The sequence below is a fragment of the Hylobates moloch genome, unplaced genomic scaffold (assembly GCF_009828535.3).
Source record: "Hylobates moloch isolate HMO894 unplaced genomic scaffold, HMol_V3 SCAFFOLD_2, whole genome shotgun sequence".
NCBI lineage: Eukaryota > Metazoa > Chordata > Mammalia > Primates > Hylobatidae > Hylobates > Hylobates moloch.
The window spans coordinates 155546045-155690223 of NW_026652277.1; the positions used below are offsets into that span (position 1 = coordinate 155546045).

At 40.5% G+C, this 144179-nt stretch overlaps 1 protein-coding gene and 2 long non-coding RNA genes across 6 annotated transcripts; 1 reads left to right on the top strand and 2 right to left on the bottom strand.

Annotated features, from left to right (window-relative positions):
* Positions 1-4979: 4979 nt before the first annotated feature.
* LOC116472904 (uncharacterized) lies at positions 4980-48540 on the bottom strand. The gene is made up of 4 exons (XR_004249201.2): positions 47919-48540; positions 46884-47185; positions 45460-45621; positions 4980-5887 (listed from the first exon to the last, which is right to left on the bottom strand). It is a non-coding gene; the product is annotated as an uncharacterized LOC116472904 (long non-coding RNA).
* Positions 47560-63448, top strand: TNFAIP3 (TNF alpha induced protein 3). Of its 4 annotated transcripts, none has more exons than XM_032160124.2 (9): positions 47560-47819; positions 51492-51801; positions 54990-55180; positions 55832-55979; positions 56136-56306; positions 57221-57401; positions 58577-59496; positions 60200-60381; positions 61183-63448. In XM_032160124.2, the coding sequence occupies exons 2-9, from the start codon at positions 51507-51509 to the stop codon at positions 61465-61467; spliced, it is 2373 nt and encodes a 790-aa protein (XP_032016015.1). In that variant the 5' UTR covers positions 47560-47819; positions 51492-51506; the 3' UTR covers positions 61468-63448. The 4 variants fall into 4 exon arrangements, with proteins under 4 accessions (XP_032016015.1, XP_032016022.1, XP_032016005.1 ...); XM_032160131.2 differs by having other exon boundaries at positions 47560-47795; XM_032160114.2 differs by having other exon boundaries at positions 47574-47710; positions 61183-63387.
* Positions 63449-124501: 61053 nt separating this feature from the next.
* Positions 124502-132423, bottom strand: LOC116476193 (uncharacterized). Its single transcript, XR_004250169.2, has 3 exons — positions 132365-132423; positions 127124-127255; positions 124502-124944 (listed from the first exon to the last, which is right to left on the bottom strand). It is a non-coding gene; the product is annotated as an uncharacterized LOC116476193 (long non-coding RNA).
* Between the last annotated feature and the right edge of the window lie 11756 nt (positions 132424-144179).

The following is a 144179-nucleotide window of genomic DNA, read 5'->3' on the forward strand; positions in this document are numbered from 1 at the left end:
TAAATAAATAAAAATTTGAAAAATAAAAAACAAAAAAGAATATTAATTACATTTGTATAAGATTTGGCTTGGGGAGGGACGTTATATTTGAGTTCTGGATAAAGGTTGAATTCATCAGTTTTGGAAAATACGTATCCACATTTTGGGGGCAGGGCATGGCAATTAAAATGTTTACTTTTTTTTTTTTTTTTTGAGACGGAGTCTGGCACTGTTGCCCAGGCTGGAGTGCAGTGGCGCAATCTCGGCTCACTGCAAGCTCCGCCTCCCGGGTTCACGCCATTCTCCTGCCTCAGCCTCCAGAGTAGCTGGGACTACAGGAGCTCGCCCGCCACTACGCCCGACTAATTTTTTGTATTTTTAGTAGAGACAGGGTTTCACCGTGTTAGCCAGGATGGTCTCGATCTCCTGACCTCGTGATTCACCCGCCTCTGCCTCCCAAAGTGCTGGGATTACAGGCGTGAACCACTGCGCCCGGCCTCCATTTCAATCCTGTAGCACTCTGACATAAATTATGCTACTTTCCTGAAGCAGCAAGGTTCTTTTACTCCCATTATTTTCGGCTTCTTGAAATATACAAATAATCACCTGTTTCTATTTCAATATTGATTTATGGAAAATGCATCAAATTAGTATTGACAATGCTTTACAACTTGAGAATTTAAATTCTGTGACTCTGATTTTCTCAGGGACCAACTTGCAAGAACTATAATATTGTAACTGACTCAAAAGCTGGTGAGCAAGAAGGTGAACAAGAAAGCAAGCAAGAGCAAATTAACTTAATATAAAGATGTCTCTTCCCCTCACTGTTCTGAGTACGTGGCTAGTGGCTTCCTGTGAAGGAAACACTTGGTTGGCTTTTGTCTTAAGACTGGCATTCCCCCTTTTGTACAACTCTGCGATGTTGTGTAAAAGAAGAAACTATCACCATAGAGACTTGGGTCTCCTGAACATTCAAATGGTTATCTAGGAACACTAGATAATCTGTCTCTTGCCATAGCACTTACTTTTTAGCAGTCATCTATTCACAGGCTACACGTTTTTTAAAAAGGTCCAATGCCAGACAAACTAAAGCTGTGCTCTCATAATGCCAGAAAGACACACTTAGAAACATGGCCAAATTAGCCTGGTGGGCTTTCATGCAAATGCCCTGTGGCTTTACTGTTTCAGATCTCAAGCTTTCCTTAGATGCTCAGAGTTCAACTTCAGTGAAGTTGCTGCTCAACAGAGGCACCCAGAGCCAGGGGGATGAGTGGGGAGAAGAACGGAAGCAGAAGAAGGTACTGTGCCTTCTCAAAGTCTCTCCCTAAAACCTAGATGGTGAAAAACGACCAGAACCACTCCAGGAAGACATACCTATGCTCTTATAATATTGATTTTTAAGTTAGTGAAAAGAGACACCTGAGATCATTGGGAAATAAAAAATCTACAAATCATGGTGAGACAATTGGTCAGTCCTTTTAGCAAAAGAAAACCCTCCCCTCCTGCCAAATGACAAATTAAATTATCAGTGGATGAGACTCAAGTACATGTGCACATGAATGCACATACATAAGTGCATGCACATGCACACACACACACACACACCACACACACACACAGGCAAACAAATCAGACTGTATACATGCCAAAAAAATAGCTGAATATTTATTTAATCACTGCGGGTGAAGAGCACTGTGAGTTTGTCATGTAAGAAATCCCATGGGAAATGGTAACAGACCTGACCACAGAAAAATGGTAAACTTCTGAACATTAAGAAGGGCACAAAGGGCACACGGGTGCGGTGGCTTACGCTTGTAATCCCAGAACTTTGGGAGGCCGAGGCGGGCGGATCAGGAGGTCAGGAGATCGAGACCACGGTGAAACCCCGTCTCTACTAAAAATACAAAAAATTAGCCGGGCGTGGTGGCGGGTGCCTGTAGTCCCAGCTACTCGGAGAGGCTGAGGCAGGAGAATGGCGTGAACCTGGGAGGCGGAGCTTGCAGTGAGCCGAGATTGCGCCACTGCACTCCAGCCTGGGTGACAGGGCGAGACTCCGTCTCAAAAAAAAATAAAAATAAAAAAAATAAGGGCACAGACTAAAATACAAACATCTACATAGAAAAATCTACGGTAAAAAATAAGAGATAATCATCTAATATCTTCTGAAACATAGAGCTTATAAAAATTGATTCGAAAAACATGAAGATTTCAGAATAGAAATGGGCAAAGGACATGAGACAACTCACAATAGAGCAAAAATAAATAAATAAAAACAGATGGAAAATGTTCATCTTGTTACTTAACAAAGGCAAAATTGAAACAGCAGTAATTTTTCTTACTATCAAGTTAGCAAAAATAATTTCTTTGCCTAATCATGTTGATAAGAGCACAATGAAACAGGAAATCTCATAAACTGCTTGTAGGAGTATAAAACTTTCTGGAAAGCAATGTACTGTTTCCCAAGAGGACTCTGAGTGTTTGTATCCTTTGACCTAGTAATTCTACTTCCAAGAACTTGTCGTCAGAAAGTAATTTTAAAAATTCCAAAATATGGACATCATGCATAAAAGATGTTCATTTCATCATTGCTTATTTAAAAAAAAAAACGGAAGCACCCTAAATGCCTACTATTCATTTCAATATTTTTTGAGCACCTAATATGTGTCAAACAATGAGCTAGAACAGACGCCAAACACAAACCAGATATGATTCTTATCCTTCCAATACTGGGAGGAACTGCAGGCTGGGAGGAGATATACATTTAATTAAGTAATTATTACACTTGCTACAGGAATGCATAGCAGAAGCACCTAACCAGAGGGGGAGACATTTAAACTAACTCGTGAAAACTGTGTGAAAGTAACCAGAAGAAGGGGATGGCAGATGAAATATTCTGATTAATACTTCAAGAAGCAGAAACAATGGGAGTAAAAGAATCTTGCTGTTTCAAGAAAGTATCATGTGTTCCAGAAAAAGGGAACAACGTATTGCAAGTCCAGGAGAAAAAAAAATTGACCTAAATTAAGAGTGTCCTCGTATTTCAAAGTGGCGATGAAGAGAGCCCAGGCATCTGTTGGGAAGATGAGACCTAGCAGGAAACATAGTGGAGTTGCTTTCCTCCTCTTCTGATTAATTTCACAGGTTTTTCATGTTTTTAGTTTAAATGTCACCTCCTCTGGTTAAGTCCCCTCTGCTATGCACTCCTGTAGCAAATGTCATAATTACTTGATTAAATGCTTATCTCCTCTAAGACTGTAAGTTCTGCAAGGGTAAGAATTATATCTGCCTTGCAGATGGGCGGGGTGGCTCACACCTGTAATCCCAGCACTTTGGGAGGCCGAGGATCACCTGAGGCCAGGAGTTCGAGACCAGCCTGGCCAATATGGTGAAATCCTGTCTCTACCAAAAATACAAAAATTTAGTTGGGCGTGGTGGTGCACATCTGTGGTCCCAGCTACTTGGGAGGCTGATGTGAGAGGATTTCTTGAGCCTGGCAGGGGGAGGTTGTAGTAGTGAGCCAAGATTGTACCACTGCACTCTAGCCTGGGTGACAGACCGAGACTCTCTCTCAAAAAAAAAAAAAAAAAGAAAAAAAAGAATTTTATTTGCCTTGTGTTTGGCTTCTGTTCTAGCTCAGTGTTTGACACTTATTAGGTGCTCATAATGGAGTTAGGGAGTGACCCATCACCAGGAAGCACAGGCTTCCCACATGGGAGGATGGCTATGTGGCGGTGTTGAGGGACACTGAATCCAAAGTGCTGTGTCTTGAATTCATCAGTAAAGACATGAAGGCCTGGCCCATCAGGAGGATCCACAAGGGAATGAGGAATGGTCATTGTGTTGGACACACATCTATGGTCTGGGTCTGTCAGGCTCCAAGGGTTGTTGTGTGTGTGGGCTTGTATCTCCAAGAGAACAGGAGTGACATCCCCAAACATGAATGAGGTTCACTTTTCTAAAGAACATTGGTTAGTGGCCAGGCGTGGTGGTTCACACCTATAATCCCAGCACTCTGGGAGGCTGCGGCGGGCGGATCACTTGAGGTCAGGAGTTTGAGACCAGCCTGATCAACATGGTGAAACCCCGTCTCTACTAAAAATACAAAAATTAGCCAGGCGTGGTGACACATGCCTGTAATCCCAGCTACTTGCGAGGCTGAGGCAGAAGAATCGCTTCATCCCAGGAGGCGGAGGTTGCAGTGAGCCGAGGTCACATCACTGCACTCCAGCCTGGGCGACACAGGGAGACTCTGTCTCAAAACCAAACAAAACAAAAACAAAAAACATTGGTTAGTGTAGCCAAGAAAGATTTTTGACTTAAAAAATAAATCTGTTATCCATGCAGTGTACTGATGAAAAAAAAGATAGTATTTGTCACAAATAAGATAAATATTACATAACCATTAGTAAGATTATTTATGAAGAGTTTGTAATGATGTGGGAAAGTGGTTATGATATAAAGTTAAGCAAAAGTAAAAAGTAAATGCCAATTATAAAAATAGTATATTGTTAGCTTTGCTTAAACATATATATACACACACACAATCCACAAAAAGCAGGAATATACTTCACTCTGTAAGTGGTGGTTATCTCTGAGTGACATTTTACAGGATGTTCCCCTGCTTTTTTTTTACTGTAATGTACATTCCAAATTATTAGATTAGCACATTTTACTTTTACAAATGGTGATTATACATTTTAATAGTTTCAGAATGTTAAGATCTTAAGAGACTAAGCTTAGTTCTATAGCTAGCACATAGTAGCATTGCATAAATATTATTCAACAATTAATGAAGTCATCACTTCATCTCAAGAGTGTACACAAAGTATTACAACTATTAAAATGTTTGTGTGTGCACCAGCCCCATCAGTTCTGAACAATGCCCTATCTGCCATAATTATATATTCTTATTTTTGGGGTCCTCACTCCTTAAAGCAACATTGATATTTCCTTCATTGCTTCTCCCCAAGCACAGAAGCAAAAAAAAAAAAAAAAGATCATTTATTGTTTTAAAATCTTCATTTATTTTGGGATGTCACCACTGATTTTTCAGGCCTTAGACATGTAAGCATGCATTTCTACTTTTTTGGATTTTGAATCATGTAGAAATCTAGCCAAATTAATTGAGAATACTCTATTGAATAAATCAACAACTTTACTTCCAGGGTCCTGTTAACCTAAGCTAAAGATAAAAAAGCAGCAACAAAGTGCCACTGTTATCTGGTTAAAACTGACAACTGTAAGATGTATGGATGATTTTCTACACGTTTAGAAACAGGAAACAGTGCTTGCTGCACTTGCCACAGGGCATATAAACTGAGAAAGTTATGTAGAAATTGAAGATCAGAGGATGAGCACAGGGATGATCTTTGAGAACAAAACAGTGAACAGAGCCCTTTGTGGTGACAAGCAGTGACGTGAGGTTGTGTTTATGTGAATACAAACCCTCTCCTCCCAAGTCTGGTGACTACAGTGTTTTCTTCCCACCTCGTTGTTAATTGTGGAAATACGGCTGTCACTATTAACATATCAAACAGAGGTCTTGATATTATCTGCAGCTGATCATTTGTTTAGGTTTTACCTGCAGGAAAGTCTGGTGGCAGCCAGCCCCAGGACAGCCACGCATGACGCACAGAAGAGTCCTTGTTGTTCCCCTGGAGGGGGTGATGATGCAGGCAAATACCACACCTGATCCCTTCGGGTCTCCGTGGCAACAAGGCTGCTTGTCAGACTAGATGATAATGACCCGTGATCTAGAAGAGGCTTATTCCATAACAGGAGGGAGGTTTCAAAGGTAACACGTCAACAGCAATGCCTCGGCAACCGCTGTTTGTTATTGTAGTCGACAAGGACAGAAAAAGGACAAGGCTGCCAGAAGATGTTGCATATGGAACAGAAGATTCCTGCCCTGGAAGAAGGAATGGAGAAGATGTAAATATCCCTTCTTTCTTGGGGGAAGGAAATAGATGAAGTGTATGCTAAGTTAGAGCCTCTCTTTATCTATAAATGATCTGTTGGTTAAACAGGATACCTCCCTTCTGAACATCTCAGCACCTCATCAAGAGAACTTCAAGTCTCTGCCATTTAGACGTGTCATTTGTAAGTAAAATAAATCAGGGAAGTAATAGGAGGAAAGCTAAGAATGAAAGGAATTCATCACCACTGCAAATTTGTCCCTGAAGCAAGGCGAGTCCCTGCCCATCTGGCTACACCAGCTCTTTTTTTTTTTTTTTTTTTGGCCCTTACTAGACCCCATTTGGGATTTTGTTGGCATATTTGTTTGGATGTCTATCTCCTCTGTAGTTCCTGAGGTCAAGATTACAGTCTCTTTTTTTTTTTTTTTTAATTTTTGTATCTATGGTGCCTGGCAAAGAAAAGAAGCTCCATCAATATTTACCAGTTGCTGGTGGCAATGGTAATGGTAGTTGTGTAGAAGGCGGGAAGGATAGAAGTATAGCTGAGTGACGGGACATTCTATTTCTACACCTTGTTTAGCTGTGGAGGTCTCTGGGACTAGCCAGGCTAGCCAAGATTGGGACTTCTGGTGTCTTCTCCAAGAGAGGCAGAATGAGCCTAATGGTTTAGAACGTGGGCTCTGGAGCCAGACGAGCCAGATTAGAATCCTGACTCTACTCCAAGCAGTGTGAGCTTTGGCAAGTTACATACCTTATCTGTGCCTCTGTGAGGATGAAACGAGTTCATTAGAATGATGCCTGGTACCCCAGAGGAGCTGTTAAGGTTCAGTTGACTCTGTTTCTAGTATTACTGCTCAATTTAGGAAGAAAAGAAGTGCAGAAGAGGAGAGCCTTTTGCTTCAAATTTTGAGTTTCACATTTAACCTTGCAGTTTTATCCCTGGGGAGCGTCTGCCTGGATGGAAGATGAATCTGGTATCTAAGCTTCTCCTTAGAGCTGTCATTTAGACCAGTGCCAATCCCTAGGAGTGCTTCTGATTTCCTGCTTATCTCCTACAAATGTACAGTTAGGTCAATTCAAAAGAAAAGATAAATGGTCCAAACAAATCCATTGTAGCATACTGTAATCCATTGTCCACGGGGCAACTCATTTGCCCTTGAATTATTATTATCTTCCTTACCAGATGTGCTTGACACTTGTGATCTTGAACCATGCTGGGCACCATGGCAAATTTTGATATTTGATATTTTTTCCTTGATGCTTTTGAAGACACCTCCTCCATAACCACGATCAGTGACCAACACTCAAAAGGCTGAGGCGAACTAAAGCCAAGTTAGGGAAACAATGTAAACGCCTGGCTGGTTAACACATGTGGATATCCAGAGAGTTGTTGGGTCTTCTCACCTCTACCCTCACCCGCCGTGAGCACACAGTGCTCCACGGATATATTCAAACTTGAATCAGGCCGGGCACGGTGGCTCACGCCTGTAATCCCAGCACTTTGGGAGCCCGAGGCGGGCGGATCACAAGGACAGGAGATGGAGACCATCCTGGCTAACATGGTGAAACCCTGTCTCTACTAAAAATACAAAAAATTAGCCCGTCATGGTGGCGGGTGCCTGTAGTCCCAGCTACTCGGGAGGCTAAGGCAGGAAAATGGCGGGAACCCGGGAGGCAGAGCTTACAGTGAACCAAGATTATGCCACTGCACTCCAGCCTGGGCGACAGAGCAAGACTCCGTCTCGAAACAAAACAAAACAAAAGAACTTGAATCGGTTAAGTGAGGAATTTTATGAAATGCACTCTTGAAGCCAATGAAATAAGGTCATCCATAACTATAAACCAGCAGCTAAATACTACCTAAGCACAGGACTTGGACTCTATTTCATTTAGACCACCTGAAGCAGGTTCTCTTGGAACTGCAAAACAAAAGAAGAGAGAGAAAGACCACCATTGTGATGGTTTCCAGATAGGCCTAATCAAAAGGTTGAAAATTTCTACCAAGAAAATTAAGTCATTACAACAGGTACCTTTTCTAATTAAAATTGTATTCCCACTGCATGGCTGCATCCTAATAAACTGAGAGGCATCAGCTAGCTACCTTATCTTTCATACTAGCTGTAAGTATGCTGATATACATACATATATTATATTTGTATTATGTATAATATCTATATGCTATATGTATATATAAAGTATAGCCCTTAAAAATTATTTCAAAGTCACACAAACATCTGAGTCACACAAGCACGTAGAAAAAGAGATAAAGGTATGTTATGTAACTCACCTCCTATACCCAGATAAGTCTTCATTCAAATAAATACAATTATTTGATATGTTTTCCTTGATGCTTTTGAAGACACCTCCTCCATAACCACAATCAGGAATGGTGTGTATTTTAGCAGTCAGGAAGTTGTTTTTTTTTTTTTTTTTTTTTTTTTCAAATAAACTGCTTATCTTAGAATGGTTTTAAAATTACAGAATTAATGTAATTAGTGCAGTAATGGTACAGAGAGCTCCCTACCTAATACTGAGTTTCCCCTATTGTTAACATATTACATTAATATGATACTTTTGTCACAACCAATCAATCAGTATTGATACATTATTTCCTCAGTTTTTCCCTAATGTCTTTTTTCTTTTTTCTTTTTTGAGATGGAGTCTCACTCTGTTGCCCAGGCTGGAGTGCAGTGGCACGATCTCGGCTCACTGCAGCCTCCACCTCCTGGGTTTAAGCAATTCTTCTGCCTCAGCCTCCCAAGTAGCTGGGATTACAGGCACCTGCCAACACACCCAGCTGATTTTTGTATTTTTAGCAGAGATGGGGTTTCACCATCTTGGCCAGGCTTGTTTCCAACTCCTTACCGCAAATGATCTGCTTGCCTCGGCCTCCTAAAGTGCTGGGATTACAAGTCACCGCGCCCGGCCCCTAATGTGCTTTTTCTATTCCAGGATTCCATCCAGGATACCACATTGCATTTAATAGTCATGTCTGCTTAGGCCCCTCTTAGCTGTGGCAGTTTCTCAGATTTTCCTTGGCTTTGCTGACCTTGATAGATTTGAGGATTACTGGTCAGGTACGTTGTAGAATGTCCTTCCATTGGGATTTGTCGGATGTTTTACTCATGATTAGACTGGGTTAATGCATTTGATGGGAGGGAGACCACAGAGGCAAAGTGCCATTCTCATCATATCATATCATCAAGGGTGCACACTATCAATCACTTGCCAATGTTAGGGAGTTGTTTTTAAGGTCAAAAGTAAATTCCTATTGTTAAAGCAGTGGTTCTCAAAGTGTGGTTCCCCAGATCAGCAGTGTCAGCATCACCTGGGACTTGTCAAAAATGCAAATTCTTGGCTTTATCACAGGCCTACTAAATAAGAAACTCTGGGGGTGGAGCCCAGCGATCTGTCTGAACAAGTCTAGGTGATTCTGATGCACCTGAAGTTTAAGAACTGCCGTGTTGGTGGTTGTCTAACATGTTTGGCCTCAATGTATAAAAAGAGTTCTCCTCAGTGCCCATCTATTAAGCCAGTGGTTCTCAACTCTGCTGCATTTCATGAATACCCATGCCCGGGCACCATCCCAGAGACTGATATCACTGGTTTGGGAGAGGGTCTTACTGAAAAGTTCCCAGGTGGTTCCAAGCCTAGACAGGGTTAAGGGCTCCTGCCCTGGCCCTCAGCTAAGAGAAGTCTCCCCTCTTCTACTCATGCTTTCCACCCTTCTAAGCTCTCCTTCCTTTCCCCCTTGGCCTGTGGAAGAATGGATCAATCAGTAGCCTGGTTTCTTAGAAAACATCAAAGAAGATTTAATACTACAGAACTTCAGATTGGTAACAGCCATAAAGGTCACCTAGTTATGTGGTTTTAAAAGTTTTTTTGAGCAGACTCTTTCTTCAAAGGAAATCTTTATGGGGAAACCCAACCCAATACAGAAAAAGAGAGAAAACCGAGCTGCCCTGAGTGAAGGGGAAGGGACTTGAGGTTGCTTTCAGTCCTCCTGACACTATCTAGCCATCACTGGGCTAGTCCAGCCTTCCCAGTCAATGGTTGTCCACCTTCTCCTTGATCATCTCCGGCATCAGGGGCTCCTCCACTTACCACGCCATTTCCATTTCAGTACCAACCATCAAAGCCTTCTTTCCTTTGAGCCCCCACTGGCTTCCCCATCACTTCCTATCACTAATACTAGTTCCTTTCCTGGTGCTAAAGAAGAGAGATAGAGAGCCTTTCCCATAAAAAGCCTCTTTTTATTTCATGATTCAGCCACCCTGCTCCCTAAACAGTGGTTCTCAACTGGATTGTGCATTAGAATCAACCAATTCACTTTCAAAAGTCTCACTGCCCAGGATACATCCCAAATCAATCTGGTAGTGTCTTTTCAGGTGGACCCAGGTAGACAAGAACCACATGCAGCCTGGCTGGGGACTGAGCACCTTTGTCAGAGCCTCTCCCCTCACCCCCAGGCCAACAGGGCCACCCTCTTTCCTGATGATTTACACTATTCTGAACCTCCTCGTCATTCCATCTGCTCCCTTTGGAGAATGCTCCATTATCCGGATCAAAAAATAAGTCACAGTGGCACAATTTTCACAAACAGCTTTTATACAATGAAGGCAAAAAGTTTAAGTGCTGGGTTGATATAATACCAAATTCTTTCTTTCTCAAGTTAATTAGAATAAAAAGATACCTATTTGCTTCATGACTCAACAATCCAACTTCTACTCCCATGTCCCCCTTCCTCTATACTGGAAAGATTGTACAAATGCTCCTACCTTTCCCGGAGCAGAAGTGTCTCACAGCTAGTATCCCTGCCCTGCCCTTGTTAAATGAGAGGTAAATGATGTGATCATTTTTTTGTGACTGCCTTAAGCAACTCCACCCAGATGGCCCAGCTGTTTGTTTGGTGAAGATTTCTCTCTCCTCTTCTGCCCTCTCTTTCTGACCCACTAGTCAGAAAATAACTGGGCTGTGCAAATGTAGGTTGTGTAGGTTGTCAGGTTCACCAGCCTCCAAATGGCCCGTTCCAAATCCTCTTAACCAGTATTTCCAGAATGAAGTTAAGATCGTGCAGGCCATTAGCCAAGGAGTTTAGCTAGAGAGGGCGGGGTGAAGCACAACTCATGCTTTGAAGTATCTGAAACACTCACCGGCCAATGACAATTACTTGTCTCTACTAGGCTGAAGAACATATTTCAGTTGTTCCTATCTCCACTGAAAAACTTGCCTCCTCTATATGACATGACTCATAGTCATTAAGTCCAACGTGGAGCGCAAAGAGGTTGATGTTTTCCTAACCATTGTATTCTAAGTCTCAGTCAGCTCAACCAACTGCTCCAAGTTGCAGAACATTGCTGAGGTAAACATGGAATTGCGTTGAGAGTTTTGTCTTAAACTCATGCCACCCATCTTCAGTTGGACCCTCGATTCCCTCTTATAATCATTTTTCTTTTCCTTACTAAACTTGATACTCTATGCCCCACAATAGTGTTTCAGAACTTCCTTCCAAAGTTTCAGTTTTCACATCTTTAAAATAAAGATAATCATAGCATCTACTTAGTAAGGCTGTTCTCAGTATTAAATCAAAGGATAGGCATAAAGTTCAAAACATATGACATAAGTACCTAATACATGCTGTTACTATTATTATATATGTTATTACCTATGCTAATATTATATGACATGAATAATGAAATAACAAAATAATATTTTCTACTCATCTCAAAGTTAAGAAACTTTTTTCATGTCAGCTATATGCTAGTTATTCTGTTAACATGACACTTTGATATACAGCCCCTAAGATCCCAACTCCCTTCCACTCTTTCCCTCATCTTATTGGCCTTCTTTCTTACTAAGATCAAAGCAAGTCCATGGAAGCCCCTCAATATTCCCCTGCATCTCAGAATTTCTCCATGTCATCAAAGTTCCTGTTTTTCTTTCCTCTTCTCTCTGAAGACCATCTCTGCTCCACTCCACAACCCTAGCCCTTCCCACACTAAGTATGGTGCCCTAGGGAGGATTTCCCCTTCAGCCACTCCTAAGAGATCTGCGCATGCAGCCCACAAGGTTTAAAATTGGGTCCTTACTCTTGAAAAGATTAAAGCAGAGTTGAGGTGACAAAAAAAAAAAAGAAAACCTACAAGATAGCTCATAACAAGTGCCAACTGAGTGATTCAGAAAAAAAAAAAGAGAAATGCCACTACCTTCAGCAAAAGGGAACCACTGAACTATCATTGAAAAAATACTATTCCCCAGAGGGAAAAAAGTTAACTCCAAAAACTTTGTCATCATGTTAATAATATTTTAATATCTCATCATTTTTATAAGGCAGTTTTGCAAAATTATTTCCTTTAAGCCACTTAGAGAGGTAGATTAAGGAATATTCTGCCCATTTTACAAATGAAGAAACTGAGATGCAGAGAAGGTTTAGGAGAATTCCCAACGTGGGCAGCTAGTAAGTGCTAGAGCCAGGACTTCAATGTGGGTCTTGGGAGCCCCTCCCCTCCCCCCTGCCCTTTCTTGTAGGCCACATTGACTTTCTACTGGAGGACATCACCATTTGTTCATCTACCATGATGCTGGAAACTTAGCATTATGTTTTCACGTCTGCCCATTACAACTCTAGGCGGTCAGTCTAATTACCTGCATTTTAGATGTAAGAATGACTTTGTGAGGAGGGGGAGCAGAGGGAGGGAGTCTGTTAAGTAAGTAGCCCAAATCTCACTGCTAAAAAGCTCTAAAGTTGGCATATAAACTCAGGGCTCATGAACCTGAATTTTATTTATTATTTGTAAGAAATTGTATTTCCTACAAATTAAGGATTTTTTTTGCCTGTGAGAGCAAAAGATAACACCAAAAAAAAAAAAAAAAAAAGAAAGCTAAGTCTAAAACAGGTGGTAGTGACAACAGAAAAAAAAAAAATATATATATATACACACTCATGGTTAGGTAACTTGTCAGCCAAGCCTGGGCCATAAAACAGGATAAAAAAAGGTTTGGTTAATAGCCAGAATTACTCAGCTATTCTCATAAATGCTAATTATTAAGTTATTTATGAAAGGAAAAGGATTTTCGTTTGATTGTCCCCTGGCTTCTATTGCTCTCTACAATAACATAAATTCCCCTTCCAGGAGCCCTTCAATGATTAAGGTGCATAGCTGTGATCTATAAGCCTGTTCAGACCTATCACCCACATAGATCAGCTCTGACAAAATGATTTGATGGCTTATGTTTTTTTCAGATAAATTCAATTATTTGTATTTCATTAGAATGTAGATACCTATAAAAAGTACCTTAAGTAATATGAATCTTAAGATGTTAGAAACATTTCTTCAGAAAAAAAAATACCCACCAAGGAAGTTATAAACTAACTTAAAGAATAGGTGTTCAACAAAATAAATAAACCCAAAAATACTTAATATAATACAGGAAAGTTTATGGTAGGGACTTGATATGGCAATCTCTTTGGAATTTTAAGTATAAAATGTTTCAGTGGGTTGATTCTCAAAATTCTAAACCATGACAATAATTTTTTGCTAGGTACAATGTACTTTTATGAGGATTTCTTCCTTTTCTCCCCCGTTTTTATGCTCAGTCTGACCTGGTTGATGACTATGACTCAGATGATAGACGGACTACTTGTGGTTTGAAGGGTGTTGCTTCAGAATTCTAATCTCTTTTGTCATGGACCATCCCTGGGGATTCCAAAGTATTACTAGCTGTAAAGGAACTCCCCCTCCTCAATAAACCACAGCTCCCAACAAGAAATGAGCAATTTCTGATAATGAAAATGGGACATTTTAAAAGAATTAACTAATAGTAAAACCAGGTCAAGAAAACGCTCTCTGAAATGCATTATTTACTATATTAGGAAAAGATGCATGGAGAGAGACAAAAGCTTTACAAGAGGTAAACTGGATTAATTCTATGAAAAACTTGCTAACCAAAGACTTGTTATTATTGCTTTTCACAAATGTATTGGAGGGGCGGAAAGAGAGAATAAATTATAACTCACCTAAGGACCAATTACCTCAATTTTTGGCTCATACCCAGAGAAAACAATTATTCCTAGGCATCCCTTAATCAAATTGAAGTCCAACAAATATTTATGTATACCTACTATGTGCCACCCTCTGTTGACAAGTATTGGGGAGTGAGTAAGGCCAGGTCTTTCCCTTGAAGAAGCTTACTATTTGGTGGAGGAGTTCATACTAAATTCACAAACCTTTGAATACAAATCAGAGTTGTTATGTATTACTACCTGCTAGTGCTTAGCTCTATCCTCAGAATAAATAAATGAGGGAGGATCCAGGGGCACATGAAGGCCTCACACAATTCGAGTTCAATAGACTTCCTTACTACAGGCTTCCATTTGTAGTGTTATATTTATTTTCTCTCAATCTATTGCAAGGAGAGGCACGTATTCATTTACTCATGATGCTACAAGTACCATGTGAACATCCTGGAAAATACAAGTTACTTGTTTGCAACCCAGAAACTTAAATTTCAAAAAGTAAGAGACTGATTGGATCAAAAAAGGGCCAAAAAATGAAAAGGGTGCTGGTCAGAATATCGGCAGAGGCTAAAGTTATAGCTAATTCAAACAAGAAATTCCCAAGATGTTCCCTTAGCACACTGAATGCACAGAGTGAAAATAGTGTTGGAGTTTGCAGAAACAGTTTTTTTAGAAAAGGCATGATCATATATAAAATACTCAAACTTTCCAGATTCAAAATTCCCAAGTGGAAAAGAATTGGGGACTTTTTAAAGAGATTTAAAGATTCAGCTTGATTATCCAACATTATTCAATTGCTATTTGACTTAGTATGTTTTGTATTATTATAAAGGCATATCTGAGACTGGGTAATTTATTTTTTAAAAGAGATTTATTTAGCTCACATTCTGCAGGCTGAACAAGAAGCAAGGTGCCGGCATCTGCTCAGCTTCTGGTGAGGGCTTGTGTGCTGCATCAAAATATGGTGGAGAAGACCAAAGGGCAAGTAGACACGTGCAAAGAGGGTCAAAACCCAAGGGGTGTCCTGGCTTTATAACAACCCTGCCCCTCAGGAACTAATCCATTCCCCCCAGAACCAATCCAGTCTCAGGAGAGCAAGAGTTCACTCAATTCCTTGAAAACAGAACAGATATGGTTTGACTGTGTCCCCACCCAAATCTCATCTTGCATTGTAGCTCCCATAATTCTCACTTCATAGGAGGGACCCGGTGGGAGGCAACTGAATCATGAGGGTGTGTCTTTCCCATGCTGTTCTCATGATAGTGAATAAGTCTCATGAGATCTGATAGTTTTATAAGGAGAAGTTCCCCTGCACATGCCCTCTTGCCTGCCACCATGTAAGACCTGACTTTGTTCCTCATTTACCTTCTGCCAGGATTCTGAGGCCTCTCCAGCCATGTGGAACTGTGAGCCAATTAAACTTCTTTCCTTTATAAATTACCCAGTCTCAGGTATGTCTTTTTTTTTTTCTTTTTTTTTTTTTGAGATGGAGTCTCACTCTTGTTGTCCAGGCTGTGGTGCAATGACACGATCTCTGTTCACCTCAACCTCTGCCTCCCAGGTTCAAGCAGTTTTCCTGCCTTGGCCTCCTGAGTAGCTAGGATTACAGGCATGTGCCACCACACTTGGCTAATTTTTTGTATTTTTAGTAGAGATTGGGTTTCTCCATGTTGGTCAAGCTGGTCTCGAACTCCAGACCTCAGGTGATCCACCCGCCTTAGCCTCCCAAAATGTTGGGATTACAGGCATGAGCCACCACACCCGGCCTTGGGTATATCTTTATTAGCAGCATAAGAACTGACTAATACAAGAACCAAGCCATTCCCAAGGGGTCTACCCCATGACATAAGCTCCTCCCACTAGGCCCCACATCTCAACACTACCACTTTGGGAATCAAATTTCAACATGATTTGATAGGGACAAACGAACCATATCCAAACTACAGCAGGGTTTAAAAAGCAAGCAAACAAAACAACACACACACACACACACACACACACACACACACACACACACACACAACACACACACACACACACACACACACACACACACACACACACACACACCATGCCTGATTATGCAGTTAGGTAAAATACTCAAATCAGCAGTGAAAGTTTGCAAATTTGTAAACTGCATCAAGTAGTAGCCTGTATAGTTTGGGACTGCATTTTGTTATTTCCTTTAACTCCCTCCACAATGATGAGCAATCTTATTCCCATCATAGACATTCACATTTAGTGAATATGCTGGAAGAGAGGGAGGGAGGGAGGGAGGGAGGGAGGAAGGAAGGAAGGAAGGAAGGAAGGAAGGAAGGAAGGAAGGAAGGAAGGAAGGCAGGCAGGCAGGCAGGCTCTATAGGCACAGATGTAGATGTGGGTATATGGGTGTGAGGATTTGTGGACTTTACCTTCTAAACTGGACATCAAGAAATTAAAATGAATGAATTTAAATTTTCTAAACTTGCTTGCTTATACGAATCACCAGAAACTATGTGTTAAACGTACTGATTTCCAGGCCTCCGTGCTGACAATTTTGATCTGAAAGAAGAGTGGAAATCTGTATTGTTAACCAGTAATCACCTCCTGGTGACCCTTGTTATCAAGCAGGTTTAGGAAATACTGAACTAACTGATTCACGTTGCCCTGTTCATAATATTTCATTTGCTTAATTAAGATCTTTTTACCATGGACATTTCCAGTGGTCCATTCTTCAGTCCCAAACCCTATTACCCTACATTTTTTCCCTCTAGGAGTCTTATCTCCTCCCTTATAGGATGGTGATGCAGCCATATCTGCCTGAATCTCTAGACCATTTCCACCCAAGTCGTCATCATTGATAACTCTTCCATCAGAGTCCTCATGGTTCGGGTAATACATGTTCAGGTCAAAACCTTTAAAACCTTGGAGAAAGGAAATAGTTTTATCAGGAAAAGCTGAGAAAAAAACAAAAACAAAAACAAAAACAAAAATTTGAGGAAGTGAAAACATCTGAGGCCCAAAGTCAGGGAATATGCCAAAGGAACAAAACCCCAAATCTCTTGTTCACACTTCCTCCAGATGTACTTAGAAATTATTTGTACATTCCTACTTCAAAAAACGTTATTTTCTGCTTTGACCAAAGTTTTCAAGTTTTGTAGATGACATTCATGTATTTGTATCCTAACCGGCTGAGTGTATGAATGTGTTACTTCCACTATACCACATGAAGAAATTTACCTACTCATTCATTTTTCATTCATTCAACAATTTGCCAAATACCTACTGCATGCCACTGTGTTACTGAACTAGTATAGTGTACAGACACTAACAAGAGATAATCCCCGTCCGTAAATAAATTACAGTTAATTGGAAAAATAGGCAAATAACTATACATTATGCTCCAATGTGACTATTATATGAAGATTTGTATATAAGATGTTATGAGAACATAGGAAAGCATATCATGATTATGAAGAAGGGCGGCCTTTAGGGAGGAGACGACAATTTTTTCACAGTTATCTCTTGCTAAGGTAATTTTTAATTGCATACATTAATATAATAACATTATTAAGGAAAACATTTTTTCACCACTTTGCACATTGACAGTTTTCCTTTTTCCATGTTTCCATTCAGGCTTCATCCATAAGTATGTGTATATATACATGTATGTTAGAAAGTTTAAATCATAATATCTGTCATTATGTTTCAAAAGCTTGCATACATTTGGCTATTTGAAAACCAAAATATGGTTTCCTGTAAAAATAAAATTATTAAAGTTTGTTAGATTTCCTCAGACCTAAGCCTGACTTAGAGTCCCAACACTCTATTGCTATACTATTGTAGTTGTACAGTGAGAGAGTAATTGTATTGTAATCAGAAAAGTATACTGGGTTTCTAATAAATTTCTCTAATAAGAAGGAAAACAATAAAATGATTTGAAAAGGTTTTTTTTATGTATGCCAGATGTTCTTCCTTGAGGTACGAATTAGTAGATAGCCATGGCTAGGTAAAGGAAGAATGTCAACCAGATGCTAGTGGATGGGCAGTTCTGTTTCCCTTTGATAGAATTCTAGTTAGGGGCTGTGGGCCTCTGAACTTCAGAGCTCGTGGCAGAGAGTAGTATGCACAGCTCATTTTCTAATTTGGAGAGGAAGGTTGTCTCTGGAATGGGGGAAAGATGAGCATATATGGATCTAGGTCGTCCTCTGGCTGACTGGGAAATCAGCATCCTGAAAATGTACAGCACGTATACAGCAGAGTGGGAAGAGAAAAAGAAAAGCAAGTGATCAGGTTCACATTGCAGATGGTTGGCTGCTCTGTTTGCCTAGGAATTCAACACACAGAACAGGAAAAAGTAAGGTGACTGAGTGCCAGAAGTCCTCCATATGTTGGACATGGGCCCTGGACCCTGGAATCTATGGATGTTAGGAAACAGGAACCCTAACAGCAAATTGGCTAGACACAAATCATCATTGCTGTGGTTGTTTCCAGACATCTGAAGAACAGTTTACATCGAGGCCTCATTTCAGTGAGTTAAGTGTATCTTAAGAAACTTGAGTCGTGCTATGGAATAGTTGTAAATTAATGTTTCCAGTTCAGGGTACATCTATAGATATGTACTTTGAGCTCAATTTTTTTAAAAACCAGAAGCAGATGACCTCTGGTACACTTTATTTTTTATTATTTTATTTTATTTTCCCATAAATTATTGGGGTATAGTGGATATTTGGTTACATGAGTAAGTTCTTTAGTGTGATTTGTGAGATTTTGGTGCACCCATTACCCAAGCAGTAAACACTGCACCATATTTTATCCCTCGCCTGTCTCCCACTCTTCCCTTCAAGTCCCCAAAGTCCATTGTATCATTCTTATGTCTTTGCATCCTCATAGCTTAGCTCCCACATATCAGTGAGAACAATGTTTGGTTTTCCATTCTTGAGTTACTTTACTTAGAATAATAGTCTCTAATCTCACCCAGGTCACTGCAAGTGCTGTTAATTCATTCCTTTTTATGGCTGAGTAGTATTCCATTGTATATATATACCACAGTTTCTTTATCCACTCATTGACTGATGGGCATTTGGGTTGGTTCCACAATTTTGCAACTGTGAATTGTGCTGCCATAAACATGTGTTTGCAAGTATCTTTTTTGAATAATGACTTATTTTCTTCTGGGTAGAGACCCAGTAGTGGGATTGCTGGATCAAATGGTAGTTCTACTTTTACTTCTTAAGTTTTATTTAAGAACTTAAATTTATTCATAAGAAATTTCCACACTGTTTTCCATAATGGCTTTACTAGTTTACATTCCCACCAGCAGTGTAGAAGTGTTCCCTGATCACTGCATCCACGCCAACAACTACTGTTTTTTGATTTTTTGATTATGGCCATTCTTGCAGGAGTAAGGTGGTATCATATTGTGGTTTTGATTTGCATTTGCCTGATCATTAGTGATGCTGAGCATGTTTTCATATGTTTCTGGGCCATTTGTATATCTTCTTTTGAGAATTGTCTGTTCATGTCCTTAGCCCACTTTTTGATAGGATTGTTTGTTTTTTGCTTGCTGATTTGTTTGACTTTGTTGTAGTTTCTGGATATTAGTCCTTTGTCAGAGGTATAGATTGTGAAGATTTTCTCCCACTCTGTGGGTTGTCTGTTTACTCTGTTGATTGTTCCTTTTGTAGTGCAAAGGCTCTTTAATTAGGGCTCAGCTATTTATCTTTGTTTTTATCGTATTTGCTTTTGGGTTCTTGGTCATGAAACCCATGCCTAAGCCAATGTCTAAAAGAGTTTTTCTAATGTTATCTTCTAGAATTTTTATAATTTCAGGTCTTAGGTTTAAGTTCTTAATCCATCTCAAGTTGATTTTTGTATAAGGTGAGAGATGAGGATCCAGTTTCATTTTCCTACATATGGCTAGCCAATTATCCCAGCACCATTTGTTGAAAAGGCTGTCCTTTCCCCACTTTATGTTTTTGTTTGCTTCGTCAAAGATCAGTTGGCTGTAAGTATTTGGGTTTATTTCTGGGTTCTCTATTCCATTCCATTGGGTTATGTGACTATTTTTATACCAGTACTACACTCTGTTTTGGTGACTACGGCCTTATAGTGTAGTTTGAAATCAGGTAGTGTGATGCCTTCAGGTTTGTTCTTTTTGCTTAGTCTTGTTTAGCTATGTGGGCTTTTTTTTGGTTCCATATGAATTTTAGAACTCTTTTTTCTAACTGTGAAGAATGATGGTGGTATTTTGATGGGGATTGCATTGAATTTGTAGAATGATTTTGGCAATATGGTCATTTTCCCAATATTGATTCTACCCATCCATGAGCATGGGATGTGTTTCCATTTGTTGATGTCGTCTATGATTTCTTTCAGCAGTGTTTTGTAGTTTTCCTTGTAGGGGTCTTTCAACTCCTTTGTTAGGTATATTCATGAGTATTTTTTTTGGCAGTTATTGTAAAAGGGGTTGAGTTTTTTATTTGATTCTCCACTTGGTAGCTGTTGGTGTATAGAAGAGCTACTGATTTGTGTACATTAATCTTGTATCCGGAAACTTTGGTGAATTATTTTATCAGTTCTAGAAGCTTTCTGGAGGAGTCCTTAGGGTTTTCAAGGTAAACAATCATATCATCAGCAAACAGAGAGAGTTTGACTTCCTCTTTACCATTTGGATGCTCTTTATTTCTTTCTCTTGTCTGATTGTTCTGGCTAGGACTTCCAGTACTATTTTGAAGAGGAGTAGTGAGAGTGAGCATCCTTGTCTTGTTCCAGATCTCACGGGGGATGCTTTCAACTTTTCCCCATTCAGTATTATGTTGGCTGTGGGTTTCATAGATGGCTTTTATTATATTAAGATATGTTCCATGTATGCTGATTTTGTTGAGGGTTTTAATCATAAAGGGAGGCTGGATTTTTTGAATGCTTTCTCTGCACCTACTGAGATGATCATGTGATTTTTGTTTTTAATTCTGTTTATGTGGTGTATCACATTTATTGACCTGTGTATGTTAAACTGTCCCTGCATCCTTGGTATGAAACCCCCTTGATCATGGTGGATTATCTTTTTGATATGTTTTTGGATTCTGTTAGCTGGTATTTTGTTAAGGATTTTAGCATCTATTTCTATTTTAGCATCTATTTTAACACCTATTAGCATCTATGTTCATCAAGGATATCAGTCGGTAGTTTTTTTTTTTTGGTTGTGTCCTTTTCTGGTTTTGGTATTAGGGTGATATGGGTCCATAGAATTAACTGGGGAGAGTTCCTTCTTTGTCTATCTTGTGGAATCGTTTCAAAAGGATTGGTACCAATTCTTTGAATGTCTGGTAGAATTCTGCTATGAATCTGTCTGGTCATGGACTTTTTATTGTTGGTGATTTTTAAATTACCGTTTCAATCTGGCTGCCTATTATTGGTCTGTTCAGGATATCTAATGCTTTCTGACTTAAGCTAAGGGGTTGTATTTTCCCAGGAATTTATCCATCTCTTCTAGTTTTTCTAGCTTATGTGCATAAAGGTATTCATAGTAGCCTTGAAATGATCTTTTGTATTTCAGTGGTGTCAGTTGTAGTATCTCCTGTTTAATTTCTTAGTGAGGTTATTTGGATTTTCTCTTCTTTTCTGGTTTAATCTTGCTAATGGTCTATCAATATTATGTATGTTTTCAAAGAGACAACTTTTTGTTTCATTTATCTTTTATATATTTTTGGTTGTTTGTTTCTGTTTCATTTAGTTTTGCTCTGATCTTGATTACTTCCTTTTTTCTACAGGGTTTGGATGTGGTTTTTTCTTGTTTCTGTAGTTCCTTGAGGTGTGACCTTAGATTGTCTGTTTGTGCTCTTTCAGACTCTTTGATGTAGGTGTTTATGTCTATGAATGTTCCTCTTAGCATCGCCTTAGCTGTATCCCAGAGGTTTTGATAGATTTTGTCATTATTGTTATTCAGATCAAAGAATTTTTAAATTTCCATGTTGATTTCATTTTTGACCCTATGTTCATTCAGGAGCAGGTTATTTAATTTCAATGTATTTGCATGGTTTTGAAGGTTTCTTTTGGAGTTGACTTCTAGTGTTATTCCACTGTGGTCTGAGAGAGTGTTTGATATAATTTCGATTTTCTTAAATTTATTGAGCTTATTTTATGGCCTGTCATATGGTCTGTCTTGGAGAAAATTCCATGCACTGCTGAATACAATGTGTATTCTGTGGTTGTTGGATGAAGTGTTCTGTATACATCTGCTAAGTCCATTTGTTCCAAGGTGTAGTTTAAATCCACTGTTTCTTTCTTGATTTTCTGTCTTAATGAGCTGTCTAGTGCTGTCAGTAGAGTATTGAAGTCCCCAGTGTTATTGTGTTGCTGTCTATCTCATTTCTTAGGTCTATTAGTAATTGTTTTATAAATTTGGGATCTCCAGTGTTAGGTGCATGTATGTTTAGGACTGTGATATTTTCCTGTTGGACAATGCCTTTTACCATTTTATAATGCCCCTCTTTGTCTCTTTTAACCATTGTCACTTTAAAGTTTTTTTTGTCTAAGAATAGCTACCCCTGCTCACTTTTGCATGAAATGCCTTTTCCCACCCCTTTACTTTAAGTTTATGTGAGTACTTATGTGTTAGGTGAGTCTCCTGAAGGCAGCAGATGGTTGGTGAGTTCTCATCCATTCTGCAGTTCTATATCTTTTAAGTGGAGCATTTAGGCCACTTACATTCAATATTAGTATTGAAATGTGAGGTACCATTGCATTCATCATGCTCTTTGTTGCCTGTGTACTTTGTTGTTTTTTGGTTTTGCTTTTTAACTTGTATTTTTCTTTTATACGTTCCATGTGATTTATACTTTAAAGTGGTTCTGTTTTGATGTGTTTCCAGGATTTGTTTCCATATTTAGAGCTCCTTTTAGCAGTTCTTGTAGCAGTGGCTTGGTAATAGTGAATTCTCTAAGAATCTGTTTGTCTGAAAAAGACTGTATCTTTCCTTCATATATAATGCTTAGTTTCACTGGATACAAAATTCTTGGCTGATAATTGTTTTGTTTGAGGCTGAAGATAGGGCCCCAATCCCTTCTAGCTTGTAGAGTCTCTGCTGAGAAATCTGCTATTAATCTGATAGGTTTTCTTTTATAGGTTACCTAGTGCTTGTGTCTCATAGCTCCTAAGATTCTTTCTTTTGTCTTAACTTTGGATAACCTAGGTGAAGATGTTTTTGTGAAGATCTTTTTGTGATGGATTTCTCAGGTGTTCTTTGTGCTTCCTGTATTTGCAGGTCTAGGTATCTAGCAAGGCTGGGGAAGTTTTCCTCGATTATTCCCCCAAATATGTTTTCCAAGCTTTTAGCATTGTCTTCTTCCTCAGGAACACTGATTATTCTTAGGTTTGGTCGTTTAACATAATGCCAGACTTCTTAGAGGCTTTGTTCATATTTTCTTATTCTTTTTTCTTTCTCTTTGTTGGGTTGGGTTAATTTGAAAACCTTGTCTTCAAGCTTTGAAATTCTGTTTTCTACTTGTTCAATTCTGTTGCTGAGACTTTCCAGAGCATTTTGCATTTCTAAAAGTGTTTCCAAAGTTTCCTGAAGTTTTGATTGTTTTTTATTTAAGCTATCTATTTCCTTGAATATTTCTCCCTTCAACTTCTTGTATCATTTTTTGGATTTCCTTGCACTGGGCTTTGCCTTTCTCTGGTCTCTTCCTGACTAGCTTAATAACTAACCTCCTGGGTTCTTTTTCAGGTAAATCAGGGATTTCTTCTTGGTTTGGATCCATTGTTGGTGAACTAGTGTGATTTATGGGGGGTGTTGACAAGCCTCGTTTTGTCATATTACCAGGGTTGGTTTTCTGGTTCCTTCTCATTTGGGTAGTCTCTGTCAGAGGGAAGGTCTAGGACTGAAGGCTGTTGTTCAGATTTTTTTGTCCCACGGGGTGTTCCCTTGATGTAGCACTCTCTCCTTTTTCTTTGGATGTGGCTTCCTGTGAATCGAACTGCAGTGATTGTTGTCTCTCTTCTGGGTCTAACCACCCAGCAAGTCTACCCAGCTCCGGGCTGGTACTAAGGGTTGTCTGCACAGAGTCCTGTGATGTGAACTGTATGTGGGTCTCTCAGCCATATCCATGCCTGTTCTGGTGGAGGTGGTGGAGGGTGCAATGGACTCCGTGAGGTTCCTTATGAGCTCAATTTTCTGAGCTACATATGTGCAAATAAACTTCATTGAAGCCCAAAGCTTTACGATAACTACATTAAAAGGCAACTTTTTGTTCTACCTATTTCCTCCTATACTAGTTTAACCACGAATCAAAAAAAAAAGTGGGCATATATATTGAATCATGCATTTGGCTAGAGCATGGAGTAAGTGGAAAATAATGGTGGAAAGTTAGGTTGGGATCATCATATTGTGGATGGAAAAATGGTTTAATGGAGAAGTTTATAAATTTGGCAGGCAATAAAAGGTATTTTCAAATTAGACTTTTATAAAATTATAATACTAAGTCACGATTATGGTACAAAATTCAAATTGTGCATTCTTATTAATCCTTCCAAAAGTTTTCTGTGAAATCACAGTTTTTTGAACAGAGGCTTGGGGTGTTCAGAACTGGTATCTCAAGAAGGTTGCTTTAGAGATTATATGAAGGCTGAATTCCAATGGAAAAGAAAGGATGGAGATTAAAGTCAGAGATCTTGCAGTACAGTCATTGACAGGACTTGGTGACTGATGAGTGGGAAGTGCCAGAGAGATGATCAGAGCCAGGATGCAAGTCTATGTGAGTGGGAGGAGGATGCTGTAATTGGCTGAAATATGGAACCCGGGAAGAAGGAAGTTTGTAGATTTGTTTTGGAGTTGTGGTGAGTTTGGGGTTACTGGCAGGATCCTCATTTGGAAATATACACAAGGCTAACATGGAGCTCAGAAAGGGGCTGATGGTAGAGATGTCGGTTTGCAGTTCATTCACTTGGAGATCACAGTTGAAATATCTGGGATGGATGAGATAAGTGGGTTGCATAGTGTTAGAATAGACTAGCTCCCAGAAAACAATTAAGAAATTGAGTGGAAGAAGAGGAGTCAGTGAAAGTGACAGAGGAATGACCAGAAGTGTGAGAGAAGAACCATGTCACTGTACTGTCTCAGAAACGAGTAACAGAGAAAATTTCAAGGAAGGTTTATCAAACACCACAGAAATGGCAAGGCCACTGGGTTTGATAACAAAGGAGTCACTGGGAAACACTGAAAGAACAATTTCAGTGGAGCAGTGAGCTAGAAGCCAGAATGGGTTGGAAAGAGCATTGGAAGTGCAGATTTCAAGGGAGTTTGAAGAGAAGATAGATAGACTTATTTCTTCATTCACTTATTCACTCATGCATTTATTTATCCAACAGGTAAATTAAATAAATAATGTCTCTGCACAAGGCAATTTGCTAGACATTGGGAATAGGTGCCGGCCCTCGTGGAACTTACATTCTAGTGCGGACAAAAAATGAGTTAACAGAAAATTAAGCAATTGTTTTGTGATAACTATAATTAAGAAAATAATTACGTAAATGAGCAAGCATGCACAGGGATAGAAGTGGAGGGGGAAACTTCTGTAGACAGGATGATCAAGGAAAAGTTAGGAATGGAGATTTTTATATTTTTAGTAGAGATGGGGTTTTGCCATGAGTCAGGAGTTCGAGACAGGATGGTCTGAAACTCCCGACCTCAAGTGATCCACCTGCCTTGGCCTCCCCAAATGCTGGGATTACAGACGTAAGCCACCAGGCCCGGCTGAAATTTAACATATTTTGGAAAATATATTTTAGCATTGTTTTTCTTGTTTTTTCCCCTAGTCTCCTGTGAGTATATAGTTAATGGGATATGTTTGGGAAGACATCTTTGAGTGACTGCTGCAGGCCAGGAGCTGTGCTGGGCACAAGCATGCAAAGTCGAATAACACAGAAACCCGTTTTCAAGGAATATATAATGGCTTTAAAGAAGAGAGATTTGAAAACAAATTATTACAACAAAGTATAATAAGTGCTTTTATAGAAATATCCACTGGGTGGAGGGGAGCACAGAGGAAGGAGTGATCAGGACTACCTATGGAGGAGGGAGGGAAGGCGGTTCAGAAGAGGCTTCTTGTAACTTGTGTACTGAATCACAGAGATTTCAAGTATGTGAAGAGTAACCTGGGTGGGAATACTCTGGCCAGAGGGAGCACCATGTCCAGAGGCAGCCAGTAGCACAGTGGGTTAGAGGAAGGGCAAGTTTGAACCGCTAGTGTTAAGGTTCAAGGGGAGAGTTGGGGTAGGAGAAGGAGGGGTGGCATGGCTGGGCAAAAAAAATGGAGAGGTGAGTGAGGGCCAGGCTACAGAGGTCCTGTTTTCTGTATAAGGAGGCTGGACTGTCCTCCTACAGGAATGGAAGTCATTGATGAGTTTAAAACAAAGATTCCACATCTGAGGCCATGTGGAGGAAGAATTGGAAGAATTCCTGATGAGATGCAAGAAAAGCAATGACAGTTTGAGTTTGGGAAACAACTATTGGATAAAGAAAAGGAAACTGAAAAGAGAGGGTCTTAATTGATACAATTAATGAGATCTGGCTTCCGTCTGAATGTAAGGGTGAGGAAGGAAGAGTCCGGAGGACTCCCAGATTCCTGGCATGGGGAAATCAAGGATGGAGTGCCCATCCCTAAGATAGAAAACAAATGTAGAGGGGGAACCGAGTTGAGAGTTAGGATGATAAAGTTTGAAATTTAAAAGTGGTTAAGAGAAATGAAATAAACAATCAATCATAAGTGGTTATCAAATGGTACGAGGGTCAAGTTGAAGTTAGCCGCATGAATCAGTAGTAACATCACCAGGAGGTGACCTAAGCTTCCCAGCAGAGCTTAGGAGTGAAGCAGAGAAAACAGGTTCATCTTTCCTCTAGAGCAAAGTGCAGGAATGTGAGAGTGGTAGAAGGTCAAGCAGAAAGAGAACTATCAGGCACCAATGACGGTGCAGCTCAATGTGACTGAGCTTGAGCTCTGTGCCAGGATAGATGAGGAGCTAGAGGAAAGCCTAGTAAAGAGTTCCGGGACAGTGAAGGGAACAGAAGGTGTTTCTGAGGTCAAACAGAAGTTCAGTGGGAGAGGTAGGGATAAGTGGCTATGGTCCGGGTAGAGAATTGCAACATGTAGGATGCCAGAGGTAGAGTGCTTTCCGTTGACCTTGAGTTCTAAGATGTGGCTGTGCTCCAAGGGAGCTACTTGCACTGATGTGGCTCGGGTAGTGTCTGAAGTTAGATTGGAGAATTTGATCAGAGAGGACAGTAAGCATGGATGAGGAAGTCACTGTGACTCATGGCAGGGGAGGGTGGAGGGCACCCTCTAAGATGGAGATGTATCCTGAAAGCCCTTCCTGCAGTCTATGAGGCCGAGTGCCATCTGCCTCCCGCCAGCCTCTCTTCCTGCGGCCCTGGCCCAGCCTCACCACTCCAGCCCAGTGGGCCTTCTTTCAGTTCCTTGAATGCCCTGGACTTTGTTTCACCCCAGGGCCCTCACAAGTGCAATTTCCTCTTCTCAGAATTTCTAACACCCTTCAGCTTCTGCTCTACCTTCTTCCACTCCAATCAGATCTCATTTTGAATATCACTTCCCCAAGAAGACTTTCCCCAAATCGTCGGGCCTTAAGTCTGTGTTAGAACCCTCTGTTAAACTTCCCCCTATTACCTAGTACTTCTTAGCATTTACCACAATTGTAACTCAGTATTGTGTAATGATTTGCTTATGGCCAGTCTCAGTGGATAAGCTTTTTGAGGGCAAACATCCTACCTGCGTTGTCTATCAATACAACTCAGTCCCTAATAGAGGACCCACTGATGCATTTTTACCTACCCTTGATCTGTGAGGATTGGAAGTGGCAATATGCAATGTATGCAGTATTTTGATATAAAATATTGAACTAATATTCCAGAAATACATTTAAAATATTAGATTAAATGTGTAAGTGAATGTGAATGTAAATGGTTCACTGGATGGTGAAACATCTAATCTCCCAAATTAAGACTCTACAGCATATAAATATATAGGCTGCTGCTACCCAAAGGACAACCTCTCAGTCTCTCCCAGAGTACCTCGCTGCCAGATCAATCTTCTTTAAACACCATTTTTATCACAGGACTCATGCTTAAAATTTTCAGAGACTCCATTTCCCTTCCCTACCACAACTGAAGTCCCCCCACAGACTTGCAGTGGCCTTTAGAATGTGCCTGGGCCCCGGCTTGCTTCTGCTCATGGAAGGCTAGTTCTTTCATGCTTCCATTAAACTGTCGGGCTCATTTTCCCACCTCCATGACTTGGCCCACATTGCTTCCCTTTCTTGGAAGGCCCTCACCTTTCTCCAGAATACATTGGGCATTGTCCCTGTCATTTAAGACCGGCCTCAACTCTCAGTTCCTCCCTGGAGCTTCAGCCTCTGGCCGTTTCTTGCCTAGTTGTTTTAGGCTCCTTTCAATTCCTATAGCCCCGGAGAACCACAGCATAGTTCTCAATGTATACTGTCCTGGGTTGTTCAGTATAGATTCTTGGGAGTTATACATGTCTCATAATAGATAAGAAATTCTTCATCAAACCAAGGGGAACCTAAAATAACATAGATCACCCTTGTCTTCCCCCAGACTACAATGCTGGTCAGGTTATCTGTTTACTGAATGTCCAAACACCTTGAGAAATCATTTTGCCTGAAGAATTTCTTTTCAAATTCAATATATTTTTTTCTATTTATTTATTTTATTTTAATTAATTTTTTTTTTTTTGAGACAGAGTCTCACTTTGTCTCCCAGGCTGGAGTGCAGTGGCCTGATCTCAGCTCACTGCAACCTCTGCCTCCTGGGTTCAAGCAATTCTCCTGCCTCAGCCTCCCCAGTAGCTGGGATTACAGGCACCCACCACCATGCCTGGCTAATTTTTATATTTTTAGTAGAGATGGGGTTTTGCCATGACTCAGGAGTTCGAGACAGGATGGTCTGAAACTCCTGACCTCAAGTGATCCACCTGCCTTGGCCTCCCCAAATGCTGGGATTACAGACGTAAGCCACCAGGCCCGGCTGAAATTTAACATATTTTGGAAAATATATTTCAGCATTGCTTTTCTTGTTTTTTCCCCTAGTCTCCTGTGAGTATATAGTTAATGGGATATGTTTGGGATGAATTATAAACAATCCCTTTCTAGAATACATTTACTGCCGTAAGGATCTCTCCCAAGTCAGTTATTTAAGGTCGTATGATATTTACAAGTGAGGCTGGACTGGGGATAGGAATTCCTGGTATTCTGTGTATTTTTCTAATTGACTGCAGTGACTCTCATAACATATGAAGACATTAGTACAAAGTATGTTTAAGGCAATTCAGGACTTTTTTGTGTGACTCTTATTTAAACAACTATTTCCAGTGATTTTCTTGGCTGTACATCCCATAGAAATTAGGCAAGCTCTGTCTTTGAATCGCTGAAGGCATATTTCTTATAAAATGAAAACAGTTTTCATTTAAAAAAAAAAACTCTACGTATTAAATCCGTAAAAAAGAAAACAGAAAGGAAATCTGCATAACAAATGCCAGTTAGTTATGCGTGTGTGGTTAAGGGCTCACTATCATTATATCCATAAAAATATTAATTATGTGCAGGGCTAGAATCCAAGACATATCTATAACTCCTTAGGAAATAATGTACAGGCTCATAGTCACTAATCAGCTGAAAAAGAGTCCTTGGAAAATTTAGAGAATGTGAGATTATTTTGCTTAACCAAGAGAAATGACACTGGATGGTGGTCAAAGCTTATGAACACAGTCTGTATACAAAGATAGGCAGTTCATATATCATTCTTTATCCTTTGAGAAAAGGTAACATAACATTTCAAGATTTGGTGTCCCTTTTGCAAGTAAAACAAAACAAAACAAAAAAAAAAAAACGTGGTGGAGGCAATTCTGGAATATCCAGGAAATCTGATCTCACAAATGAGGAAGCTCCCAAATATGGGCATAGAGTGAGACCAATTTTCCAGTGCAAATCCTCTGAGGTATATGCAGTTGGGAATACCCTTGTTAAAAATTCCTTTTCCAAATCCAGTTTTAGAAGATCTGTTTAATTGCTAGATAAAACAGAAGAAAAAAAAGTCTAAAACTCTTTTAGATTACTGATGGGAAAAAACAACAGTCATGATGTGGGGAATCACCCAAAGTTTTCTATAGACTCATAGGATCCAAGTAATCAGAGGCACTAATTTCAGGAGCCCTGGTTCAAGTGACATTTCCTTCTGATCCATAACGGGCACCTTTCTGTTTCATATTGTCTGTGCACAGTCCACATATGAGGCCAGGGTCATCGCCCACACAGAAAAGAGACAAAAATATGTGTGCCACCCCTACCCGCTTCTGAAAATGAATCTACATCAAAATGCAGGATACAGTCTGAACTGGTACAGTATGCTGTGTGACTAGACCAGGATTCCGGCTTGAGAGGTTAGTAAATGTGAAATACGAAGGCAAAAACTGTTATTTCCATTTGCACATGAATCATATTTGCTGTCCGTCATAACCTAGTGACATAAAAGTATTGCAAATCCCCAGAACCCCATTTGCTCCCTAGAAGGAAATCCCTGATCCCACCGTCCCCAAGTCTGGCCAAGCTCATTTTATCCGAGGACCTACAGAGACTGGGGTAAAGACTGTCAGCCTGGAGACTAAGAACAAGGATGCAGCAGCCAAATTGTGCTGCCACTTAAAGAAAGCATGGCTTTGGGCATATTATTTACCCTCTCAGTCTCAGTTGCCTTATCTATTAAATGGGTTTAATAATAGTGCTTACTTTACAAAGTGATCATGGGGGTAAACTAGACCTATGTATTTTCTGCTTAGAAAACACTAGACCATTGCCAAACAGAGGATATTAATAAATGCTATATAACTGTCAGTTATATTCATTGATCTGATTACTTTAATACCAACCATGTCCTTGTGCCTTGCCAACAGTTCTCCTGAGGGTTTCTGCTGCCTGCCCTATAAAGGCATCTTCAAAAGAACTCTGCGCTGACCTCACCTGCACTTTATAGAACTGAACTTAGTTCTGAATTCCTCAAAGAATTGTCCTCAAAATTGTGTGACTGTTGACAACTGCAGTGAAGCGATCAGCAAATTCTCTCTCAGTTCATCTTTGAATGGGTTGGCTCTGAGGTCCAGTCAGGTTCTGAGGGACTCTTGTCCTCACAGCCTGCTTCAGTCAGTGATGCTAAGATTGTAAGTCTAACCTTGTAATTCATCTCTGTCAGGTATCACAAACGCTTTCCCTGCATTAACTAATTTCTTTTTCTTGTCACAATCACCCTGTTTTTAGCCTCACTTTGGACATGAGGAAATTAAGGTACTAAGACATTAAAAACTTTGTTGTGTCACCCTGCTGGAAGTGACAGAGGCTGTCACAGGCAAATCTGACCCCAGGCTCTAGATGAGGTGCTCCCTCATGTTAGTCACCTGCCTGCCACCTGTTTTGGTTGGTGGTGGTTTCACAAAATCTCAGAACCTGGGCTATCCTCTTTGGGATGCTCTTCAACACTTTGGGATCAAGGCCACTGAATTTTCTAGACTGGGGGTCAGGGAACTACGGCCCATTAACTAATTTTTTTACATATTCAATGGTTGAAAAAAATTAAAAAATACTTTGTGCCATATGAAAATTATATGAAACTCAATTTTCAGTGTCCATAAATGAAGGCCTCTTGGAACACAGCCACAATCATTTATCCATGTATTATCTGTGGCTGCCTTCGAACTTCAATGGCAGAGGTGAAGAGATGTGACAGAGACCATATGGCCCACAAAGCTGGAAATATTTACTATCTTGCCAACCCTGCTGTAGATTCTTGCTACTCCACGTGTGGTGCAGATACGATCACCAGCAGCAGCAGCTGGGACTTTATAAGCAAAGTAGTACCTCCAAGGATTACTGGGAGGAATAGAGATATTGACTATACTGAACTCAGCACAGTACCAGCCACATAGCAAGCAAATCAATGGAAACTAAATGGTAGCTCATAAAATTGTGAACCCTGGACATTTGGGACGTGTGACTTCCTTAGTAAGAAGTTCCATGGGAAGTGAGGAAACATTTTCATTATATTTGATCAAAAGTGAAGATCAATAATGTGTAAAGCTGTCATAGAATGAGTAAGGAGCTTCCTGCCTACTCCTCATCCTCCTAATTTCTCCCACATATGCCCTGCATCCAGACACTGCACATGCCACCTGCAGCTTCAGCGCCACTCGGGGCTCTGCAATAACCATGTCCTTAGTCATTGCTCAGGTGAGTCAGCATCAAGTCAACCCCACTCAGAGACCTGCTTTCACCACGTACCCTACATTCTGAAACTGGGTGTCTGCCTTATGCCTCATTTATTCACTCAACAAACACTTAATTGCCTCCCATGTGCCAAGCAGAGGGCCTCCTCTTGGAAACAATATAGCAATAAGCAAAACAGACATACAGTTCCTAGAAACAAGCCTTCCCCTTACACCCCAGTGAATCAGTTTTTTTGTCCAAGCATCTGCCTTCCTAAAACCCTAGATATTCCACTTCCTCCCAGAGTAAGTCCCAGATTTGTTCTCCCAGTTCTTGTAGGAATGAGGTCCTTTGACATCTAGTCCAGCCAACATCTCCTGCCAGCTCTGTAACTATGCGTGTCTCCACATACTTCTGCTCCCAGACTCCAAGCCTTTTCCTCCATTGGACCATCGATGTGATGCTGATCTTCCAAATACCTTTCCCACCCACCCAGGGCTGATTCCCAGCCCCTAGGCCCTCCATTCTTTCTTGGAGCATCCTCTCTGACAGAGCATCCCTTTGGGTACTTTAGCGACAAACCCTCATTCTTTACACGACAGGCCTCACCAGCCTGTGTGGGAACAATCCCATGCTGATTGCATCGATGGAAACTATAAAAGGAATCCTGGCTTTGTTCATTCACCTTTTTTGATCATGGGGTAGTCCTTATGTTTGGTGATTCATATTGAAATGCCTTGAGTGTTCTCTTCCCTGGGCAATCAGTTTCCCCTGATTCATTGGCCACATGCTTTTCCCTTGGGGAATAAGTAATTTGCTAGGCCATTTTTCCTACTTGCTGATGTATTTCTCAGAGGTTGAATAGGTTACCTGGGAAAGGCCAGATGGAAGTGTGACATAAATAAGTTTTCTGCCAGATGAAGGCATTAAAAAATTAAGACAATTAAACAGAGTACTCCCTGGATATTGATGTGATGGCATTTTCCATTCACATAAAAATGAAAACCTTATCCTTATTTGCTGCATTTTCAGCAAATGCAGCTGAAAAGATAGTTAAATTTCCTAGGATATTATTCAGACTGATTTTCAAGATAGACCAGGAACTACGGCCCTCAGTCAAGGTGCAATTTTATTAACGAAAACAAGGTATACACTAATAATACCTAGCATGACAATGCTTCTGTTCCAGATGAAGGAGCATGCTCTGACATGCAGTCAAATCACATTTCAATTTATTTTACAGTTGGTTTTATTTAGCTTCTTCAAAATCAGCTAAATTAAGCACTGTGGTTAATAGCACAGACTTTGAAGACAAGCAAATTTCCAGCTGCAGTTTTACCAGTTTCTAGAGCTGTGACATTAACCCTTAGTTATTCTGTCTGTACCATGGGATAATGATACCTACTTCAGAAAATTAAATATGATAAAGCAAATAAAACAGTTAGCTCAATACCTAGCATACAGTGAGTGTGTCATAAGGTGTATTACATATATGGATATGGGGTGCTGAGTGTCAGGAGACAATAAATCCAGACTCTCTGTGTGATTGACAACTGAGCAATCTCATCAATCCCCCTGTTATCCTATAGAGGGAGATCCTCTACCTTCAAAACAAAAATAAAGTAGCTTTGAAAGCTATAATGTATCTTTAATATTTTCTTCCTCCTGTCCAGAGTTGTCAAGAGAGATGTGAAATGTGACTCTCATGCAGTCACCTCTTTCTGGGTCCTGATACTTTCCTTGATCAGCAGGGCAGCCATACCCTGAATATCTCCTGTCCAAGGATGGCCAAAGATACCCCTAGTGGGACTTCTGTTTGTCTCAATTCACCTTTCACAGAGGTGAGCAGGACATAGTGAGTGCAACATAAGTAGAAAAAGAGTTCCTATTTCAAGGGTAGAGCCAAGTGTGAGTCACAACCATGGAAATTTGAGATTGTTGAAAGACCGATTTATCTTATTAGATTAGTCACACATAGTCCAGGATATGGTGATAAGTGTGCATTTGTCACGCTTTAATTTTTTAAGTGTGTGTTATGACCAGGCACTATTATCTTCATTAATCTTTATAATGACTCTTTGCAGGAAGTACCATTATTATCACCTCTTTATATTAAAACACTCTATGACATCTATACATAGAAACTTCAAAATACTACTGAGGGACACAAAAAGTTAAATAGAAAGGCATATCATAATCTTCAGTAAAAAGGTCCAATGTCATAAATATGTAAAGTCATCCTAAATTAATTCATAAGTTTAATGCACTACCCCTCACAAAATAGTAATTAATTTTGTTGGGAGTGGGGGGAAGACTAGATTAATGGATACTAAAGTTCATATGAAAAAATAAACAAGTAACATTAGCCAGGAAAATTCTAGAAAAAAGTTAGAAGATACTCTATTAGATAGTAAAGCATATTACAAAATTCCAATTTAAACAATGCTTTCTTTGCCTAAGAACAGACAAAAAATTAACAGAACAGACTAGAAAGTCCAATACATCAAAAAACCCACAGAAGGGTTGGGCGCAGTGGCTCGTGCCTGTAATCCCAACACTTTGGGAGGCTGAGGCAGGAAGAACACTTGAAGTCAGGAGTTCAAGACCAACCTGGCAACATGGCAAAACCCCGTCTCTACTAAAAATACAAAAATTAGCCAGGTGTGCTGGCACGAACCTGTAGTACCAGTACTTGGGAGGCCGAGGCAAGAGAATCGCTTGAACTTGAGAGGCAGAGGCTGCAGTCAGCCCAGATCGCACCACTGCACGCCAGCCTGGGTGACAGAGTGAGACTCTGTCTCAAAAACAAACGAACAAACAAAACACACATGAAAATTTAGTATATGCTAAATTCAGTTGGTATGCTAAATTCAGTGGCAATTGATGTATTATTTAGTAAATGATATTGTAACAACTGGGTGGCCATCTGGAGAAATAAAATAAAATGAGGTCTCTACTTTATAGTTTGAAATAAATTCCAGATGAAACAAATATTTAAATATGAAAAACAAAATCATACATTTTTTTTTAATTGGGAGATTTTATTTATTTATTTTTTTAATTTCAGAGTGGGAAAGATCTTTCTAAATATGACTTTAAAAACCCAGAAGCCATAAAACAACTTTTAAAAAACTCTGCTTGGTACTTTGGAAAGACATGCAAGATGAAAGATAAAATAAAATAAAACTTTGCTTGGAAAACTATCCCATATACAAAGTTAAAAGACAAACTTTGCATATACATATACAGATAAAAATAAATGTATATTTGCAATTCATACAACAGACTAAGGGTTAATCCCTATGTATAAACAGTTCTTAAACTTTGCTAAGAAGGCCAATACCCAAGGAAAAATGCACAAAAGACTTGAGCAGTTACAGAAAGGGAAATAAAAATAGTTATTTAGGGATGGGCATAGTGGTGCATTCCTCTAATCCCAGCACTTTGGGAGGCCCAGGTGGGAGGATTTCTTGAGGCCAGAAGTTCAAAACCAGCCTGGTCAACATAGCAAGACCCCATCTCTACAAAAAATTTAAAAAGTTAGTCAGGCATGGTGGCACACACCTGTACTCCCAGTTGCTCTGGAGGCTGAGGCAGGAGGATTGTCTGAGTCCAGGAGTTCGAGGCTGCAGTGAGCTGTGATCATACCACTGCACTCCAACCTGGACGAAATAGTGAGAACACATTTGAAAAAAAGAAAAAGTTATGACCCACCACATTGCAGCATTGGCTTCTGCAGAAAGAGACTGGAAACTGCCTAAATGTCCATCGATAGTTAAATAATGGTACAGCCATATCATGGAATGCTGTGCAGCCATTAAAAAAACTAATAATACAGATTGCTTGTGCTGATATGGACAACTCCAAGATCTTTTCAGTTAAAAACTATGTAAGCCTGAGAAAAGAACCTTCCAGAAGTTGAGAAACTTGACTAAAATAACACTGCTGTAAGGAGGGTAGTTGGTACTAGAACTCAGCTCTGTCTCAGTGTAGAGCCCTGCTTGTATTGGGCACTGGGCACTGCTGTTGTTATACTGTGGGAAAGTCACATTACTGGTAAGATGGGGAGGGTCACTGGATGCCCTGTTTTTGTGACTCCGTGGATCCATTGTTTCTTTGGGCAGTTTTTCAAGGAGTAGGGGACAGAGCATGGGATGAGGTATTGACTATAAGACTGACCTATTGAACAATTGTTTCTTGAGCACTTTATTAATGCTTTTCCCTTAACATGTGTCAGAGACATCCAGGACAAACAGAGAGGTAGGGCTTCCTTGGATCCTCTTAGGATCACCGGAGCCAACTTGAAGCTGAGGGATCTAGTACTGGTGATATGGTTTGGCTCTGTCCCCACCCAAATCTCATCTTGAATTGTAGCTCCCACAATTCCCACATTTTGTGGGAGAGAACCAGTAGGAGATAACAGAATCATGGGGGCAGTTCCCTGTACTGGTGTCATGGTAGTGAATAAGTCTCATGAGATCTGATGATTTTATAAGGGGTTTCCTCTTTCCCTTGGCTTTCATTCTCTTTTTGCTGGCTGCCACGTAAGACATCCCTTTGCTCTTCCTTCATCTTCCATCATGATTGTGAGGCCTCCCCAGCCATGTGGAAATGTGAGTCAGTAAAATCCTTTTCCTTTATAAATTACCCAGTCTTGGGTATGTCTTTATTAGCAGCATGAGAACAGACTAATACAATTGGGAAATATGAAAGTTTGTTCCCTCTGTCCTCCGCTCCTTGAAAAGCATTCTGTACCTTGAAGAAAGCAGATATTTATGGCAAAACCTTTTCCATTCTGAAGGGAAAAGCACTCAGCAAACTAGAGCACTGACAGTAGTTGAAGGGCATGTGGCAACATCCCAAGTCAGTTCACAAAAGGAAATGAAGGCAGAGCTCTTATCTAGTTAAAACAGCCTGGGGAAAGAAAATGGGCAAGTGGTTATTACCTACCGTGGCATTTGGCCCAGAAAAGAAAGGTTGGTATTCCTTTTCTTAAAAAAAACTGTCAGGAAACCTTAAATTATAATCCTTGCTTTAGAGCTATAGGGAATTTTTCTTTCCTGAATCCCAGGGTACTTGACATACATGAATTATTTGGCCCTTGGAATGCTTCCTTAAAAAGCAATTACTGCATTAATTTTTGTATAGGTGGGGAAGTTAAATAAGATTAAGGTTTGAAGAATTTACAAAACAATGTAAAGGCCCAACCTCTGGCATCTTTTCTGAACTCCTAACTTTAAGTGATCTGTCTACTTGGCCTCCCAAAGTGCTGGGATTACAGGCATGAGCCCGGCACCCGCCAAATCTCTGGCATCTTTTCTTCTTTCTTTTTTTGAGACGGAATTTCGATCTTGTTGCCCAGGCTGGAGTGCAATGGCGCCATCTCGGCTCACTGCAACCTCCACCTCTCCAGTTCAAGCGATTCTCCTGCCTCAGCCTCCCTAGTAGCTGGGATTACAGGTGCACGCCACCACGCCCAGCTAATTTTTGTATTTTTAGTAGAGACAGGGTTTCACTATGTTGGCCAGGCTGGTCTCAAACTCCTGACCTCAGGCAATCCACCCACCTCAGCCTCCCAAAGTGCTGGGATTACAGGCATGCGCCCCGCGCCCGGCCAAATCTCTAAATTCGCATTCCCTTGGTTTAGTGTTTACTGCTCTTATGAAGTGAGAGAAACCCCACTTGGCAAAAGCATGTTGGTATTTCCTAGAGAGGCTCTGGGTTTTTTTTTTTTTTTAAGTTGTTGTTTGTTTGTTTTTACTTTCATCTTTTTAAAGTTTCCATGGTAGCATGGTAGCGTGTGGTCTATTGAGCAGTCAGAAAGCCTGAGTTTGATTTCTGGTCTGCACTAACCTGCTATGTGTTCCTGTGCATTCCGATTTACCTCACTGAGGCCGTTTCTTCATGAGGAGAAACTCAATGAGGAAATGTGTGTTAAATCAGATTAATTATCAAGAGTTGCAGTATTATATAAAGCCAACAGAAGCAAGGCTGTTTTGGTTGAATTTGAAGAGGAACCATGGAGGTACATCCTTTCTTGCCCATCTGCATGGCCTGAGAATAACCTTCATATCCTCTCCAAGGAACTCTAGGATTCCTATGTAGAAAGTAGCTAGAAAATCGTCAGTCTTGATGGTTTCTAAAATCTCAAACTCTACCATTCAATAGTTCTATGCCTGTAAAAATAAGTAAATGTATAAAGGAATTCTTGAACTCCCTTGCAAAATACGCTTTACCCCAAGATATGGAAAACAACCATAAAATACCTTGTCGTAGCTTTTAGTTTTATTAATTCCAAGCAAACCTTACAATAAAAAGACTTCTCCTGTCAATAAAGTGAGAAAATAACAACTAACATTTGAGTGCTTACTATGTGCCACTCACTGTTCTAAGCACATCGCATGTATTAACTTATTTAATCCTCCTAATAACCCTAAGTCCTATTATTATCTCCAATTTTTCAAATTTAAAACCAAAGCAGAGAAGCAAGTAACTTGCCCAAGTTTGTTTAACTAGTAAGTGGCAGAACAAGCTTTGAACCCAGCAGTATGATTCAGACCCTATACTCAGATTCCTATATAAAATGTTATCCACTGTAATATCAAATCATATACAATTTTCTTGATGGAATCATAGAAAGATAAAATAGTGGAGTTGGAATGACTTAGGGATCAATGCATCCAGATCCTTCATTTTATAAATGAACAAAATGAGGCCAGTTTAAGAAGGGAAAAAAATAATCTCTTAATCTCTTGGCTCAGCTGAAAGTTCCACCGTTTTTTCTAAAGTTTCTCAAAATGATTTATATAAGAATTTGTACCTTAAAGACATTAAAAAAAAAAACAAAACAGGTATTGGCCAGGCACATTGACTCACGCCTATAATTCCAGAACTTCAGGAGGCCGAGGAAAGAGGATTGCTTGAGGCCAGGAGCTCAAGACCAGCTTGGGCAACAAAGCAAGACCCCAACTCTATAATAAATTACAAATTAGCTGAGTGTGGTGGCGCAAGCCTGTAGTCCCAGCTACTCAGGAGGCTGAAGCAGAACAGTCGGTGAAGGCTACAGTGCACCATGATCACACCACCATACTCCAGCCTGGGTGACAGAGTGAGACCTTGTCTCTAAAAACATAAAATAAAAATTTTAAGAATTTGAAAATTAAAAAAAAACAAATATCAACTCAGACAAACAGAAGCTTTAAGGCTCAGAGTAAATGATCATTAGTTTAGAAGGTTATTAATGCTTTGTTGTGGTGAATTTTTTATTTAAATTATCCAATTTAGCACTAGAAAGACACTTCGAAAACAGCAGCATCCAGAGTTCTGCATTGTTCGTTCAGTTATCACAAAGTAAACAGCTGTAGCAAGGGAATAAGACGTAGCAGGCTGTGCAATTCTGAACAACTATTGCTAAAATGCCTAAGGCCAAGAAGTTTTCAGCCACCCAAGAAGTATAATAATTTTCTCGAAGTTCAAAGCCAGGGATGTATATATGAATTAAGTTCTTTCATAAAAAATCTTTTGCAAAAATCTCAAATCCCGTACTTGCTCAAGTTAGGATGTTTGACACCTTTGAGAACCAACCAAACGATGACTATTTGGTTCAACCAGAGAACCTAAGAACCAACCACGAAAGCCTCAAGAATCAAGCCATTTCTTACAGGTTTATTTCACAACTGAATTGTAACAAGTTGAGTGTTCCCAGAGGTACTTCTTAAGATATCATAAAAGTAACTTATTTCAAGAGAAAATTACATTTCATTGTAGAGATGAAGCATAATGCTTCTCTAGTTGTTTTCTGTAGAGAGCTGAACATGTCTCAAGATAGATTTGGTAGATTTATTTCAAATATGAAAAATTCAGGAACCCCTCCCCAACCCTCTCCTACTCCCTGCAAAGCATATACTAAAAATATGGCAATTCCAACATTTTCTCCTGATTGTCTAAATGCCCTCTAATAAAAACTAGAAATCAACAAGGCTAAATTCTAGGGATTTTATGAGAACAGAACCAGTTAAGAAAAATAAGAACATTTTTCCCATTAATATAAAAGAAAAGATTAACACTTTTGCATGTAAGTTCATATACAAATAAATTTTTAAAAATTAAAGTGCATGAAAAAACATTTTAAAAGTTCTAGACATTAACATGGGAAAACAGCCAACTTGCTGTAAACAAAAGAATAATAAATATTCTAAACAAAAATAAAATTCTAAGCCCCCGAACCACTGAATGGACCCCTACTCTCAGCCAAGGGGATTTCAAAGAAACCTAAAAGACTAGTTCAGGCCATGATGGGAAGGGAGGATCGGACATGCCTCATTATACTCTCCTCTCGTTGGAATTCAGGCACAACTGACCAGCATTAACATTAAAAGACAGATCTTAAGACTGAGAAAACAGACTTTTTGTAGCAATAAGATAGCAACGTGACAGGAGGCCCTGAAAGAAATCCAAGTATTTTACTTCAAAATATCTTTATTTGATACATTTTGAAGTGACCTGGCAAAGCTGTCTCTCATGAGGAAACTCCATTCTGTAGATAATTCTCTCTCCTTTCCGGGTCTTTTCATGATCCAGGAGAGACTCAACTGAGTCTGGCACCGTTTAAGGTCTGATAGGAGATATTTACCACCTATTACTCTTTCTGAAGGCTGCTACCGGAAGGCTTCATCTAACAAGAACCTTGGCCTCCACAACTCTCCTTATCTTAACCCTAAGCATTTCTGTCTTAACTCTTTAGAAAGAAACTTAACTGTTTCAACCAACTGCCAATCAGAAAACCTTTGAATTCAACTATCAGCTGTAAGCCCAATACCCTCCTTGAAGTTGTCCCACCTTTCTGGACCAAACGAACATATAGGTTACATATATTGATTGATATCTGCCTATAAATTCTGTCCCCCTAAACTGTGTAAAATCAAGCTGTAACCCAACCGCTTTGTTTGGATACATGTTCTTAGGACCTCCTGAGGCTGTGTCATGGTCCTCACATTTGGCTCAGAATAAATGTCTTTAAATATTTTACAGAGATTGGCTTTTTTTTTGCTTTTTTCTTTTTCTTTTTTTTTTTTTTTTTTTGTCAACAGCATAGAAACATCCATACTAAACATACCTGGCAGAGGGTCAGTGCATCTCTCCCTTGCTGATGGTTATTCATTCAAACATGAAAGGGGAAAATAACTGGTCTTGTCTTTCTCAGGAACACACACTCTTTTTTTAGGGTCAGACTATTTTCTTCTTCAATGAGTTAAGTTTTACTAGAGACACTTAGTAGTATATTTGGAAACTTAAAATGTAATAGCAGTACCTCTTCTTTTCTGATCCTCTGTTTATTCCCTTACCTACCTAAAAAGATCAATCACTTACTAGGATTAACCCAACACTTAGGCTCAGTCAACTGCATTAACGTGTTTGGACTCTCAAAATACTATATTTCCTCAATTTTACCACATACTTTTTTTAAACATTTAAAAATTTCTAATATAGTCATTAGTTTAAATTTTTACATAAAAAGCCTCAAATGCCAGGGAGTGAAGAGAGGTGGTTCTCATTGCCTGTGCATTTGCAAGCTTAGAAATGTCTAAAGGAAAGGTATCTTTTCATTCATCCACCCAATCCTTTCATTCATCTAACAAACTGTTGTTCACCGAGTGCCTGTTTTGTATCACGTACATTTGTGGGCACAGGGAGTACAGAGTACAGTGATAGGCAAGCATCAATGATAGATTCTCAAAGAGTCTTATTCTAGTAGGGAAAGGTAGATGATAAACAATTGAACTGATAAATAAAGAATTTTCAATTGTGATAAATGTTGCAAAGAAAACAAGACAGAAAGATCAGGAAGTGGGGTAAGTCAGGGAGGTTTCTCTGATTAAATAACATGTAAGCAGAAAGCTGAGTGCTGAGCAGTTGCAAGGGCAGTCCCTGTAGAGAAAACAGTAAATGCAGAGGCCCTGAGGCAAGCTGGCCTGAGCTCAGCAAAATAAGGGAACATGGAGACTCACCCTGTTGACTTATTTACATGGCTAGCTGAACAAGAAGTTCCATTTAACTTAAATTTGGATTTCTATCTCTTGAACAAAATATCTTTCAAAAGATACATTATGATGCTGGACTAAAGCTAAAAGAGAAAAACGCAGAACTAAAGTCCATTGTTTCTAGTAAAGCAATGGCCCGTTTGGTCCCCATATAGAGATACAGCTGTTTAAATGCATCATGGAATAATAGGCCCACTCTCACGATGAAAGGCTTATAGGGAGCCAAATTCCTTTCCAAAGCTGTTATTGAACAGAGCATTTTTTTTTTTTTTTTTTTTTAATGGGTGCAGCACACCAACATGGCACAGGTATACATATGTAACAAACCTGCACGTTGTGCGCATTTATTTACCCTAGAACTTAAAGTATAATAAAAAAAAAATGAACAGAGCACCTTAAAGGACTATGTCTGTTTCCAGCAGACCTTCAAGAGAAGTTTAAAGGAATATGTAATGTTGTAGTCAATTCTAAATTACTAAAAACGCCAGAAGAGGCAGATTACTGCAAACAGCCTATCTGAGCACTGCAGCACACAATTGTCAAGGATCAATATCAGCTCAGAGGAATCATAAAACTCCAAGAAGCCTTTGAATCAAACATGAATGGTGACAGTGAAGAAAAAAGAAAAATGTCATCACATCAATAAACACAGGCTAAGTGAGTAAAGGAAGAAATGTGTGTACATTTCACACAATGAGGTTGTTTCCCTCCCAATCTTGTTATTAAATCCGCAGTGTGTCTTACAAACATGGACTCTCAGAATCATAGAAATACCACCGCTCTTTCTCCAGCCTGCTAAAGTGCTTGGAATTTCCACCATTAAGCTCTAGGAAGTTCTGTAAGACCATTTTATCAAGAAATATAACACAGTAACACATCGCAATCTGTTTGAAAAATGAGCATGATTTATCTTACCAGCCAGTCCTGGGAAACAGGTCTCGGAAAGAATGGAAGCCTTTCAAATTCTTTTTTTATGGAGATGGCTGGCAGCCAAAGGAGCCGGATTATAGAGACCCCAAACTAGACTGAAGGGATTGAGGGACAAATGAAGAGGAAGGGGAATGTCAAGGCAAATTTTCACAATGGCTTGCACTATTCCAAGTCACAGGAACTAATTTATCTCAGAAACACCGGGCTGATTGCTAAAACCAACATTGCCTTCTAGCTGCTTCCTAATAACACCCATTTCTGGGCTTTCTGTCATCCTATTTGGTCATTAATAGCAGCCTTCACAGAAACATAAATGAAACTAAGAAGTGAATATTTATCTTTATGATGTAAAATAAAATTACTTTGCCAAGTGTTTCAGCCAAGTGTTGACAGGAAATAAAACAGAATTCACAGGGATAGTGGATTTTCTAACAAGTTTGAGATGTCAGCATCGCAAGCTTTCAGGCAAAGTGCAACAGAAGGAACTGTACTTGTCATTACACCAACTGCTTCCTTCCCAGTGGAGGGTCTTTGTTCCTGGTACTATGACTCACTGGGTCACTAAGGACTTTAGTTGTCCCTCCACCATGGTGGGTCTTGGGCTTCTCCATTCAGTCCAGATAACACCTGTAAAGGATCTGAGGTCCCTACATAAAGCAACGCTCAGTAGAATTTGGCATTCATAGGATGATGAAATTTATGACATCATTATCCCAGTTTTCACGGTTATAATCCACAGAGAGCTTCTCTTTATTCTCAGAACTAGACCTTGTAGTGGCCTTGAATGTGCAAACATTACTCTTTAGTAACGTTTGAAGCAGAATGTGAAAATCTGAACCATGATTCAAAGCTACCCTATAATAACTAAGCTGCCATAGTTACCTAAGGCTGTTTCCCAATATGTTTTCTATGAATCTGCCTTTCCAATAGAGCACAGTGCAGGGAAAAGGGGAGGGGGCAATTGTACAAAAGACACAAAAGGTCCAATTTTAGTTTGGCCCATGACTGCCATGCCCTGGAATTCTGTACACTCTCGGAAAGAGAGTGTCACTGATTATTAAAAATATATAATTTCTTTTTTATTTTTTTAATTTTTAGAGATATGGGTCTTACTATGTTGCCCAGGATAGACTCAAACTCCTGGACTCAAAGGACCCTTCCCTCTCAGCCTCCCGAGTAGCTGGGACTGCAGACGCATGCTAATTAAGAATCTACAACCAGGGGCCAGGCGCGGTGGCTCATGCCTGTAATCCCAGCACTTTGGGAGGCCGAGGCGGGCAGATCACGAGGTCAGGAGATCGAGACCATCCTGGCTAACACGGTAAAACCCCGTCTCTACTAAAAATACAAAAAATTAGCCGGGCCTGGTGGCGGGCGCCTGTAGTCCCAGCTACTCGGGAGGCTGAGGCAGGAGAATGGCGTGAACCTGGTAGGCGGAGTTTGCAGTGAGCCGAGATCGCGCCACTGCGCTCCAGCCTGGGCGACAGAGCGAGACTCCGTCTCAAAAAAAAAACAACCAATCAGCTGTTGCTGATTCTTGATTAAGAAAGGCTCATGAAATACGTTTGAGCTCAGCAGGGTCTCCTCTCACTTGTCACATGTGGTGCTCTCTTTCATCAGGTTCTTCCTGCTCCCCCCATCTTGGCAAGCACATCTTTTTTACTGCACGGTATAGGGATACAGGCTGCAAGCACAGTCTCACAGAAACCGTTTAATTCCAAGAGGTCATGTGTGCTTATTTTACATAGTTCATGACCCACAAACCCGGGCATTGGTGTCAAAATGGCACACGTAACTTAGGAACTCTCCAAAAATATTTCACATAATCAGAATTCCTTTTTCATCTAGTAAGGAGACATATTTTTTCTCCTAAGTGTCTACTAAATGTTAATAAATGTTCTCTTCTTTAAAGAGTTCTGTCCATCTTGACAAGGCCTATAGCTCAAATTAAAGTCTCCTTCAAGGCTTTTCAGCATTCTATATCTCTTTGGTTTCAACTTATTCAACAAATCTCCCCAAATTGTATTTCTCCTTTTTTTCATAAGAAGGCATTCCATCTATACTCTCTCCTTCCCTTCTATTCTTTCCTTCTGATTCACCGAGAAAATTGTCATTGGTCTTGTCCATGTGTTACATAATAGAAGGGGAAAAGGCAAGGGTACAGCCCAACACAGTGCTGATTTAGAAGGTGGAAAAGACAGTAAAGACTGCCTGGTGGTGGGAGTGGCCATTCACAAGCCCAGCAGTAGAATCATGGAAAGTGGAGTTCGAACAAAATCGAGGGCTACAGACAACTCCTGCATCTGACTGCTATTACCTTGTCACAAATCCTGGCAGGCAAGATGACAAAGCAGTTACATCAGGACAGTTGGCAGTGGCAGGTATGAACGTGGCCCCTTGGGCTTGTCACTCCTCTTTACTGCACTCCCAGTTCATGACACCAGACAGCAAGACGTGAGCCAGACAGGGGCAGTGGAAGCTGCAGGAGGAATTGAAGTCATGGAGCCAGAGATGAGAGGAAACAGGCCAACTCTATTTACAAAGGAGCACCAGCAGGAGAGTGGTGTGAGGATTAACATTCCATGCAGGGTCTTTCAGATACATGATCTTCTTCTGTCAGCTCAACTGAAACCCAGGAGGTTTCCTGAAGGTGAAACCAAGACCCTTGTACCTCTGAAGCCGCATTCTGTCTAGGGTCCATGTTTGGCTGTTTTGAGAGGCTGGGAGACAGGGCACCAAAAGAGTCCCTGTCTCACAGGATCTTTCCTAAGAGGAATGGTCTAATAAGACTGGTCATTATGGGCTTTGGAGTAACACAGGCTTAATGCCATTGGCGACTCTGCCCCTTTTGGTTGTGGAAACTGGGCAAATGCCTCAAGCTTCTTAATTTCATATAAAAAGCATATATAAGCATATAGCAAGTACTTGATAAATGTCATTTTAGACCCTGTCATTTCTGCTAGCCCTAGACTCCAGCAAGGTCCATTTACAATGGATAGCTGACTATCCATTGTTTGAATGTTGATAGCACATTTGTGAACATGAAGAGAGGACAAATAACAAGAGGTCTGGAACTGGAAGAAATTCCAGCCATCGGTTTTAAAAGACCAGGACCAGTCTTCAGAGAGGCCACTAGTGACACTCTGCTCTAAACTTCTTTTTGCCAAAGAAGTGCCACCCTCCACCCAGCCCCCACCCCCATCTCTGCAAGTCCTTACTGGCGAGAGGAGGATACTTTTCTAATTAAAAACCTGTGATACATGGCCTGACGAGTATTCTTAAATGTAATTAAGGGGACCATAGTACAGAATATTTCCATCTGGTTCTAGTTTAGCCAATCTAGTAAATGATCCAAAGGGTCCCGTGCTTAGAGGGCAGTAAGACAGTGAAAACGTCCTAAGACCCCTCCCTGCACAGCACCTGCACCCCCGCTGCCCAGGGGGCTGCATCCATCTGCACATGACTCACCCTCCCTGTGCAAAGCATGGGGGTGGGGAGGGGAGCGCCAGTATTATCAGCCATCAGCACCCTGGGGTGAACTGATTATCAGGACAACTAAAAACACACCTAATAAAGCCTTGGAGACACATGGCAAGCACCTTGATGGACTAGAAGCGATTTCTAAGCCGAAATGCTGCTTCGAATGCAATGTCAGCTGGATGCTTGGTGAGCAGAAATAGAGAGGGGGAAACGGAGCAAGCGCGGCATAGGGGTGAGTGTTGTTCTGATTCCTAAGTTTACCTAAGACTGGGGCCACGGGGTCGGGTGTCCCCTGGGACCTACGTCTCATGCAGCCTGGGGTCCAGAGCTGGCAGGAACAATGGAGATGGGGCCCAAAGGCTGTCATCGCTGCTTTTTCTCGAAATGCCCGCCCGGGTCCTGTCTGGGGCTCCCGCCTACGCGCTCATCACGTGCACAGCCCAAACTTTTCAGAGCCGGCCCGAGGCCTGCGGGCCCGGGCGCCAGGGTGTTTTTTAGGGTTTTCTTTCTTTCTTATTTCCCTTCTTCTTCTGCACAGTTGATGATTTTCTGCAGAAAAACAACTGCGAAAAAGAACCTATTTCATTTCCAGTTCCCATCACCGCGATTTCCACATGGATGTGACGTGACCCCAGCTTCCGAAATGCCCAGGTGACTCACGCGGGGACACCCCGGGGCGGGGCGAGGGAGTTTCTCCCGGCGCCTGCAGGGACCGGGCGGGGCGGGGCAGCGGGGCGGGGCAGGGAAAGGGAGCGGGGCGGGGCCCGGAGGCCCGGTAGGGCGGAGGCCGCGCGCGCCCCTCGCCCCCTGCGCCCTCTGGCGGCCGGCTGGATGCAATTCGCAGCCCGACCCAGAGAGTCACGTGACTTTGGAAAGTCCCGTGGAAATCCCCGGGCCTCCAACCCGCATACAACTGAAACGGGGGAAAGCAGACTGCGCAGTCTGCAGTCTTCGTGGCGGGCCAAGCGAGCTTGGAGCCCGCGGGGGCGGAGCGGTGAGAGCGGCCGCCAAGAGAGATCACACCCCCGGCCGACCCTGCCAGCGAGCGAGTCCGACCCCGGGCGTCCATGGAGCGTCGCCTCCGCCAGGTCCTGGCCCCGACCCCTGCCTGCGGCGCGCTCCTGCCTTGACCGGGACTTGGGACTTTGCGAAAGGATCGCGGGGCCCGGAGAGGTAACCGCCGCGCCTCCCGGAGAGGTAACCGCCGCGCCTCCCCGTGCCGTCTGCCTCGGGCTCACAGCAGCCAAGGGCTGCGGGTGCATGTTGGGCAGCGACCCCCGGGCTGGCACCGTCTACCTGGCGTTGGTTTTGCAGCGCTCCTGGACTGGGAGTTTGTTGGACGTTTGTTTCTGTCTGGGTTTTGAAGTGCTGGGAGTTGAGGTCACCGCTGCAGAGGTTGGAGTGACAGCCCTGGATACCTCCAGCCAGCTGTTCCTTTCAGATAATGCACGGAACTTAAGCTGCAGCTGACTGGTGAAGAGGCGCCCCTCGGGCCCTCCGATCGGTTGGTCGTTGGCGCTTTGCTCCTTTCGTGTCTTTTTTGGAGCCAAGCGTTGCATGCTCATGGCCACGTAGACCTTGCAGAAGCGCTGCGGCTTTTTCCCAAATTGTGCAGGACCAGCCCGACTGGGCGTAGGGTACCGCAGTGGCCGCCAGCCCGGCGGAGGTGGGGAGCTTCAGTCCCAGAGACAGCCTCCCAGACGCTCAGGGGTCCTTGCAGGGGGCTGGGATCCTGGCGCGGGGTCCAGCTTTTCCAGTAGCAGCAGTGTAAGAGAAGTATGCATGTAGACGTGGGTCGCTGGCCCCTGCTCCAGCCCCTACCCCACGGTTAGACTGTCTTTGTCAGCCAGAGTCGTCCCACATCCTGCCACCTGGCCTCTCAGGAAAGCAGTGGCATTAAGTAAGGAAGGAGCTTAACTCTTTTTGAGCCCGCTTTGTTTTCAGTTCTCCTCGCCTCAGATCTTCTTGCCTTGGAAAGCCAGTCTGGTCAAGTGTCTCAGGGCAGCATTTTGGCAGAACCATTGTTAATTAAAGGGGATTCTGGACCCGCAACCTTAATGTACCAGATTATTGAGCAGCCAATGAATACCTCATCCTCATTGTTTAAGGTGCTGCTTTGATTTTTTTTTCAATTCTTTGTACTATTTTTGATTTTTTGGAGAGACATATCCGCAAATTTGGATGAGGTATTTGTTGATAAATAATTCATCAATTTCCACAGTGCAGACAAAAATGTCTGCCCAGAGTGGAAAAATAAAACAAGGGGGAGAAGAGTTTGAGTAATGGAGAAGTTCTGTGGAATCCTAGTGACAAAAGTTGAGAAATTACCTTTAAATAAGACAGTGAGGTAACAAATGTTAAAAAAAAAAAAAAAGTTAAGGGTAATATTGCATTGTTTGCCACTTTATAATGTATCTGAAACATTTGTTCTTTAATCTTAAGTGTAGAGAGGTCCAAGAACTGGAAATTTGGATAGTGGGTTTTGATTTCTAAGGAGGCAGTTTTACAGGCTGTGCAAGGCTAACCCTACCAATGAGATCACACTGGTGTATCCAATATTGACATTTGCATGTCTTGCCTATGGTTTACAGCTCTCACTATTTTAGATCTTTGGTGAAAAATCTGTAGATTCAGAAGAGAAAAATAAAAGAGTCAGACAAGCAAAAAGAGATAACACCTCGTTTGTTTAAAATCTTCCTACTGCCCATCTCTTTCCATCTGATCGTGGCAGGCACTGTAGCCACAGGTTTGGTGTTGTGGGATTGCAAGGGGCAGGTATTGAAAGACGTGGCTCCTAGACAAAACGTTGCCCCTGAATGGCTGTGGGATTTGAGCAGTACCTGTAACTCCATTGCCTTAGCTGCAGACTAAGGTGGTAGTGTAATTTCAGGGAAGGGAATAAGGTCATCTTTGACTTTTAGTCCTATCATCAAGCATGGTGATTGGCCTTCAGTAGGTGGTCAGGTAATGCTTGTTGGGTGGATGGGTGGATGGATGGATGGATGGATGGATGGATGGATGGATGGACGGACAGACAGACGGATGGATAGATGATATTGTGAAAGAGACTTTTGCTGTGCCACAAAGGAAAGGTATATGTGTTATTTTTATCCTGCTATGATTTTGCCCAATTCCGCCTGTAGAGGACGTCTGACATCAAAAGAGAGCACCATGTGATCCAGAGAATGACGCCCCCCCCCCCCCCCCCATGCCTTTCCCAGCAATCAGATTAAGAATCCCAATCTAAAACTATCACCAGAAAACTCCTCAGGAGAAACCATGGGTCATCTAGTCCAACCCCTCTCCTTTGAGTGGGCCACAAGAATTTAGACCACCTTATCAATGGTGTTAAGAGAGTCTAGACCCACACAGAAGTAGCTACCCTAAAATCTAGGTTTCTTCTCCTCCCTCTTCCATAGGTTTAACATTTTTATTAACTCGAGAGTTGCCCTGGCAAATAAGATGTTGCAGGAATGGAATTAACAATCACTGTGAAATTTCCTAAGGAATGTCTTTGTGCTCTGAAAACGTCTTCATCTTCTTGGAAATTAGGAAGTGTGGCCAGACACCCTACTAAAGGCTAGTGAATCAGAGCTGGCTTTTTACAGTGTTCCACACTGGAGAGATCCCACATCATGTTAATTTGCATCATCCTGCACTGTTGGCATGGGTTGTAGATGCTGGTCTTTGCCGCCTTTCCTCCTTCATCTGCCAGAGTGGCCTCCTGGTGGAAACTTCTTTCCTTGTCTGCTTCTAGACTTTCATTCCTTCTACTAGTTGATTATGCTTAAAGATTTCAGGGTGAAAAGCCAGGCAGACTTGCCTCTGTGTTGGTACCTGGAGGGTGATGATAAAATTTCATTGGCAGTTGAGTTAAAATGATTGAGCTCCAATATCTGTTCTTAGAAGTATAGAATTTATTGTTCTATTATTATTTTGTGGTTTTTCAGTTTTTGTTTTCGTAGAGACCTAGGTCTCACCATGTTGCCCAGGCTAGTCTCAAACTCCTGAGCTCAAGTGATCCTCCTACCTCAACTTTCCAAAGTGCCAGGATTAAAGGCATGAGCCACCATGCCTAGCCTATTGTTAGTCTGTTTCTTATTCTGATATGAAGTCCGGTGGGGAGATTCTGAAGGAATGCTGACTGCTCTTAAAATTGCAAAGCATTTTGCTGGAAATGGACCTTTTTACTGATTAGAAAACATTTGGTTTTAACTCTTTATAAACATCAGAATAAACTTTATGAATAAACACTTTATAAATACTTCTCTTTGGGGCTAAAGAGGAAACACCAACCAGCAGCCTAAGTGACAGCATAAAATTGCAAGATTTTTCATCAAGTATTTTACTGTCCTTCCAGCATAGGGAGGGAGTGATAACTCAAGAGTTTGCCCAAGAGCAGGATTGCTTGGTGGTGGTCTGAGGGGAGGAGCTACAGACTTGTCAGGGCTACTTTGAGCCCTTAACTGGCATCCGGTACTCCCCAAATCCAGTGCTGTTCAGGGTGGCCTCAGAATGAAACGGGAGCTTAAGATGGTTTTGAGGAGCAGTACCTGTTGCTGACAGACAGGGTTGGCTCCCTGACAAACATTACTGAAAACACGGGTTATTCCCCTCCTCCTCAGTACCCACTCTCTGCCTTCCTTCTCTTGTTTAGGCTAATCTTTTAAAGTGATGTAACTTAAAACAGTCCAGTGTGAGTTAATCTCTGGGGCCAGCCAGTATCCCGGGAGTAGAGGTGCTAAGATCTTTTGCCTACAGATCAGGGTAATGACAAGATCAAACACTGGGGTTTCCTGCAGGCAGCTATAGAGGAGTCGTATTAAAGTCAGGCTAATGGAATGACTTTTTTTTTCCTTTCCTTTTCAGGTGTTGGAGAGCACAATGGCTGAACAAGTCCTTCCTCAGGCTTTGTATTTGAGCAATATGCGGAAAGCTGTGAAGATACGGGAGAGAACTCCACAAGACATTTTTAAACCTACTAATGGGATCATTCATCATTTTAAAACCATGCACCGATACACACTGGAAATGTTCAGAACTTGCCAGTTTTGTCCTCAGTTTCGGGAGATCATCCACAAAGCCCTCATCGACAGAAACATCCAGGCTACCCTGGAAAGCCAGAAGAAACTCAACTGGTGTCGAGAAGTCAGGAAGCTTGTGGCGCTGAAAACCAACGGTAAGACTTGTTCTGTTGTGTTTCTTTTGCCTGGGTGATAGCTCAGGCCTGCTGGGTCCCCATTCATGAAACTTTAATAGCACAAGCCCAAACTCAAATCAGTCTTGAGATTTAGTATTGAGACCTTAGTATAGAATCTCTATTTGGGGCATGTGATAATAGCAGACTTGTTTTGTGAATCTATTTATTAAGAATATTTTCTGATTGTGTATATTGCAGAGCACATTGAGGCTTGGAGGATGCATTTGTAAACACCATACCCCGATTAGGTGATTTGTTTTTAATTCTTGCAAATGTTTAATCATCTGTAAAATAGCCTTCTCTGGCCCGTAATGGAAATGTTAAAAGCCTTTAAGTTCAAAAGGAAAGCATGGTGTGAAAACTGGTAGTACATTTGTTTCCCACTGTCATTAGAAAATGCTTTTGATGTTCTTACACTTCTTGAATTGGTAGCATTTTATGGGTTAACCAGTGAATGGCTGTTGAAGACATGAAGAACTTCTTTTGTCTCCTCCTCCTCTCTGACCTAGGTTCTATTGCCTATGCCCTGCAAAGTGAAATAGACAGATAGCTGAGATTTTTTGCATGAATTTTAGACTTCACCTTCATTATTTTTAGGGGTTCTTAGTCACTGAATTCCTTCCTGTCTGTGCTGTTCTGCCAATGGCCTTTACCACTAGTCGCTATTTCCTATTCCAAGCTTTACTGTTTTGTGTTTTAATCATTTCCCTTGGGTAAGAATTTGTGCATCAACAGGAATGTCAAAGCATACTGTTTCATGCAGGCACAAAATTCTACTCTATGGATGTGCATAATTATGACAATAAGCAAGTAGACTGTACAAGATCAATTAAATGCTCATAGTCTACATAAGAGCAGGAATCTCAGGTCCTTATATCTGTGACAGTCCCAAACCATCCTAATGGAAATAATATGTCCAAGGGCAGAAAATCCTTGTTGACAATGATTACGATAAGAACACTAACTTAATTAACTTCATTGGCACATTAACTTTGGCTTTTTTTGACTTGGGTAACTTAGAGTGATTGGTGGACATGGGTTTTTAAATTGTGATTCTGGGGGCTCTTGTACATTACCCCAACATCTTGCCTAGATTTATGAAACACTGATTCTTAGAAACGTAGATAGAAAGAAAACTGGGGATAGCTACTGTCTGCATTGTTCTTGGCATTAAATTAAGTGATACATAGAGGTAGGTAATTATGTGAAGTCATCATCACGGGGTTTATGTGCCTGACAATTTGTGGTTTTAATCCTCTCCCATTTGTTACCAAAAAGAGATGGAGTCAACTTTGGGGGAGTTGGAAACAAAGATTCTGCTGAATTAAAAATGTGGTAGAAAGGGGAAAACCTTATTAAGAGAATTAACTGACTTTTTGCTTTATTTCCTTAAGAAAGGAAATGCTCTATTTCCACTAGAAAAAAAAAAGGAATATAAATAGGAAACACTTATTTTGCAAACATGTCATTTAAATCAACAAGGAGACACACTACAAATAAAACTACAAAAGCAGGTGCATTTTTGTAACATTTTCTGGGAAATCATTTTTAGACTCAGAATCCTTTTGTTTCTTCACTTTCAAGAAAACTCCTTAAGATTCTAAAAAAGGAAGAAAAGAAATTTAGGGAGGGAGGAAAACAAATGACTTTTTCTTTGATTTTGATTAGCACCTTTAAAAAAAAAATTAATCCTTCCCCTGATAGGAGGGTTCTTCAAAGGCAATATCTGTTTGGGGAGGGGGTGATTCACAAGTTTGCATTTGAGGATATGAGACTGTGGTGAATGAGGAAGGGAGTAGGTGGCATAAAATTGAAACTTCATGTGAAAAATTCCAGCGTCTATTGGCTGGAGCGATTTCACTTGTATAATGAGTAGCCCTATTCCAGCTCACCCTGACCACACCCACTTGGAAAGTCCAGGGTGCACTTCACAGTTTAAATGTCTACACACCAGAACAAAAAGTACAATAGCTGTTGCTCAATTGCTAGTCAAATAACTTAGCACTGGGGAATTCCAGATGTTACTTAGGGAATTTTATACTGGTGCATCTCAATAAAGAACTGAAAGTAAGCACAAGAAGAAAAAAAGCCTTATCTTTGCTCTAGATTTTGCAAAGGGGAAATTTCAATATTGAGGTTTTTGGTTTCTTTACAGTTTGACTATAATTACAATTTGATAAAATTTCAAATAGCTTTATTGCCCTACTTATAGACTAATGTAAGAAAAAATTTAACTTTTCTTTATAAAAATTATTTTGCACTTGCCAAAGGAGATTAAGGAGTTAACTTTTTTTGTTTTAAACATTCCCCCAAAATATTTATTGTTTGGGGGTTGAAAAAAAATGCAGCCCATTGAATTGTGAGTTTTAAACTGGAAAGGTCACAAATTAATGGCATACAATTAAACCTGTTTTTTTGTTTTTTTTTTTTCTTCTCAAAATGTCAGCCCTAAACACTGAATTATTTTCAAATTTAGACACCCAGGTGCTTTTTAACTTTTGTACTTCACAGTTACTAACAAGCAGGTTTGCATAAGGCATTTTAGAGAGCCGGACTAGCAGGCCATAGGTAATTCAGTGTTGTCAACACGACTTTACACACCAGGAGAGGAAACTCCCAGAGGCCAAAGGCTAAAGTGGAATGGTCAAGTCATTTGCCATTGAGTCACAGCCAGACCATCCCTGTCTAGCAAGCCATGCCTGCTTCCTGGTTTGTGCATGTTGCCCTGTGTGCTCTTCCTTAGAACTAGAGAGCAGCAATGCCAGTGTCTTCACCAGCAAATCAAGGGATGGTAGGAAGAGATAGGGCTTTAGAGACCATCACTCACTGCCCTCATTTCACAAAGAGGAAAAATGCCCGGAGAACTTAAGGAATTTCCCCCAGGTCACCTAAACTAGTTAGGAGCAGAGTTAAGCTAGAACCAAGGTCCCCTGGCTCCTTTGCAGTTGGTGTCATTCATTAAAAAGAAGAATGGAAAGAACTCTTTTTTCCTTAAAGCTGTCATCATCTTGTGAAGTATCAGTTTGCCCTTGACTAGGAAATTAAACCAAATTAAACCATTCAGTCCCCTAGAATAGCAGTAGGACTGGTTTATTCTGAAAACCTTTGCTGGGCCTTACATGCAGATAACTTGACTATCCTTCTCTTCTCTTCCTTTCTGTCCTCAGGTGATGGCAATTGCCTCATGCACGCCACTTCTCAGTACATGTGGGGCGTTCAGGACACAGACTTGGTACTGAGGAAGGCGCTGTTCAGCACGCTCAAGGAAACAGACACACGCAACTTTAAATTCCGCTGGCAACTGGAGTCTCTCAAATCTCAGGAATTTGTTGAAACGGGGCTTTGCTATGATACTCGGGTATGTTTTTCCCCCTGATTATCTACTAACAGAGCGCCATGGTGGGCACAGGGTACCCCTGGGCGAGTCCCTGCCCTCTGGTAGCATCTGATGGACTAGGTCACATGAATTTGGCTAAGCGAAGCATACTCAATGGAAAACACCAGAAACCTCCAGTGGGACTCACCCAAGGCTTTTGCCCTGCTTTTGGTTAGCAGATTCCCAGCTGTAGATCTGTTCGTGTAGCAGCGAGTCTTTTGATCATGGCCTTTTCCACTGGGGTTTTGTTGTTTTTTGGTTTGATTGCCCTTAGCTTTGCTGAGCCAGCCAGTAAGATTAAGACACGTGCCTCACCATCCTCAGTCACAAGTTTGGAATTTTTGTGAACATTTGGATAAGGGGCTGCAATATGATACCTCATCAGGGATTTTTTTTGAAAGCAGGTGCTGTCCCCGTCCTCCCCAACTTTTGAGTTTGCCTTGTAGTGGAAAAAAGTAAAGGAAGAAAACCGAAATGGGGAAAAAAGGGTGATCATTTGAATCATGGTTTCATGAAAGAGGAAAAATAAGCTGAGTTATATAAATGAATAATTGTAGAGTGATGTCAGAATGACTTTTTAATACAGGAGGAACAGGGTACATTCAAGCTTTTTTTTCACCCCCCTCCCCTTAGAACTGGAATGATGAATGGGACAACCTTATCAAAATGGCTTCCACAGACACACCCATGGCCCGGAGTGGACTTCAGTACAACTCACTGGAAGAAATACACATATTTGTCCTTTGCAACATCCTGAGAAGGCCAATCATTGTCATTTCAGGTGAGATGCCTGCAGATCACGGATCTGTACTTAAATTCTTTCAGCCTTATGCCTTGGCTCTTGGAGAAAACCACACTGCCAAAGTTCAGGTAACAGAGTTCAATGGAATTTGATGAAAGTCACCTAAGGGCCTCATTTTTCTCTTTCTTTGAACAGACAAAATGCTAAGAAGTTTGGAATCAGGTTCCAATTTCGCCCCTTTGAAAGTGGGTGGAATTTACTTGCCTCTCCACTGGCCTGCCCAGGAATGCTACAGATACCCCATTGTTCTCGGCTATGACAGCCATCATTTTGTACCCTTGGTGACCCTGAAGGACAGTGGGCCTGGTGAGAAAACTGTATTAATTCACATTTATAACTAGACACTGAAACATCAGGGCTTTCTTTTTTGCTTCTTCTTGAAACAGTCTTATTTAAGTATATTATTTTTATTTAAATATATTGTTCTGTGACTTGCTTGGTTAGTAAGAGTAATGCAGTAGCAGTAATCATAATACCCTCATATCTTTTTGAATATGACTTGGAAAGTACTTTCATACATGGTAAATTAAGGCGCACAGTGCCCTTAATACAGTGCCTGGTATGGAGCAAGTAAATACCTGTCAGGTTAGCTTTTTTATTTCTTTTTGAGACAGGGTTTCCCCCTGTTGTCCAGGCTGGAGTGCAGTGGCACAATCATGGCTCATTGCAGCCTCAACCCCCTGGGCTCAAGCAGTCTCCTGCTTTGGCCTCTCAAAGTTACAGGCATGAACCACCATGCCTGGCCTGTTAGCTGTTATTTTAATAGCTTCATGTGGAATAAGCACTGTGCTTTGGATATGTTATTTTATTGCATTTTTATCCTTTTAGCATTCTTGTGAGATGTAGGCCTTGGTAGCCTTATTTTACAGATTAGACAGTTAAACCTCAGAAAGGTCAACTAACCTGCCTAATGCCACACAGCTTGATAGTGACAAAGCCAGGATTCAAACTCAGGTCAGTCTGATTCTAGAGCCTGGGACTTTAACCAATAAGATCCACCACCTCCAGGCTGGTTAATATTATGTGAGTTTCCTGGAAACAGTGCATTTTTATATTAGATTGTAGCACATTTTGTTTTCCCATTTGGGTTTAACTGTGGCTGAGAATACTTTCCTATTCTGTAAATTATATCTTTTATACATTTTCAAAATGAGATCTACTTACCTATGGACTTGTTTAGTAGAATACTGTTTTACTTATGTGTTATTTTTTTTCCTCAGAAATCCGAGCTGTTCCACTTGTTAACAGAGACCGAGGAAGATTTGAAGACTTAAAAGTTCACTTTTTGACAGATCCTGAAAATGAGATGAAGGAGAAGCTCTTAAAAGAGTACTTAATGGTGATAGAAATCCCCGTCCAAGGCTGGGACCATGGCACAACTCATCTCATCAATGCTGCAAAGTAAGCAGTTTATGTTCAGCTCTCTCCTGTGTCATCTGTAACTGTCTTCAACCTCAGCCACCTGAGTTGCTGCCACCCTGAAGCTCAACAGTAGAGTGATTTGCGGCCAGTTTCTGCCAATGGGAAACAAATTCAGAGTCTTGTGCATGGTTAGAGAGGATTATGTAAGGCAGTACTAACTTGGGTTTCAAATCAAAACAAGTCATTTATCCATAATGATTTTCCTGGATATCTGGATCCCAAAAGTCAGAATTGCAGAATTATGGGTTTTCAAAGTGCATTTACATCAAGGATAGTTGTTGTTTCTTGTTTTTGTATTTTAATTACTCTGGTACGTTTTTAAAAGACTAGTGAAAACACTTGGAAACGAAAGCCTTTCTCTCTTGGCTTCTTGGTAAGAACAGGCACATCAGACATAGATGGGGCTGTAGAATTGTTTATGTTGCAGCTCATGATTCTGCCACACGGAGATGGGAGGAAAGCCCCAGAATACCCTTTGTGCAGGTATCCGGTCTTTAAACATTGGCTTTATGTTAAAGAGATGCCTGTTTCTGAGCACTTGAAATGCACAAGAGATGACAAGGAGGCCATAAGAGAATCTGTCTCTCAATGTGGAGATTAGCAAATTACAGAGTCAACAGTAAATAGACAAGTGCCTTTGAGTGTGTCTGCGTCTTAGTTACTCATGGCTGCTAATGCTGGTGGAGACCAGACACAAGTTTAAAGTTAGTAACAGCAAAATACCCAACCTGAGGTTCCAAAGTAGTTTGTACTATAAAGTAGACTAGTCCCAAACGAATGGCCTGAGTAATATTTTACTCAGAATTTGATCTCTGAGAAATTGGAAAGTCAACTGATTTTTTTTAGCCCTTGTTTTAGAACTATCTGTAATTTTTGGCTGGACCAAGATTGATTAAATGAAACTGTGATTTTAAAAATAAGGAAGTCTTAGCAAACTAACTGACATCATTCTTGACTCGAACATGTTGGGAAATGTGTCGGATCATGTTGCATGAAAAGTGTGAGCCCTTCATCACAGGCCTGCATTTCAGTAAATGGTTCTATAATTCTTGCTATAATCCACATTCTAAAACTTTGTTCTATGGGCTAATGATGTAAAATCTTGTGTGTGATTTTGTGTAGTCTCATACATATTTTTTCCTTTTGGTCTTCAGGTTGGATGAAGCTAACTTACCAAAAGAAATCAATCTGGTAGATGATTACTTTGAACTTGTTCAGCATGAGTACAAGAAATGGCAGGAAAACAGCGAGCAGGGGAGGAGAGAGGGGCATGCCCAGAATCCCATGGAAGCTTCCCTGCCCCAGCTTTCTCTCATGGATGTAAAATGTGAAACGCCCAACTGCCCCTTCTTCATGTCCGTGAACACCCAGCCTTTATGCCATGAGTGCTCAGAGAGGCGGCAAAAGAATCAAAACAAACTCCCAAAGCTGAACTCCAAGCCAGGCCTTGAGGGGCTCCCTGGCATGGCGCTCGGGGCCTCTCGGGGAGAAGCCTATGAGCCCTTGGCGTGGAACCCCGAGGAGCCCGCTGGGGGGCCTCATTCGGCCCCACCCACAGCACCCAGCCCTTTTCTGTTCAGTGAGACCACTGCCATGAAGTGCAGGAGCCCTGGCTGCCCCTTCACACTGAATGTGCAGCACAACGGATTTTGTGAACGTTGCCACAACGCCCGGCAACTTCACGCCAGCCACGCCCCAGACCACACAAGGCACTTGGATCCCGGGAAGTGCCAAGCCTGCCTCCAGGATGTCACCAGGACATTTAATGGGATCTGCAGTACCTGTTTCAAAAGGACTACAGCAGAGGCCTCCTCCAGCCTCAGCACCAGCCTCCCTCCCTCCTGTCACCAGCGTTCCAAGTCAGATCCCTCGCAGCTCGTGCGGAGCCCCTCCCCGCATTCTTGCCACAGAGCTGGAAACGACGCCCCCGCTGGCTGCCTGTCTCAAGCTGCACGGACTCCGGGGGACAGGACGGGGACCAGCAAGTGCAGAAAAGCCGGCTGCGTGTATTTTGGGACTCCAGAAAACAAGGGCTTTTGCACACTGTGTTTCATCGAGTACAGAGAAAACAAACGTGAGTGAAATGGTTGACTTCCTAACACAGCAGCTACTGTCCAGAAGGTGTTTTGTTCCTGACCTTTAAGAAAAAAAGCGTGTGTGGGCAGTCAGGCAGAATGGTCAGGACCTACCGTGCTTTTCTACCGGCTTGTGCAGGGGACAGTCACGGCGGCCCTGCCAGCCGCCCATGGAGGCAGAAGGCACTGCGTGATTACGGCAGCTCTTAATATCACGTTCCAAAAACCAGTGTGCCCTGTAGACCGAGCTCATGGGATTTGCTTTTACTAGACCATTCAGGTCTGGCATATCTAAGAGAGTCTAAGTTTAAACTAGACTTACTTTGCAACTTAGATATAATAGAACAATCTTAAAATCTGAAGAGTAGTAACTGAAAAGACGGAAGTCTCTATTGACACTGTAAGGAAACAGATGTGGTTTGGAGAAGGGTGACCAGGTAATGCCTGCTCTTTGCCTGTTCCTGTGACCAATCAGTGCTTCAAGTTCAAAATGAGAGATTGGTAAAGCCAAAGATGTTTCCATAATAGGGATGTTATTTCTTTTGCTGAGTTTATATACTTAAATATATACATATATATATTTCTATACATTTAAGGCTGGCCTAATCTGTATTTGGAACCCATTTATTTCTCTAATGTCAGCATCTCTGTATCTGTGGGGTGACCCCTATGTGGTACTAACTAGCATCCATTCTCGTGTAGATTTTGCCGCTGCCTCAGGGAAAGTCAGTCCCACAGCCTCCAGGTTCCAGAACACCATTCCGTGCCTGGGGAGGGAATGCGGCACCCTTGGAAGCACCATGTTTGAAGGATACTGCCAGAAGTGTTTCATTGAAGCTCAGAATCAGAGATTCCATGAGGCCAAAAGGACAGAAGAACAACTGGTGAGACATTTTGAGGAGCTTTCCCTCCCTCCCGTGTGTCCGCTGCTTTTTGCTGGAGCATTTTCTTCCGACAATGACAAGCAGGCTTTCCTCTCTGCCAGGTTCTGTCTCCTCATGATAAAGGATTAATTCAGAACCTGAAGGGGAATGTCCATGACACAGTGGCTCCCCAGGTCCGAAATGCTACCTCCGATTTTCATGCTCCAAGTATACTTTCAAATTTATTTTAAAAACAAAGAAACACAGCCATTGCATAAAACTTCTTCAAGCCTCCAAAAAGCCAGATGGTGATCAGAGGCTTCTTTGATTTGTAAGAGAAGCACAGACATCTAAAAAGCAGCCCTTCTTAAATAATCCTTTATCGTAAGGAGCGAACAGACAGAGCTTCCCAGGGGCCTCCCTCCGCACATCAGAAAAGCCAGCTTTGACAGATAGGTGTGTCGCCTGTTGTTTGACCGATAGGTGTGTCGCCTGTTGTTCACAGAATGGTAGGGAAGCTATCTAAGAACAGTGGTTTTTGGTCCCAACAGAAGAAAGCCAGGGAAAGTTTGCAGGCCAACTTAGGCTTGGCGGTTTTCCTCAGCCTCCCTGGGGGCCAAGTCAGCTTTCCTTGAGGTTGGAAAGAAACATCCTTCGAGAGCTCTGGCTCATAGACTGCAGTGCTCCCCTGTTCCCTTGCTCAGGCAGGTAAAGCTCTTTGTCGACTCCACACTATCCAGTGAGATTTCATTGTGCTCTCCCTAAGAAATGTCAGCAATAGTTTCCTGACTTTTTAATGATCTGCCTGTTCTTTCCACTCAGAGATCGAGCCAGCGCAGAGATGTGCCTCGAACCACTCAAAGCACCTCAAGGCCCAAGTGCGCCCGGGCCTCCTGCAAGAACATCCTGGCCTGCCGCAGCGAAGAGCTCTGCATGGAGTGCCAGCATCCCAACCAGAGGATGGGCCCCGGGGCCCACCGGGGTGAGCCTGCTCCCGAAGACCCCCCCAAGCAACGCTGCCGGGCCCCCGCCTGTGATCATTTTGGCAATGCCAAGTGCAACGGCTACTGCAACGAGTGCTTTCAGTTCAAGCAGATGTATGGCTAACCCGAAACAGGCGGGTCACCTCCTGCAAGAAGTGGGGCCTCGAGCTGTCCGTCATCATGGTGCTATCCTCTGAACCCTCAGCTGCCACTGCAACAGTGGGCTTAAGGGTGTCTGAGCAGGAGAGGAAAGATAAGCTCTTCGTGGTGCCCACGATGCTCAGGTTTGGTAACCAGGGAGTGTTCCCAGGTGGCCTTAGAAAGCAAAGCTTGTAACTGGCAAAGGATGATGTCAGTTTCAGCCTAAGGTTCCTCCTCTCCTACCAAGCAGGAGGCCAGGAACTTCTTTGGACTTGGAAGGTGTGCGGGGACTGGCCGAGGCCCCTGCACCCTGCGTATCAGGACTGCTTCATCGTCTTGGCTGAGAAGGGAAAAGACACAGTCGGGCGGGTTGGAGAAGCCAGAGCCATTCCACCTCCCCTCCCCCAGCATCTCTCAGAGATGTGAAGCCAGATCCTCATGGCAGCGAGGCCCTCTGCAAGAAGCTCAAGGAAGCTCAGGGAAAATGGACGTATTCAGAGAGTGTTTGTAGTTCATGGTTTTTCCCTACCTGCCCGGTTCCTTTCCTGAGGACCCGGCAGAAATGCAGAACCATCCATGGACTGTGATTCTGAGGCTGCTGAGACTGAACATGTTCACGTTGACAGAAAAACAAGCTGCTCTTTACAATATGCACCTTTTAAAAAATTAGAATATTTTAGTGGGAAGACATGTAACTCTTTGGGTTATTACTCTTAACTTCTAAAGAAGTTAGCTTGAACTGAGGAGTAAAAGTGTGTACATATGTAATATACCCTTACATTACATATGAGGGTTTTTTTTAAATTATATTGAAATGCTGCCCTAGAAGTATAATAGGAAGGCTAAATAATAATAACCTGTTTTCTGGTTGTTGTTGGGGCATGAGCTTGTATATACACTGCTTGCATAAACTCAACCAGCTGCCTTTTTAAAGGGAGCTCTAGTCCTGTTTGTGTAATTCACTTTATTTATTTTATTACAAACTTCAAGATTATTTAAGTGAAGATATTTCTTCAGCTCTGGGGAAAATGCCACAGTGTCCTCTTGAGAGAACATACTTGCTTTGAGTCAGGTTGTGGGCAAGTTCCTGACCACAGGGGATAAATTGGCCTCTTTGATACACTTTGCTTGCCTCCCCAGGAAAGAAGGAATTGCATCCAAGGTATATATATTCATCAAAGTTTCATGCTTCTCCTTATGAAACTCCAACTATGTAATAAAAAACCATACTTTGTGTTCTGTTAATGACTCTGCATGTCCTACCTCCTTGGAGATGAGATAGGGAAGGAGCAGGGATGAGACTGGGGATGGTCACAGGGAAAGATGTGGACTTCTGTGATGGTTTTATTTTCTGTGTTAACACTGTGTCCTGGGGGGCTGGGAAGTCCCCTGCATCCCATGGTACCCTGGTATTGGGACAGCAAAAGCCAGTAACCATGAGTATGAGGAAATCTTTTTCTGTTGCTGGCTTACAGTTTCTCTGTGTGCTTTGTGGTTGCTGTCATATTTGCTCTAGAAAAAAAAAAAAAGGAGGGGAAATGCATTTTCCCCAGAGATAAAGGCTGCCATTTTGGGGGTCTGTGCTTATGGCCTGAAAATATTTGTGATCCATAACTCTACACAGCCTTTACTCATATTATTAGGCACACTTTCCCCTTAGAGCTCCCTAAGTTTTTCCCAGACAAATCTTTATAATTTCTTTCCAAAGATATCAAATAAACTTCAGTGTTTTCATCTAATTCTCTTAAAGTTGATATCTTAATATTTTGTGTTTATAATTATTTCCATTCTTAATGTGAAAAAAGTGGAATTATTTATACTTATTATAAAAAGTATTTGAAATTTGCACATTTAATTGTCCCTAATAGAAAGCCACCTATTCTTTGTTGGATTTCTTCAAGTTTTTCTAAATAAATGTAACTTTTCACAAGAGTCAACATTAAAAAATAAATTATTTAAGAACAGATTGTGATGTTTTCAATTGATCAATGCTGAAAGAAAAAGAAAGGCTCGGATGTTAAGACTATGCTTCGTAAGCAGCTTTATTTTGAGGTGCACCTGAGCAATGCACACATCTCTCATCCATGGTGGCAAGGCAGCTTTTCATAAATAATACCTGTATGAGGTCCAGGCCCAGTCCTCAAGCACAAGCCCCCACTTGACAACGAGGACACTTTTCCTCTGATGGGAAGAGGAAAGGGATGCTAGGACCCTGGGGCCCTTTTAAGTTTCCTGCCCTAAACTTTCATAAAGTGAAGAAGGAGAAAACAGAGAGGAGGAGGGAAAGACAGGAAAGAGAGAAGTAGGCAGGAAGGAAGGAAGACTGATGTAAGATCTCCTGGGTCACACAAAGCAGAGGAGGCAGCGTGGCTGTGCTGGCTGCCAGAACTAGGAAATTAAAAAAATAACACATCCCTCCGTGTGCAAGCCTTCATCCCCACCTCCTATGCAGTACAAATGGACTCACAGACGAATGATTCAGCAGGACTGTGCAGCTCCCAGAATCTACTTTTTTAAGCTCCTCAGGTTATTCAGATGATCAGTCAGATTTTAGAATCACACTTTTAAAAATATATTTATAATCTTTTTTTAACTTTCTAACTTTTAAGGTAGAAAACTTCAATTAAAAAGTGACAAGTACTATAAAGAGCCACTCTATAGCCATCCTCCAGTTTCAATAATTACCAACATTCTGCCCAATTTGTTTCATCTATCACATCCTCTTTTTTATTTTTCCTGGACTACTTGAAAGCAAATCCCAGATATTGTGTCTTCATACCCGTAAATATTTCAGTGTGCATCTCTAATTGAATGGAATATGTCCTTTTAACATAACCACCATTATCAGAACAAGCTAAATTATTTTATTCTTTAATATCCAAATTTCAAGTATGTATTCTAATTTCTGTTTATCCACCATACAAGACAAAGCCTTATTGCTTTCATTTATTAAGGCTCTTTTCTTTTTTTTTAATGTTTGGCAATATTTATTAGGACATATACCTACCTTATGATCCAAAAATTCCAATCCTAGGTATACGTTCAATGGTATACACTCTACTCCTAGCTCTACACCCATAAAACAGATGCATGCATATGTTCACCAAAAAATGGTACTAAAATATTCATCTCAGCAGTATTCATAACAGCTCCAAACTGCAAATGATCCGAATGTTCATTAACCAGAGAAAAGAGAAATGCATTGTGGTATATTCATACAATGGATTATTATATAGCAATAAGAGTGAACAGGCACCTGTAGTTCCAGCTACTCAGGAGGCTGAGGTGGGAGAACTGCTTAAGGCTGCAGTGAGTTATAAGGCTCTGTTTATTTATTTATTTATTTATTTATTTATTTATTTTTGAGACAGAATCTTTTTTAAATTTTTTTTTATTATACTTTAAGTTCTGGGATACATGTGTAGAACGTGCAGGTTTGTTACATAGGTATACACGTGCCATAGTGGTTTGCTGCGCCCATCAACCCTTCATCTACATTAGGTATTTCTCCTAATGCTATCCCTCTCCTAGCCCCCTACCCCGTGACAGGCCCCAGTGTGTGATGTTCCCTTCCCTGTGTCCATGTGTTCTCATTGTTCAACTCCCACTTATAAGTGAGAACATGCAGTGCTTGGTTTTCTGTTCCTGTGTTAGTTTGCTGAGAATGATGGTTCCCAGCTTCATCCATGTCTTTGCAAAGGACATGAACTCATCCTTTTTTATGGCTACATAGTATTCCATGGGTATATGTGTCACATTTTCTTTATCCAGTCTATCACTGATGGGTATCTAGGTTGGTTCCAAGCCTTTGCTATTGTGAATAGTGCTGCAATAAACATACATCATACATGTGCCTGTGTCTTTATAGTAGAATGATTTATAATCCTTTGAGTATATACCCAGTAATGGGATTACTGGGTCAAGTCGTATTTCTGGTTCTAGATCCTTGAGGAATTGCCATACTGTCTTCCACAATGACTGAACTAATTTACACTCCCACCAACAGTGTAAAAGCGTTCCTATTTCTCCACATCCTCTCCAGCTTGTGTTGTTTCCAGATTTTTTTTTTTTTTTAGACGGAGTCTCACTCTGTCACCCAGGCTGGAGTGCAGTGGTGTGATCTCAGCTCATTGAAACCTCCATCCCCCGGGGTCCAAGCGATTCTCCTGCTTCAACCTCCTGAGTAGCTGGCACTACAGGCACCAGCCACCATGCCTGGCTAATTTTTGTATTTTTAGTAGAAACGGGGTTTCACCATATTAGCCAGGCTGGTCTCAAACTCCTGACCTTATGATCCACCTGCCTAGGCCTCCCAAAGTGCTGGGATTACAGGCATGAACCACCATGCCCGGCGTTTCCTGACTTTTTAATGATGGCCATTGTAACTGGCATGAGATGGTATCTCATTGTGGTTTTGATTTGCATTTCTCTAGTGACCAGTGATGATGAGCTTTTTCTCATATGTTTGTTGGCCACATAAATGTCTTCTTTTGAGAAATGTCTGTTCATATCTTTCACCCACTTTTTGATTTTTTTTTTCTTGTAAATTTGTTTAAGTTCTTTGTAGATTCTGGTTATTAGCCCATTGTCAGATGAGTAGATTGCAAAAATATTCTCCCATTCTGTAGGTTACCTGTTCACTCTGATGATAGTTTCTTTTGCTGTGCAGAAGCTCTTTAGTTTAATTAGATTCCGTTTGTCAATTTTGGCTTTTGTTGCCATTGCTTTTGGTGTTTTAGTCATGAAGTCCTTGCCCATGCCTATGTCCTCAATGGTATTGCCTAGGTTTTCTTCTAGGGTTTTTATGGTTTTAGGTCTTACAGTTAAGTCTTTAATCCATCTTGAGTTAATTTTTGTATAAGGTGTAAGGAAGGGGTTCAGTTTCAGTTTTCTGCATATGGCTAGCCGGTTTTCCCAGCACCATTTATTAAATAGGGAATCGTTTCCCCATTGCTTGTTTTTGTCAGGTTTGTCAAAGATCAGATGGTTGTAGATGTGTGGCGTTATTTCTGAGGCCTCTATTCTGTTCCATTGGTCCATATATCTGTTTTGGTAACAGTGCCATGCTGTTTTGGTTACTGTAGCCTTGTAGTATAGTTTGAAGTCAGGTAGCATGATGCCTCCAGCTTTGCTCTTTTTGCTTAGGATTGTCTTGGCTCTACAGGTTCTTTTTTGGTTCCATATGAAATTTAAAGTAGAACTACCATGCCCGGCATTTCCTGACTTTTTAATGATCGCCATTGTAACTGGCATGAGTTGGTATCTCATTGTGGTTTTGATTTGCATTTCTCTAGTGACCAGTGATGATGAACTTTTTCTCATATGTTTGATGCCTGCATAAATGTCTTCTTTTGAGAAATGTCTGTTCATATCCTTCACCCACTTTTTGATGGGTTTTTTTTTTCTTGTAAATTTGTTTAAGTTCTTTGTAGATTCTGGATATTAGCCCATTGTCAGATGAGTAGGTTGAAAAAGTTTTCTCCCAGTCTGTAGGTTACCTGTTCACTCTGAAGATAGTTTCTTTTGCTGTGCAGAAGCTCAGAATTTTTCTAATTCTGTGAAGTAAGTCAATGGTAGCTTAATAGGGACAGCATTGAATCTATAAATTACTTTGGGCAGTATGTCTATTTTCACAATATTGATTCTTCCTATCCATGAACATGAAATGTTTTTCCATTTGTTTGTGTCCTCTCTGATTTCCTTGAGCAGTGTTTGTAGTTCTCTTTGAAGAGGTCCTTCACATCCCTTGTAAGTTGTATTCCTAGGTATTTTATTCTCTTTGTAGCAATTGTGAATAGGAGTTCACTTATGATTTGGTTCTCTGTTTATCTATTACTGGTGTTAGGAATGCTTGTGATTTTTGCACATTGATTTTGTATCATGAGACTTTGCTGAAGTTGCTTATCAGCTTAAGGAGATTTTGGGCTGAGATGATGGGGTATTCTACATATACAATCGTGCCATCTGCAAACAGGCAATTTGACTTCTTCTCTTCCTATTTGAATACCCTTTATTTCTTTCTTTTGTTTGATTGCCCTGGCCAGAACTTTCAACACTATGGTGAATAGGAGTGATGAGAGAGGGCATCCTTGTCTTATGCTCGTTTTCAGAGGAAATGCTTCCAGCTTTTGCCCATTCAGTATGATATTAGCTGTGGATTTGTTATAAATAGCTCTCATTATTTTGAGATATGTTCCATCAATACCTAGTTTATTGAGAGTTTTTAGCACAAAGCGGTGTTGAATTTTATTGAAGGCCTTTTCTGCATCTGTGGAGAGAATCATGTGGTTTTTGTCATTGGTTCTGTTTATGTGATGGATTACATTTATTGATTTGCATATGTTGAAGCAGCCTTGCATCCCAGGGATGAAGCCAACCTGATCGTGGTGGAGAAGCTTTTTGATGTGCTGCTGGATTCAGTTTGCCAGTATTTTATTGAGGGCTTTTGCATTGATGTTCATCAGGGATATTAGCCTGAAATTTTCTTTTTTGGTTATGTCTCTGCCAGCTTTTGGTATCAGGATGATGCTGGCCTTAAAATAAGTTAGGGAGGAGTCTCTCTTTTTCTATTGATTGGAATAGTTTCAGAAGGAATGGTTCCAGCTCCTCTTTGTACCTCTGGTAGAATTCGGCTGTGAATCCTCCTGGTCCTGGGCTTTTTTTGGTTGGTAGGCTATTAATTACTCCCTCAATTTCAGAACTCATTATTGGTCTATTCAGGGATTCCACGTCTTCCTGGTTTAGTCTTGGGTGAGTGTATGTGTCCAAGAATTTATCCATTTCTTCTAGATTTCCTAGTTTATTTGCATAGAGGTGTTTATAGTATTCTCTGATGGTAGTTTGTATTTCTGTGGAACCAGTGGTGATATCCCCTTTATCGTGTTTTATTGTGTCTATTTGATTCTTCTATCTTTTTTTCTTTAACAGTCTGGCTAGCAGTCTATCTATTTTGTTAATATTTTTAAAAATCAGCGCCTGGATTTATTGATTTCTTTGAAGGGTTTTTCATGTCTCTATCTCCTTCAGTTCTGCTCTAATCTTAGTTATTTCTTGCCTTCTGCTAGCTTTTGAATTTGTTTGCTCTTGCTTCTCTAGTTCTTTTAATTGTGATGTTAGGGTGTCGATTTTAGATCTTTCCTACTTTCTCCTGTGAGCATTTAGTCCTATAAATTTCCCTCTAAACGCTGCTTTAGCTGTGTCCCAGAGATTCTCATACATTGTGTCTTTGTTCTCACTGATTTCAAATAACATTTATTTCTACCTTAATTTTGTTATTTACCCAGTAGTCATTCAGGAGCAGGTTGTTCTGTTTCCATGTAGTTGTGCAGTTTTGAGTGAGTTTCTTAATCCTGAGTTCTAATTTGATTGCACTGTTGTCTGAGAGACTGTTTGCTATGATTTCTGTTCTTTTGCATTTGCTGAGGAGTGTTTTACTTCCAATTATGTGGTCAATTTCAGAATAACTGTGATGTAGTGCTGAGAAGAATGTATAGTCTGTTGATTTGGGGTGGAGAGTTCTGTAGAGTCTGTTAGGTCCGCTTGTTCCAGAGCTGAGTTCAAGTTTTGAATATACTTGTTAATTTTCTGTCTCATTGTTCTGTCTAATATTGACAGTTGGGGTGTTAAAGTCTCCCACTATTATTGTGTAGGAGTCTAAGTCTCTTTGTGGGTCTCTAAGAACTTGCTTTATGAATCTGGGTGCTCCTGTATTGGGTACATATATATTTAGGGTAGTAAGCTCTTGTTGCATTAATCCCTTTACTATTATGTAATGCCCTTCTTTGTCTTTTATGATCTTTGTTTGTGTAAAGTCTGTTTTATCAGAGACTAGGATTGCAACCCTTGCTTTTTTTTTTTTTTTTTTCCATTTGCTTGGTAAATCTTCCTCTATCCCTTTATTTTGAGCCTATGTGTGCCTTTGCACATGAGATGGGTCTCCTGAATACAGCACACCGATGGGTCTTGACTCTATCCAATTTGCCAGTTTGTGTCCTTTAATTGGAACATTTAGCCCGTTTACATTTAAGGTTAATATTGTTATCTGTGAATTTGATCCTGTCATTATGATGCCAGCTGGTTATGTTGCTCTTTAGTTGATGCAGTTTCTTCATAGTGTCGATGGTCTTCACAATTTGGTATGTTTTTGCAGTGGCTGGTCCTGGTTTTTCCTTTCCATATTTAGTGCTTCCTTCAGGAGCTCTTGTAAGGCAGGCTTGGTGGTGACAAAATCTCTTAGCATTTGCCTGTCTGTAAAGGATTTTATTTCTCCTTTGCTTAAGAAGCTTAGTTTGGCTGGATATGAAATTCAGGGTTGAAAATTTTTTTCTTTAAGAATGTGGAATATTGGCCCCTACTCTCTTCAGGCTTGTAGGGTTTCTTCAGAGAGATCCACTGTTAGTCTGATGGGCTTCCTTTTGTGGGCAACCTGACCTTTCTCTCTGGCTTCCCTTAACATTTTTTCCTTCATTTCAACCTTGGTGAATCTGACGATTATGTGTCTTGGGGTTGCTTTTCTTGAGGAGTATCTTCGTGGTGTTCTCTGAATTTCCTAAATTTGAATGTTGGCTTGTCTTGCTAGGTTAGGGAAATTCTCCTGGATAATATCCTGAAGAGTGTTTTCCAACTTGATTCCATTCTCCCCGTCACTTTTAGGTACACCAATCAAACATTGGTTTGGTCTATTCACATAGTCCCATATTTCTTGGAGGATTTGTTCATTCCTTTTCATTCTTTTTTCTCTAATCTTGTCTTCGTGCTTTATTTCATTAAGTTAATCTTCAATCTCTGATATCATTTCTTCTGCTTGATCGATTCAGCTATTGATACTTGTGTATGCGTCACAAAGTTCTCATGCTGTGTTCTTCAGCTCCATCAGATCATTTATGTTCTTCTCTAAATTGGTTATTCTAGTTAGCAATTCCTCTAACCTTGTTTCAAGGTTCTTAGCTTTCTTGCATCGGGTTAGAACATGCTCCTTTAGCTTGGAGGAGTTTATTACCCACCTTCTGAAGCCTACTTATGTTAATTCGTCAAACTCATTCTCCATCCAGTTTCGTTCTCTTGCTGACAAGGAGTTGTGATCCTTTGGAGGAGAAGAGGTGTTCTGGTTTTTGGAATTTTCAGCCTTTTCGTGCTGGTTTTTCCTCATCTTCTTGAATTTATCTACCTTTCCTCTTTGATGTTGGTGACTTTTGGATGGGGTTTTTGTGTGGATGTCCTTTTTGTTGATGTTGATGCTATTCCTTTCGGTTTGTTAGTTTTCCTTCTAACAGGCCTCTCTGCTGCAGGTCTGCTGGAGTTTGCTGGAGGTCCACTCCCAACCCTGTTTGCTTTATGGGTATCAGCAGCAAAGGCTGCAGAACAGCAAAGATTGCTGCCTGTTCCTTCCCCTGGAAGCTTCGTCCCAGAGGGTCACCCACCAGATGCCAGCCAGAGTTCTCCTGTATGGGGTGTCTGTTGACCCCTGCTGGGAGGTGTCTTCCAGGAGGAGGCATGGGGATCAGGGACCCACTTGAGGAGCCAGTCTGTCCCTTAGCAGAGTTCAAGTGCTGTGCTGGGAGATCTGCTGCTCTCTTCAGAGCCTGCAGGCAGGAACGTTTAAGTATGCTGAAGCTGTGCCCATAGCTGCCCTTTCCCCCAGGTGTTCTGTCCCAGGGAAATGGGAGTTTTATCTATAAGCCCCTGACTGGGGTTGCTGCCTTTCTTTCAGAGATGTCTTGCCCAGAGAGGAGGAATCTGGAGAGGCAGTCTGGCTATAGCAGCTTTGCTGAGCTGTGGTGGGTGCCACCCACTTTGAACTTCCTGGCAGCTTTGTTTACACTGTGAGGGGAAAACTGCCTACTCAAGCCTCAGTAATGGCAGACACCCCTCCCTGCCACCAAGCTCGAGCATCCTAGGTTGACTTCAGACTGCTGGGCTGGCAGTGAGAATTTCAAGCCAGTGGATCTTAGCTTACTGGGCTCCATGGTGTTGGGATCCGCTGAGCTAGACCACTTGGCTCCTTGGCTTCATCCCCCTTTCCAGGGGAGCGAATGGTTCTGTCTCACTGGCATTCCAGGCACCACTGGGGTATAAAAAACAAACAAACAAAAACTCCTGCAGCTAGCTCAGTGTCTGCCTAAATGGCTGCCCAGTTTTGTGCCCAGGGCCCTGGTGGTATAGGCACTCAAGGGAATCTCCTGGTCTGTGGGTCGCAAAGACCATGGAAAGTGTAGTATCTGGGCCAGAATGCACCCTTCCTCACAGCACAGTCCTTCATGACTTCACTTGGCTAGGGGAAGGAGTTCCCCAACCCCTTGCACTTCCTGGGTGAGGTGATGCCCCACCCTGCTTTGGCCCACCATCTATGGGCTGCACCCACTGTCTAACCAGTCCCAGTGAGATGAGCTGGTTACCTCAGTTGGAAATGCAGAAATCACCCACCTTCTGCGCTGATCTCGCTGGGAGCTGCAGACCGGAGCTGTTCCTATTCGACTTCTTGCCAGCCACCAAGACAGAGTCTTGCTCCATCACCCAGGCTGGAGTGCAGTAGCATAATCTTGGCTCTCTGAGGTCTCCGCCACCTGGGTTCAAGCAATTCTCGTGCCTCAACCTCCCAAGTAGCTGGGACTATAAGCATGTGCCCGCACGCCTGGCTAATTTTTGTATTTTTAGTAGAGATGGGGTTTCACCATGTTGGCCAGGCTGGTCTCGAACTTCTGACCTCAGGTACTCTGCCTGCCTCAACCTCCCAAAGTGCTGGGATTACAGGCATGAGCCACACACCCAGCCAAGGCTCTTTTTTTTTCTGGAATATTCTTTTTTAATTTTTCATGCCATTCAATTTGTTAGAGCAATGAGGTCATCTGTTAGATAGAGTATCCCACATTCTGGATTGGCTGGTTGCTTTCTTGTGGTGTCATTTAACTCATTCTTTTGTACTTCTTACTAGATTCTGGTTCAGTGAGGCAAGAATCATTCACAGATGGTGCTGTGTGTTTCCTACTGCATTCCATCCTGGATGAGCCATATGAATGCTGGCCCAGAGGAATCAAAGTCTCAGAGTGAACCTCCTCTTGTCTCCATTTTCTCTGCCATCTCACACCTGGCATTAGAAATTACAATTCATCAATCAGCATGATGAACATTAGCATTTGACCATAAGTCATGAGGATTTCTAAAATAGGAAGTGACTTATAATTAGCAAATTATCTCTGACTCAGAAGATTGGCACATAGTGAAAAAGAGCAGGTTTTGAGGTCATTGAAAGAGCCAGTTAGAGCAGGGCTCCCATCTGGACATGGACAGATCTCTGGGGCTGAGTGTCCTATAAAGTACAAGTACAAATTTATGCTGTGGTGTGTATATTCACTTTCTTCTGAACTGGAGCCCATGGCTTTCTTCAGAGTCTCAAAGAAATAAATAACTTTCCAAAAAGACAAAGAGCCTAGGGATTAGAAGGCTGAAAAATAAAGCTTGGAAGGAACTGGCTTTGCTTCAGCTTGCCCAGATATTCACTCCCAGTGCTGCAGGAAGCCTCCCATGTACCACACGGGGGGAGGGAAGGGGACCTCATGTCATCCGAAACTGAACTCATTACATTTCATGCCCCACCCTCTTCTTCCCATGCTCAGGGAGGAAAGGGCATTATCATTTTCCCAGGCTGGAGTGCAATGGCGCCATCTCGGCTGACTACAACCTCCGTCTCCCAGGTTCAAATGATTCTCCTGCCTCAGCCTCCCAAGTAGCTGGGATTACAGGCATGTGCCACCACATCCAGCTAATTTTGTATTTTTAATAGAGAAATGGTTTCACCGTGTTGGTCAGGCTACTCTTGAACTCCGGACCTCAAGTGATCCACCCTCCTCGGCCTCCCAAATTGCTGAGATTACAGGCGTGAACCACATCCAAACTTTTAAGTGTGTCTCCAAAATGTCTCTCAAATCCACCCCTCCCCCTCCCCTTCTGCTGCTCTAGCTTGGGCTGGAAACTCCTTCATCCCTTTTTCCAGCCCACTTTTTGCTGTATCTTTATTAGTGACCTATGCCTGTGAATCATGGGCCTGGACATGCTTTTCCTCTAATTAAGACTTCCTGGGGGCTTTGTGTTGCTCCCAAAGCCCAAAGCAGGGTGCATGCCACCAGGAGATGCAGGAACAAAATAGAAGACCTCTGAGTTTATTTTTTCATCTTAAAAATTATGATATAAACCACATGTTGCTAATATTTGATATATGAGTTGACAGTGTCTATGGGTCACTGTCACTGCATGCTTTACTTAGCTCAGAGGGGGGTCCCAGAGGCACCTTCTCTCATTCATTCATTCATTCATTCATTCAGGAATGATGCAGATGTGCCACCTACAAACTCTATTATCTGCACACTTAAACTTGAAAACCAAATTTTCTAATCACCTTAAAAATTACCCAAATGAAGGGTTTCAAGAGATTTTGAACACATTTGTTGAGAATTTCATCTTATCTTTATAACTTCCCAAATAACTGACATCAAACAAGATAGGAATTTACTAGCTGAGTTTCAACAAAAACTTCATACTTTATAACTGACAATGAAATGTGATTCACTATGAATTAGCAGGCACACCCAGTGATTTCTTTCTACATATCTTCTATTTTTTTTTCCATTTTCTTGAGGTGTCTTTTTCAGCCCTGATAGTCGTTATCATCAAGGATTACAATAAAATGAACTTAGAATCATTTTGGAGTGGCTTTCTCACAAAGTGATAGACATGTTTTTTTTTCAATAAAGCATATTAACTAATTTTTTACCATTTCTTATTGAGGTCAAAATATACTTTTACCATTAATAAAAATAATTTTTTAAAAATATTACCTACTTCATCTGTATCTTGTTTTAAAATTCCTCTATTTTGTGATTTTTAATGTTTTTTTTGGTTTTTTTTTTTGAGACGGAGTCTCGCTCTGTCACCCAGGCTGGAGTGCAGTGGTGCGATCTCTGCTCTCTGCTCACTGCAAGCTCCGCCTCCCGGGTTCATGCCATTCTCCTGCCTCAGCCTCTCCGAGTAGCTGGGACTACAGGCGCCCGCCACCACGCCCGGCTAATTTTTTGGTATTTTCAGTAGAGACGGGGTTTCACCGTGATCTCGATCTCCTGACCTCGTGATCCGCCCGCCTCGGCCTCCCAAAGTGCTGGGATTACAAGCGTGAGCCACCGTGCCCGGCCAGATTTTTAATGTTTTAAATAATAGTGCATTATAGTTGATTCAAAATAACTCATATTTTGTAAATTTATGCTCAAAAAATGTTTTTAAAGATGGTATGAGATCAAAATGATATTTGGGGCTGGGCGTGGTGGTTCACGCCTGTAATTCCAGCACTTTGGGAGGCTGAGGTGGGCAGATCACTTAAGGCCAAGAGTTAAAAACCAACCTGGCCACCATGACAAAACCCTGTCTCTACTAAAAATACAAAAATTAGCCAGGTTTGGTGCTGGGCACCTGTAATTCCAGCTACTCAGGAGGCTGAGGCAGGAGAATCACTTCAACCTGAGAAGCAGAGGCTGCAGTGAGCCAAGATGGCGCCGCTGCACTCAAGCCTGGGTGACAGAGACTCTGCCTCAAAAAAAACAAACAAAAAAAGGATTTGGAGTCCAATTTCCAACCTGATATGCAATGCTTTTTAGAATAAACCGAGTTGAGTATTCATTCTTGCCTTCTGTCACTACATGTATACATATACATATTATGGCTTCCTAGTGTCTCTAGAATGGGACACCTTTCCAGTCTTAGGACTCCTTTACAGCGTTAAAAATTATTCAAGACCCCAGAGAGCTTCTGTTTATATGTGTTTTTATTTGTTTATGTTTACCATTTTAGAAATTAAAACAGAGAAAAATGTCACAGCCAGAATTCACAAGCAAACACACCATTAGCTTCCAGAACGCTGACGTCATGACGTCATGGAGCCTCCGGAAAACTCCATTGTATACTCCCTATGCCCTTTTTGCCATCCTCTCTTCTCTCCCTTCATCAGAACCTGGTAGAGTTTGTGCCTTCTGCCCTGCATTCTCCCAGATATCACGGAAAGAACATGACATTTTGTAAAAGAAATATTTAGGTTCAAACGCCAGCTCCATTACCCATGAGTTATTCAGCCTTGATTGCCTCATGTCTCTGAGTCGCAGTTTCCTCTTCTGTAAAATGCTCATTAAATGCTTTCAAAAATATATCAGGGAACTTTTCCCCCTCACCCTATCAGATAATGCTCTTTTTATCGATAACCCAGCTAAGGTTCTCAACCCTGGGGACATAGTAGAATCACCCAGAGGTCTTTTAAGTGATGCCAATGCACAGAGATTCCCAGCTTTAATTGGCTTGTGATGGCTGTCTTGGGTGTTTTATTTTTTTAAGTACCAGTGAATCTAATATGCAGCCAGGGTTTGGAATTGCTAGTAGCCAAAAGAGTGCTGTTTTCAAAGAGCAATTGATGGAAAGCGAATAAAATTACAATGTATACCTGGGGCATTACAAGAGGGCAGGCACCTTCTTCTGCAGGTGACCAGCTTGTCATGTGCACATGCACTAGGTGGTATTTATTACCATTGTGAATCCATTTTAGTATAGAAGTGCCATAAAAGCTCAGTGTCCCAGAGACAATATCAGATCAGATCAGATATTGATCAGAGATACGCTGCTACCAGTATTGATTATTTTCATAAGATCTGCTAATTACCAAAAAGGTACAAACACTGTACTCTCCAGTCAGTGACACCCTTCCTTAGAGGCACACTCCATAGCAATGCTTATTATCAGGGTGCCTGATAAGCCTGGAGTCAGATTGAGGGGAGCTAGTGACTGTTTGTGTGATTGAGGCATCCTTCCGCATATTTGGATATATCCGTCTCCATGTCCCAATAGAGTGAGTCTTCTCTCCTTAAGTCTCTCCTTACTCAGTAACAGTCCTTCAGGATACTGTCTCCGCATACATGGCTTGATGAGTCCCACCAATGTCTCTGCCTTTGAAACCCTGCCTGTTCTCTGTGTCACCACCCCCACCTTCTGATTGGCCTACTTTCCTCTAATCCTGGTCAACACTTTCAATTTTAAGCCATAGTCTGTCTCTTCTGGTGACTTCATACATATCTGAACTGGTTTATTACTTAACTCCCAGAGGAAAATCTATTTCCAAGGTATTACCTCCAGTTACTATCTAAAACCTTGAGTTAAAAGTCAGGAATCTGGGAAATCCTTAGAGTTTGTTGGAGTAAGATTTGACATGTAGAGTTTCAATTATTATTGGAATACTTTATTATAGTAAGAAGGATATCCAGCTGCTGTCAGACTACACAGGAATCAAAACAAGAGAAGATATGATTTACAGCCTGAAGAAGCACAGCAAACAAGCAGGAATTTTCTAATATTAAGAAACTTCATGGCTGGGCGCGGTGGCTCATTCCTGTAATCCCAGCACCAAGGCCAAGGCGGGCGGATCATTTGCAGTCAGGAGTTCGAGACCAGCCTGGCCAACATGGTGAAACCCAGTCTCTACTAAAAATACAAAAATTAGCTGGGCATGGTGGCAGGCACCTGTAATCCCAGCTACTAGGGAGGCTGAGGCAGGCAAAAAGCTTGAACCCAGGAGGCAGAGGTTGCAGTGAGTCATGATCACACCCCTCCCCTGCACTCCAGCTTGGGCAACAAGAACGAGACCCTGTCTCGAAAAAAAAAAGCTTGGATTCCTAATATGAAATGACTAAGGAAAGAAGTAGAATAAATCTCTCTTGCACTGTCCTATCCACTCACCCCCGCCTTTAAAACAGCACTTATGAGTGCTCTATCATCTTCCTAGTCCTATGATTCAGTGAACTTCTGCTCTGGTTTTAGGGACCTGGACTTCATTCAAAGACTTGCTGGTGAAATCCTCCAGGTCCTGGTTGTTCCATGCCCCTTCACACCAACAGTTTCATGAAGGTGAAATTAATTAACATATTGGTTGAATACTGAACTAGTTTACCGAATATGCTTCTCTGTGAATTCCAGTTGTATAGATTTTCCAGTAGAATGATGAGTCAGAATATAGGAAGTAGCTAGTACTCAACACTTTTCATGATCATCTTTAGAAAACATAAATTTTTAAATGACTTAAATTTAAGTTTAGAAAACTGAAAAGTCTGGTGGTAGTTTTATCCATTCTTGAGGGTTTAAAGACATCAACAAGTTTGTGGCTCTTAAAGTAGATATTTTAAAGTAAGAACAGTTATCACAGGTATTAAAAAGGAGCAGTTTTATTTATTTATTTATTATTTTTTTTTGAGGCTGAATTTCACTCTTGTTACCCAGGCTGGAATGCAGTAGCGCGATCTCAGCTCATGGCAACCTCCGCCTCCTGGGTTCAAGTAATTCTCCTGCCTCAGCCTCGTGAGTAGCTGGGATTACAGGCATGTGCCACCACGCCTGGCTAATTTTTGTATTTTTAGTAGAGACAGGGTTTCTCCATGTTGGTCAGGCTGGTCTTGAACTCCCGACCTCAGGTGATCCACCCACCTCGGCCTCCCAAAGTGCTGGGATTACAGGCGTGAGACACCGTATTTTATATATGGTGGCCCAGCCCATTTAATATATTTATTTATTTACTTATTTAGCAGTGAAAAAAAAACAAAACAGGAGTAGTTTCAAAGAGTGGAGAGGAAATTGTTGACACAGAGGCCTCTGGCTCCACAAGAGTCTCGACCCCATTGGCCCAGCACAAGCTACACACGTCCTCAGAGGCAGCAAAATGGTTTGTGGGTCTGTGAAAAATGTACTGTAATTATTTAACCACTGAGTTTAGAAACATATTGCTTAAACCAACTTTATGCTTCTTTTGTTATCTATGTAGGATTTTGTATTTTTAAGAAAAGAACAGCTTGATATTTCATGTCTGAACAAAACACACAAATGTCTCTTCCAATCTAAAAGTAAATGAAAGATAATACCTGATTGGAAGAAAATTTGTTACCGATGTTATAATAATATAGCATGCATATATTCCAAGCCATCAGTAAAAGTTAGAAGATTATTCATTATTTAATATAAATGAAAATGAAATGAAATGTGCAGAAAAAGATTTTTATGAAAAAATTTTAATTAACCAAAAAAAGAGAAGGGTAGAGAGTGTTCATTTGGAACCTCTTAAATCTGTCTAGTACACCATTGCCCATGCACCAGTTTACTCCTCACCTGGCCCACCCCAAAAGCTCCGTAACTAGTCCTCTTACTTTCAGTCATAAGCCCTCCAAACCACCCACCAAAGTGCAGCCGTGGGATCTTTCTAAATATCCATCTAATTATGTTCTCCTCCTGGGGCCCATGGAACACCCTAGATCTGAAGGATTTCAGGGACAAAGACTTGAATGAAGTCCAGATCTCTAAACTCTGAGCAGAATTCCACTGACCATAGGACTTGTTTTTAATGGCCCTCAGTAGATTTCCAAAGTCCAAGTTCCTTAATGTGGCTCACAAGGCCCTTTGGTGATATGTGGCCCATGTCTCTCTGCCTCCATTCATACCCACAGAGAATCCAGGAATGCCCTGAGTCTTCAATCCAGAGCCTGCTTCTACCATTCCCACCATCTGCACCACCTTTATTCCCTAGCCAAGCCCTATGCATCCTTCATGACTCAACTCTAGAGTCCTTAAATTCAAGAGGCACGTGGTCTCACACTCTCCAATATGATTTAGCTGCTTTTCCTAGGTACTTCCTTGAAACCTGTGTACTTTCTGTCACGATTTTATAATTATTGATTAATGTTTATCATACATGTGAATTTCTCAAAGTAGAGGAACTTGATTTTTCTGTGTCTCAGATGCTTAACCCTATGTCTGACACAGTATGGATTTTCTCTAAAAGTAAATGTTGAGATGATGTTTGAGATGTAAGATTTTTTCAGGGATCAGAATTTGTGTTTTGCCCAGTGTCTGCCCTCTGTACCTCCAACCATGGGCTGAAAAATGTTTAAATATGAGTAGTTTCTCTTGTGGTGATCACCACTAAGATACCTCAATTAGAAGGCATGTCACCATTGAATCAAACATTAATGAAGCATGTCAGTCTGAATTTGCATGATGTACAAATATTTTTGTGATTTTTTTTAGAAGTCCAACTTTGTTATAAAGAGGAGGTTTTTGCGTAGGATTTCTTCATCAAGGTAGTGCCTTAAATGCTAATTGCTAGTTGACCCATACGAAACAACTCTAGAATTAAAGAGTGACATTTTGAAGATTTCCTTTTTTCCCTTGCTCAGGATATTCAGTTCTTTGTTTGTCCCAAAATATCTCACCCTCCTCCCACCCAAATTTATTTTTTATGTTCCCTTTTAACAACATTTATTGAGTGCCTCATATATTGCAAGCATTGGAGATGCAAAAGTAAATAGGACACGTCCATGCCTTGAAGAGCTCCCATTCAGAGAAACAAAAGTAAATGCAGCTGGGCGCAGTGGTTCATGCCTGTAATATTAGCACTTTGGGAGGCCGAGGCGGGAGGATCACGTGAAATTAGAAGTTCGAGACCAGCCTGACCAACATGGTGAAATCCAGTCTCTACTAAAAATACAAAACTTAGCCAGTTGTGGTGGTGCAGGCCTGTAATCCCAGCTACTCAGGAGGCTGAGGCACCAGAATCTCTTGAACCCAAGAGGCGGAGTCTGCAGTGAACTGAGATTGTGCCACTGCACTCCACCCTGGGCGACACAGCCAGACTCTGTCTCAAAAAAAATAATAATAATAATAAAATAAATGTAAAAAAGATAAAATCATGGGGAAAATATGACAATCAGTTGAAACCGGACTGGGGGAAAACAATACCATGTTAGAAATTCTAAGCAGGAAAGGAATTTTTTATAGGAAATGTGATGCTAAGATAACCGATAGACTTGCTGGGCAAGAGAAGCTCAGAATAAATTGCTGATGATTTTCGAAAGTATGAAAACTCAGGAATTACATTTGATGACATTTTCTTCCTGCCTACATCCACTACCTACAGCTGTCATGAGAAGATAATGGTTTCTCCTCCTTTGCTTTCCAAATCTCTGGTGATTTTTTCTTGGAGGTGGGCTGTAAACAAGAACTCTGCTAGAAACACAGGTCAGACAATGCTGTTTCCAGGCTTTCAGCCCTAACAGAGGAAGGGAAGCTGGGAAGGGCTCTTGAAGGTGGTGGCAACTAACACTGCCATGTACTATGTATATTGGGGTGGGTGACTTCTCTACTCTGAAGTAGCCAAGCCAACTTTCAGTCTGCAGAAAGGCTATAGGATGCATATTCCAAAATAGCTAGAAGATATTTGAAATGTTCCTAGCACAAAGAAATGATAACTATATGAGGTCGCAGATATCTTAATTATTCTGACTGGATCACTACACGTCATACACATGTATCAAAATATCACACATATCACATATATATGTGCAATTATGTTTCAATATAACAATTAAATTCTTTTAAAAAAGAGATCCTATACAGAGATTTCCCTTTGATAGGTATGTGCCTAGCTAAGAAACATGTTCTCACATTGCTCAAAGGTCCTTTACATCTACTGATTTTTTTTTTTTTTTTTGAGACAAAGTCCCACTCTGCCCGCCCAGGCTGGAGTGTGGTGGTGTGATCTCAGCTCACTGCAACCTCTGCCTCCTGGGTTCAAGCAATTCTCCTGTCTCAGCCTCCCAAGTAGCTGGGATTACAGGCATGTGCTACCATGGCTGGCTAATTTTTTTGTATTTTGGGTACAGACAGGATTTCACCATGTGGCCAGCGTGGTCTCAAACTCCTGACCTCAAGTAATCTGTCTGCCTTGGCCTCCCAAAGTGCTGGGATTATAGACATAAGCCACCATGCTTGGCCCTACATCTACTGATTTTTATCCTTCTAACTACATAGGATGTAATATTTATGTGTTTTGAGTAATTATTTGGGGGTTAAAGTGTCATCCTAGGAGGTCTAACACATAATCCTTCATGCCAAAGAGTTGACTGCTTCCTGAAATGAATTATAATGTCTGTTCAAAGTGAGGGTTAGCCACCCCACCCCCCAGGGTAAAGAACACTAAAATAAGAGATAAGGTCTGAGTTCACATCCTAAAGAGACCATTTATTAAACATAAATACATCGTTAGGCTTCTTAAAGACAGTTTCCTCTTTAGTGAAACAGAAATTTAACAAGCCTCCCCTCCTATCTCAAAGAGTATTTTGAGATTCAAAACTAGAATGGGAAAATATATATAAAGATATTTTTATAAATCATAAATGTTGTAAAGGTCAGAACCCAAGAAGGCTTACCTGGAAAGTTTGCAGGATCTTGGCGAGGGAGACACGAGGACAGGAAAAGAAGCCAGAATTACTGGGGACTAACCTGCCTGTAGAACTGGGACCTGAGGTGGATAGCTAGATTTTCAAGTTATAGTGTCAAAAGGGATATAGTAAGCTTGACATGGTATCAGTATCTAAGAGGTCCAATCTGAGGCAAAACAGACTCTCCAGCCAATGGTGAATTTTGGAATCAGGCATTTGGCAGGGTTGACTGAGATCTAGTTGTTTGAATTGATATCTCAACAGCAGATCAAAGTCCAGGCAGTAATATCCCCCACATAGTAGCTTGGCATGGAGTAGGCAATCAATATATTTTTATTGACTTGACCTACTGATAAACAGAATAAATGGACACATATCTGGCAATAAGATACCATGTTGTCAAGACCCCAGAGAAGCTGAGTGCAGTTCATGACCTGGCTCCAAGCCCAGATAGGGATTTCAGTGTTAACCAGGGCAAGCTGCCCAGTGACATGGACAGAGCAAGCTCAGTGAAGGCCAGGAAGAAGAGAAAGGATACAGCTCAAGGGGTTCAAAGACATTGAAGCTCACCCCAGACGCAATGGCCTTGGATCCAGCACAAATTCAAGATTGTACCTATGAGTAGGGTTAGAGCACCTGATGTACTTCAAGGCTAGGTCAGGCTAGCTGTGTCAGGACCAGGATGGAGCTAAGAATGAAGATGGCCGGTGCCCAAAGCTTAACAGGAAGTGAAAATATGTATTAATATATTATTCACTGAGTTTTTAAACGTTAACTATTCACCCAAAAAATTAGAATTTTTATTTGGGATGCAAAGGAGTTTAATTTGCATTTGTTTTAATAATCAGCTTAATAGGTACTAAAATTTCTGTTTTTAAAGAATATTTAATGGCATGGGAAATTCTAATGAAGTAATCAAAGAGTTGGTAAATAGTATATGCTACTATGGTCAGAATTCTTTGCGTGCATGTTACTTGTATACAGATATAGATAAAGAGGAAATTGGACATATCTTGCAGAGGCTGATAAAAAGTTGTAGAAGGAAATATACCAAAATATATTTAACAATATTTTCTGGATGGTAACGCCTATAAATTATTTCTGCTTTGTTCTTTGTAATATTGGGTGTTTTTACAATTCCCGACAATAAGTTTACATTACTTTTACAATATTTTTTAAAAGATGTTCTGAAAACCTATCTCTTATAGTATCTCTACAATTCACAGAGAAAGAAGGAATACTCCACAGCTCATTCTATGAATTCAATATGACCTCGCTACCAAAATTAGACAAGAATGGAATGAGAAAGGAAAATTACAAGCCAAACTCTGCCATCGATGTATATATACAGGCCCAAATCAGCCATCAAGTTTTTCTTTTTTTTTCAACATAAAAGAAACAAACTCTTGGAAAACCAAATCTAACTGTGTTTAGAAAGATAGTACACTAAGAGCTAGCTGTCTTCATCCTACAAGAACAATTTATCATAAATAATAGTTTCGTACTGGCATAAGAACAGACAAATTTTCAGTGAGATAGAATGGAGAGGCCAGTTAACAGGGTGTAGATGACATCTCAACAGTCTTGACTTGGATTTCCTTGCTCACCAGTGAGACTATCACTTCATATGACACACTTATACATGGACATTTGTCACATGTTGGGGGTGACATAGCTGAGCAGTAGAGAAAGGAAGGAATCTTTAAAAAGTACAGTTGGAAAACTGATTATAAATATAGATAAAATTGAATTTGGATTCCTAGCTCCTAGTATGCTTAAAAATCAATTACAGACACAGTAAGGAATACATATGTCAAAAAAAAAACTTTATGAGAGGAATATATATGGGTGAATAGTTTTCTGACTTGAGGATAGAAAAGAATTCCTTAAACAAGACCAAATATGATATCCTAAAAGAACATATTGACAAATGTGTTAAACAACTACACTACGCTCCAGGTCCTCCTTCCAAAATCCTAAACCGAATCTCATCACATTTTTCAGTGAAATAAAAATACCTTCTGTTTCCAGCAAACATCCTCCATAAAAGGCTTTGAGGTTATTAATATAATTAGCAAAAAATTCAGTACCGTATCTATTTTTAAAAAGCAGTATTAAATTATAAGAACTATTTGTCCATTTACCCTAGTTTCTTGGAAGGCCATGTGGAAGAATCAAATGTGCAAAAGTTAAAGCCCACAATTTTCTTCTTGAAGTAAATGTTAGCATTGTTAAGAAATGACTGAGGCCAATTTTCTTTTTTAACAGTGAGAACAACTTGTAACTAGAAGTCAGAATCTCTATTCAAGTATTTTACACAGTGCTTCTGTGAATTGCATATAGTGGATAGGATCATATTGATCTGTGATGTCAAAATCCAGGGCAGAGGCTTCACAGAGGAAGTAAAAGGAGATAAGATGACTATTCACCACTGCTCTGGGCACCAAGGCCCAACCTCTCCTTCTCAGAGGAAAGCAGCTGTCCAGGTACCTTTTAGCCCCAGCTCACATCTGAGGCTCCTTATTCCTAGGTGAGAAAGCAGCTTTGGCGCACTTTCTAGAACGCTCTATCATGTGTTAGAGAATGATAATGGTGAATTTCACAGAGAGTTGTGCTTGGAGGATTCCTTCATTCTCTGCTGGGAGAGACAAGCACCCCCGGTAGTTGGCTTTAAAATTTTTAAACATCTATCTATCATCTATCTATGTATGTATGTATCTATCTATCTATCTATCATCTATCTATCTATATCTATCTATCATCTATCTATCTGTCTATCTATAATCTATCTACCTATCTATCATCTATCTATCTACCTATCTATCTATCTATCGATCGATCGATATTTTCACCATGTAGCCCAGGCTGGTCTTGGACTCCTGAGTTCAAGAAATTGGCCCACCTCAGCCTCCCAAATTGTTTGCATGAGCCACTGTACCTGGCCCCAGGTAGTACTTTTTACACTTGTATTGTCCAAGTTTTAGCATGAAGTGTTGCTTTTTCTCTGGTGGTCTGGAAGAGTTCACCCTGCCTGTTAGTGTGAATTTTACCTACTAGAAGTGTGTCTCCAACAGACATCATCCTGAGAATGTCAGTGGGGGACTCAGAAACGAGGGGGCATCTCCTTGTCAATGGGGCATCTCATAGTCGTCAATGCCACTAGCGGTTAACAGGAGTACCTCTGGATGTGCATGCTGTTTTAGGTAGGCCTTTTCAGGTTTTGAAAACGCACAAAGCAAGTGAGGGGACTGGAAATTGAATTTATTCTTAGATCCTTGTCTCAGAAATGTAAGCACAGGGCAAGAAAGTCAGCACAGTGCCCTGGAGTCCTATCTGATCTCCGGGTTTTGGGGACACCTCCCAGAAGGTACAGGTGCCACAGATACCCCTGCAAGACTCAGTGGAAAAACTCTCACCACTATTCTTATGCCCAAGGGGCCACGCTGTGAGTGTCTCCATCTCCTCAATCACACAGGTCTTCTCATTGCATGCCTAGATAAGGCAGTTACATTGAAACTATTGCATCACCTTGATGCAGTCATGTATGATTAACTAGATATGCTGGAAAGAGAGAGGAAGGAGGCTGGTTACCGAGTTTAAGGAGTGTCATTTATGGTAAAACACATTTTTCCTACAATAAAATCAATCATAGGTGGTGGCAATTGCTACAACATGCTGCTTTAGTATTGGTTTGATTTCTCCATTTCTAGATAGTGTTTCCCATTAGATTTTTTTTTTTTAATCAGCCTCAAAGAAACCTTAAAATAAAGTTTTGACTGAGGGCGGGTGAAGGGGACATGGAGTATGATAGTCACTTTTGTTCCAGTGTTAATTTTCAAAAACTCCGGATGTCTAATATTGAAAGCCAGTCCAGAGCGCTCGGTGTTAAAGAACTCGCTCCCTACCCGCCCCCCCGCCACCCCAACTGTGGGGCTGAATCACACGAGGAAGGAAAGTCTGGCTCACTGCTTTATTAATTCACTACTGTGATTTCTTTCTCTGTTACTAAAGGGGACTGGGCGGGGGGTGGTAAATTGAGTGGGCAGCCAGGAAATGTGATATTTTTCTTGGTTCCTTGTGATTGGAGGAAATTCTGTCTTCTCCTTTTGGTTCAAAAGTTTTAGCAACATAACCTTTGGTTTTGTTTTGTTTTTCTGTGAAGTAATTTGACTTTTCAGTGGAAGCTACCCCAAGCCCACCTCTCTGGGGTTGTAAAACCCGCTCGCTTTGATATAATTTCATTAAATGAAGTCATCCAGATGGTGTGCCCATATAAAACCCTGACCTTCAAAGGTCTCTGCCTGTCTCTGGGTCCTTGGGTAATTTGAAGTGTCACTTCTTGGCCATGTCTGCTCAGACCTGTCACCTTAAATCTCCTCTTTGAACTTTATCTTACTTTTCTCCTTAATCTTCTTTTGATGGGAGGTGAACATTAATAGGAACGATCTTCAATGCCAGTTCTCTGAAGACTCATAGTAATTCTCAGTAATCAAGCCTGATGTGATGGACAAAATACACATTATGTGTAAATGTCCCATGCAAAATGTGAGAAAGTTTAGATGATGTACAGCAGTTATTTTTAGTCCTTCTAATAAAACATACTCCTCACATACAAACTCCTCACATTTGAGAGCAATATTATAAATAATGCAGCATTCATTTAATATAACCTCAGTATATTTCATTTCAAAAGACCAACTGTAATTTCTATTTCTGTTTATTTTTAAAGAACTCTTCACTGTTGTAATATTATATTTTAATAATAATAGCAATGACCCATATATATTACATACTTAATATATGACAGTCCATAAGCTAGGGTTTATAAAAAACATATATGATCAAATTTCATCCTAACAATACATTATGAGTTAAGTATTATCCCCATTTGACAAACAAGAAAACTGGGTCTCAGAAATGTGCACAGTCATGTTTAAAAATCCTAACTCTCTATCGCAAAAACCCATCCTATGCTGTCTCTCAGAGAAATGTGTAGACTGCTCAAACTGGTTCTAATAAAGTTTTCCCTCATTTTGAATGTTTCTGTTCTGTAATGAAAAACTGTAAATAAATAATACAAAAAGCATATTTATAACCTAAGTATAAGGTCTAAGAACATTTTCTTACTAATTTGTAGGCTGCCTTTATATATTTTTATTACTCTTTTTATTGACATACATGTTGGAAATATCTTCTCCAAATTTTCAGCTGACTTTTCAGAGAAAGTCTTAAGTTTAACATTGTCAAATTTTAATTTTTTTTCCTTTATGAGTAAAAACCTTATTTAAGAAATCTTTTTATTTCCAGAGGTGTTATTCACCTAAAATGTTTTGTTTTGGTTTACATATTTAAATGTTTAATATCTCTGAAATTGATTTGGGGATATGGTAAGAATAGGCAGGAATTTGATTTTATTTTTTCCATGAATTCAGGGGAGCCACAGTCTGAAGCCAGACCACGTGGGCTCTATAATTAAAATATTACAATCTTCTCCATAACATTCTTGCTCCTCTCTTGAAAAAGGTTTTTCTATGTATCTTATGTTTTTAATTGCTTTTGTGACTATTGTCTTTTTTTTCTTCAATTTGGTTTCTTTTTCTAACTTGTTTGCTTTTGTGACTGCTGCCTTTAAAAAAATTTTTTTATTTCTTTTTCTTTCCTTTTTTTTTTTTTTTAAAGAGATAGGGTCTCGCCACATTGAGCAGGTCAAACCTCTGACCTCAAGCCATCCTTTTGCCTCAGCCTCCCAAGTAGCTGAGATTATAGGCTGGTTTCTTTTTTAACTTGTTTGCTGTTATATAAAAATGCAATTGACTTTTATGTAAATATTTGTGTTTTAATATGTATAGATTCTTTTGGGTTCTTCATAAACACAATTATTTCATCTGAAGGGTGACCGTCAAGATGTGTGTGTGTGTGTGTGTGCGTGTGTGTTTAAAGATACGTTAAAGACCCAAACAGTATTCATTATTCTGTTATTTTACCACTTAAAAATCAATTTTATTTTATATATTTATTTCATTTCTCTGTCAATATATATAAATTTTGATCTGTTTTCTCATTTAAGTAATATTTATTTGTTCAGAAAACTTAGAGAATAGACATAAGAAAATCAAAATGCCCATAATCCCACCACACAATTAATTAGAATTCAATAATATAGTTTTAAATTACTTACCATGTGATCTAAATACATACTTATTTCCTATTTTCAAAGACTTTGCTTTCTGGTGAATAACTACTGTAAATGTTTTGATATTTTACTCATTTGGGCTTTTTAAAATAATACATATTTTTAACATGAACAGGTCGTATTGTACATGCGGTTATGCAACCTAATATTTTTCACAAACGATATATGTAACCATTTCTTTGACATTACTTAAAATTCTCCTGCCACATTATTTTTGATGAATGCATTGTATATTTCATTGTATGTATTATAATTAATTAGTTTTATTGCATATGTGCTGTATTCAATATTTTGCTATTATAAATAGTTATGACTTTCTATCATCCTATGATGATTCCCTCAGAATAAGTTTCTGGAAGTAGAATGCAAAATTTTACATTTTTTAAATAGCATTGCCAAATTATCTTCCAGAGATTTTGTTCCAATCTAAACTCCCACCAACTGTGTATCTGATCCATTCTGTAATCATTTTCTCTCTTTCTCTCTGTCTCTCTCTCTCTCTCTCTATCACACACACAGACACACAGACACACACACACACACATAAACCCCAGGACTCTAAACTTGAATCATTAAATGGAACCAAAAACTTCCTAAAAGTTTCACTAAAACTACCTAGGAAAACTTTGCAAAATTACCCACCCTAGAAATTGCAGTGCTAGCTCCTACTGAGTTTGTTTTTTTTTTTAAGTTTATTTATTTTCTAGGTACTTCTCAACAAGATGACTGGTGTATAATGCTTTATTTTCGTTTCTTTATAGGGTAGAGATAAGCTATTTCTTTTAATTTTACTATGTCTGATAGAATTCCTTCATGTATGTATTGCTTTGTTTCTAAATATAAGCATGACAGGCTCAGAGCTGTCCGTGGTCACGTAGGGGTTTTTGGAAATAATTTTAGCTTCGGGCATACCCCTGAACGTGGGCAGCGCCTACACATTGTCATCTCAGCCCCCTCTTACCCTTTTGGGAAGTCCTGATACCCTCATGAGGAGGTTTTTTTTCTGCTTCATTCTCAAATCAACGTGGGGTTTCCTTATATCTTTGGCCCAACTTTAACTTACACAATTTTAATGGGCAGCATTACACTGAGAATGCATGTTGTAGAATATTGGTTCTCACCTCTGGCTACAAATTTATTCACTTAGGGAATTTAAAAAAAAAAATCCATGTCTGAGCCTTGTCCCTGAGATTCAGATTTAATTTGCCTAAGACATCACCTCTGATCGTGGATGGGTGTCTTAATGTGTATTCCATGGTCTACCACTCTAGATGATCAAAATGACCTCTCCAAAGAAAAACCAGGCTGGATAAAGACAGGAACTGAGTGCAAGAGAGGAGACCCATGAAGCAGGAGTGAAAGTCTCTCTCCTTTTGTGGTTTTAAAGTAGAAGAAGGTTAAATCGTGTCAGTTTATGAAAAGTAGAGGATGTGAGAATTTCATCATTTCATCACCATCTTTGGTATCTCCAATTCTGCTCAGTAATCTGCTTAACAAATCATGAGTATTTTCAATAAAAGGTATAAATTCATGGTTTATTACCTGTCCTTTTCCTTTAAAGAAAGGAGGGAAGGAGTAGAGGGGGAGAGGAGAGGGAGGGACAACACAAGAAAATGAAAAGGACAAAAAGGAGGGAAAGGAGAGAAAGTGCGAGAGAAGCCAGGCGAGGGAACAGGCAGGCACACGAGGAGGTGAGCAGTGCCATGGCAGAGAGGAGCCCTGTGAGGGGCAGGTAGGGATGCCAGTTAGGCACTTGTTGAGTGGGAAATTTATGGGATAGAAAGAGGTCAAAGCAGAGGAAGGCAGACAGAAGAGGAAGAAGAGGTACACGGAACACCAATATCCGGGGCTCACTTCCAACAGAAAAATTAAGCAAAATGTAGGAAATCAAGAATACAGCCTTCCCATTTGCTCAGATGCTCCTGCTCTGACAGTGCAAGTTGATCTCGAAAGATCGGGTAATTCAATCCCAACTCTCAACAAGACGGCAACTACTGAAGACATCATAGGCAGACATGCTATAACTCTCCCCAGTGATCTATTTATCTACAATTCAGTTCCTTCCTCAATTCTTTTCTTCTTCAATAAAAGCTATTAGGGGCGGGGTTGAGATCAGAAAATCCTGCTTCTACCAGTTGGCATTTTTCTTAATCCTTCTATATGAATTAAGAATGTTTTTATTGGCATATACAGAAAAATTCATGTTTTCAGTGGTAATGTTCACAAGAAGTCTGGAGGCAGTCCCCTCCAGGGTCCTTTAGAGGATTGCATAACCTCTAAGTGTTGCTTTTTGTCCTTGTGATTTTGCTTCATGGTTGTAAGATTTTGTCCTCAATTCAGCATCTCAAGCTGGAATCAAGGGCAAGGGAAAGGTTCTATCCTTTTAATCAGAAAGCAAAATAACTTTCCCAAATGTCCTCCTGCAAATCTACTTAATGCCTCATTCAGCAGAAATGGGTGAAATGGCCATCCTCAGCTCCAGGGGAGGGTGGGAAAGAGACTGCGTGACTGTTCTGCTTGCCTCCTGGGAGGAGGGAAAGGAGGAAGGGACTGAGGATGGCTTGGGGGAAGCCAAACCACAGTGACTTGCAAACCCTCGTCCCAGTTTTGGCTGAGGTCCCTTTCTGTGCTCTTCTGTGCTCCTCTTCCCTTTAGGACTTCAAGCACAATTTCCAAAGTATAATCCATTTATAGAAACACAAACCCAGGGAATTTCTACCTTCTAAAATAAGGCCAACACATCCATACATATTTATATTATTTTTTCTTACAATACTATACCATGATTTTCCAGAGATATTACTTAGCTTATAGGGTTCTAGGTTCCTTGTCTCTGCCTTAGCATCTACCACTTTAAAACTTCTAGTTTCAAGTATAATGTAGCCATAGCTGTTGTTGCGGCACCTATAAATGAATCGTTTGGGGATTATTCATTGTTTTCACCAGTTGAACTATGTAGCTACACATACTATAACTTTTTCAAAGTCTCCCCCCAACCCAATCATCTTATTCTTTTGTTTTGTTGGAGACAAAGTCTTGCTCTGTCACCCAGGCTGGACTACAGTAGAGCTCTCATCGCTCACTGCAGCCTCAAACTTCTGGGCTCAGGAGATCCTCTTGTCTCACACTTGAGTAGCTGGGACTACAGGCATGCGTCACCACCCCCAGCTAATTTTTACTTACTTATGTATTTTGTAGACAGGACCTCACTATGTTGCCCAGGCTGGTCTTGAACTGCTGGCCTTAAGCAATCCTCCCATCTCAGCCTCCAAAAATGCTAGGATTACAAATGTGAACTACCACACCCAGCCAATTGTCCTTTTAGGAACAGGATATTTTCTATTACCATTTTATTTTCCTATAAGTAAACAAAGGCTTAGTTGTTTTCATTCTTAAAAAGTGCTCTTTACCGGTACTCAATGCTTATTGCCCACTCACAAGTCTCCCATGACCCTCATGGGGGGCTGTGAGCCCCTAACTGTGTTCCCCTGATTTCCCACCTCCATTGTTCAGACACTTCTGTTAGAGACTCCACCGTGAACCCCACAGTGCAAGCATGCTGCATTCACCTCTTAATCCTCAATGCCCAGCACAACCTCCACATTAGAGGGCAACCTCTGTGTAGGCACTGGACAATGCTGATTGAACCGAAATGAAGTTAAAGGATGTGAAATGCCCCGTCTGGCCATATGACTTTCAGCTGGCTGCAGCTGAAACACTCAGACCAGGTGCTATCTGCAGTGCGAGTCCCCCCACTACGCTTCAGACAGCCACAGTCTCTCACCAGGCTGTTCTTCAGAAAAAAACCCTTCTCCCTTCAAGCCAAGCAGAAAAACAAGCAGATTTAGGAAATGAATGAAAGTGAAGATTGATGGCTAAAGCTTCGTTCCTTTTTGGCATCTTCACCATTCGTTCGTGCTGGGGAAACACCTTTATGCTACAAAGCAGGTCCATTGGCAGAAGGACAGTCAGAGAATGTGTTAGGGAAACAACAGAATCCTGGGGCCAAATTGTCTCCATCCTGCCCCTTGAGCTCTTCTTCTCTGGTGGCCATGCTTTTCATTTTAATTCATTTCCTGTTTAGGGATTCTTCCTGGGCAGGCCCTGAGGGTGTACTGATGAATTTATCCAACAGGCACGACTGCTTCCTTTTTTGTCTGTCTACTATAACCTCCATCATGTTTAACTCTCTTAATTAAGCTCTTTGAAATCAAATTGAACTACATCCAAAAGCAGTCTTGCATTTATCAGTATAATTGAAAATTTTACCTCTTGCTAAAAGACTTGATTAATCCCATTCAAGTTTATGATCACCCCTCGGTGCATCTCTTTAGCATTTATATTCCCAATGCCCCCCCTTCAGCTTGTCAGTGTGAGTGAGTGATCTCCCCAGTTAAAAGGTAGGCTTCCTGAGAAAAGGAATGTATTGTGTTCTGTACTTATAAAAAATCATTCTGCTTCACAATATTGTGCCCCCACTAACATGCTCACACTTACATTGATATATCCAAGCAGTGGTCTAGCACTGGATTTTAAATGCCTCTGGCATAGACCAGTCTTGACCTAGAAAGACATTCTTGGTTCAGTATAAGGTCACTTGTAGTCTTAGTGCTGAACTCATATAATGGTCCACATGCTGTAAGTACTAACTGCCTGTGAGAACATAAAAAGATATGTGTATACATCAGGTCAGATGATGAAATACATTAGTTTTTTGTTTTTAAATTTTAGATTAAGCTGGTACATGTGCAGGTTTGTTACATGGATGTATTGTGTGATGCTGAGATTTGGGCTTTTAATGATCCTGTCACCCAAGTAGCCAAAATAGTATGCAATGGGTAATTTTTAAACCCTTGCCACCTTCCAATCTCCCTGCTTTTGGAGTCCCCAGTGTCTGTTGTTCCCATCTTTGTGCCCATGTGTACCCAATGTTTAACTCTTACTTATAAGTGAGAACATGTGGTATTTGATTTTCTGTTTCTGCATTAATTCACCTAGGATAATGGCCTCTAGCTGCATCCATGTTGCTGCAAAGGACATGATTTCATTCTTTTTTTGTGGCTATGTAGTATTCCATGATGTATATGTACCATATTTTCTTCATCCAATCCACTTTTGGTAAGCACATGCATTAATTCCATGTCTTTGATGTTGTGAATAGTGCTGTGATAAACATACAAGTGCAGTTGTCTCTTTGGTAGAACAATTGATTTTCCTTTGGGTATATAGCCAGTAATGGGATTGTTGGGTCAAATGGTAATTCTATTTTTGGTTCTTTGAGAAATCTCCAAACTGCCTTCCATGAGGGCTGAACTAATTTGCCTTCCAAACAACATTGTATAAGCATTCCTTTATCTCTGCAACCTCATCAACATCTGTTATTTTTTGACTTCTTAATAGTAGCCGTTCTGACTGGTATGAGATGGCATCTCATGTGATGCTGATTTGCATCTTTCTGATTATAAGTGATGTTGAGCTTTTCTTCGTGTTTCTTGGTCACTTGTATTTCTTCATCTGAGAAGTGTCTGTTCATGTCCTTTGCCCACTTTTTAATGGGGTTATTTGGGTTTTTTTTGTTGATTTATTTGTGTTCCTTAGATTCTGGATATTAGCTCTTTATTGGATGCATAGTGTGCAAATATTTTATCTCATTCTGTAGATTGTCTGTTTACTCTGTTCATAGTTTCTTTTGCTGTGCAGAAATTCTTTAGTTTAATTAAGTCCCATTTGTCTATTTTTTTATTGTGTTGTAATGGGATCTTCATCATAAATCCTTTGCCTAGGCCAATGTCTGGAAGAGTATTACCTAAGTTTTCTTCTAGGATTTTTATAGTGTGAGGTCTTACATTTAAGTCTTTAATCCATCTTGAGTTAATTTTTGTATATAGTGTGAGGTAGGGGTCCATTTTCATTCTTCTGCATATGGCTAGCCAATTGTCCAAGCACCATTTATTGGATAGGGTATTCTTTAGCTGTGCAGCTTTATTTCAAGAGTCTCTGTTCTATTCCATTGGTCTATAGGTCTATTTTTGTACCAGTACCATGCTGTTTTGGTTACTGTGGCCTTGTAGTATAGTTTAAAGTTGGGTAATGTGATGCCTCCAGCTTTGTTCTTTTTGCTTAGGATTACCCTGGCTATTCAGGCTCTTTTTTGGTTACATATGAATTTAGGAATAGGTTTTTCTGATTCTGTGAAAAATGATGTTGGTAATTTGATGGAAATAACATTGAATATGTAGATTACTTTATCTTAACAATATTGAATCTTGCAAACCATGAGCATGAAATGCTTTTTTATTATTATTATTATACTTTAAGTTTTAGGGTACATGTGCACAATGTACAGGTTTGTTACATATGTATACATGTGTGGGGACTGTTGTGGGGTGGGGGGAGGGGGGAGGGATAGCATTAGGAGATATACCTAATGCTAAATGATGAGTTAATGGGTGCAGTACACCAACATGGAATGCTTTTTTATTTGTTTGTGTCATCTGTGATTTCTTTCAGCAGTGATGGAATCTTTCAGCAGTTCTCCTCATAGAGATGTTTCACCTCCTTGGTTAGATGTATTCTTAGCTGTGTGTTTGTGTGTGTGTGTGTGTGTGCGTGTGTGTGTGTGTGCGTGTGTATTGTAAATGGGACTGCATTTTTGATTTGATTCTCAGTTTGAACATTATTGGCATATAGAAATGCTACTGATTTTTGTATGTTGATTTTGTATCCTGAGACTTTGCTGAAGTCATTTATCATGTCTAAAAGTCCTTTGGCAGAATCTTTAGGGTTTTCAAGGTATTGAATCATATTGTCAGTGAAGAGAGATAATTTAATTTCCTCTTTTTTTATCTGGATGTCTTTTCTTTTCTTTCTCTTCTCTGATTACTCTGGGTAGGACTTCCGAAATTCATCTGAATGTGTACTCTACTGGGTATTGAAGATGACCACAGAGAAAAGGAAAGCTTTTTTGAGATTTAATGTAACAATTGGATCCTTTTTCCCTTGGTATATATTTCTCTTCTTTGTTTTTGATGTGTTCCCTGGCACTAATGTGGTGCTTATGAATTCATTGAACTGAGTGACTTCTAAGTGACGATGCCAGGATTTGAGACAGCCAATAGAGGGCCTTTTTCTCTAAAGTAGCAGTTCCCATTTCACCAATCTAGCTTCTTTACTGAGGTTCTGTGGGCAGTTCCAGTGGTTCTCTAAGTAAATATATATAGTCTGAGAAAACTGTACTTAATGATTAGAGAAGCCAGAATTGGAAGGGAAGTTTAAGCAGTCATTGTGCTGGGGGTCCCTTTATACACAGTAACAGGCTGGGCAAGAGATAGGATGAAAGAGAAGGACTCTTTTATGATAAGAGGTTCCCAAGGCAATTTTTTTTTTTTTTTTTTTTTTGAGACAGAGTCTCACTGTCACACAGGCTGGAGTGCAGTGGCGTGATGTCGGCTCACTACAACCTCCGCCTCCAAGGTTCAAGGGATTCTCATGCCTCAGCCTGCTGTGTAGCTGGGATTGCAGGCATGTGCCATCATGTCCGGACAATTTTCGTGTTTTTTAGTAGATGCAGGGTTTCACCACGTTGGCCAGGCTGGTCTCGAACTCCTGGCCTCAAGTGATCCACACACCTCGGCCTCCCAACGTGATTGGATTACAGGCATGAGCCATCACGCCCAGTCCCAGATATTTTTAAGTGGATACATTCAACACCTTTTTTCAGCCCCCTAGTTTCTTGCCAGCCTCTATTATAGAGTCTAGAACACCTGAAAGCAGCCATGTAACACAATGAGATGTAAAGGAAAGTTTGTGAGAGGGTGTATTAGTCCATTTTCACACTGCTAACAAAGTCATATCTGAGACTGGGTAATATATAAAGGAAAGAGGTTTAATTGACTCACAGTTCAGCGTGGCTGGAGGGGCCTCAGGAAACTTATAATCACGGTGGAAGGGGAGGCAAACATGTCCTTCTTCACATGGTGGCAGAAAGGAGGAGTGCTGAGTAAAAGGGGGAAAAATCCCTTATAAAATCATCAAATCTTGAGAGAATTCACTCACTATCACAAGAACAGCATGAGGGTAATTGCCCCATGATTCAATCACCTCCCACTGGGTTCTTCCCACGACGTGTGGGGATTATGGGAACTACAATTCAAGATGAGATTTGGGTGGAGACACAGCCAACTGTGTCAGAGGGTCTCTGTCTCTTTCCAGATAAAATAAATAGAAGGTGGCATATGCCACTCTCTTCCCCTTCTTTCTATGTAGAGTATAGCTGTGATGAATGGACCAACCATTTTTTCCAGCATGAACCAACAAGCATGAGGACAGAAGGGTAGCCCACTAAGAATTATAGAACTCAACGTGAGAGAGAGCAAGTATCTCTGATGATGTTGCTGGACTGGATTCCCTACCTCCAGGTACTTGTTAGGTAACATACTTCAATGCATCTTTGTTATTGAAACAGCATCTCATTCACAACATTTTGAGGGTCTGCACTAGTGTTTGTGGTCTCTTCTTGAATTACTTAATTGCATACATTGTAGCTTATTGGATAAATCAAGCCCTGTATTTCTGTTATACAGTGTGGGTCTCAATATTCTAGTATCCCTTAAAATAGCTATTTAATTTCAAAATAAATTTTGCCCAGAAATGGACATGGATTTTTAGAGTGAAAGATTAGACTTTACAAATCCATTCCAAAAAGCATCTTTGTTTTAACTTGAAAGAGTGCATAGTGTTGTAGAAAGATTATGGTTTTGGGAGTCAGACTCAAGACACACCTAACTTCAATCTCACCTCTGTCACTTAGTACATAATTAAATTAGGTAGGATATTTAATCCTCTAAGCCTCTACTTCCTCAAGTTTAAAATGATGGAAGTACCAATCTTGAAAACAAGTATGAGGATTAAAAATAATGTACATCAGCTGGGCGCAATGGTTCACGCCTGTAGTCCCAGCACTTTGGGAGGCCAAAGTGACTTGAGGTCAGGAGTTCAAGCCCAGGCTGGCCAACATAGCGAAACCCTGTCTCTACTAAAAAAAAACAAAAACTAGCCAGGAATGGTGGCATACACCTGTAATCCCAGCTACTTAGGAGGCTGAGGCAGGAGAATCCTTTGAACCCAGGAGGTGAAGGTTGCAAGATCACACTGCTGCATTCCAGTCTTGGCAACAGAGCGAGACTCTATCTCAAAAAATATATATATATATACATCAAATGTTCTGGTACACAAGGAACATTCAAGAAATCAATGTAGACACAGATCTTAGACTTTTCACAAAAATTAACTCAAAATGGATCATCGACCTAAATGCAAAACACAAAACTATAAAACTCCTAGAAGAAAACATAAGAGAAAATCTAACAGACCTTCAAATTGACAATTACTTTTTAGACACAACACCAATAGCATGACCTTTAAAAGAAAACATTGATAAGTTAGATGTTATAAAAATTAAAAACTCCTGCTCTGTGAAAGATACTATTAAGAACAGGAAAAGAAAATCCACAGATTGAGAGAAAATCTTTGCAAAACACATATCTGATAAAGGACTGGTGTCCAAAATATACAAAGAATTCTTAAAACTACACAAATAAAATAAACAATATAAATTTTTTAATAGGCAAACTGTCTGGACACCTCACCAAAGAAGATATACAGATGACAAAGAAGCATATAAAAAGATGCTCAGTATCTTATGTCATCAAGGAATTGCAAATTAAAACCACACTGAGATACCACTACACACCTGTTAGCATGGCCAAAATCCAGAACACTGAAAATACCAAATACTAGCAATGATGTGGAGCAACAGAACCCTCATTCATTGCTGATGAGAATGCAAAATGGCAAGGCTCCTTTGGAAGAGAGTGTTCAGTTTCTTAGAAAACTAAACTACTCTTACCATACAATCTAGCAATTGCGCTTCTTGATATTTACCCAAATAAGCTGAAATTTTATTTCCACACAAACCCTGCACACAAATGTTTATAGAAGTTGTATTCATCATAATTGCCAAAATTTTGAGGCAATCAAGATGTCCTTCAATAGTGAATGGATCCTTCCTTCCTTCCTTCCTTCCTTCCTCCTTTTCTTCCCTCTGTGGCCCACGCTGGCGTACACTCGGCTCGCTGCAGACTCCCTGCCTCCACCTCCGGTTATTCTCCTGCCCTGGCCTGCGGGCTCCCTGGGATTACTGGCGCGCGCCAACACCCCTCCCTGGTTTTTTTCCTTTGGCTGGAGGCGCGGTTTCGCCATGTCGGCCAGGCTGGTCTCCAGCTCCTGACCTCGAGTGGTCTGCCCGCCTCGGCCTCCCGAGGTGCTGGGACTGCCGACGGAGTCTCGCTCACTCGGTGCTCGGTGTTGCCCGGGCTGGAGTGCGGTGGCGTGGTCTTGGCTCGCTGCAGCCTCCGCCTCCCAGCCGCCTGCCTTGGCCTCCCAGGGTGCTGGGATTGCAGCCTCTGCCCGGCCGCCGCCCCGTCTGGGAGGTGGCGAACGTCTCTGCCTGGCCGCCCATCGTCTGGGATGTGAGGAGCGCCTCTGCCCCGCCGCCCATCGTCTGGGAAGTGAAGAGCACCTCTGCCCGGCCGCCCCGTCTGGGAAGTGAGGAGCCCCTCTGCCCGGCCGCCACCCCATCTAGGAAGTGAGGAGTGTCTCTGCCCAGCTGCCCCGTCTGGGAAGTAAGGAGCACCTCTGCCTGGCCGCCCCGTCTGGGATGTGGGGAGTGCCTCTGCCCGGCCGCCCCGTCTGGGAGGTCTACCACAGAGGCCAGAAGCAATGTGGGGGCTGGACGTGGTGGCTCACACCTGTAGTCCCAGTACTCTGGGAGGCCGAGGCGGGTTAATCACTTGAGGCTAGGAGTTCGAGACCAGCCTGGCCAACATGGCGAAACATATGAAAAATACAACAGACAAACCAACCAACCAACAAAGCGACAGCAAAACAGGTCTACCCTGGAGTCATACTCTAATTTTTTCTATTTTCCTCCCTTTCTGATCCTTTATCCCGCTTTCTTTTTCTTCCTCTTCCTTCTTCTTCTTTGTCAAATAGAGGATTGAGTTATTATCATTGATCCATACAAAGTCCCTCTCTCATTTATTTTCTTTAATTCCCACCCCCCATTTCTATTCCCCATCTTCCCATGTGCAACCTTCCTAATATGTTTGATATGCATCTTTTTGTTTGTATGTACTTTTAGAAAATGTTTATTGTTTTGTGTGCAAAAAAAAATTAATAATAAAAAATCAATTCCAAATAAATAAACTGTGGTACATCCAGACAATGGAATATTATTCAGTACTAAGAAGAAATGAACCACCAAGCCATGAAAAAACAGAGGACCTTAAATGCATATTAAAAGTGAAAGAAGCCAATCTGAAAAGGCTACATACTGTATGATTCCAACCTGATATTCTGGAAAATTCACAACTATAAGGACATGAAAAGGTCAATGGTTGTTAGGAGTTGGGGGGGAGGGAGAGAGCAACTGGCAGAGCACAGGAGATTTTTAAGAAAGTGAAAGTATTCTGTATGATATTATAACGGAGGATACATGTCATTATACATTTATCAAAATCCATAGAATGTACAACACGAAGAGTCAACTCTAATGTAATCTATGGACTTTTGGTGGCAATGATGTGTCTGTGTAGGTTCACTGATTGTAACAAACTTACCACTCTGGTGTGGGATATTGATATTGGGGGAGACTGTGTATGTGCTGGGGTAGAGGGTATATGCTAACTCTCTGTACTTGCTGTTCAACTTTGCTGTGAACCTAAAACTGCTTTAAAAAATAAACTATATTTTTTAAAAATAAAAAAAATAGTGAGTGGATAAACAAAATGTGGTATATCCATATAATGAAATATTATTTAATGCTAAGACTAAATGAACTACCAAGTCACAAAGATTTGGAAGAAGCTCAAGTGCATACTGCTAAGTGAAAGAAGCCAATTTGAAAAGACTGCATGCTATATGATTCTAACTAAATGACATTCTGGAAAAGGCAAAACTATGGAGACAGTAAAAAGATTAGTAGTTGCCAAGGATTTGGGGGGAGGAAGGGAGGGAAGAATATGAGAAGCTCAAAGGATTTTAGGGACAAGAAACTACTTTTTATGATACTATAATGGTGGAGACATGACATTATAAATTTGTCACAACCCATAGAATTTACAACACAAACAGTGAACTCTCATGTAAACTACGGACTTTAGTTAATAATAACAATATAGCAGTAGTAACTTCTGTAGTCAGCTAAGGGGGCCCATTATGTCAGGGTTTCTCATTCTTGGCATTATTGACATTTTGGGCCAGATATTTTTTGGTTGGGGGAGTTGTCCTGAGCATTGTAGGATGTTTAGCAGTATCTCTGATTTCTCCAGACTAGAAAATGCTCACTCCCCATCCCCACCCACTCCCATCTCCATTCTGTGACAACCAAAAATGTCTCCAGACATTGTCAAATGCACCTAGGAGGAGCAAAACCACCCCCACCATGAGAATCACTGCATTATGTGCTTTTGAAGAAAAGCAAAAGGGCCCGAAAGATCTTAAAATCTGTACCTCTGTCACATTAGACCAGAGTTTCTAAACTCAAAATGGGAAATGTACGCCACTAGAAATAAGTTATGTCTGCTGGGATTCTTCATTATGTGATTTTGGCCTTGGGCCTTGAGACCAAAATATGCTGGGTATATATCCTGGTTTGGCATTATTTGAAAGCCAGAAATCTGATCAATCGCTGCTTTTCTTTCCTTTTCTTTGTTTTATTTTCTTTCTTTCTTCCTTTTTCTTTTTCTCTTTCTTTCTTTCTTTCTGTCTGTCTGCCTGTCTCTACTTTTCAAAGTTGCTGTTCAAACTGATCCAAATAAAACTAAAACCATATGGCCAGAGTGGGGGTATAATGCCCATCTATTTTCCCTCATTCCTTTCGAAATAAGCACAGGAGCCAAGCATGGCAAATCCCTTTGCTGGAAGATCATTTTTAGCCTGGTTGTTTTGTGTTGTGTTGTTTGAATAATTGCTTAGGACATTTTGATACTTCATGGCATTTTCCTCCCAAGAAAAAAGTTTTCAGATTGGTAATATTTTTCTTCACTAATCTCAGTCTTAGCCACTAAACCACAATCAAAGGGTCTAGAATAAAGAAAAAGACCCTGTTATTTGTTATTTTTTAAGCAAAAAGGGGATTTTGTGTATATGCCTTAATTGGGCTGGATACCCTATGAGTGACTATCTTATTGAAGTTTGAAAGCTGGGAGTTTCCAGGATATATGTGCTAAACTTGATTTGCCTGTGTGTGTTTTTGTTAGGTACCAGCCAAAATATTTTATTTATTTGTTTATTTATGTAAAGAATGAGAGATTTCTGCTTAGGCCTCTGTCCAGGGGAATTCATGGTTCAATAAAGACTAACAGCCCCAACAAGGCTACAGCTTTCACCAGTTCGTTTCTCCCTGGGTTCTTTATCAAAAGAAAACAGACCTTCTGAGAATGAACTTCCAGTGGATCATTCCATTTTTTACCAAAACATCTTAGCAGAGCTAAAAGATAGTCTAGCTGGTTTGGGAGGCGGAAAAAAGGATAGGCTAAGGGTAAAAACGAACATGTGTGATGTGGGGCCTAGTGGGACTTATCCTCAGAAAAGACCTGGATTTCTGTGCTGTCGTGCAGGCCCACCCCTAACACTACAGAGCTTCCCTGGGGCTTGAAGAGCGTTGCTTGTTGAGTGGATGTCTAGGTTTATGGGTTATATACTAGGCCCGCACTGGGCAGCAAATTCCAAGCAACAAAGGCAACCATGTGTTCGTCAATAGATTCCTATTTTTTTGTGTATTTGTGAAACACTGGACTCTCTAAAGTGCAGGGCCTAGATGACTCTGACACTGAAAAAATACATACCATCAGTAACCTAAATCGCCAAAGGCCTCCTGCTCAGAGATGTCTATGAAGGTGGCAAATGCCCAATGCTGGCAGAGCATCAGATTCACCTGGGAGCTTTTTGATGCTACAGACATTCGACTTCTCCAGTTCCTCTTCATCAGATATCTAGGGATAGGGGCTCAAGCATAAAAATCAGTGTGAGGTTGGAAGCCAAGTTTACACAGGCTACTTGAAAGCAGTAGTTAAAGAAGGCCACCCAACCGTGTGTCCTATTTGGACACCTGTGAGTGACAGAAGTGCATGTCATGTGCTTTCCTTGGTGGGACACCACGCAGACAACAAACAGGACCTTTCTTCTCTAGTTCTCTTTGGACGGTCAATTGTCCCAAACTTTCCAACTTATTCATCTTGTTACTCTGTATAAAACTCTGAGCACAGTCAGCCTCCCGTTTGTGTTTAATCAATTAACCAATTAAGGCAGTAGATACTAATACCTTATTTCACTCTCCAGGTCCCTAGCTCAGCCTTCTCCTTCAGAACCTAAATAAATATTCAAAGAAGTAACACATGTTTGAGATTTCTGAGGGATCTCAAATAATCTATAGGGAAAAAAGTTTTCATAATGACTCATATAAAAGCTGGAGGGCCCAGTCTGAAGGTGACCTTTTCAAGAGCAGGTGAGGACATTCAGGAATTAAAAGGTCCTTCTATGTAAACAAACATTTTATGTGAAGAAACGTTTAAAATTGCATTGTAGAGGACCCACTTACTACTGAATTAGAGAAATGACATATTAAGCAAGGCATCTTTGGCCTAGACTAGGAAAGAATTAAAGGTGCTATCTAGGGCTGACAGCAGAGCCAGAGGCATAGCTTCTTAAAACGTGTAACTCTCAGCCCTGCTGCAATGCATTCTGGCCTCTTGGGTTCATAACTCATCCCCATGGACAATTTCTTGATGCTATCATGTAGAACACATGGGGTTCTAGGATTCATTACTGGGCAAACTCTACCTCTGGCAGAGTCCAGTCAACAGGGCCTATGCAAGCGAGCATCTGAGGGGGCTCAATTGCAAAGTTTAACTGTAAAAATCATCTCAAAGGTCAAACTGCAGTCAAATGGGTAAGTTATGGCTCTGCCACTCAATAACCCTGAGTGACTTTGAGTGAATAAATTCATTAATTCATTCATTCATTCATTTATGTACTTACAAAGTAGCTGTTATGTGCCAGAAGGGTGTCAATCACTGGGGATATAGCAGTAATCAAAACAGAGAACCCCAAGCCCATGCCTGGTAGGGAAAGAGATGTTAAACCAAATACCAAAATACATGTAGGAATACAACTTATGATAATAACTGAGAAGGAATGGTGTAACACGGGGGTCCCTCCTTCAGACTGAAGGGTCAGGGAGGACCTGTCGAAGTAATTAAACTGAAACTTAAACGATGATTAGGAGTTAGACAAAATGGTATGGGAAGAGGGCTTCAGACGTTAATAACAGCAGGTGTGTGAGCTGGTGTTCGAGGGAAAGAGTGTTTAGAGAAGTGGGTATGGGAGTTACGAATATGGTACTTGCCCCATAATGATGAAAATGATGGCCCAAGGGATGCAAACCAGGCATGAAGGGAAATGAAAGAGGGAGGTGCTGAAAAAGAAAAAAAGCGAGTGAGTACATTGGTGGTCTGACCAAGGCTGCTGAGATTGGAGAACGGTTTCAGCGAGGGACCTCAAGCCTGTGCACTTTCTCACTGGAGAAGTTCTTATTTGAAGCAGCAGTAGCAGTGATGTCCAGCGGGTGGCCGCTGGAGTGGATGGCTGAGGTGGAGTGCAGAAAACATGTACTGGCAGTGAGGGGGTCCCAGGAAAGAGCTCATTCAGTGGGCTCTATGTTGAATGTGCCCCTGAATATTGACATTTCTAAGAAGAATGAAGACTGGTCCAGGTGCTAAAGTTTTTAATGAATGACAGGAAGTGACCAGGAGGCTTGCAGACAATCTCCTCTCTTCCCTGGGGAACCCCTCAGATTTTTGCTATAGGCAATAACAATATTCAGTTTTCTTAACTCTTTCAACGTGATGAAAAACACACTAGGCTTAAAATCAGAAGACCTAGGTTCAAGTTCTGGCCTGGTGACCCTCTCGATGTGCCCCCTTTTTTTGGACGTGTCACTCTGAGCCTTTAGGTCTGGGTTTCCTCATCTGTGAATTATATAAATGACTCTCAAAGGGTGGTGGGAAGTGGGACGGGGAAGACATGCCTCCTTAGGGAAGTCCACCAGAATTTCGAGGGCAGTGGTTTTCAACCCACCTTGCACGTGAGAATCACCTGGGGAACTTAAAAAAATTATAAGCCACCCATGAGATTCTGAATTTGGCCTGGGTTGGCCAGGTTTGGGAATTTTTTGAAAGGTCCCCCGGTGATTCTGATGGGCAGCTTGGGAACCACTGCTCAAGGGAAACATATGTCATTTGAGATGATCTCCAACTTACACCACTAGAATATAAGCCTCGTTTTTCTGTTTTGTTCGCAGAAATTACCTGAGTGCCCAGACTAGCTGACATAGCGTAGGCTTTCAACAAATTGTGTTTGCATTTTACTCTGATTATAAAGCAGATCAGAGCACCATGCCCCAGGGACACGATGAAGTCAAAATTGGCACTGAATGTCTTATTCAACTATTTAATTCTTTGGTCAATCCTGGCCATAGAAATGTGGGTGACCCTGTAGCCCCAAGCAAAATTCTAAAAGATTCAGTAAGATTCATTTATATATAACGAACCTCCTTCAGAATGTTCCACACATGTACATACACATGGCCTCAACCTCGCAAGGGGTCTGCATCCAGGGGATTTATTCATTAGACCCCCAGGGAGATTGTGGCCCCTTTTCCTCTCTGTTCCCATTGCACCTTGACTCAGTTTTGCCCCTCAGCAATCACAGAGTGTAGAGATTGTCTGTTTAAAAATCTCCCTATGATGCCCCTGTTTACAAGAAATTCCCTGAAGACAGAGAGTCTTCTATTTTCCTTCTAATTCCAGCACTTATTGATAATGACAGTGATAATGATGATGATGTCCCTGGCTTTGAACCAATATTTTATCACTTAATGAATACATTTGAATACTGTCTGGGACACACTGGGGATTTTCCTCTGCTGTATTTCCCTTCCAGTAGAGAAAGAACCAGGATTAGACCACAGAGCCCCGTCAGAAATTTACTTGGTGGCTGGTGGTGGGGTCACTTAGATGCTGATATTTCCCTGGGATGAAGGTAAGAAGGAAGGGGTGAAAGGCAGCTTGGTGGACTCTGGCCCATGAAGACTGGCTGATGGGCTCAGGTTATTGCCCTTTTCCCAGCCTGCTTCGGGGAGGTCAGGGAACAAAAGCACCATGATGACTTTGGAAAGAAGGAGAGGTCTTACAGTGTCAGAGGGGTACATTAGCTGCAAATTTTTCCACTATGTGGCCTCCTAGAAATAACTGGAGTATGGGAATTAAAAAACTCAGTCCTCAGCCTTCTTCTTAACCAGCTGAGTGACACTGGGCAAGCCCCTTAACCACTCAATGGCTAAAAGTTGTCGCTCTAATCACAGTGCCATAGTGCAAATCAAAACTAGGTAATACATGTAAAATCTCTTCACAATAAAACCCTTTCCATGCTCTGTGAAGTGATATAGATAGCAAAGCACTGTTCCCATTGTGTTCTGGTCACTTAGGTGTCCTGGAATTTGCTGCGTCAGCTATTTGGGCAGGGCCCTTGTGAGCAGCCCCAGGTCTGGCATAGAGCCTGGAAGTGAGCATTGTTGCGTGGGTTTGCAGGTTATGTTGCCTGTCATTTTAGCTGTGAATGGTGCTTTTGTCTCTCTTGAAATCGGATAAGAGCCTAAGGGAAACAAGAACTTTCCAAGATACCGTCATCTATCCTTTCCCTCCACCAGCTGTAAGGTAATAATCAGAGGCTCCTTGAAAATGTTGATTTTCCTGCTGGACATCTGCTAAAACACTCCCGCCTGTGAATGCCCAGGACAGATCTGAGAGGGGCCCTGAAGGGTTGCGCATCATCCACAGTGGCTTTTGCCTGTCCTATCCTTTGCAACTATTTCTCCACACCTCCTTTTGTGCAAGACTGTAGCCTCTGTTTCTCTTCATCCATCATGATAAAATCCAAATTGCCCAATAGCTGCTACTGTGTAAGAACAGCTCTTCCTTCTTCAGAGAAACTTCCTGGACCACCTAGCTTTGGAGCTAGCTGAACTTTGACCTACCCCTTCCTACTCAAATCCTGTAAAGCATTTCATGTTCCTTCCCTAAATTAGAAAACTTCCTTAGAGTTTTCTCATGCCTGGCATTCTGGAGCAAACTATGTTAATGATGCTCTAGTAATTTTCCTAGAATCTGGGTCTAAGAGGCCCAGATTCTTTTTTTATGGCAGTGGGTGCTGGGATGGGGTATTTCATATTTTCAGACTTCTCTTCCATTTTCTGTAGAAAAAAAGACGTATTTCCTTCTGTCCTTGCTGTTGTAATCATTTAGATGGCTCTGGGTCGTCTATACCAAATTACTATAGCTTTGTTATAAAATCGACTTTGATGACTGATCAAGTCTTCAGCCTTGTTTTAGACAAGGCCGGGACTAGGATGAGGTTAGTGAAGCACTTGCCTTGAGCACAATATTTAAGGAGATGGCCAAAAACTCATTAACCAAGATAACTAGTATTTTAATGTGTCTTTTAAAAATAGACACTAATGCAAAAAAAATCCATGATGAGCAAAATATGATAATTTTAAATAAACCTGAGGTCAATATTATTGAGTTTTCTTTTTGCTCCAGGCTGCAATGTAACCTGGCATAGCACTGGCCTGAGGTATCTATTTCTGATAGGTTTCCTTCATCAGGGTCTTTTCTGATTTACCCAGACTGCTTCATTGTCTCTGTGGATCATGTACCTCCTGTGGGAGTTTCCCTAAGCCACAGCACCCTCAAAAACCTCCAATGTGCTCTTCTCCTTCCTTTACCTGTGACTTCATCCTCATGTGTATAGCAGCAGCAACCAACATTTCTCACCCACATGCCAGGCTCTGAGCTAAGATCTTCACATTCATTGGCAGGTAACCTCACAATTTGCACAGGTACCAATTCAACAGGTCCTGGTATTATCCTGGTTGTATGTTTTATAGCTGAGAAAGCTTCAGAGCGATGCTATCACAGCCATAGGTGCCACAGCTAGTGCACAGCAGAGCCACCCTCACCCACCCCTCTGTATTGCTCCTCACAGTTTCAGTCCTCAGTCTTTTCTTTCTTCTCGCCATTCACGAATCCCATCAGTATTCACTTTCTAGGACCTGTCGATGTTTCTCTTTAAGAGCTTTCTGTTGGATTAGAAGCTCCACTGAAATTCATCTTGCTGAAATGCAAAGCTAGATGAAGGAAACTCAGAGAGAAAGCATTGATCCAAAGCAATTAATTCCCTCAATTTGCCAAATAAGAAACGGAGTCCTGGAAGGGTGATATAATTTGCCAGCCTTCCCTGTTGGTGACACGGCAGGATCACCTGCTCTGCCACTCTGCCCTTCCCCTCCCTTTCCACCAGACTCCAGCTCCTCTCCATACGTAGGAGCTGCCTGCGCACCAGACGTTTTCCTCTCAGGCCCCCAGCTGTGTGCTTTGTTCCCAAAACTACTCCAATTTCCTCCCCTCCAAGCCCACTTCCTCCTACCCCCCAGACACAGGCATTGCTGTCTTCTTTTGTGCTAGGGGTTTTGCTGATATTTGTAGGTGGCCCTCTGAAAAACATAAACAAAACTGGACCTGGCTCAGAATAAAGTGGTAAAGCTGGAGGGGAAGAGGGGATGGGGCCCAGCTTCGGAGAGAAAATTACCTCCAAACTTTAGACTGCTGGTTGGCTTCCAAGTACAGTTTTGGGTGCCGATCACCATCACTAAACCAAGCCCACCTCTTAGGGGAAGGGGTAATATTCAAAACACCTCTTTATCCTGACCTGCCAGGACCAGTTACCCTCCCCCGTGCCAGCTGTAGTTACAGCCCTCTGAGTCAAAAAAGGGGTTGGGCTTATAAGACTTCATTTATAAGCACCTAAATTCCCTTTCACTTACTCCCAGAAGCTCATTAATAGATCAGTTGGTCAACATCTTGGAATGTGCCTTGGAAAAGGATAGGATAGATGAAAGGAAAGTTTCCATGAGAGGAGAGGAATTTAAGGCCAAAGAGTAGCCTGAAATGGCCCAAGCTCCCATTAGAGATTGGCAGCCTCAGTTGTTGCATTGCTACACAAGGTTCCTAAATTCCACCAACAGAGAAAGGTAGTCAGAGGTTTACCCAAAAAGGCTGTCTGCTGGTCATGTTACTGCTTATTGTGGCAAATGATTAATAAGTTGGGAAGAAAAAAAACCAAAAGATTTGTTATAAAACATTCTGCAGAAACTTGGGGCAGAGATTGCACCCAAAAAATCAGTGATTTCAAGTTAATGTTGATCAGGTAAAGGAGATATTTTGAAGTCTGTGATGCAAAGCTACTACCACTGATTACAGAGTTTGACATCACTGCTCCAAGGGAGGAAACAGGAGATCAGTAGGAATTCTTTACCTTCCTTCCACTTTTCAAATGGAAGCGAAGAATTAGCTTCTATGAATCCTTTAGCAATTCATAGCAAGAAAGAGCTTTTCTCCTTGTCCTGGTCCAAATTAGCCACAGGCTGGAGTTACTGAGAGGAACAGCACATTGAAGTTGCACAGAAAGTTGTTTTCAGGGAGGATACAAAAAAACGGAAACTGAATTGGGCAGGTCATGTGCCTCCCTAAATCCAAAATTAAATCCACGATACATAATCTGCCTGCCCTCTCACATTGCACTGTGCTGGGTGGCCAGACATACCAAGGGGTTCCTGCTGAACTGGAAGTGGGCTGTCATCTTAGCCTCCGTGAAAAGCTCATCTTTAAAAACTCATCTTTCCTTATGGGACTACTACATTTTAAAAGGATTTTTTTCTTCTAAATGCAATACGTTGATTTTTACTTTTTAAAGAAAAATGTTCATTATTGAATTTTTTTAGTTGATTCTATTTTTGCAGTTTGTGTAATTGATATCCTAGGTGACATGGAGATTCCTGTGGCTGCCTGGCTCCAGGCAGTGGCTCCCAGAAGCTAGCGAGCAGAGCACATTGCCCAGAGCTGGGATATCAATACCCTTAGTGAAAACCACAAAATAGGCAATTTGAAAAGTAGAGAGAAATCCGAAGAGGAAAAAAGGTCCCTTGCCATTTTACTACTTTCAGCATTTTAATTAAAATGTATTTTTGTCAATGCAATGGTTGTTTCAGACGTTTTAAGAAAACATCTTGATTCCAAACCCCAGGGTAAATTAAGTCAATAAACTTTTGAAGACTTGTGCCATGCTGCAGATGGACTTTAAAAGCCATTGGGGGGTGGGGGCAATGGGGGTTTCTAAATATAATAAACTTCCCAAAAAGGCAATCTCAAGCCTAACTGAAGTCATACTATTTTTGAAAGTGGAAATCCCCCTTTTCACCACACAACCCCGTGGTCGAGCCATCTAAGAATTCAACTTCTGTGCCAGTGATAGGACAAAGCTCATCCTCTGCCGAATGCCACAGTCACTCCTCTTCCTTCCTGCCACCCACAGGGTCAGCAACAAGCACTATCAGTTAAACGTGACACCTCGTATCTGCGGGCTGCCTCCGGTGGGACCCAAATCCCACGTGTTGGTGTGGTTCCCACTAAAATAGATGTTTTCCTTTGAATCGTTTCTTTTCAACCTTCATTTCAGTTCTGTGCTAGTTTCTGGACTTTTGCCAACACCTCTTCATAAAACAGCTTATATTTGCTTTGAAAAACAAGAAAGGTTTGCATTTTGGAAAATATACTTCATACTTCATACTTCTAACCTTTACCATGGCCTGAAGGAAAAATGTAGCAGTTTCTTTCATAAATTTTAAATATAGGAAAGATAACGGTCACTTTATAAAGAAAGCCAAACTTGTCCACATCCTTACACTCTTCCTCAAAGCTCATTTCCACATTCAATTTGGGTCGGGCTTTGTTTAGGGTGCCAATGAGCCTGCCTGGGCCACTTCTGCATTCTTGATGTTTGCAGCATTCACTGTAGAAACTGGCATTAGGACAGGCCTCTGCCACCCACAGCAATGCTCCTGCCGCCTCCCTCCACTGTACAGCCCCAAAGTGACAGAGGCTGAGGATCCCCAGCAAAGCAAACTGCTTCTGTCATCTACTTTCAGGCAATTTTGAGACACCTTTCCTTGGCTTATTTCCACTGCTAAGCCCTGACACAATATAATATTTCAAAAGCCCCTAAGTGCTGAGAGAATACTCAAAATCACCTTTTACAAAACCAAAGACAGAGGCCTCCCGCTGCTTATTAATGCTCATCATGATAATTCCTGACTTTGTCATAGTCTATGTATTTCTGTTGTTGTTAGTTTGTGTTGTTGATTTGTTCAGCCAAGGATCAAGCAACGGAGTGCAAGTGAGGCCACCCAGCGAGGGGCAGAAGGTGCAGCCTTTCAATCTACAGTGTACTTCTAAACATTCACTCCTTTTCTGATTATATAGTTAATTCACGTTTACGTGAGAAATTTTGGGAAAATTTGCAGAACATTAAGAAGAAAAAATTATTGCTCTAGATCATCTCCCCAAAATTGCACCTCAATATTTTGGGAAATATTCTTCTAGCATTTTTTTCTATGCCTTTAAATATTCATCACCAGCACCCCCCGCCCCTCTTCCACCCCACTCCTCCAGTTGGGATCATGTTAAATATACTGTTTTATAACAGTATGTCTAGCACACTATTATGGTGTAGTGTAATTAGTTTTCTATCATTTAATTTGATCCATCTTTTGTTTCATTTGTTATTGTAAAAACCCAGAGTAATAGCCAGAGCAGATGTTATTAGCCCCATTTCACAGATTAAGAAAATGATCACACCTGTAATCTCAGCACTTTGGGAGGCCAAGGCAGGCAGATGAAGAGGTCAAGAGATCGAGATCATCCTGGCCAACATGGTGAAACTCCATCTCTATCAAAAATACAAAAATTAGCTGGGCATGGTGGTGCATGCCTGTAGTCCCAGCTACTCGGGAGGCTGAGACAGGAGAATTGCTTGAACTCGGGACGCAGAGGTTGCAGTGACCTGAGATTGTGCCACTGCGCTCCAGCCTGGTGACAGACCGTGACTCCATCTCAAAAAAAAAAAAGAAAAAAAAAGAAAATGAGACACAGAAGTGCCTATACTAAAGTCATAGCGTGGTTAAGCTTAGGTCTCCCAACTGCCGATAAAGTGCTCTTTGTCTACATCAAATTAAAGGGGCAGAAAAGCACAATGTAGGGGTCCTCAATATTCCTTTGCAAGAATAAGAGGCATTAATGATAGGTCATTGACATAATGACTCCTTAGAGAAGAAAAAAATAATATTTTACTATTATAGCAATAATGGCACTGATTTACAAATGACAGAAAATACAATGTTTTCAGGAATTTAAAAATATTTGGGAAATGTTGGTGAATATATGAAATTTTCATTCATTGCTGGTGGGAGTGTAAATTGATACAACAACTTTAGAAAACTGGTAAAACATACTGAACATCCTAACACACAGCATTACCGTTCCTTGGTATATAACACACAGCATTACTCAACACACAGCATTATCAATCCTTGGTATATACCTAAGAGCAGAGCAAGGTTCAACAAACTATGGTGTACAGGTCAAATCTGGTCTTTGTAAATAGCACTTTATTGAAACACAGCTACATCCGTTTGTTATGTCTTCTCTAGAGCTACTTTGGCACTACAATGGAATAATTACGACAGACAGAAACCATATGACCTGTAGATCCTAAAGGATTTACTCTTTGACCTTTTACAGCAGAAATGTGCCACTCTCTCTGCCTGGGAGGATAAATGCATATATTCACAAAGCAGTATGTTAAAGAATGTTTATAACAGTTTTACACACAATTGCCAAAAACTGAAACCCACCCAAATGTCTGTCAACAGTAGAACAAATAAATCTTGGTATAGTTATACAATGGAATACTATACAATGATGACAAGGAACAAATTATTGCTTTTTTTTTTTTGAGATGGAGTTTCGCTCTTGTCCCCCAGGCTGGAGTGCAGTGGCGCGATCTCAGCTCACTGCAACCTCCATCTCCTAAGTTCAAGCGATCCCAAAGTGCTGTGATTATAGGCATGAGCCACCGTGGGATGGAGTCTCACTCTGTTGCCCAGGCTGGAGTGCAGTGGCGCAATCTTGGCTCACTGCAACCTCCACCACCTGGGTTCAAGAGATTCTCCTGCCTCAGCCTCCCGAGTAGCTGGGATTACAGGCACCTGCCACTACACCCATCTAATTTTTTGTATTTTTAGTAGAGGTGGGGTTTCACCGTGTTGGCCAGGCTGGTCTCGAACTTCTGACCTCGTGATTCACCCGCCTCAGCCTCCCAAAGTGCTCGGATTACAGGATGAGCCATCGTGCCCAGCCAGACTATGGCTGTCTACAGAAGTGATATATTTCACAAACATAATGTTATACAAAGAGTACCTACAAAATGATTCCATTTATATAAAGTCTAAAGACCACTCAAAAATTAACATATGGTGATCCAAATTAGAATATTGGCTACCTTGGGGTGGTTATTGACTGAAAGGAGGCATGAGAGAGAGGCTTCTGGGGTGCTGGCAGTGGAAATCTGGGTGGTAAATAGGGCATGTTTATTTTAAAATCCAACAAACTCTATACTAAAAAGTACGTTATACCTCAAAAGAAATCTAGAAAACTTGTGAAGTATGAGAAATGGTCAGAAGAGATGGTAAAGGAATACAGAAAAATCTATCGTAATGTTGTCAGGTGTAATTATTACCACTATATGATTATAGACATCTCTGATTGGACAGAATAATGTAATAGCGTTTTTGTTAGCAAAATTAATGCCACAATATTAATGCAATAACAGAAGTTCACACTAACAAGAGATAAGTCTGTTGCCCTCATAAGGGTTCCTCACTGAACAATATGAAGGACCTAAAGGAGTTGGCAAAATCTTTAGGCTCTGAAGCTGCCAGAAGATTCTGAGGGTAGGCAGAAGAGTAGAAAAAAGCTCCAAGGAGACAAGACAGGGGACCAGATAAGGAGATTCAGTGATTCCACTCAAGCTACTCTTATTGCAGATAGACTCTGTATGGATTGCTGACCGATTTCACGGGAAAAAAAAAGGAAGTAGTTTGCCAAAAGTCTCTGGACTCTATGAGCGTGACTAATTGACCAAAAGTAAGACTATCTTTTTGATAATTGACAGATCAACACACCCTCCTAGATGTTACAGACACAGATCCCATTAACTGAATAAATAAATGAAGAAAATATGCAGAAAGGAAACTGCTAACCTTGGAAGGGAAAGGAGCAGTCTCCATCCACTCTTCTTTCACTGACATCTTTATATTTGTATTCAACCACTTTGTTATTTTTCCTTATTTATGTTTATACCAGCTGTTTCCTCTGCCTGGAACCTTATTCCCCTGTGCATCCTCATAGCCACTCCCTATTTTCTTCAAGTCTTAGCTCAGATTTCACTTTTTCAGTCCAGACCTATACAGACTCCCTATCTGAAGTTGCTGCCCACACTCTCATATCAATATTACAGGTTTTCCCTGGCCTGCTGTATTTTTTCCATCGTACATATCGCTTCCTTATACTCTATGAGCTGTACTTATTTATTATGGCTATTGTCTATCTGTCCCACAATAAACTGTGAACTCCACAGGAGCAGAGACTTATTTTACAGATGTAAGTCTGTATCCCTGGCACAAGGTAGGCGTGCAGTAAATATTTGTTTTGTGAATAAGTGAATGAAGATGGTAGTCACCATCCTCTCTGGCACTATTTAGAATTACTGTGGTCTTCAGAGTCTTTCCAAAAAGATTGCAATTATTTGTACTCCCAACTACCAGTATATGAGCCTGCTTTATTTTCCCATATTCTTATTAGCATTACATATTATCAGTCTTTTTCATCGTGCACTATTGTTGGGTGCAAATATACCTCATTGTTTTTAAATTTCATATGTTTATTAATCATTTGCATGTTCACTTCTAGGAATTGCCTGTTTATGTCATTTGGCCACTTTTATTTTGGATTGTCTTTTGTTTATCTTGAGGGGCTGTTTTATAAACTGCCAATACTTTGTCTATCAGATGTAATCTAAATACTTTATTCCACTGTCTTTTAAATATTTGACTTGAAGCATTTAGACATGTTTCTGTTCAAAGAAATGTAAGAATATGAATTTTCCCTCTTATTATTCAGAAGACATAAAAGATGTTTCTTTGTGATGCTTTTTTGCAGTAAAGGACTATTTTCAAGGGTTAAGGCTCCTAATCAAATTGCAGCTGTACTTAGTAGCAAGTTGTGTACAGAGTCCTACCTTTCAGGAACAAGGAAAAAGAAAGATAATTGCTAGGCTAGGTTTAAATAATGTGACTTATAGCAGAATTCTTTATAAGTCAGTGATAAGTAACAAAGTTTATTTTTCTTTTTCTTTGGTTTTAGTAAAACAAAAAACCCAATTGGTCCCCAGGGTAATCAAGCCATGATTCTGTGAGCAAAGAATAATGATTTCATAAAGTAATACATTCCATTTATATAACAATTTATAGTTTTCCAAGTACTTTCATAAATATTATCATATTTGATCCTCAAAAACAAAACCATTTTTCAGGACGGTAAACCAGAAGTTCATAAAAGCTAACTCTGGTGACTGGGATTCCATGTTGATTCTGTGACAGAGCCAGGCCCCCTGCCTTCTATGGAGGATTTCTATTACTTAACTAAATTATTTGGACTTTCAATAAACAAAAATGTTAAAGTAAGAAAATGATATTAGAGTATTAAGTTGAACAGGTTAGGCCTCAAAATGTGTTTATTCTTTTTGTTCTGATAAAAATGTTAAGATCATATCTATCTCCTCCTGTCTTACAAAAACAGACAGACATCTATCTACCTGTAGTTTATTCTTGCCCCAGGTCAATGCTGACAATTCATAGAATACAAGTCAGCAGGGTCAAGAGAAAGGCTCCTGGAAAATATTTCTCTGTGATTTTAGTGTCTGTGATCTGTATGTGGGCTACAGTACAAATTTTTAAGTTAGGGGTCATTTATACAATCTGAAACACTTTGGGCTCACCTATCTTTATTAACCAAGCTTAATTCCAGATCTGCCCATGTGTTCCTGACTCAGCTGGCCCCTGCCATTCTTAATTAATCCCGTTCAGGCCTGGTATATTTAATATTTTATGCCACCTGTTTCCAAATACTCTGTCAAGGCCTGGCTGGGTTACTGCTCCATTCAAGCCTTCCTATTTTTGTGTCTCAATTCTGGATTGCTGTGTTTCAGAGTTTGGTTTCACTGAGTCATGAACTGGGCAGCACCTCCAACTTTCCTCTTATTTCAAATAATTCTGGCCTTGGGCACTTCCTTGCTATTTAGCCTGAGGCATGAGAAGACCTTGGTCTGCCAAATAAGAGAGCTGGCCACCAAGGCTGAGTATCAACCTCAGTCTGGAAACCAACTTGCATCAGCATTGCCTCGTTCCAATGAGCAAAGAGCCTCAGGAAGTCTGGGGAAAAGTTTCAGAGAACTGTGGTGTTTTTCTCGTGCCAGATGTGATGATAGGACTTTGGCTTGGGACCACATGTGGAGCTTATTCACTCAAACTTGTTATAGAATATCTATTTTTCTACCAGTAATGCCCTGCCAACAAAATAAAAATAAACACACGCAGAGGTAGTCTTCAGGTGCCTACAGTTACTTTCTATTAAAACAGGCTCTTCTTGCATAACCTGTTTTTCTTCTGGAGGAAATTTTTTAAGCCATATATTTCTTTTCTTAATTTTAATTTTATTTTTATTTTTAAATAGAGATGGGGTCTCGTTATATTGCCCAAGCTGGTCTCAAACTCCTGGCCTCAAGTCATCCCCCCACCTAGACCTCCCAAACAGCTGGGATTACAAGCATAAGCCACCACCTCTGTTCATAACCCATATATTTCTGAATTGTAGCTTAACTCAATACAACCACAGCAGAAATGTTGGGGGGGTAGCAAGAATGTTGAAAATAATATTGTAGTCTAAACATCAACTTCATAGCTTATACCATTACAGCTTTCTTCAAACTAGATCACTGTCATCTGTAAACAGTAAACAAGACTGTTTACTCAGAACTTATTGTCAAAAGCAGGAGCCCTATCTGTTTAATTTTTTTCACCTAATATTTGCCTAGGACTTAGAGATATTATGTGATGACATTATTCAAATATTCAGTCCTAGGACCTTAGACTTTGTCAATTTGATGAACAGACTTCTTATATTAGGAAAAAAAAATGAAGTTTATATTTTTTTCTCTCCTTACAAAATAATTTCCTCCCAATGTCCTTTTTTTCTCAGCTTTATTGAGGTGCAATTGACAAATAAAAATTGCATATGTTTACAGTGTACATGATGTTTTGATATATGTATACATTGTGAAGTGGTTATCACTATCAAGCTAATTAACATATCCATCACCTTGCATAGTTAACTACTTGTGTCTATGTGACAAGCATGTATAAGATCTACTCTCTAAGCAAATGTCAAGTATACATTACATTATTATCACCTATAGCTGTCATGCTGTATAGCAGATCCCCAGAATTTATTCATCCTGCCAGAGACTTTGTAGCCTTTGAAAAATACCTCCCCCTTCCACCACACGCTGGCAACCACCATTCTACTCTCTGAGTTTGACTTTTTTTAGATAAATACATGAAATTATACAGTATTTGTCTTTCTGTGCCTGACCTATTTCTTTCAGCATAACGTCCTCCAGGTTCATCCATGTTACCACAAATAACAGGATTCCCTTTGTTTGATGGGCTAAATAATATTACTCTGTGTGTGTGTGTGTGTGTGTGTGTGTGTGTGTGTGTGTGTCACGTTTTCTTTATCCATTCATTCACCAATGGACGTTTACATTAATTCCATATCTTGGCTATTGTGAATAATGATGCAATGAATATGGGAGAGCAAACACCTCTTCAACATACTGATTTCATTTCCTTTGGATGTGTACTCAGAAGTGGGATTGCTGGATCACATGATACTTCTCTATTTAATTTTTCTAGGGACCTCCATAATGGCTATACCAATTTATGATTTACGTTCCCATCAACAGTGTACTAGAGTTCTTTTTCTCCACAGCCTCACCAACACTTGTTACATTTTGTCTTTTTGATAATGGTCATTTTAACATATGTAAGGTGAGATCTCCTTGGGATTTTGGTTTGCATTTCCCTGATGATTAGTAATGTTGAGCTTTTTTTAATTACATATGTTGGACATTTGTATGTCTTCTTTTGAGAAATGTCTATTAAGGTCCTTTGCCTATGTTTTAATTGGGTTATTTGTGTTCTTGTTATTGAGTTGATTGAGTTCATTTTATATTTTGGATATTAACCCAAAACCATATAAATCATTTGCAAATATTTTCTCCCATTTTTGTGGGTTTTCTCTTCTCTCTGTTGATTATGTTCTTCATTGTGCAGAAGCTTTTTAGTCTGGTGCAATTGCATTTGTCTGTTTTTGCTTTTGTTGCCTATACTTTTGGGGTCATATTCAAATAATCATAGCCCAGCCCACCAATGTCAAGACGCTTTTTTCCTCTGTTTTATTCTAGTGGTTTTACAATTTCAGCTCTCATGTTTAAATTTTTAATCTATCTTGAGATAAATGCCTAATTTCATTCTTCTCCATGTGGACATCTAGTTTTCCCAACACCATTTATTGAAGAGACTGTCATTTGCCTATTGTGTGTTTTTGGACCTTTGTTGGATTTTTTTCTGGGCTCTATTCTGTTCCACTAACCTATATGCCTGTTTTTGTGCCAATACTATTGTAATCCTAATTTTATTCTTCTCCATGTGGAGATCTAGTTTCCCCAACACCATATATTGAAGAGACTGTCATTTGCCTATTGTATGTTTTTGGACCTTTGTTGAAGATCATTGACCATAAATGTGTGGATTTTTTTCTGGGCTTTATTCTGTTCCACTAACCTATATGCCTGTTTTTGTGCCAATACTATACTCTTTTGATTACAATAGCTTTGTAGTATATTTTGAAATGAGGTAATGTGATGCCTCTAGATTTGCTCTTTTTGCTCAAGACTGTTTTGGCTATTTGTGGTCTTTTGTGGTTCCATATGAAATTTAGGATTGTTTTTTCTATTTCTGTGATAAACGTCATTGGAATTTTAATAGAGATTACATTAAATCTATAGATCACTTTGGGTAGTATGGACATTTAAACAATATTCATTCTTTCAATCCATGAACACAGGACATATCCAATTTTTTTCTTCAATTTCTTTCATAGAAGTTTTGTTGTTTTCAATGTACAAATATTTTATCTCTTTGGTTAAATTCATTCTCAAATATTTTTATGCTATTGTAAATGGGATTGTTTTCTAGGTTTTTTTGGATGTTCATTGTTAGTAGCAGAAATGCTACTAATTTTTGTATGTTGATTTTGTGTCCTACAACCTTACCAAATTTATTTATTTTAACAGTTTTTGGGACTTTTTTTTGGTGTAGTCATTGAGGTTTTCTATATATAAGATCATGTGATCTGTTTTCTATATATAAGATCATGTGATCATGTGATTTACTTTTTCCTTTATGATTTGAAGTTTTCTATTTCTTTTTCTTGCCTAATAGCTCTGGCTAGTACTTCTAATGCTACCTTGAATAGAAGTGTTGAGAGTGAGTATCCTTATCTTATTCCTAATCTTAGAGGAAAAGCTTTCAAATTTTCACCAATGAGTGTGATGTTATCTGTGGACTTGTCATGTGGACTTGTCATGTATGGCATTTATTATGTTGAAGTACATTCCTTCCATATCTACATTGTTAAGAGTTTTAATCATGAAAGGATGTTGAATTTGGTCAAATGTGGGTTTTTCGCATCTATAGAGATGACTATATTATTTTTATTATAAAAATGGTATTTTTATTATTCAATCTGTTAATGTGGTGTATCACATATATTGATTTGTGTATGTTGAGCCATCCTTGCATCTTAGGAATAAATCACACTTGATCGTGGTGTATGATATTTTAATATGCTGTTGAATATGGCTTGCTAGTATTTTATTGAGGATTTTTACATCATTGTTCATCTTGGCTTATAATTTTTTTCTTGTGATGTCTTTTTCCAGCTTTAGTATCAGGGTAATGCTGACTTTGTAAAGTAAGTTTGAAGGTGTTCCCTCCTCTTTAATTTTTTGGAAGAGTTTGAGAAGGATTGGCATTAATTCTTCTTTAAGAAGAATTCTTTGATAGATTTCACCAGTGAAGACATCAGGTCCTGGATTGTTCTTCACTAAAAAGTTTTCTAATACAGATTCAATCTCCTTACTTGTTTTTTGTCTGTACAGATTTTCTATTTCTTCATCATTTAGTATTGGTAAATTGTATGTTTCTAGGAATATATCCATTTTTTCTAGATTATCCAATTGTTGGTATATAATTATTAATAGTAATCTCTTATGACTGTATTTCTGTGATATCATTGTAATAGCTCCTTTTAATTTAAAATTTAATTTACTTGAATTTTCTCTTTTCAGTTAATTTAACTAGTTTCTTAATTTTGTTTATTATTTCCAAAACCCAACTCTAAGTATCTTTGAATTTTCCTCTTGATTTTCTAGCCGCTATTTCACTTACTTCTGCTCTGGTATTTATTATTTCCTTCTTTCTGCTGACTTTGGACTTAGTTTGTTCTCCTTTTTCTAGTTCCTTGAAGTGTAAGTTTAGATTATTTATTTGAGGTCTTGTTTCTTCCTTTATGTAGGCATTTATTACTGTAAACTTCTCTCTTCAGCTCTTTCTGTTTCTGTTGCTATGTTGTGTTTCCATTTTCATTTGTCTCAAGATTTTAAAAAATATTTTCTTGGACCCATTTGTTGCTCAGGAGTATGCTGTTCAATTTTCATATATTTGTGGATTTTCCAATTTGCCTCCTATAATTGACTCCTAGTTTCATACTATTGTAGTTAGAAAATATATCTGATAAGATTTTAATTTTCTTAGATTTGTTTTGTGGCCTAACATATAATTTATCCTAGAGACTGTTCCATGTGCACTTGAAAAGAACTTGTATTCTACTGCTGTTGGGTGGAATGTTCTGCACATGTATATTAGCTTTATTTGGCCTATAACATTCTTCAAGTCTGCTGTTTTCTTTTTGATTTTCTGCCTGGATGATCTATCCATTGTTGAAAGTCAGGTACTGAAGTCCCATACTATTATTTTGTTGTTGTCTATTTTTCCTTTCAGTTCTTTTAGTACTTGCTTAATATATGAATATTTAGGTGCTCCAATGTTGGGTGCATATATGTGTACAATTGTTATATCCTCTTGATGAATCTGTCTCTTTATTATTATATAGTAACCTTTTTTGACTCTTGTGACGGTTTTTGACTTAAAGTAGATTGTATCTCATGTAAGTATAGACACTCCTGCTCTTTTTTTGGTTGCCATTTTCATGCAATATTTTTTTCCCATCTCCTTACTTTCAGCCTGTGTGTGTTTTTAAAGCTAAAGTGAGTCTTTTGTATGCAGCATATAGTGAGGTCTTTTTTTTTTTAAATCCATCAGCCACTTTATGACTTTATATTTGAGAATTTGACCCATTTACATTTAAAGTAATTATTGATAGGCAAGAACTTATTATGGCCACTTTAATTGTTTTCTCACTGTTTTGTAGTTCCTTTGTTCCATTCTACCTCTATTGTCCTCTTTTATAATGTAATGATTTTTGGTGGTAGTTTACTTCCTTTCTCTTTATCTTTTGTGTATCTATTACAGCTTTTTGGGGGGATGCCTACCATGAGGCTTACATAAAGCATCTTGTAGTTACAACAGTCTATTTTAAGCAGAAAACAACTCAACTTCAGCTGCATGTGGGAGTTCATTGCCACTGGACCTGCTTTACAAGAAATGCTAAAGGGAGTTCTGCAAGTTGAAATGAAAAGATGCTAAATAACAACATGAAAACATATGAAAGTATAAAGCTCACTAGAAAAGTAAGTAGTCAAATTTAGAAACATTCTACACTTTAACTTTCCTTCCCCATCTTTTATGTTATTGATGTCACAATTTACCTCTATTGTATTTATTTTTGTTTTCTTTAAGGAAAACCCTAATCTTTTTTTTCTTTTTTTTTTTTTTCAAAGAATCTTTTTTTTTTTTGAGACAGTCTCACTCTGTTGCCCAGGCTGGAGTGCAGTGGAGCAATCTCAGCTCACTGCAAACTCTGCCCCCGGCGTTCATGCCATTCTCCTGCCTCTGCCTCCCGGGTAGCTGGGACTACAGGCACCCACCACCACACCCAGCTAATTTTTTTGTATTTTTAGTAGAGACGGGGTTTCACTGTGTTAGCCAGGATGGTCTCAATCTCCTGACCTCATGATCTGCCTGCCTCGGCCTCCCAAAGTGCTGGGATTATAGGCGTGAGCCACCTCACCCGGCCCCTTATAGCATTTCTTATAAGAAAGGATATAGCTAATATCCCCAGGTGGTCTCCTTGCCTCCTCCATCCCACCTTGCCCCCTAAACTCTAGCATCCATTATATGAGGCTGACCCCTTGTGTTCTGCTATGGGATATGTAAAGTGAAGACAAAGAATTCAAGAGGCTACATGCAATTCCTGATCCTACCTGAAACTAACTCTGCTTCAAACTCTGTAATAAGTTTTCTGGTATTTGCTTAGTACTTCCTAGTTTTGCATCGTGCAATAGCCTGTTCAATCATCCACAGAAATTGGGTAAATGCCCTTTAACTTTTTCTGTCTTCATCAAAATGGACTATAGAACTTGAAGCTGTTGGCTTTGTGTGCTCACCAAAGAGTCATCAGTTTTACAACTGAGACATTTTAGTGGTTTAGGGGGACTCCTCCCACATCTTCTCTAAACCCTATTTTAGAAAAGGCAACTATAGGGGAATTCTGGTTATAACACCTCCCCCACACACATGCTTCCCCCTGTGCCCCTCTTCAGGAAGCTGCCCATGTACTAGATCTAAAAACCTCAGACAAGACTGAGAAACTCCTGATCCAACATGCTGCCCAGGTTTCAAAGGGTTCTTATAAATCAGATTATGGCAGAAATTTCCAGGCACTTTTTGGAGTGTTTGGGCACAAACAAAATCACTAATAAATATTAGATCATCCTATAGTGTCTTTACTTTCCCGGTTGTACCTATCCTGCACTTGAAAGAAATGACCCAAGGTTTCTGGACCCAGTAAAGATACTCCTAAGACAATATGAGAAGCCAGAATCCCTTGGCAGACTTTTCGTTGAAGAGAGTTCAGAAAGCAAGGAAATGACACGTCCTAACGAGTTGTTGGGAGAAAATGGACCATAATATGAATACCAAAATAAACAATATAGTTCTACATGGAGAATTCTTGCATACATTCATATTCAGGAGGTTTAGGTGGGGAATGGTGTTCTGTTTAATTATTAGTTAGAATATAGTTTATTCATTAGAATATTGGTTTGGCTGCAGTTACAATGAGACTCAAAATAACAGAGGCTTTAAAAACACATACTTTATTTGCCTGTAATACAAAAACACAGGTTGGCAATTCAGGCTGGTAAATTAGCCCCACAATCTTGAGGTCCTTCTTTTTGTTGCTCTCTCATCCTCAACAACTGGTTTCCACCTGAAAGTCCATAATGGCTGGCTTAACTCCTATCATCCTGCCAGCTTCCCAGCCAACAAGGAGAGCACAGGGGATGAGATGGCACATCCCTTAGCTTTAAGAGCACAGCCAACAGTGTACATAGTACCTTTATTCAGAGTCCACTGGCCAGAACTGAGTCCATACCTATACCTATCTGCAATGAGTGCTGCAAAATAGAAGCTTTAGATGGGCAACCATAAATTCTCTTATGAGAAGAACAGAATGGCAAAAAGCATAGTCTGGAGTAACTCCACTTTTATTATTATGATTGCATATATTTTTTTCTTAATCTTCCTCTGTGGCCCACATGTTTTACATGCCACATTGGTCTACGAAGGTATCATCATTTCTTGACAAATATTTTACATACTTTTATACTAATTTCACATACTTTTTAGTCTCTGGGCCTAAAGTTTCTAAATATTGTAATTTAAAGGAACACTTTTCATTAACATTTCTATAGGTATTGATAATTTTGATGTGTATTGAAGAGACCAAACAATGTGTAAACTTTAAGGAGGCAATTTGGGGAAGCAGAAATATTGTCAAGTTTAGATCAGATTTTTCTTTATATCAAATCCCAGCTCAACTTTTTACTAATTACTTGCTCTTAGACAAGTTAATTTACTTTTCTGAGCCACACATTTATTGGTTTTAAGTAGGGGGTGGGCTAAAATATATCCTTGCAAGTTTATTATAAGGATTAAATGATTCATTCCATAACAAATGTCTAGCAAAGTGCCTGCTACATAGCAGATGCTTAGTAAATGGCTTAGTAGCAGTGCCTGCTACATAAGCAGATGCTTAGTAAAAGTAAATAAATGGCTTTATACACTTGCTAACTTCTTTATACACTTCACAAAATTCCTGCCACACTCCATCTACAAGTGATCTTCCCCCTTCTCTGCTCTGTGTTGTGAAAAGTTGAAGACAGCCCTGATGTTTTGGTGAGTCAAGCACCATTTTAAAGTGGTGTACTGCCTGAAGAATTCTTTCCCAGAGTGTAGAAATCATTTGCTCTATGAAATCTTTGTCATCCTTTACAGTCCCTCCTCCAGTGTTCCAGGAGAGTTGGATTTTACTATTTATTTTTTTGCTGTTTAATTTGTTTTATAAATTAATATTTTGCTACTTAGTTGTTTCATCTGAACCATGTGTGCTATATGTGCTTAAGGTCTGATAATCTTTATTTACCAATTTATATCATTTGTAAACCTAAGAAGAATTTCAGGCAGCTTAAAAAGTTACATCTAGTACCGTAAACGTTTTTAAAAATAGAAGGTAAAATTAGAAAAATGAAACAAATGGAAAACAAAGAATAGGACATAAATGAAGCCAGTGGTGAAATGAGTGCCCAAATGCACGCACCCTCAGAGATCATAGATGCCTCCCTTTGTCATCAGATTAGAAACTGGGTGTCACGGTGTATTTTGCTAGGATTGTCGTAACAAAAGATCACAAATTTGTTGTCTCACAGTTCTGGAGGCCAGAAGTCCAAGATCAAGACGCTGGCAGGGTTGGTTCCTTCTGAGGCCTGTGAGGGAAGGATCTGTCCCAGGCGTCTCCCCTTTGGCTTGTAGATGACCACCTTTGCGTTCACATGGTGTTCTGCCGGAACGTGTCTGTGTCCAAATTACCAGTTGTGTCAGATTAGGGCCCATCCCAATGACCTCACTTTAACTTGATTACTTCTGTAATGTCTGCATCTCCAAATAAGGTCACACCCTAAGGTACTAGAGGTTAGGACATCAACATACATATTATGGGGAGACACAGTTCAACCCACTGCTTTCAACAGAGCAAACTCAGAGCTTGTTGTTTTGTTCTATTTTGTGTTTTATGAGTTTTTTTATTTTTCAAAATCTTGCTTCAGGACTTGACAGGGGTTTAGCGAGATCATTTAAATATTAATTACTGTATAAAGGACCAGAGAGCGGCCCCGGTCATGTGGGCTTTGGGATCACAAGGATTCTGCTAGAAGGCAGCTTGCTGCCCCTTGGACTAATTACACTCTAAGAGCCACTGGAAGTGGAGGCTTTTTCAGTTCTCCTATTCTACATCTCTTTAGTCCTCTATAATTAACATAAACTATACCCTCTTCCATAATGTTTTCTAGCACTCTCTGGAGTTCACAGTTGCTTTTGCATTCTGGTAGTTTCATTGTAGGTTTGTTGAGTGCATAACCAAAATATCTATAGAATCTGGGTAAATGTCCTTTCACACCACTGACAGAAATGTCAGCCAAGAATCTGTCTGGAAACCTATGAGAAAGAAAAAGATTTTCACCTTTCTAAATTTTTAATACAAATAACAATACACAACAATCTCATCTTTATGGCAGTAATGTCTGAACATTTCTTAAGAAAGCGAGAAGGTGTGGAAATCAAAATTTTGGAGACAGAAGACTTTAAATGCCTTCTCCTTCTCAGGGTAGAGAATTGAAGCCAGAAAGATGTAGTCTTCTGGCTCCCAAACCAACATTCCTTTTATTAGGCTTTTTTTTTTTTTTTTTTCAAATCAGACCCAAATACCACCTATAGACTGCACATGAGGATTTAGTACAGGTGCCCTTTACCCGAACCCCCTAACGCCAAGTGTGTTTCTGAATTCAAGAATTCTTTGGGCCGGGCACAGTGGCTCACGCCCATAATCCCAGCACTTTGGGAGGCAGAGGCGGGCAGATCATGAGGTCAGGAGATTGAGACTATCCTGGCTAACATGGTGAAGCCCCATCTCTACAAAAAAAAAATACAAAAAATTAGCCAGGCTTGGTGGCATGCGCCTGTAGTCCCAGCTACTCAGGATGCTGATGCAGGAGAATCGCTTGAATCCAGGGGGGCAGAGGTTGCAGTGAACTGAGATCGCGCCACTGCGCTCCAGCCTGGGCTACAGAGCGAGACTCCGTCTCAAAAAAAAAAAAAAAAGAATTCTTTGGATTTTGGAAAGACAGTTCAGCACAGAGTACATACCATACATCCCTTAACATTCCCAGTAGGGTCAGGGAGAGCTACTTCTAATCAAACACACTAATATTTCTGCAGCAAAGTGTGTGAATGTCCACATTATGTGCAATAAATAAGAATCATTTATAGTGTGATGTCACATCATGGATCAGATTTTGCCACCAAAATGAGTTATGAAAACCTAGCAGTTTTCAGTTTTCAGTACTCTTTAGATTTCAGGATTAAGGATAAAAGATTGTTCACTCTCCTTAATCTACAAGTGAGATTCTCAAGCTGTGTTTTGCAGAACTACTTAAGAGTGCCCCAGCCCAGAAGCACTGAATCAGATTCTTTGGGGTGTGGCCTGGGAATTGGAATTTTTGACAAACAACCCAGCTGATACTGATGCAGACGCTGGGGAAACACTTGGAGAAACACTGCCTAGGGCGTAGTGCTACGGCATGGGAAACAGACGGGAACCTCAGCGGGGCTATTTTCATCACATGCCTCTCCCCACACCTCCCTTTGACATCACTTTGACCCTGCAAGTCAAGCTTCACAGAATTTCTCTATGACATTTTGATGGAGGTGGGTGTCCAAAGGACAGGAATATACACAGATCAAAGGGACAGGAGAGAAAAACAAAACAGAAAAAGGCAGATAGAATTACTATTCTAAACTCAAGCTACAGTCTGGTCATCAGATTATGTCACATGTATTCATTCACTATCTACTGAGTATGCGTTATCAGTCAGACACTGGTGTAGGTAGTTGGACAATCACAAAATAATTCTAGACCAAGTAATTTTCCCTTTTGGTAATTCTTGTTTCTCTCTATACCACTTGTTATTTTGGGTTTGGTTTTGTTTTTTGAGGAGTGGGCATCAGCCACCGAAGCACATTGAGTCCTTCCAGGCGGTAGCTCCATCTGCTGGAATAGAAGGAAACTAATCAGTGTCCCATTGTTTCATATAGATGAGCTTTCGCATGTACTGAATCACAATTCACTATTTGACCAGGTCACTTGTGCTAATGGAAGTTGTTTGTCAGCTATAGGTAAGCGGAGGAGAGAATTACCCACATAACCCCATCAGAGAGCATTAGACTAATCTACATGGTTGAGAAGGCTTTAGTGTTAAATAGGTTAACACCCAGTGAAATTTCCCTAATATAGCCTGTGCTGGATGGAGATGCACTGACCTTCCTCGCAAGAGCCTTTCCCTGAACTTGGGCTCCTGAGAGAAGCTCTGAACATGGCTATCCCTGCCTTTCCATCTTGGCAGTAGGTAATGAGCTGGGCGTGGGAGCTCAGAATACCACCAAAAGCCCTTTAGGGGCTATCCAGGCTTAGCATTCTGTCTGAATGTCCTAAAGTTGCTTAGTTGACCATTTATTTACCCTCTCCTCTATCTCCTCTAGCCCTGTTCATTTTCTCTACAGTACCCATTTCCCCCTAAATTCACTCTTTGGTTTTACTCACCAAAGCTTATACTCACACCCCTCTTCATCTGGGCGTCTGTTTCTCTAGGTTTCTTTTTACATGGGTTTGCATATGGAGATCTGGTTATCTCTGCGGAGGTTTCTATGTTGATGTCTGTTTGGAGGTCTCTCTATAGGTAGGTGTATATCCCTGTGGGAGGGAGTAGAGGTGATAAGGTAGTGTTTACGTTTAGATATATCAGTGCTCACATGTGGGAACATAACATGGTATTTTCAGCCTGGCTGGCTTCTATGGAAAATGGAGGATTTGGATAAGTGGAGGGGAGGAAAGAAGCCGAGAAGGAAGGAGGGGACATTTGTAGAGGTGGAAATGAGTGTGACCAATAAGGGATCTATGAAAAAAACAGACTAGAGAAGCCTCCTCACCAGTGTCAATCCACAAGAGCAGAGACTTTGTTCTCTGGAGTCTCCTTGGAGGCTTGAAGGGGGCCTGAGACACAGCAAGAATTCAATATGTGTTGGATGAACAAATGTTATCATTGCGATGGTTACTGTTACATAAAAGTGCATCCTATAGGCATCTAGAGTTTTGTAAGTTTCAGGGTGTTTAGGAATATTTGTGGTGTCAGAAGTAGGTTGGAGAAGGAGGGAGGAATCAAAGCTGGCCCTGAAAGTCAGACTGAGCAGCTTGAGGTGGAAGGGACTGTTGCACAATTGAGGTTGCAGGGGGCAGGGCACTCTGTAGGACTCCTCACAAACGTTGCATCGGCAGTCACAGCTCAGTTCCTTACTAACTGAGTGCTGTGGGACAAGCTTCCCTTCTCATGTCCCTGGATTCTTCTCTTCTGCCTGTCTCAGAAATGTCTGGGCTCCACAGGGCTCAGAACAGAGGCACCTTCTCTTCTCTATGTATATTTTCTCCTGCAGGCCAATGGTTCTAAACACCGTGTATATGCAGATAATCCCATATTTTTACCTCTAGCCAGATCCCTCATCAAGATTCAAGTATTCAACTGTCTAATTGACCTTTTGATTTGGATCATCTTTTTTTTACATGGCCAAAATAGAACTCTTGATTGAATGTCCCATTTCTCTTTCTCAACACCTGTTTCTACTACTCTGGTCGTCCTAAATCTGTTATTGGCACTGTCATTCACCCAGTTGCTTAAGCTAGAAACATCTTTCTGGCTCCTCCCTTCTCCTCGCTTTCCTCTACAGCTCTCAGCTAAAAAATAGGCCCCACCTGTCCCCTTGTATCCATCTCCACTTGCTCCTTTGGTCCAAGCTCTGTCATCTCCTGCTTCGACTACTGCAATAGGTGCCTATTTAGTATCCCAGGTTTATCTCATACACCCTTATAAGCCTTTCACCACAATAAAGCCAGAGGGATATTTAAATTTTTAATTTAGATCAGTCACTCGCTGCTCAGCTTTCACTGTATTCAGCTTTGCCATTGCATGAGAATAAAACTCCAAACTGCTGGCCATGGTGCATGGGGACCTCCACGTTCTAGGCCACACCCCTCCTCCCCATCCTCATCCTCCCCAGTGTCCCTGCCCCTACTTTTCTTCAGCCCCTGCCTGTCTTTAAGTCTCTTAAGTATGCCAGCTCCTTCCTGCTCAGAGGCCTTCGCACTCCCCTCAGGCCTTTTCAGGGTTGAATCCTCCTCATCCCTGCGTCTCAGCTTAAAGGTCACCTTGCTCCAGATGCCTTCATGAATTACTCTACCTAAAGCAGGCCAAGCCACCTATTACTCCCGCTCACAAGACTTTACTGTTTACTTTGCAGGAGTCTTCACGGTTTGTAATCCTTTCATTTGTTGACTTGGTTTTCCCCACTAGGTTGTAAGTTTCGTAAGAGTGAGGACTTTATCTTCAGTACTGGTGAATCTCAAGCTTCTAGAAGAGTTCCTGGCACAGACTAGACACTCAGTAAACATTTACTGAACATATGAATGAGCCTCCATAAGCCTCATTTTCTTATTCTATGACCTAAGGATAAAAATACAACCTGCCTTATAGAGTGGTTATGAGGATTAAATGAGAAAATAGAACTTAATAAATGCTAGCCATTATTATTATTACATTATTAGTAGTAGTATTGTATTAGTAAGACTAAGTATACTTAGTCTTACTAATATTAATACTATTCTACCACATTACTACTAATACTATAGTAATAGTTTTTAGTAGTTAATTTCCACTACCTTATACGGATTGTTGAAAAGAATAATACTACTACTACAGTAGTAGTATTATATGGTAGCTAAAATTAACTATAATTTACAAATAAGTAAACAAAGATCAGAAATATAAATAGCCTACTCATGATCACTTACCTAGCATACATTACAGCTTAAATTTTAAGAGTAAAGGGTTGCAAATAAATACAGATCTTAAGCCTGAATGATTGGAGGGAAGGTGTTACCAATGGCATAAATAGGGTTTTTGAATGGAGGTGACTCTAAAAAAAATGAACTCATGTTGTGCTGAGTGAATAGCTGGATATTCCTGGGAAGATGCCTCACAGACTATCGGAGATACAGAACTTTTACTCAGATGAGAGGTGAGCGGTTGGAGATTTGAGCATTAGATGAATATAATATCTCAGTTGTGATCATAATACCATACCTGGAACACACACACACACACACACACACACACACACACACACTCTCTCTCTCTCTCTCTCTCTCTGGGACCAAAACAGTTGCTGCTCTTTGCTCCTCAAATAGGCCTTTCCCTCTCTCTAATCTCTCACCTTCTTATTCACCCAACCCCCTAGCTGACATTTCCTTCCATCTTTCCCATCCTAGACCTTCCCCTGCAACACCCCATGTGCATTTTGGAGGCTCACTATGCAGTCCTTAAGAATGGAATCAACTTCAGGACCTTCAAGCAAGTCTTTACCAGCTCATGTAGGATCAGATTCAGGTGTCATGAACTTTTCAGAATAGGACAAATAAACAAAGTATCACAAAAACTCTTTCTCTTATATTTGTCTCTAAAAATAGCTAAAATTTATATAGCATTGATATGCCAAGTGCTAAGTATTACGCATATATTAACCAATTTGTTCTTTATAACAACCCTATGAGGTAGGTGGTATTGTTTTCTCTATATTATAGTGGAAATTGAGACACAAAATAGTTAAGAAATATGCTGAATGTTACAAAACTGTTATGCTATGATTGGTTTGAAAACAACTGGGGTAGACTGGGTATGATGGCTCATGCCTGTCATCTTAGCACTTTTGGAGGCCAAGGCACATAGATCACTTGAGGCCAGGAGTTCAAGTGCCCAAGTTCACCAGCCTGGCCAACATGGCGAAACCCCGTCTCTACTAAAAATACAGAAATTAGCTGGGAGTGGTGATGTGCACCTGTATTCCCAGCTACTCAGGAGGCTGAGGCACGAGAATTGCTTGAACCCAGGAGGCAGAGGTTGCAGTGAGCTGAGATCTCTGCACTCTAGCCTGGGCAACTTCATCTCAAAAAAAAAAAAGAAAAAAAAAAGAGAGAAAAGGAAAGAAAAAGAAAAGAAACTGGAGTAGATTTGGAGGAAAGAGAGAGGAAACCTATAAGGAGGTTGCAGTTAGAGAAAAGAACACTTATAACTAAGATCCCAAAGGAAAAATAATCCCCTGGGATCTGCAACTCTTAGATCACCTCAAAATATAAAACATTAAATATTAAAAATGAGAATGTCATGTCACCTCTAAAGTTCAGTGACATTTGGTGAAAAGAATAGTAGCCAAAACTTTTTAGTCTGGTCACTAGACATAGCTCTGCCAACAACCAGGTAAGAGATTTTAGGCAAGTTCCTCTCTAATCTCTGGGGCTCAGTTTCCTCCTTTGTACTAGAAAGGGACTTGACTAGTTAACTTCTGAGGGCTTTTATACTTGAATTACTACATCCGTTTATTAGGCTGCGTAGCTGTGTACATCACCAGCCTGCAAACATAGTCTTCTTTAAGCACGAGTTTCTTCATGTTACTTCCCGACCCCAAAACACTTTTTGATGCTTTCTCTGGCCTTTGTGCTCCCATCCCCCAAATGGCTGTGACAATCTTGATATTAGAAATAGCCATCTTGTGGGGAAAAACCTCAAGCTTCCCATTTGTTTTCTAGTATTAACTAACAGAAGAATTTACTGGTAATCCACTTAAAGAGATGAAGCCTTATTAAAACCAAAAACAAGTGGCTCATGGGAAAGCTTTTGTGCACTTGAGCATAACTCCTCATTTGTGTCAGCCAAAGGTTGTCCTGACTTATATTGTCATGCATTTTAACCAAACTAAGGTATCACATCATCATTACAAGTTTCACAATTTGTATCCCGGAGTTGTCTTGTTCTTTTTTCTCTTACCAAAAAAATTGAGTTTAAGGAAAAACTTTAATCTGAAAAGTAAGCGGACTCACTTAGCACAATGTCAGCTGACCTACTTGTTTCAGTTTAAATGAAACTAACTTTTGCTCTTAATTCTCCCTTCTTCTTTCCTCTCCCCTACTTTCACCTACTTCCTGGAAAATGTCATTCAGGTCAGAGTTCTTAGATGCAATGTGAGATGGTTTCTATCTTCCCAACCAGGTGATTTAGCACCTGGGTCTGCATGTTGCTATAGCTGCAATGTTTAGACATGGGTTTGCAAGTGAGTAGAGTCTAAAAACAGAGTCTTGTTGATAGTGTATATGCCACAGAATTTTTGAATTGCTTAGTTACCATTGAGCTTGGTTATAAGTAGAAACCACTTATTTAAAAAAGAAAAAAAGAACCACCATTTGCAAATGAGATCTACTGAAAGGCAAATAAAGCCTCATTTAAAAGTGTGGCTATTATCAGTAACAGCAATTATGATGATTTATGCTGCTTGGTACATTTCCACATAGGCTTTATATGCATTTTTAATAATAATTCTTAAAACCATGGAGGGGGGAACAGGCATTCTTTCATTCACTCATTCATTCAATCAGTTGTCCTAGCTTGTGAGAAGGACAAATGGCCAGACCGCTTTTTGAGACAATGAACAGGTAGTTAGAGAAAAGGTCGGGTATTTGCAGGGCTGATTGCATCCTGGGACTCAGAAGGTCAAGAAGTGATACACCAGGAGCTCAAGAATTGCAACCATAATTTATGCAAATGATTCACACTAGAGTTAATAGTACAAGTTACAGAAACCCGACAGCTGGACAGGAAGAGGCTATTTTAGAGTCAAGCCAATAGCTGGGCATCACCTGGGAATCATCATTGCAATCTTACTAGAGCAGCATATTCCCACCTTGTCAAGAAGAAGGACCCACCTTTAACATCAAAATGTCTTGTGGACTCCCCACACGCTAATTGTCATCTTCTTTATATCTGTTAATTGAGAAATATATAACAATAAAAATCTGTTCATTAAAAATATATAACGATAAAAATCAACTAGGAATCAGCAGAGATTTAACATAAATTTATATTTCACTAATTCTACCAGTGCTATGCCAGTTTTCAATTTATTACCTCTTTGTTCCAGATTTCTTCAGCAGCTGCTCTGCAAACATGCATTGGACCCTTTAAGCATTTCTCCTTTACAGTGAGCACAATGCTAAGCTTTGTCAGCAGATGCCACTGGAGCAGCATTGCAGAAGAAAGCAAGTTTCTCTTCCTGATTCGGGTGTGCTACTTTTCTTCTTCTTGCCCCAGCTGCATCATCCATCAGTGGTACTGTGTATAAGACCATCCCACTGTGCCCTGCCCTACCACCTGCCCAGAGGCACAGTCCCTCACTGACTATTTGGCCTGATCCTGAGCCTGTGGCCACCTTCTCACAGCCCTGCAACACAGGCACTGTGTGCTCCAGGCCTCATGTCCCCAGCAGTGGCCTGACTGTGCATTTAGCCACAGCCTCAGTTTGCCTGTGCTCCAAGAAATTGCATCCTATTTGCCCAGCAGCTATCGACCAGCTTTAGTCCTGGAAAATAGCAGGCTTCTCTGACATCTAGTGGACTGCAAACACACCTTCTCCAACAAGGCCTGAACCCCAGCCTTAGGGAAAGAACCCTCCTTCCAAGTTGTCTTTCCTTGGGTACTCTCCCTCAATCCTCGGATATCCTTCAAAGTTCTCTTTACATTGTTATGGTTATTCTTCTATCACTGTCAAATAATATTTTATATTAAACTTCTCTTGCTTTACATTACTACGTGGTTTCTGTTTCTTGCTTGAACTCAGACTGATAGAAGTTCATTTGGAAAAACAGCAACACTTATGTGTATGAGATATTCAATCTACAGATAACATTTGGTATAAGAAAGCATTCTCAAATCCCTTGCTACTGATACCTGCAACCTTCTAGTGTCCATAGTCAGCAAGTCAGGAAACCCTGGACTACGAATGAACAGATTGGCAGGAAGAAAGAATCCTTGACATGAAAATGAAGCTATTTGGGGGATGAGGTGAACAGTGTAGGATGCAGGAAGCTTTGATTGCTAGGTGTTGAGTGGTCAGCCCTGCTTCCTCTTCATCCAGAATCTATGAAAGTCACAAAGATAAAGTCTGTCTTGGATTGAAGAGATGGGGAAGAGTAGACTGGGGCTATATGCAGTCAGAATTGGCTCAAACACTAGACTGGGATGTATCCTATGGATGGATAATGGGCTCTATCCCAGCCTATGGAGCCTATGGATGTAGCTAGACTCCATCCCATTCCAGTGTCTGCGCCAATTCTGACTACATATAGCCCCAGTCTATATGTACTCCGAAGGGGGAGGGGAGGCAACAGCAAACCCAATAGTGAAGATCAGAGAACAGCTGGGAGATGAAGGGCAGAGCTGACATCAGCATTTATTAAGCACCTGTTTGACAGAAGAGTATATAAGGCAGGGGGACATTAGGTTAACTGCTCAAGAGCATCCAGTTTACAAATGGAATGTTCATGCTTAGAAAACAGGTCACCTGCTTCTTAAATAGGAATTCCTCTTTATCACACTGCTAATCTTCCCTGGGCTTACTATTAGGGGTAGGACAGAAGGTTTTTGTCATTTTCTACATTCCAGAACAGATTAAGGACTCACCTATTTATTGAAGATATTGATGAAATTGGGTTTTTTTTGAAATATCTGGATCTGGATTTTGGAGGATTAGATTTGGGAGAACATTTTAACCTCTGATTTTCCACCAGATTGGGGCTTTTTAAGCTATTCCTTGGATCAATTTTGGTAATTTACAATTCTCCCCAAAAAAGATTTATTTCATCTAAATATTCAATTTATGTGCTTAATGTTGTAAGTAGTATTTAATTTCTAAGTATCTTCTATATCTGTGGCCAAACTGATTTTTTACAACAAATGGTAATGTTACTGTGTTTTCTTCCCTTTCTTTCTTTCTTTCTTTCTTCCCTTTCCCTTTCTTCTGCGGTCACAGAAGCCAGGGGTTTACCTAAATTTTTCCATAGAACCAGCTCTGTGTTTTTCATGTCAATTCTATTCCATTGTTTTCCTTCTTTGTTTTCAATTTGATAGAAGGAGTGTTATGGGAGATCTCAGATGCAGAGATGTGTTAATTATACTCTCTTCTTTATGGCTCATATCACAATTATTCTGGACGAGACAGTCTAATTATTTTGATTATTTTGTCTTTTCACTCTACCATCATCTTCACTCCCATTCCCTTCTCCTGAATATACTTCTTACCGTCCTTGGGTCTGTGTGTATCTTAGGAAAAATATAATATGTTTTTAAATTTATTTTACTCAACTGCTTGATTTTAACATCTACGCACATTGTATGCTTATGTTAGTTTCCTATTGCTGCTATAATAACTTATTACAAACTTAGTGGCTTCAAAGAACAAAAAAAATTCTCTAAAACATAGCACATTTCTTTTATAACCTGTAAGTGGGAAAGTCTATTACCTAAAATCCAGAAGCCATAACAATGATTGTTACAGTGACTATACAAAAACCTACAAATCCTCCATGCCAACAGACACACACACAAACACAGACACATACACACACCCCTGTAGGCAAAGCAAAGAAACAAATGATAACCTGGGTTAGAAGTCATGAATATTTTGCTAAAATTCACAATTCCTATTACAAAGGGCTAATCTCTTACATAAAGAGCTCCTACAAATCAATAAGACCATCAACCCTGTAGAAAAATGAGCAAAGAATATGAACAGATTGTTCACACTAAAATAACTGCAAATGATTTTTAAACATGTGAAAAGATGATCAGTGTTGACTTACAAGAGGAATGCAAATTAAAAATACATGGAAATACTACTTTTCTTTCATTAGAAGGGCAAAAATCCAGAAGTTTGGTGACTATCTTGGCAAGACTGTGGGAAAAAAGGTAGGAATGTAAACAGTTACAAACCCTCTGGAGGGCAGTGTGGCAAAATTACAATAATCTATCAAAAATGTAAGACTATATATGCTTTAACCAGGCACTTCTAGAAATTTATCCTAAAGATAAACTAACACATACACAATGACATATGTATATTTTGTGATCTATTTGGGAGAGTAAGATTGAAAACAATGTTAATGTCCATCAATAAAGATTCTTAGTTATGCCTCCACCAAAAAAACATAAATTATTCTCTTACAGTTCTGGAGGTCAGAAGTCCAAAATCAGTCTCACTGGGCTAAAGTCAAGGTGTCAGTGGAACTGGTCCTGTCTGGAGGTCCTGAGGCCACCCGCATTCCTTGGCTCATGGCTGATTCCTTGCTTCACTCCCACCTTTTACTTCCTTCATCACATCTTCCACTCCTGACTGTTGATCCTACTGCCTCCCTCTGATAAGGAGCCTTGTTATCACATTGGCCCACCCTAGGAATCCAGGATCACCACCCCCATCTCAAGTTCACCAACCTAATCGAAGCTGCAAAGGTTGTGGACATGTGGATGTAGCCATTTTTGGAGCACTGTTATCCAGCCTACCACAATGCTCATCCAGTCCATCTCTTCTAACAGCTGTGTGGCGTTCTGTGGCATACCTGCCCCATATTTTACTTATCCATGCCCTACAAATAAACGGCTGCTACCATGCACATCTCTTCTATAAATATCCTCTAACATGGTCCCTTGAGCATCTGTGTGAGACTGGGGAAAGAGGACACAAATTCCCAAGCCCCATCATCTGGAAGGGTGTCAACTACCTAGACTGCATAACAAAACAAATCCCGTGTAAAGATTGTTGCCAAGTTCACCCTTGTTTGGGGACTTGATAGCAATTTTCCCTTAAAAACCAAAATTCTACCCACTAGCCATGGGTTATACTGGGAAGAACTACTGCCAGCTTGTTGTGTGCACACACATGTCATTTCTCCAATTATTCCCAGGTTGCTCTCCAGACTGGCTGTATCATTTTACATTTTCACCTGCGGTGCAAGAAGATTGTAATTTTCTTCAAAACCCTGCTAATATATGGTAATATCAGATTTTCTCATTATTTACTATGACGGGGATAAAAAGGTTTCCCATTTTTATTGAGGCACTATTTGTTTTTGTTTTTGTTTTTGGTGGTGGTTTTAAGGAGCAGAAAGTTTAATAGGCAAGAAAGAAGGAAGAAGCTCCCCCATACAGAGACCGAGGGAGAGGCAGTTCCAAAGCCAAGTGAGGAAACCCTGTGTGCCTCGGAAAAGTGGCTGCTTATACGAGGTGGCTGGAGGAGGTGGTGTCTGATTTGCATAGGGCTCAGGGGATTGGTTTGACCGGGCACGTCACTCACACAGCCCGTGGAAAAAACTGGACCTCCCACCTAGTCTTTTAATATGCAAATGTAGGGCGCCACGCTGTTCTACACAGGGAGATACATGGGGGCGGCCATGTTGCCAGGCACGTGTGAGGCCAAGGGCAAGAAGAAGAGGGCGGGAATCGCCATGTTTGGGTGGACCCAGTTTCTAATGGACTTCATTTGCATATCAATGCTTGCCAGCCAGCTCTAAGAGCCAGGGCTTTACTGTGAAGCACTGATTATTATGTGGTTGACCATCTATTGATGTGCTTGCCTGCTATCCATGCCGCTTCCTACTTTTTGGAATCTGCTCCTCATTTTCTCATTTTCTTCCAGAGTGTTTCACTTGGTGTGGTGATAGTTGATATTGTTGTTCATTTGAAGAAGTTCCTTGTATTTTCTTTTTTTTTTTTTTTTTTTTTTTGAGACGGAGTCTTGCTCTTTCGCCCAGGCTGGAGTACAGTGGCGCGATCTCAGCTCACTGCAAGCTCCGCCTCCCGGGTTCACGCCATTCTCGTGCTTCAGCCTCCCGAGTAGCTGAGACTACAGGCGACGACCACCACTCCCGGCTAATTTTTTTGTGTTTTTAGTAGAGACGGGGTTTCACCGTGTTAGTCAGGATGGTCTCGATCTCCTGACCTCGTGATCCGCCTGCCTCAGCCTCCCAAAGTGCTTGGATTACAGGCGTGAGCCACCAAGAAGTTCCTTCTATTTTCTAGATACTACTTGTTAGTTATAAATATTGCAAATATCTTAATATATTGTGTATGCCTTAACTTTTTTGAGAATCTTTTACTTAACAGACATCTTTCATTTTGATGTATTCAAACTTATTAACTTTTACCTTCAAGTTTGTGTACTTGCTTTTAAATTCATTAATTTTCACATTTATTTTTATTTATTTCTTCTTCCTATTGTTTGTTGCTTTTTTTCCTCTAGAATCTTCAGTTAAATGCCTAGTTGTTTTATGCTCATCTTTTAGTTTTTAAAATTTACGCAGTAAATGTGGGCTACATTAATATTATTGCTTTGGTGACAAATATTTTCGAACCTAACAAAATTTTATTTTAAAATTTAATATTTTTAACTCCAAATCTTTGACCAAGGTATTTTTCTTTCCCTCTTTGTAAAATTTTTTTATTTTTAATTTTTATGGGTACATAGGTATATATGTTTATGGGGTACATGAGATATTTTGATACAGGCAGACAATGTATAATAATCACCTCCTGGTAAATGGCGCATCCATCACCTCAACCATTCATCATTCCTTTGTGTTACGAACATTCCAATTGTACTCCTTCAGTTATTCTAAAATGTACACGAATTATTGCTGACTGTAGTCACCCTAATGTGTTATCAAATACTAGATTCCTATTCTTTGTATCTATTTTTGTACTCATTAACAAAAATTGTTTCTGCTTTGAACTGTTTTCCATCTACTACTTTGCAGATGTTGTTTGCTTTTAAAAATATATTTTATAACTGGGCTAAAATAAATAATATTGCTAGAAATCACAGTCTACATCATATAAAGAAGAAAAGTAGGTCCTTCACAGCAAGCAAAAAAACCGAAATACCCTCAAGTACAAACCAACCCCACCCATTCTTTCCTACCCTAATTTTTCCTTTCTTTTCCACCCTAATTTTTCCTTTCTTTCTCTGTACTGCTAAATGTTTAACATCTGGAATTGTTTGAGGTTTTTGGCTTTACTTTATTTTTTATGTATTTTTTATCATTATCATTATTCTGTGAGAACACAAGGTTATTTAATATTAAATAGCTATGAGTAGAGAGGAAACTCGAAAGTCATTTTCTTAATTCATTACTGTCGTACATTTCTTAATTATTGCAATGAGGATGAACCCATTTATACTGAACCTATACTTCAGCCAATGCCATAGATACAAATTGCAACTTAAGAGAGCAAAAGAAATATAAAGGCTTAACCACATCTTGTTAATTTGTTCATCCAACAAATATTTATTAAGGGCTTATCATGTGCACTATTCTGACCACCAGGAATATAGCAGTTAACAAAGTAGACAAGATCCACGTTCATCTCTCCACCAAAGCTTTTTAGGAAGAAAAGCTGCAATAAAGAAATAAACAAAAATAGAAGTAATTTTAGATATGGGTATATCCCAGAAAGAAGCTAAGACATGGTGACCTGAGAGCCAAGCACTTACCCAACAAGAAGCCAGCAATGTGGAGGTCATCTGGAGGAGCAAGAGTGGAGGCCACAGCAAATGCAAATGACCTCAGCAAGGCCCTTCTCTTTATCCAAAATGCAACAAGAATCAGGCTTATTAGAGTCAATTGCTGGAAATGAAAGAGAAACTGTTTCTAAAATGGTTCCTCACAAAATTTCACAAATAGGAATTGACTGTAACACTATGCAGTCAGGAGGGGAGTCATGATGGGAGAAGTAACCCAATTCTGGAAAAATAACAATGTTTATGGATTGCTTTAAAAAAAAAAAATAGGTGCAAATATTCGTAAGGATTGATTTCTCAACCTGTAAGGACCATTTCTCCTGAGAAAAGGTTGACATGGCCCTGCTCTCAACACACGAATTAAAGTATCCTCTTTCTTATCCAAACCATTTATTCCCACTCAACCCAACATCCTCTGCAAAGCAGAGGGCCCTCCAGAGACTAAAGTCACCCATTAGAAGACAGGAGTTATAAATGAGAACAAACTGTATCCTTTACAACTGTATCTCCAATTGTGCTTTGCTATTTTATTATTTCCAATAACAGCCATCTCTCTTTGTGGTTAAGATTTCAGAAACTACATAAGTAGCATGTATTACAGTAACTTAATGGTAGGAACAAATGTCTGTACAAATTTTGTTTACTGAAATGGTTCTGAAGCTCATTCATTCTGCATTTCCTGGACTGACCTTACAAGTTACTTATTGCAATATATGGTTTGTTTCATGGTGCTTCTTAATGTTTTGTATTTTAAATGACTGCTAGTCTGAAGAAATATGGGATAGAAGCTCACATTTACAGTAGCCTCTAAAAACAGAAAATACCCAGATTAAAAAGTTAATAAGAAATGTGCAAATGTATATAAGGAAAATGTAAAAGTGCTCCTGAAGAATACAATTACAAAGCTGAATGAATATGAAGATATTTGTTCAATATCAAGGACAGAAAACTCAATCATAAGAAGGTGTCAATTCTCCCTAGGTGATCTTTCCCTTGTGATAAAATACATACAGCATAACATTTACTATCTTAACCATTTTAAGTGGACAGTTCAGTGGGATCAAATACATTGTCAGTGTTGTGCAGCCATCAGCACTCTCCATCTCTGGCCTTCTTCCATCTTGTAAAACTGAAACTCCATCCCCATTGAACAATAATTTCCTGTTCCCCTCCCCCTAGCTCCTGGCAGCCGCCATTCTACATTGTGTCTCTGTGAATCTGACCACTCTGGGCACCTCGTCTAAGTGGAATCCTACAGTATTTGTCCTTTTGCAACTGGCTTATTTCACTTAGCATAGTGACCTCAACATTCATCCGTGTTGTAACATATGTCATAATTTCCTTCCTCTTTAAGTCTCAATGACTTTTAAGTGTAGCATGATCCTAATAAAAACATACATATGTTAGGCTGGTGTGGAAAAATAAACAACTAATAAAAAGAGCTCCAAAGTGTTGCAGTCCCACCTAAGGTAGCTGTTATTTATCATGTACTCATTTATCCTCGCCTTACCCTATTCCAGATACCACTTTACAAAACAGACAGGTATTGCTTTCCACTTTTTTTTTTTTTTAAGATGGAGTCTCACTCTGTCACCAGGCTGGAGTACAGTGTCCCAATCTAGGCTCACTGCAACATCCGCCTCCCGGGTTCAAGCACTTCTCCTACCTCAGCCTTCTGAGTAGCTGGGACTACAGGAGCCCTTCACCACGCCTGGCTAATTTTTGTACTTTTAGTAGAGACAGGGTTTCACCATATTGGCCAGGCTGGTCTCAATCTCTTGACCTAATGATCCACCCACCTCGGCCTCCCAAAGCGCTGGGATTACAGGCGTGAGCCACCATGCTCGGCCTCCACTTTTTTATGTAAAAAGAAACTGAGGCCAAGAGAATTATGTAAATTCCCAAGTTAATATCCCAAGTACTGCAAGTAATAAAATCAGATTTGAAATCCAGGTATATGTCATGCCTAAGCCCTCCTCTACTCCTCAATTCACAGTTATACTATCTTCAGTTCCCCCTCACAGATCAAGAAAGATTTCTCTCTCTTGCCTGTCCAATATTCTTAGGGAACTATTACTGTGGAAATCAATCTGATTAACTAAATGCACTCTAGGGATAGTGGCTAACAAAGACTTACTAATAGCTATCATAATAGCTAAGGTTTATTGAGTGCTCACATACTAGGCACTGAGCAAAAGGCTATATTTATGCAATATTTTTACCTTTGCCACATTTTTAAGAAATAGACATTATTATTATCCTCATTTTAAGAGGTCAGTTAGTCTTAAAGAGTCGGATGTTCTCAGGCAAGTTAGGAAGGTGGTAGATGCTGGATGGAGCCAGGCAGCTCACACAAGCCTGGTACGTAGCCATAATACAACCCTGCATCCCTCATTTGTACCTCCAAAGGCACTTGTAACTAAAGATTATAGTTTCAGAAAGCACAGCTTTAATCACAAGAAATAAATCTGTACTAGAGACCTTCTAGCCTCCAGCTGGGAGATATTATGACGCACAAAGGGGTCTTCTTAGTACTTCTTTGGGTATTTCAGATATGCATACTTTCTGTTGGGCTAGTCTTGGTTTCCCCGAAATCAGACCTAAGTCATGTTCCTACAGTGAACCAAAATAAAACTTTCTTTCCTTTTAGGTCTCAGGAGGTTCATTGTTAAATGTCTCCAAAGAAATCGTATCCACAATCCAGATAAGTTACCCCTCCATAGTACCTGGTTAGTAGGTAACTTCCAGAGCTAGCTATTCATCTTTTTCAGCCTCAAACTATTTCTTCCAGCTCTAACTTTCTGAAGGTAGTTTTCCTTGTCAGTCAGGAAGGGGATGTTGAAATAATCCCAGGCAAACATTTTGTCAAGAATTTTACATAATTCTTTAAGTTCATAAAATGTTCTGCTCCCTCCCCAAAGCAGGAGGGAGTTAAATCATTTGAGAAAGAATATTTAGTGGAATGGCCACCAGGGTGCATTTTTATTTTACTAGAATTCAACTATACTTACCCTGCAAAAAGGAAGGAGGTGGTGGGGGAATAATTTATATTCTTTTATATGGTCTGGATTTGCATCCCCACTCAAATCTTATGTCAAATTGTAATCCCCAATATTGGAGGTGGGGCCTGGTGTGAGGTGACTGGATCATGGAGGTGGATTCCCCTCTTTGGTACGGTTCTCATGAGAGTTCTCATGAGATCTAGTTGTTTAAAAGTGTGTGGCACCTCCTCCCCACCTTCCTCCTGCTCCAGCCATGTAAGACATGCCTGCTTCCCCTTCACCTCTGCCGTGATTGTAAATTTCTCGAGGCCTCCCCAGCCATGCTTCCTGTACAGCCTGTGGAACTGTGAGCCAATTAAACCTTTTTTCTTTATAGATTACCCAGTCTCAGGTATTTCTTTATAGCAGTACAAGAACAGGCTAATATATCCTCTATTTCTCTTCTCTCGTTTCAAACTAAACTTGTTCTCTGTCATCAGAGAGAACCCTGAAATTCAAAGAGACACAAAAACATTAGTTTTGGCTGTTGTGCTTTGATAGGCCCAGCTATATTGCTAACGGTAGTTCTTGTAAGCAACTACTGTTACTTGAAGGGTCATTTTGACTATCTACTATTTTTGCCTTTTTAGTGTATTTAGAACAGGCCATTCTTTTTTTTTGTTTTTTCTTTTTGTATGTGTAGTTTTATGGGAACATAGCCACAACCAACTTTGTCTACGTATCACCCATGGCTGCTTTCACACTACAACAACAGTGTTAGTAGTTAGGACAGATACTATATGGCCTACAAAGCCAAAACTATTTCTGTTTGGCCCTTTACCAAAAAACTTTGCCAACCTCTGCTTCAGAACTTTATTCCCTAAAAGAGATGACCCCACTCTAGTAGTTAAGAATTTTAATGGTGAAGTCAGAGCAAAAATTCCAACTAGAATCCAGTGCCATAACTTCGTTGGCTGTGCCCTTATCCAAGTTTCTTAACCTCTCCTAAATCTTTGGGGTTTTTTTTGTTTTTTTGTTTTGTTTTGTTTTTAATCTGTAAAACATTATCTGTAACAATAGCACTTACTTGTAAGGTTGTGAGAATTCAGTAACTATAACATATAAAGCACAAACTGTGTAGTACTTGAAAAGAAGCAAGTCTTTAACAGGTATTAGTTATTATCAATATTATTATTGATATTATGGGTGTTTTAGCCTCAGCCTCCCAAGCAGCTGGGATTACAGGTGTGTGCCACCACACCCAGTTAATTTTTGTATTTTTAATAAAGATGAGGTTTTGCCATGTAGGCCAGGCTGGTCCCAAACTTCTGACCTCAAGTGATCCACCTGCCTCAGCCTCCCAAAGTGCTGGGATTACAGGCATGAGCCCCCACACCTGGCCAGTTGTTCTTTGCTTGAGGCTTCCCTTGACTTGCTTTCAATTTATGGCTGGGTGGGAGGGATTAGATGTGAGATGACACCTGACACAGATGGCGTAAATAGGTGGCAGCTTAAAGTTCTCATGCTTGACCAGAAGCTGGCAAGGAGGCATGCCTAGAAGGGTCCCAGGATCTGTGATGTGGAGCAACTATTGCTTCCCTCTGCAATCTTGATGCTCTAGCTACAATAACAGCACCTGATTCAAGTTGGGCTTTATTCTGGGAGTTTGAACTTCTGGAGGTAATCCCAGTAATGGATAAATTTGGAGCTGCAGGTCTGATGGTGGCACCTAGAGCAAGGCTCCCGCATTGCAGGTGCTGGAGCTCCCCTGCTTCCATGCTCCCGAGGGCTGCTTGTTGAGTTCTCCTATAAGACTGCTGAGGCCGGGCACAGTGGCTCACACCCGTAATCCCAGCACTTTGGGAAGCCAAGGTGGGTGAATCACATGAGTCCAGGAGTTCAAGACCAGCCTGGCCAACATGGCAAAACCCTGTTTCTACTAAAAATTAAAAAATTAGCTGGGTGTGCTGGTGCATACCTGTAGTCCCTGCTACTCTGGAGGCTGAGACAGGAGAATCACTTGAACCTGGGAGGCTGAGGTTGCAGTGAGCCAAGATCGCACCACTGCACTCCAGCCTGGGTGACAGATCGAGACATCATCTCAAAAAAAATTTTTTAAAGACTGTTGAAGAGCCCTTCCTATAAGTCCTTTTTAGCTTAAGTTAACCAGTTAACCAGAGTCTATTTCTATTG

Coding starts and splice junctions, on each gene's coding strand:
- TNFAIP3 (XM_032160114.2), top strand. CDS start 47,690: ATGGAGCGTCGCCTCCGCCAG. Junction 47,711..51,491: donor TGGAGCGTCGCCTCCGCCAG/GTCCTGGCCCCG, acceptor TTTCCTTTTCAG/GTGTTGGAGAGCACAATGGC. Junction 51,802..54,989: donor TGTGGCGCTGAAAACCAACG/GTAAGACTTGTT, acceptor TTCTGTCCTCAG/GTGATGGCAATTGCCTCATG.